The sequence below is a fragment of the Trematomus bernacchii genome, unplaced genomic scaffold (genome assembly GCF_902827165.1).
Source record: "Trematomus bernacchii unplaced genomic scaffold, fTreBer1.1, whole genome shotgun sequence".
Classification (NCBI taxonomy): Eukaryota; Metazoa; Chordata; class Actinopteri; order Perciformes; family Nototheniidae; genus Trematomus; species Trematomus bernacchii.
This window is the reverse complement of record NW_022987611.1, coordinates 1,671,198-1,815,376: the sequence shown is the minus strand read 5'-3', so window position 1 is coordinate 1,815,376 and position 144,179 is coordinate 1,671,198. Positions and strand designations below refer to the sequence as shown.

General features: G+C 42.4%; 3 protein-coding genes and 1 long non-coding RNA gene across 9 annotated transcripts; 2 read left to right on the top strand and 2 right to left on the bottom strand.

Moving 5' to 3' along the window:
- Positions 1–355: 355 nt before the first annotated feature.
- On the bottom strand, positions 356–7,955 carry LOC117483656. Its single transcript, XR_004555998.1, has 2 exons — positions 7,702–7,955; positions 356–1,196 (listed from the first exon to the last, which is right to left on the bottom strand). It is a non-coding gene; the product is annotated as an uncharacterized LOC117483656 (long non-coding RNA).
- Positions 7,956–22,016: 14,061 nt separating this feature from the next.
- LOC117483627 lies at positions 22,017–28,190 on the top strand. Its single transcript, XM_034132005.1, has 3 exons — positions 22,017–22,210; positions 22,331–22,463; positions 27,663–28,190. Exons 1-3 carry the CDS (start codon positions 22,065–22,067, stop codon positions 28,188–28,190), a joined length of 807 nt encoding a protein of 268 aa, XP_033987896.1. The 5' UTR covers positions 22,017–22,064.
- A 7,826-nt stretch (positions 28,191–36,016) lies between these two features.
- On the top strand, positions 36,017–117,362 carry LOC117483637 (growth arrest-specific protein 7-like). 4 transcript variants are annotated; one of them, XM_034132017.1, is made up of 14 exons: positions 36,023–36,228; positions 57,843–57,960; positions 95,357–95,434; positions 95,788–95,876; positions 97,924–97,977; positions 103,026–103,115; positions 103,688–103,803; positions 103,993–104,067; positions 109,105–109,183; positions 111,614–111,742; positions 112,126–112,249; positions 114,110–114,189; positions 114,950–115,048; positions 116,309–117,362. In XM_034132017.1, exons 1-14 carry the CDS (start codon positions 36,049–36,051, stop codon positions 116,420–116,422), a joined length of 1,425 nt encoding a protein of 474 aa, XP_033987908.1. In that variant the 5' UTR covers positions 36,023–36,048; the 3' UTR covers positions 116,423–117,362. The 4 variants fall into 4 exon arrangements, with proteins under 4 accessions (XP_033987910.1, XP_033987911.1, XP_033987908.1 ...); XM_034132019.1 differs by lacking the exon at positions 95,788–95,876 and having other exon boundaries at positions 36,017–36,228; XM_034132020.1 differs by lacking the exons at positions 95,357–95,434; positions 95,788–95,876 and having other exon boundaries at positions 36,017–36,228.
- LOC117483636 (putative uncharacterized protein MYH16) lies at positions 117,172–132,222 on the bottom strand. Of its 3 annotated transcripts, none has more exons than XM_034132013.1 (16): positions 132,116–132,222; positions 131,189–131,434; positions 130,996–131,113; positions 130,377–130,504; positions 130,044–130,240; positions 126,930–127,062; positions 126,630–126,846; positions 126,381–126,520; positions 126,108–126,211; positions 125,185–125,377; positions 124,750–124,953; positions 124,526–124,651; positions 124,263–124,433; positions 122,817–123,017; positions 122,587–122,733; positions 117,172–118,412 (listed from the first exon to the last, which is right to left on the bottom strand). In XM_034132013.1, the coding sequence occupies exons 2-16, from the start codon at positions 131,432–131,434 to the stop codon at positions 118,263–118,265; spliced, it is 2,475 nt and encodes an 824-aa protein (XP_033987904.1). In that variant the 5' UTR covers positions 132,116–132,222; the 3' UTR covers positions 117,172–118,262. The 3 variants fall into 3 exon arrangements, with proteins under 3 accessions (XP_033987904.1, XP_033987907.1, XP_033987905.1); XM_034132016.1 differs by having other exon boundaries at positions 124,750–124,944; XM_034132014.1 differs by having other exon boundaries at positions 126,381–126,517.
- Between the last annotated feature and the right edge of the window lie 11,957 nt (positions 132,223–144,179).

Here is a 144,179-nt window from a genome sequence, read left to right as displayed (position 1 = left end):
CAGTATTTCTTGATCAATGTATTTCAAATGTCAGTTTTACATGTGCCTGGATCACATAAGAAAATAATCTCTTCTCCTTTTACTTCCTAAGTTACAAATGTTGTTTCCGATTGTGATAGCATCCTATACTGTGTTTAGTTCAAAAATCTCAAATACATTTTGATGATGTTCCGGTGTTATCATTAAGGTCGTCAGAGTCGGTGTCTGAAACGGTAATTTCACATACTCCCTCTGTGTGTGCTGTGTGTGTGTGTGTGTGTGTGTGTGTGTGTGTGTGTGTGTGTGTGTGTACATGACCTGATTAAGTGGCAGCTTGTAGTTGCTTGCTCCTCTGTGTCTCTCTTCAGCCACTCACTTGTTTTAATGTCCTTTTTTTTGCCACATGTGAAGCCTGCTCCCTCCAGTTTGCCTCCTCGCCCTTTTTTCCACCTCCTCCTCTTTCCCGTCCTCCACGGCTCCGCTCTCGCCAGTGTCTCTCTGTTCACCTCAGAAAAGAACAGTTGAGCAGAAAATGTGTTAGAAATGGGGTGATCATAACATTTCCATTATTATATGTAACCCTGCTTTCTTCTTATCTCAAATGTTCTTGTCCTGTATAGTTGTGGCTGCATGCACAGCATAGGGTGTCAAATTCTAGCTGTCTGCCATCTTACTTGATGTTTCTGGACAAACTCTGAAGTTGGGCCATGTAGGCCATTCAAAAAGGCATTTGTTGCTGTTGAGAATATGGTGATGCCTCGTCCTTGATTTGGGTCTTATCGCTGTTTGCATAAAAACACAACCCTTAAACGAGCAAAATATTGCACCACAGTTTCACCTAATCTCTGTGTACATTCCGTGACTTTTTGTCCAATCTAAGGAATCATTAGTGTTATTTTTAGCAGAAGGGATTTGACATTATCACTCTTTAATATGATTATAACAGATCTGAATTGCCTACCCGATGACGTACTGCTGGCATGGTTCCCCAGGTGGTCTTCTGTTTGCCTCTGGGGGTTGGTGAGCGCTGGGGCTTTGGGCATTTGCAGCGGAGCCGAGGGAGGAGGGAGGGCAGAGGTAGATTGTGGGTAGAGGTTGGCACCGTGGGAGAGTGGAGTGTAGGGCAGGCTTTTGTTTGTTGTAGGCCAATCGCCAACTCAGATTCCACAGAGAGAGGCACAGGAGGGTTGTACAGGGGAGGAAGTCGTCTGTGTCTGCTGACCACTCCGTCATGTTTTTCAGGAAAATGGAGAGTTAGGTACAGGCTAAAAGGTCATTTGTGTTTCTTTGTACTTCTTTTGTTCATAAACTTGGTTTCAGATTAGAAGTATTCTAGTTAAAGCAGCAAATTATAATTAACAAATTGAATGTCTAAGGAGACCAAATTGTCAACTGCTCAGTGTAATCACAATAGCTTAGTGTTGATAGGATAAACAATTTGAAGCATTTTAATATAGTTTTTTTTATATTTAAACTAGGGCTGTCGATTAAAATATTTAATCGCGATTAATCGCAAATTAATCACACATTTTTTATCTGTTCTAAATGTACCTTAGATGGATATTTTTCAAGTTTTTAATACTCTTATCAACATATGAGTGGACACATATGCTTTATATGTTTGTTTATTATCATTTGAACAATGACAAATATTCTCATGAATATTAAACACAACAACCTGAACATTACAAATATTCGCCTAAATTCAACCTGGAACCTCTCTCATACAATAATACAATACAAAGTGTGTGTGTGTGTGTGTGTGTGTGTGGTGTGTGTGTGTGCGCGCGCGTGTGTGTGTGTGTGTGTGTGTGTGTGTGTGTGTGTGTGAGAATGTGGAGACACTGTGATGGATCGTTGGAGCTATGTGCAGCTCAAGGCATATATGCTCGAACGGGAGCTGCCTGGACGCTGCAATCATGTTGCGCGCACTATCCGTGCTGAGTGTGCTGACTTTTCGTACAATGTCCCACTGTCTGGCTACCTGCATAAAGTCAAGTGCTCGGCGCAGTTGTCGCCGAAATGTCGCTCCTCTGTTTTCATTGAAACAGCTCCTTATATCCGTTAGCGCAGCTAGCTAGCACCAGATGCTAACAACAACAACAACACGTAAGGTGTGCCTCGCTCGCGCCACACATACACACACCCTCCCGGTCCTCCCGATGGCCAGTCCGGGCCTGCCGGTGAGCGTGGAAGTGTGGTCTGCCACAAGCGGGCGGCAGGAGCGGGGCTGTCAGCATCAGCTTGTAGATGGTATTTTAAACTCGATGCGCTCTGAAACTACGGGGCGGCCGAGGACAAAAAATACACATGCGTTTATCCCGTTAAAATAATTAGTGGAGTTAATTTTTTTATTAACGCGTTAACTTGACAGCCCTAGTTTAAACTCTAAATTAATAGCAGGGAGGCTTGAGAAAATGATGCCTAAATTGATACATCCTGATCAGACTGGTTTCATTGTGGGTAGACAGCTATCAAGCAACCTCCGCCGTGTATTCAATGTTTTCTACCAGCCCAACAATGTCGAACCAGAACTTATTATATCCTTGGATGCACAGAAGGCGTTTGATAGGATTGAATACAATTACCTGTTCACTGCGCTCGAGAAGTTCGGCTTCGGCCCTACTTTTTGTTGGTTGATCAAGATCCTTTATACAGCGCCTAAAGCTTCAATTAGAACTAATAGGATAATATCTCATTATTTCCCACTTTTCCGTGGGACACGACAGGGTTGTCCACTGAGCCCCCAGATATTCGATATTGCTATAGAGCCCCTGGCAATACTGTTAAGAGACCGCTAGTCTAATTGGAGTGCAAAGGGGGGGAGAATTCCATAAATTGTTGCTCTATGCGGATGATCTTCTTCTTTCTCTTTCGGATCCCCATGCCACTATACCTATTGCCTCGGAACTTATCGCCGAGTTTGGCCGGGTGTCGGGCTATAAATTGAACCTGAGTAAAAGTGTTCTATTCCCCATAAATGATAAAGCACGTCAAATGTCATTTCAGAACTTCCCTTTCTCTGTGTGTGAGGACAGCTTTACATACCTAGGTGTCTGTGTCACTTACAAATATCTGATGGACAATCATTTTTAAAATAGTGCTTGGTAAGGCTAAACTGGACATGGAGAGATGGTCGACCCTCCCCCTGTCACTAGCTTCTTTAGGGAATTAAATAAGTGCACTTCCACTTTTATTTGGAATAAAGCTGTACAATGGGGATCTGTGTTCAGTGAGTGATCCAGGCTGAAGACTTTTTTTGAACTATTCACATCTTAAACTGCACTGTAACTTTTATCCATGTATTTTTTTTTCTTTTAATGTTTATTTTATTATCTTTTCTTTTCAATGACTGATTTTAAATGCCATTTTCTTAATGTCTTCCATTTTTGTAAAGCACTTTGAATTGCCTTGTGTTGAAAGGTGCTATATAAATAAACTTGCCTTGCCTTACCTCGAATTAGGAAAGAGTATTTGGAAAGGCCAAAGGGGGAGGGTGGTTTGTCCTTACCCAATTATTTGTATTATTATTGGGCTGCCAACTTCCACAAGCTGATGTTTTGGGTTGATCTGTAATGGAGCAGCATTCAAGTAATCCAGTGTCACTTTGCTCTTTACTTTGCGCTCCACTACCCTTGAGTAAAAACTACTGGACGAATAACCCAGTCATCCAAGGCTCTCTAAAGATGTGGACTCAACACAAACAGGCACTTATTGCTTCCCCAATTCTGGCAAATGTAAATTTCTCTCCATCTCTCACTGATCCATCTTTGCGGTTATGGCATGGGAGAGGGATTAGGTGTGTTAAAGATCCAGGGCTCGAGCTTAAGGACCTCCCGTCGTCCCGGGGCCGAAAAAAATCGGGTCGGGGAGGATACAAATTAATTTTGGGACGAATTTGGGACGAGAGTTAAAATAAAAATACCCTGCTAACTCTACTACGAACGGCGATGAAAATGAAACTGACTGCACGTTTTGTGTAGCACACAGTTATTAAACCTCCTTGTCAACATAAACACACACAAAGCATTTAGCAACCCGCGAAATACACACACACACACACAGTACGTAGCTACAGCTGTCAGCCAGCCGCACAGCTGTGATGTAACTACAATTTTTTTACCCCGGAGCGGTGCGGAGAAACGAAACTTAACTTATGAAGCAGCTTTTGACGACGCGCTATGCATGGGGCACCCTAGAGGGGGTTTCCAGACATGTCATTGCAGCTGAGATGAGAACTCTCCATCGCATTTAGTCCTTAGCAATATGCTGCGCCTCTCCCCATGTAGGGATGGGTACCGAGCCCCGGTATTAAACGGGCCCCGGGCCGGAATTATTAAAGACAGTGGTACCAACAGTGGTCTTTTTATCGGTACTGGAGACATTTAAAACATACATGTCATATGTATTATTGCTACATGAACATTACATTGCAGTTTTAGTTTCGCCAACTCCTTTTCTAATATGCAATAAGACTACAAAATGCGTCTATGATGTATTTTCCAATCCAGACGAGAGAGCTCTCTCCCCCGTCTGTGTGCGAGGGGGCGGGGCAGTTTGTAAAGGTCTCCTGACTGTGTTACAGACTGTCATCCTGGTTAGTGGTTACTCTTGGTTCTGTCTTCTGTCTTCAGGACAGAGTGTTGGATTTTTTTGTTAATCGGATGGGACTTGATTGGATTCAATATTAGAGTAACTTTCTCGCTTGTGTGTTTTTTTTAAATATATTTGGCCTTTGTTTCTGTGTTTGACTGATTTACTCAAATAAAAAGGTTGATGAATTATCATCTAATGATTTGTATGATGTTTTATTTATGTTAAAGGTCACTTTGAATGATTTTAACTAATGATAATGTAGAAAAACAAATATTTTAAATTCGGGACGGTCCACATTAATTTCGGGACGGCTTAGATTGTATTTCGGGACGGTTCCGGGAGGATGGTGAAAAAAGTTAGTCGAGAGCCCTGTAAAGATCTTTTTAAAAATTGACACTTTATTTCTTTTGAACAGTTAAAGAAGGATTTCAATATCCCAGTCATGTTTCTTCAGATATCTGCAGATACGTAGTTATGTCAGGACCCACTTCTCTCTAGCAGCCCCACAGAGTACCTGGATTGATGACTGTCTAAATATGGATCCCTATGACAGGGGTCTGGTGTCTGTATTATATGACAATATTCAGAGGGTCGCCGCTCCGTCGCTTAATCACTTAATGAGGCAATGGGAGGAAGAGCTGGGAATAACTATATCAGATACTATTTGGCAGGCAGCAATTCGGTTTGTCCACTCATCCTCAATGTGCATTAGACATAGGCTGCTACAATTTAAGGTTTTGCATAGGTTACATCTATCTGCAAGTAAACTGGCCAAATTTTACCCAGGTTTAGACCCAACCTGCATCAGGTGCAGTCGGGACCCGGCCAGCCTAAGTCACATGTTTTGGCTCTGTCCAAAACTGGCCCCTTTTTGGACTGGTATATTGAAAACCTTTTCGTACATGTGTAACACGGCTGTGGATGCTAACCCAATGACTGCATTATTTGGCGTGGTCACACGGGAGACACGAATAACAACTGATCAAGCTGAGGCTGTGGCATTCTCTACCCTACTTGCTAGACATCTGATACTCTTTAGTTGGAAGAAGGCTGCACCGCCGTCTCATAAGCGCTGGGTAGAGGAAGTAATGTCCCATCGTAAACTTGAGCAGCTAAAGCACACTACCCGGGGCTCTATCGCAAAGTACTATAAGGTCTGTCAACCGTTTCTGTCCTACTTTGAGAACGATTTCTCTGACATTTAAACAACGTTGCCAATCCCCCCCCCTTGTTTTTATTTATTTATGTTTTCATTTTTACTCTTGGTTATTTAACCATGTAGTTTTTAATTGAATAATTTATGTTTATTTTGTATATACCTATTTTGTATCTCTTCTGGGTGTCAATTGATATTTTGTATACTTTCTGTGTGTGCTGTATTTTTGAGTGTTGAGCGCTGCTGTTTGTTATATGTGGAAAATCAATACAAATATTTGAATAATAATAAACTCTAAATTAACTTGAACTTATATTAATGATCTGATTCCAGTGGCCAGTTGGAACAGATAATCAACACAGTTTTCTTTTTGCAGCAATGGCTCTGTCTTTATCAGCCTTGCTTTGGAATGTCAGTTATATACATAACGTTTATCATTATTACCATACAGTGCAATACATAAATCAATCAACAATAAGTATGACTGAAACAAACATACATTGACAACAGCACAAAACATCAAGGTAACAACCTTCAAATGTATACATGAACAACACAACTCTTTTTCCTCTCTTTCCCTATCTCTTCTCTTTCTTTCTATTTCTCTATCTTTCCCTTGTTTTACTGTTGCCTGAACCCACCTTTGGTATTTAAACCACTTGATATTTTCAATTCCAAGAATTAGGATATTTAAACCATATTTTAAGATCGTTTTCTGAATCTTAGGCTTCTAAACCACTTTATTTATGTTTACAGGAATCCAAACCTCTTTTTAAGTATTTTTCTCTGAATACTAAGGCTTAACCCAGATTATTCACACAGAATCTTTTAAACCTATTTTTAAGATCCCTCAATGTTCCTTTAATGCAGGGGTCGGCAACCCCTGGCACGCGTGCCAGCATTGGCACGCGGCACCGTAACCAGTGGCACACTAGGAATAAGTCGAATAAGTGTGCAAAATATTTAAATTGTATTTTCGGATCCTGAACGAGACCGCCGCCAGAGCGCGTCTCCCCGTTACCTGCAGAAGGAAGCCATGCACGCAACGCAGCCCCGCTCTGTTTAACTCCAGGTGACTTTCTGCCGCTTTCCTCCGTGGTGCAGGGCTGTACCAATTGCAGTACCCATAAGGAGCTTTACAAATGCCGCAGTTTTTGCGTGGCTGTGTCTTTAGTTGAAAGCCCAGTGGCGATCTGCTCATCTCTCATTGAAATAATATGCTACAAAGGGGCGGACTGGCCATCTGTGTGTTGAACTTTCCTGTCGGCTCCCAGACCGTAGTCGAGGAGGGCAGAAGCAACAAGCTTCAGGTTCAATAACCCACTTTAGCTTAAATGACTGGAGAGAGGCGAGCTCTTCTGGGGAGGCCGTTGCATTTATTTAGCTGTTCTTCTGTTTCACAAAATACATCACAGACCTCTGTTTTTCTGCTGCCTCGTTTCACTTCCAGAAACATACACACACACGCTCCCTCACTGTCGCTCTACCATCCACACACACACATGCACACGCCACACCCCTCTCTCTCTCTCTCTTAAAGGGACAGCGATCTCATCTCACTCTGCCTGACCCTAATATCATAACATGTGTGTTCTGGAGAATCACAGAACGGACGATCGTCCTTATTATTATGCCGTTTAAACCAATTTAATTAAATGTATTTGTTAAATTCGGCATCATGTAAGTTGTGCTGACAGGTACACACACACACTGCTTCCCCGCAGCGAGGCTCCCCCCGCCCTCCTGTTGATAGTTCACCAGCGTCAAGCTCCTCAAACCCCCCCCCCCCCCCCCCTCCGTTGATAATTCTCGATCGTTGGCACGCTGATAACAATTTTTTTTTTTAATGGCACTTCATATCAAAAAGGTTGCCGACCCCTGCTTTAATGGATCTATGGACTTTCAACCTAAATGTAGTTTCACAGAAACAAGAGTGCCTGGTCACCTAAATAAATGACCAGAAACCCTACCTGATTTTGAAGAAAGAGCCAGGTCGGTGGTTCTAGGATCTCGTCACTCGTCCTCTCCCCAGCAGATCCTGGCCTCTCAATTCACCAAATCACTGTACGGAGTAAGGCGGAGGTCTTTTCTCAGGAGTCCTGGACTCCCCCGTGCACGGTTTCAGGTCCAGTCTGGAGAGAAGAGGAGGTCTTTAGATCTGGCTCGAAGGAACAGTTATGTTAAGAAAAATATCACTCGTCACCGGCTTGGTCTTCAATATCAGGATACATGTATTTATTATCCTTGCAAGAATGGAAGTAGTCATCACATACAGAGTTTCATGGGACAAAATAGTTCCCAGAACAGTGTCCTTCAGATGCCGTAAATACAAGAGTATCACAGTCACAAGATGGAAGACTACCGGTCCAAAGCAGTATTCTTTGCTTAGTTCAGATTAGCTAAGGCCTGCGTAAGCAATAAACATGACAGTCATATGTCTATCTCCATAGAGGCTGAATCATCATGTTAATCGTTGTCACATAGCTATCATATGCCTAAAACAGTCCTGATGCTCTTCTAAATAATCATACATCCTGTTACGTACACAGCTACGTAGGGCCTTTGTTATTATGTGCTACACTGATATTAGAAGAGTACATTCAGTATTCTCCAAACAGTAGCTAATGAGCCATGACATAGAGTGCCACAGTGACGCGTCCTAAAACCCGGAAGTAAACTCCTTCCGGTACTTTTATAATGTTCTAATCATAAATCTATCGATAATAAATCTATCGATTAGATTTATGATTCGAAAATCATAAAAGTAGGGTAGAAAAAACGTGATCTGTCTCTTCAATTTGTGTCAACCACAGACCTTATTTCGAGCTATTTTCCAAAATCCTATGGAGAAATTGCATTGGTTTTTGTCGAAGGAACCGGAAGTGGTAAAATGCTAACTTACTTCCGGGTTTTAGGACGCGTCACTGTGGCACTCTATTGTAAACCACACAACAGCATTTTTTTTTTAATTAAACAAGATATTTTCGGGTGATTTAAAGTATATTTAACCCAAGTACAAATTTATATAGCTTTCTTGAACATGCAAAAGTTATTGTGAGGTAAATAATGAAGATAGTTCACCCAAATCTACAGAGTGGGACGAAAATCTGTTATTATAATATACCGTATATAATAGGAGTTTCCTTACAAATCTAAATTGTGAACAATCTGTCATATCTATTCATCTTTAACGGTGTGGGTAATTAGCACACATTTGTACATTTAAAATATAAAAAATGAGTTGGTCTGGACCAGGGGTGTCCAAACTACGGCCGTGGTCCATTTTGAATTGGCCCTCAGTAAATTCTGAAAGTATAGTGGAATATGGCCCACACATGAAACTGTGCTCTCCTTATATTGCACTTCTTAAATATATATGTAGACATACATTACAGTCATATTTATGAGTTAATAAGACCACTTTTCAAATGATTTCCATCAATTAAAGTTGAATTATTTCCCTTTATTATAAGCAACCTGAGGCTCCTGTTTCAAGGGATGAGCTGCTTACAAAATAAATGAAACCTTTTGGAGAGCTGTCATGTTCGAGCTGTTTTCTTCTAAAAGCATATTCTATTATCAAGCATCATTAACCTACATTTGATTGATTTAGCTAATTATAAGTTATTGTTCTGTTTGTGGCCCTCAGTGAAAGGCTGGACCCCCCTGGTATAGACCAAATAGACACTGGAACAAGTGTTCCCTGATGATTACTGGTAAAGAAGAGACCGCATCTCGTCAGCGGATGTATGGAGCTAAATCTGGGCCCAAAGTTTTGATCATTCGATAAAATAAAATGTATTTGAAAGTTGAAGTTTTGATACTGAACTTTGAAAAATACAATCATTTATTCAAACAAAAAATAAGTATTTGAAAAGTTTGGAGTGAGAAAATACGATTTGAAAGTGAAAAACGATAAAGTTCTGAATCTGAAAGCATAAAATCTGCATCAGAAAAAAAGAATGACTCAAATATCAAAATAAAAGTGAAATGTGAAAAAATTAATTTTAATCAAAAACAAATTGCTAAAAAGAACCAAAATAATATTCAACCTCAAGAAACTTTTCACTTCAAGTTGAACTTTCATATACATGTTATTTTCTCGAATGATCAAGATAATGTTGTCACCTATTGATGATTGAAACCAGGGGCGTCGCCTGGACCTGAAAACATTCGGGGCTTAGCCCACAGTGGCGGCGGCACTACAGTGGCATTTTTTACTGCAACACTCCCCACACGCACACACACAGTACACCCGCGACTGTTACAATGAAGGCTCGATAATCAGCTCACGGCATATAGGCAGGGGTAAAGTGGTATTTTTTATGAGTGGGTGGCTCCTCTAGGGGGTCCGGGGGATGTTCCCCCGGGAAGATTTTTTTTTTAAATATTGAAGTTAAATGCATCAATCTGGTGCACTTTGAGAGCAAAATGAAGAGATCTATGGATACCTCTCTCAACACCCATATGAAGCAGAACTGTAAACAGATGTACTTTTTCTTTATGGATATTTTACTAATCACTCCCCTTTTAAACTTTATTCTTTTTTTACTGCCATATAGTATTTCATAACTGTTTTTCATTTATTCTCTTTTTTTTAATAACTATAATGATCATATGAAGGTGTGCCGCGGAAATAATCTTTTGAATAATTTGTGACCAAACCATTTGAGACCCACTGAGATAACTTACTAAAGTTAACTATCTAAACACTCAGAGAGTCCTTTAGCTCACCTGAGTCTCTCAGTCTGAGAGGAGAGGACTCTTCTCCAGCTTCTTGTGGAACAAACAGCTCCTTATGTCCGTTAGTGCAGCTAGCTAACCAGATGCTAACAACACGGTCCATGCTGACACCGGCCCCTCTCTCCCTCTCTCCCCCTCTCTCTCTCGATCACACTAAATGCGCTATTGCCACACACACACACAGAGCCGAGCTTGAATGACACAAGCACACGTTTATTTCCATGCAACTCTCTGATTGGTCTGGTGTCATGCCTCTGTTGCATTCACTGAACACGGGAAATTACAGTGCTGCCGTCCTCTCTTGTGTCATGATGAGGTTCACGTAAAGCACGGTTAATGTATTATATTATTGAGGGAGAATTGTCCGGGGCTACAGAAAAAACATTCGGGGCTAAAGCCCCGGATGCCCCGGATGCCCAGGCCAGGCGTCGCCACTGATTGAAACACATCGTGCTTTTATTTTTAAGCCGATTCTATAACTTCCGTTAGCCTAACCCTGTCGCAGTTCAGAAGGGGTGGGGGGGTTAGAGTTAGGCCCAATCCCAAACCGCCCCCTACACCCTAACCCTACACACTACCCCTCAGTTTGCGCGTTCGCGCGGAGGGTCCGCCACATTAAGGCCCAATCCCAAACCGCCCCCTACACCCTACCCCTACACACTACCCCTCCGTTTGCGCGTTGGTGCGGAGGGTCCGCCACATTGAGGCCCCGGCTCCACGAGGACAAATACGGCAAAACGCATCGGAGTAACGCAAATGCAACCGCAAAAAACCTTCCGTCCCCACGCAATATACACCGGATTGTGTCAAGCTCCACGAGACAGCTCCGTTTACATCCAAACGCTGGAAAAGCTGCAGTACATATGCCGAACCTGTACGTGGCGCTGTAACTTCCTCCACAAAAGCAGCAACTTCCTCCACAAAAGCAGCGAAGAAGAATGGTTGTCATGGCTGCACTTCTGTGTATTCTCCGCGGTGGGGGCCGATAGAACCGGGCAGAGTTTTTCGCCGGTCAGCGTGTGTTAAAGGGCCCATGTCATGGCCATTTCCACTGATCATAATTACATTGTTGAGGTATACTAAAATAGATTTATACTGTGCAATTTTCCAAACTCACATTGGTTTCGCATACAGCATCTCTGTCAAGCATGTGTATTCAGCAGTATTCACTTTCTCCACTAAACGACTCGTTGGAGCTCTTGCCCCCCCCTCCCTGTGAGCCTAGTGTGCTCCGATTGGTCAGCTCGGCCACTCGTTCTGATTAGTCAACCACCAGAGAGGCTGCGCCCATGTCAGTGCTTTTCCCGGCTGCTCTCAGCGTAACATCAGTCTTATCATGGCGTCGGTACAGCGGTATATTTTATATACATATATATTTTTAACTGTTGTTATAGAAGAGTGTGACGGCCTCAGGGCCTTTGTCTTACGGTGGGGTGGAGCTGAAGAGGGTAATCAGCGCGATCACGGACACCTCCGTAGCCGGTGCTATTAATCCCAGCGGCCCGGAGTCTCTCTCCAAAGCGGCTGCAGAAGGACGAACTGAGCGACCCTCTCCCCTCGACCACCTGTCTCTGCATTTACTACAATAAATGTGCCGTGGTTTTGTAAACTCGTGTATGTCTCCTTGCCTTTCCGTTGTGGCCTACGAGCTACTCTCATAACAAAGAGTAAGTTATTTTTACCCGTTATAAACTACTACTGTTTGATGAGAAATCAAATCATGGTTTGCTATATATGAATTCAGGGAAGAAAGGATAGGCCTACTAAGTATTTCCATTAAACTTTATTTTTAGAAATGTACAAAATGAACATAAATATACATATATACACGGTATATCATCCATTCCTCCTCCTCGCATCTTGCCTGCGCAGTCGGTGCGGTGCCTTTTAGCACCCTCAGTAGTAGTAGAATCCCTTCCCCGTCATGGATTGTCCGCCAGGATCTGGCTGGACGAAATCAAATGCAAATCACAAAATATTAGAGAAACTTAGTTGTTTTAGATTCGTTAGTAGTAGTTGTGTAATGAACAGCTTGCCTGCTAATATGCTAACCTAGCTTTGTTTACCTTGGTAGCTAACACGATATGAACGTTAGCTTGGAGGAAAGGCAACTATAATGCAGTGTAATAAAACTACTATGAACAAAAGCTAGTGGTTCATATTAGGCTAGCAATAACGTGTTTATAATTGCAATCGTATACGGGTATTCTGCTACGTTCGGTCATACAATGTAACTTGCATGAATACATTGTTTTGCGCTAGCATACAGCTAGCCTCGTTAGCTACATGCAGTATATGTACGGTCACAATGTACGGTAAATCACAGTACAGTATACTGTATGAGTATTCCGTGTGTGTGACTGCAGACATTCTCCTGCCATGACAAACATGTAAGGCCATCTGCTGACATTGTAGTTGATATATTTAAACGCTAGCAACGTAGCATCACAAAAATGTTTTTCTGACCGAAACTAGCTCTAGCTCCGTGTGTTAGATCGCTACGCCAGCTATAATGTAATTACGTTTCGCGACTGACCGGCAAATCACCCGGAGTATACTGTCAATAGGTATTTTGTGTGTGAATGCAGACATTCTCCTGCTATGAGATACATGTATGCAAGGCCATCTGCTGATATTAGAGTTGATATATGGAAACTCTAGCAACTTAGTTAGCACTGTGTCAATGGCTTAGCAGTCCAACACAGTTTACACATTTAAACAGTCTTGTTTGATAAATACACAAATAACAATGCAAACTTACAGGTTGTATACCCAGATCTTCCCCTGCTCCAAACGGTCCAAACAAGCTGTGCATATCCGGCCTCAAACTGGGCAATGTTTTGGAAGCTTTCGTCTGTGAAATGCCGGTTCTTCGAACCTCTGGAGGAGGAACACGACGCTGGTGGTGTGGCCATAGCTCTTCGGGATTGGTCCATTTCGTTCCGGGTACCGCATGACATCAGGCGGTACCCGGAACTAAATGGAAGACTCAAATGGGCAGTGACGTATCTCCAACGAGGCGTTTTGGGGAGGTATTTTCTGTGTTAGAGTTTTACTCGCTACAGGGTGTACTTTGAGGGTTTTGACTCTGCACACCGTTTACATGCATAAAAACCTTCATAACACACAAGGGGACGGGTAATAACCGGAAAAGCATGACATGGGAGCTTTAAAGTTGAAATCTTCCGGACAAAATTATAAAAGTGCCGGTCAAAGGTCTTCATTGTTATTTATTGAGCTTTAAAACAAATGAATAACGACGATATAATGATATATAATCATCAAATACACGGAGCCTGTCTCTTTTTCCTCTCTTCTGACAGCGTCAGTGTCTGTCTCATGCAGCAGCTGATCCTGTAATGAGTGACCCGACAGTAAAAATGAACATATTTATAACTAGTTTAGGTAGTTTGAGAGGTAATTAAAATAGCTAAGGGTGATGATCTGACTTGAAGTGTGTGTTTTGCTCCCGCTGCATCACAGCGGCAGGAGCTGCGTGTCTCCGTCCTGTCAGATTAGACTTCACTCGCGTTTATGTCCATATCGAGATAAAGATAAATAATCTGAATTCAAGGAGGAGCTCCTGTAGATGTTGCACAAAGAACTGTAGCATGGTCAGTAGCGACTGGAGCACGATAGCAACCCTGCGGGGGAGAGGCGGGGCTATGAAAACAAATGACCGTATAGGCGACTCCACGGCCCCGTTGGACCCCCCAGAGCGCTCCGTTCCCAGATCTATCCACCTTTGGACCCGTTGTCGTTTGCGGGGTCTGTTTCTACGTTTCCCTTACGGCGTCGTCGAGCTTAGAGGGCTATACGCATGAGAAATATGCGGATTCAACGCGTTTTCGTCCTCGTGGAGCCGGGGCCTAAGTGCTGTTCCAAACCAACGAGTGTGGAGCGGTGTGGAGGGGGAGTGAGTCATTCTACAGAAAAGGTGGAATCTGGGTGATACAAATCTGCTGAAATATATTCCTTCTAAACACATCTAAAACCTGTTAAATAGCAATAACTAACTCTTAAAGGAGAGGTGTCATGCTTTTCCGGTTATTACCCGTCCCCTTGTGTGTTATGAAGGTTTTTATGCATGTAAAACGGTCTGCAGAGTCAAAACCCCTCAAAGTACACCCTGTAGGGAGTAAAACTCTAACACAGAAAAGACCTCCCCTAAACGCCTCGTTGGAACTTTCTCATGTTCTTCCTGGGCATTGTGACGTGTGGATACCTAGTAGCCACGCCCAGAGCTATGACGCAATACGGTCACCAAATGGACCAATCCGTGGAGCCGTTACGTTACGTCCGCGGAGCCGTTACGTTAAGCCCCCGCTGATTGACGGACTTCCTCACACACACACTCCACACACACACACACACACTCAGTGCAGGCATCTCTGCTGATTTCTCCTCCCTGGCTGCAGGCTGATAACAGACAGTTGGATCGCGGCGAAATTCTCTCTGCAGACCCATTCTCACAGCGTTTATCAACCTTTTTCTTACTCAATATCAAGCCACACTTATTGTTTTTACTTCGGCTGTGAGTTTGTGTGTGCTCAGGATGAGTTTGGCTGTGTTTTAGAGATGGGCGAGTCCTGATTCATCCGGATCCTAGAAATGAGCTGGTCGTGACGAGTCTCCCCTCTCCATTAACCCGAGTCCTTTGAGTCCCACACTTGATCTGACGTACAAATTAAAACTATAAATTGCGTCACTCGCTACTCTCTTTATAACATGTAAAATCACATTACAACGTACCCCAGTCCATCTGCCTACCCTTTAGCAAGTAGGATAGCTGCCAGAAGTGATCGTTTGGCTCAGGGCAGGGGACGCGGATCAGTGAAACTTCCTGCAGACTCGTGGGGACTCAGAGGAGCCGACGGCTCCTAACCGTAATAGCATAGCAGATCCAGAGATCCATACTCGTCATGTGCACGAGCATAGCCCCTCCTCCAGCACCCGGCTCCCGCGGCTATATTATGCACGAGTCAACAGCAGACTCAGAGATTCGCAAATCCTGACTCACTGTGCAAAACATAGCAGACTCGTGCGGACTCAGAGCCGTAACCGTATAGCAGCAGATCCAGAGATCCAGCAGACTCGTCATCATGCACGATTCAACAGCAGACTTTTTTTTGTGATCAATATGTTTTATTAAAGCAAAAGACACCACTTTACACACATTTAACACATACAAACACCAGTATTGCAATGATTACGCAGTCCATGAGAAAATATGGGGGGCATATGATTAGATATAATTATATGTTTAATAATAATAATTGTATAATTAAGACATTTTATATATTCTAACTGTTTTGCAATTTTCTATCATTTGTCATTGTTTGTTTCTTTTTGTGTGCTATGTTCAAAATAAACGTTTTGCCAAGTAAGATCCTTATTGGAAATGCAGCTATTACACGCAGGAGACTGTTGCACAACATGACAATTTTGTTAGAAGTCTACACTGAAACTTCATTTAGAGCCGGAAACATAATGGACTTAATCAAAATCGCGGGATCCGTGAATCCAGGTCAATGATCGAGAGAGACCAGTAGCCTACGAGTTAGTCAGCGGAACTTCACAGACTCAGATTCGCAAATCCTTACTCACTGTGCAAAACACAGCAGACTCGTGCGGACTCAGAGCCGTAACCATATAGCAGCAGATCCAGAGATCCAGCAGACTCGTCGTCATGCACGAGTCAACAGCAGACTCAGATTCGCAAATCCTGACTCACTGTGCAAAACACAGCAGACTCGTGCGGACTCAGAGCCGTAGCCATATAGCAGCAGATCCAGAGATCCAGCACGAATCAACAGCAGACTCAGATTTGCCAAATCGCAAAATAACCCTTTTTTTTGTGATCAACATTTTTTATTAAAGCAAAATACATTGTGTAGCGGAGGTTAATATAACGTCAGTTTAATATGCTCGTGAAATGCAACAACTTTTCGGTTTCACCGATAGGATTTCTACGGTCTTGGTGATGCTGACTCATATGACTCAAATGACTCGTATGATCCGGATCTCTTCAATGACTGACTCAGAAGACCCTGAGTCCGTAAAAGGATCCGGATTTGCCATCTCTACTGTGTTTCGCTGTGTATCGCTATACATACAGATGGAGCATCTTATTTCAGACTCCAGCATACAGCTTCCTGCCTACTACCAGCCAGTTACCTGCCTAAGACCTGCCAAAGACCAGTATCTGGGAATGTTAAGCCCTCCCACTATTTTCCAAGAGGGCGTTGCCAGATTTTCAATTTAAGGATTTAACCAGGAGATGGCGCTATATATTAAATAACTATGGCCAAACTAAGACTTAGTTTTTCACAAGAGAAAATGCAGATATTATATAAAAAACTAAAGTTAAAATCTTGTTTTTAATGCCCCAAGAGCAATAAAAACACTTGTTAAAAAAATCCTGAGTGAGGCTTTCATAAATTGCATTTAGCTGACGCTTTGATCCAAAGCGACTTAGTATTTAATAAATGATAAATGATTATTCATAACAAATATGAGTGATGTGTGATTATTATTCATGCTATATACTGATATAGGGATAAGTAAGCAATCAATCCTGCAAATTAACCCTTAGTTGTTCAATATATTTATTCAAACAATGTGAGTAGAAATACAGAAATTCTGCTCCCACCTAAGGCCAACGTTGCAATATTACAACATTTCCCTAAAAACTTACCAAAACGTAAACATTTTTAAAACTCTTTAATTTCTGCTCCAGAGGCCAGGGGTTAAATTGGGATTTGATATGTGGGGGGGCTCTGTTAGAAGGTGCGACGGGGGGGGGGGGGGGGGGGGGGGGGGGGGGGGGGGGGGGGGAGAGAGTTAGACGCTCGTGAATTGTCAACGGGGGGGGGTTGACATCAGAGCATCGTCCTATGGGCTTAGCCCCGGACAGGTACAACAGGTATTCACTCAGAGGGGGGTACTAAATGCCACCCATTTACATGTAGGCAAACAAAATCAACATACAGTAGGGGGGTGGGGGATGGAGAATCAGCTATGTTACTATTTATAATGTTATTGTTGTTACAACAGAAGATGTTTTTCTTTATATTGAAGTTAAATGCATCAATCTGGTGCACTTTGAGGTCAAAATTAAGAGACTTATGGATACCGCTGGAAAAAGCTGTGTGTGAAAGTTTAAATCTTCCTTATTGAGCTTTAAAACAAATAAATAACGACTATATATAATAATAAAATAAACACCGGCTGTTGTTATGCCTGCTGTAACGTTAAATTACTCCGTTCTCCGCTTAAGTAATTATGCCGTTACAAGCTTCATAGTTGTATTTATCATCTAAATTTGCCGAAACAAGTTTAATATTCTGAAAGCCAAGACTTTGTTTATTTGAAATCAGATGAAAACAAACTGTAACGGTCCCTGCCGTGTTATCTTGATATTTCCGGCACAGACCCTTTCATACCGGCAATGCGCGATAGAAACAACAGGAACTGCGACAGCATAAGGGTCATTCCAGAATTGGAGGACAATTTAGACACCAACATTTTTGAAAAATGAACCTTTCATTTTATTATTTTTTGTTATGTATTTAGGAAAAACAGATAATAAACCATCAAAAAAAGTGATTTGCCCAGCTAAGGCATCAAATGTATATTTTCCAATGAAGAATTATTTAGCTTTAGCTAATTTTAGCTTTTACCTCAGGAATTAATGCTAGCTGCACAATGTAATGCTATTGTCAAGGAATGGACACACTTAGATATTTAACTAAAGAAAGATACATTTGCAATTAATTTGTTTTAGTCTCATAATTTGAGTAACAGGGTTACGTTTGTATGAGTGCCACACTCCTTCAAGAGTGACAAGATTGGAAATATATTACAAATAAAAGAGAGGACTTAGTTTTGGTCTACCCATGGTAGTAGCACATGGCTTGCTGATGTCCTTTCCACTGTGTCATGCGACAAACAGTTTTTTCACTTCCTCTGCCAAGCTAAAAAGGTTTCGGTAACAGGGTTGCGCGCATGTTGAGGGCCACACCTTCTGTGCAAAATTACTGTTATTTAAAATGTGTTTATGATTTAACAAATTCATTTTACCATTACAAGACACATATATCAATAGAATAATACCAAAAAAGTAAATAAAAACCCTATTTTAAATGTTATATTTCACATGCAAGTTGGTCACCAAGAAGCTGGGACAAGAGAAAAGGGCAATTTTAGGGGGTGTTCGAGAGCTATTTGATATTTTAAATAATATTTTGAAACCACTTTTTCTACAACTTTATATGCATCTTGTCTCAAGACAAGTATATTTAACACAACAAGTGCATGTCTTAGCTTTTTGGGCATGGATTATTAGATTTTTTATATGGGGGACAAGAAATGTCCTCCAATTCTGGAATGACCCATAAATATGCGAACACAAACCTGCAGACTGCTGGAGAAGAGATATAACAGGGGGGGGTTGGGACACACACATTCCGATGGCCAATTAGTTTTAAACAAAGAGTATAGCCTACTCAACAGTGGGGGCTGGTGAACGGTATGGTCAATGTTTGTAAACACTGTGACATTTTGACTTTATTTGATCATTTCAGTTAAAAACTAATTTAGTAATTTACAGGAAAGGAGTGCACGCTACTAAAGAGACACGCTACCATGGAAACCAAACAATGGTGTTGCTGTATTGAAGTCCGAGTGGAAACAGTCATATTTGGAGCGTTATGTTAGAATGAAACAGCCAGTTAGTGTTACTTCACTAACTGTAAGCTTGTCACTCAGAGTAACCTACAGTTAACTTAACTGTTGGAAAAGAAAGATCAGGGGGGGGGAGAGAGGTGTGGGTGATGGGCCATTAGGTGTGTAAACACACAGCTGAGAGCTGCCGTTTCATTCTGACTGTTTAAAAAACGGTAACAACGGACTATTTTTCTTGGCGGATGCATGTCAATTTAAATCAATACATACAACTATTTTTTAAATCAATAAAAATATTTTCTAAATCCATAAAAGCATTTCAATTAATATTGGGAGTCATGTCGTTACTTTGTTGAGAATGTGGCCATGTAATAAGCGGGATAATTTGCAGCGACTTGGTCATTATGGGGAAAAATAACACCCAGGGATCAAGATCCCTCCGCTACGCGGATCTTGATTTGCCTGACAAGGCTCCATTAAAATATAAATATGTTTAGTGAATTACTGAGTTTAGGCACGTTAATAACATTTTAATGAAGTTGAATACAGTATATTCATATTTGTCAGTGATTTCATGTCAATTCGGCGACCATAAACATAAATGATCGTGGTGAAGATGATGATTAAATTAGGATTAAAAATCGAGAGCCGGCTGCTTTCCTCTCGTTCGACAACATTATTTTGTTAAATAACAACATGGTGATGTTTTGTAAATGATTACATGTATTATTTAGCACAGACTATGATCCTATCCGTGACATATGGATCTTAACAAAGATCCGCTATACATTAGTACCAGACATATTGTGGTGATTGACATTATTCACCCACGGATCTATGGGTTGGGGTATTGTTCCGCACGGACATTTTAGTGAACCAGACCAGCTGTTTCCGCCGGTCTTCGCTTCCCGGGCATGAAGTTGTTTACATGTGTGTTCAGATGCTAAATAAAAGTTTAGCTTTTACTTTTGATACCCCGCCTCCGACTCCCGTCTCTCGGCACCACAACATCCAGTTTACTGTATCGAAGTTGATTTCACATGAGCTCCAGTGTGGAACCCCACTGCACCCCCTGGTGGATCAATGATCCATTGCAGCTGGCTTCACAATAATTAAATGTATTTATCACGGGGGCGGTATCAAGTCAGACTGGGGGCCGGCTCTTCATCACGGGCCGATCACGGACCAATCACGGACCAATCACGACCCTCGCGTTTCAAACTGTTCAAAATAAAACGCTCCATCTGTAAACAAGGAAACCACACCTCCACGGAGCTCAGCGCGATTCACAACGTCCCGACCAATCAGAGCACACTGGGCTCACAGGGAGGGTGGGGGCTGGAGCTATTGGAGCTCCAACGAGCCGTTTAGTGGAGAGAGTGAATACTGCTGAATACATACACTTTACAGAGATGCTGTATGCGAAACCAATGTGAGTTTGGAAAAATGCACAGTATAAATCTATTTTAGTATACCTCAACAATGGAATTATGATCAGTGGAAATGGCCATGACACCTCTCCTTTAACTTGATGAATCCACAACAAGTAGAGCTTAAAGTATTTTTATTATTTTTATAATTTGTATACATTATACAAAGCTTATTTATATAGGAACGTCACTGGTGTTACGTGTTACCAGGAAGAAGAGTAACACCAGTGACGGTAACACCAGTGACAATTTGGAGAAAAAACTACAATTTTAACCAAATGGCTGCCATGTGTCAGACCAAATATGGCTTCAGTCAATATGAAAATCGTTTAACTCTTCAATACAATACATTTTCCCATTCAAATGTTCACCCCTAGGGCTATGCAATGAGTAACACTAATGACAGACTTGAAAGACGCACGTAACATTTGAAGATAAAATGACACCTTTAACAAACAAAGTGAGAAGTATCTGACTTTCCTTATGTCTTTGTCCACTGCACTGCCTCAAATGATCTCTTGTTACAGAGACAGTACATTATTTCAAAAATAAAAGTGTTTTGTGTAGCAGTAACACCAATGACGTAATTTTGGGTGACTGACATTTATTTGATATTATTAATAATAATTTGCGTTTTTTTTTACCATTTCAGTGTTATATTTAATGTATGTAATGTTATGTAAATATGAATGAGATTTATTTATTGAAAAATAAATCTTTTAAATTAAAACTATAGGCTCCACTTCCATGTATGATCAACGTGACAAGGCAGTTCCTTGAACTTGGAATTTTAAATAAATTGCAATTTATGTATAAAACCATTTTTTATTTTTTATTCAGTAAAAACGTCAACGTCATGTATTTTGGTTATCAAGCCCTCAAATAGGCTCTGTGCACAAGATGGCGTCTATCAACTTCCGGCGGGTGGGTGTGGGGGCGAGTACTTCCGGTTTGAGTACAGAGTTTTTACAGCTTGACAGTTTGACAGTTTGACAGTTTCTTATGACACACCAAGAGCAAGAATGAGCGGATTTCGGGGTAAAGAAAAGCGATTGGCCTTCCAGCGGGTAAGAAAGTCGGCACTACATTGCTGTGTGCCACTGTGTACGAATTCGGCCCGTTATAATCGGGAGATAAGTTTTCATGCATTTCCCATTGATGCTGAGGTAAAGGCTCAGTGGCTGATCAAGGTCCGTAGGGACAATTTCAGCCCCACAAAAAATACCCGTGTGTGCAGTAGGCATTTTCGACCAGGAGACTTATTGGTCACAGCGGGAGGACTGCACAGAGTACAGAAAGGAGCTACACCTGTTCTCTTTGCATGGAATAACTACGAGCTACCTACACCAAGACGTAATGTTTGGGAGCGTCGGCCGAGGGCAGAGAGCCCCACCCCGGACTTGACAGCTGAGTACAAGGTGGAAACAGTTGCGCTGCCTGATCATGAGTACTGTTTAAATCCCGCGACGGCAGTGATGGCAAATCAGGTGGCCGACGAGAACGAAGCCTTGAAAATGCAGGTTAGGGAGCTCCAACACCAGCTGGAAGTGTTACAACTGCGATCTCGTTTCGGGATACAACGCCTGGCAGGGTCGGACGAGGACATTAGTTTCTACACCAGGTTTGTTTATAAGGCTATCAGGATGTTGTTATGGCCACTAGTTTGAAAAACACCTTTCATTTGGGGAAGCTAATTTAAGAAACAAAACAATGTCTAACATGAACAATATTACATTCTTAGATTTGCCACATACAAGCATTTCCTTGCCTTTTGGAAATTGGTGGAGCCAGCAGCCAACACCAAGATGGTGCGGATCACCAACGCCAAGGCATCCTCTGCCAGCAGCTCGGATTCCTCTCAACCAACAACAACGGTATGCAGCATACAAGCATGGATGTATATTAATAATTATGCACGCTGCGCACTATACCACCGTTTAACAAGTGCATCACATCACATCACACACACACACACACTGTTGGAGTAGAACACTTTTCTGGTGGCTAAATAGCCCCCCCCTCTCCGCGCCGTTCGTTGGATGAGGCTGGATCTCTATTAAATTAAGAAAGGAATTGAAAACACCGGAATCAAAAGTTATAACAATTATCTGAGTTTACTGGTAGGAAATAGAACAATTATACAAGTTATACAGAGTACTCCGGACTTCAGATTTGTGATGCGATGCGGATAAATGCGTCGGGACCCGCCAACTCATCAAACCAAAAAGAAATTGGACTTCAGGTTTGTGATGCGATACGGACACAGTTATCAGGACCTGCCACTCACCAAACCAAAAAAGCATTTTTACACACACAAACATCAGTATTTCTATCTGTCTTTGGGGCGGAGATTTGTCGATTCTTCCTTCCCACTTTTCTCCCAAGCGAATTAGAGAGCCCCTGGGGAGGAGCTGTTTAAACTGACCACCTCCCCCAAGTGCCCTGACTGGCTGGATTCGCTTCTGGCCGAGGTCAATCAGAGTTCCGAACAGAGTGAGATCCCAAACCACACCAGGTCAAAAGTCAATGTTTATCTTTACCTTATCTTACTCTACATTCCTTTCCCAGGGGATATTTTCACCTAAACTATCCTCCTTCAGACATTTAAACTCTTCTTCACCTATTTAAAGATGTCTTTTAACGACTTAATGACCGCATCTGGCTTTTAGGGATGATAAGAAGGATGTTGGTGTGTTGAAACACAGAATCTCTGGATCAGTGAGTTTGAAAGTAAGAATAACATTCCTATTCTAAGTGACTTATCAAAACCCGTTTGTGATTACCTAAAACAGTTCAAACAATACATGTTTACTTCAATACAGTGTAGAATCATATCTTTTACTTCAATCCCTCTTTTGATCTCACCTCACGAGATCAACATATAGCATTTGAAACATTACCACTGTCAATTTTCTTCTTACTGTGTCTGTCCCAACATTTATATAAACCCATCAGAAGTTGGGATATAGAGCACTTTAAACCTTTAGGAACAGTCCACAACAACAACTTATTATGACAGTGGAGGGAGAATAAAATATGTCTAAAAAGCAAAGTCCTTGTCAGCTGAGTCATCTTTACTCTACCCTCAATGGTGGAACTGATGAGTCTTAACACACAATGAGCAGATACAAGGCACACAACAACAACCACATGTCACTAAAATGGCAATAAAAGTAGCCACAGAAATCAGAAAAGACATTATCATACTTTTCCCTCTTTTGGTAACACATAGTTCTGTAGAATAAAAAATACAAATCCCTTAAATTATGGGATATAAAAATAAAGTTGAAAGTTCCTCAAAAAAAAATGGATTGTTCAGAGAAAGTTCCACACCGGCTATATCAACCTGTTTCAGCGGGAAATGGAGTTCCCTGTGCCGTCTTGGTTTGCCATATCTTCGTCCCCCCAGCCCGCTGACGGCGGCTTCTGGGGTGCTTGCTAGAGAGATGTGGCCTGATTGTTCTCCCCCGGCCCGCTGATGGCGGCCTCCGGGTCGATGCTGGAGAGATGTCCCAATCCTCCTCCTCCTCCTCCTCCGGCCCGCTGACGGCGGCTTCCGGTTCGACTGCTGGAGAGATGTCCTGATCCTCCTCCTCCGGTCTGCTGATGGCGCCTCCTGGGTCGACTGCCTTGACGAGAGCCAGATCTGTCCTGATGTCGTCTAGGGTCCTCGCAGGTGTTTTTCCCGACCGCACACTGGCTCCAGTGGTACCAGTTGTCTCCCTTTCCATCTAGGCGAACGGCATGGGAGGTCCCCTCCAACCAGACGTAATCTGCTGTGTTGGCCTTGTGTTTCTCGGGTCCCCCTTTTGACGTCAGCAGCCTGTGTGGAGAAGTCTCATACCAAGCCCTTAAGTTGCTGGAAATATGGTTTTGAAATCATCTTTTCTACTTCTTTAGTGTTTATTGGCGGCACCAACTAGACTGGAGTGTGGACAAGAGACTATGCAGAAAATAATAAACAAAAATTAAAATTAAAAATTAAAAATTAAAAATTAAATTAAAAAATAGAACAAAAATAAAAATAAAACAAAAAAGGAACAAACTAACAAAACAAAAAATAACCAAAGCTAGATTATTTTAAATGTATCAATTTCTCTTAAAAGCAACAAATAAAACAAAACAAAAAATACCATAACTAGTATTTTTAAATTGATAAATTTCTCCTAAAAACGTAATAATCTCACATACATATTGTCTGATGTATATCCTATCCTTTTCCCCCTTTTACTGAAATAGAACGCCGTTAACGGTGTTCCTATTTTCAGAAATATCGAGCCTTATACATCAGTTATTTAATATCAGCTATATATTTATTATTACTATTACTTATATATCAGGCATTAAATGTCAGCCTTCTTCCATGATTGACCTCGTCTATATTATCTGACTTATATTGATACGTGTCTGTTTGTATTTATTTAATATACTGGGCAATTATTGATAACTTTTTGAATCTCCCTCTTTTCTTAACAACTTGAGGTATGGCTATTTTGAAATCTGACTTGGTTAAGAGATGATTCGTTTATTGGTGAGAGGCACACTCTTGCCCTCGTGATTGGGTGGGGGTGGATAGTTAGGGAGAGTTCCTTACAATCTCCAGATCTTCCTCTCTAGAGGTCATAAAACCTTTTAATGGGCTCTGTGGTCTGTTCGGATTTAGATTTTCTTCCTCTCCAGAGGTCACGCCTGTCTTTGACCCTGTGTGCTGCTGTGATTCTGCAGCACCTCAGGACAGAGAAAGGGGGAGATCTCTTCCCAAAAGTGTAAGCTCCCACATGAGCAACATAGCAACACATTAAACTCCCTGACTTGTTTGTAAAGCGTTCTTTAAGGCCTGAATTGAGTCTTCTGTTGTGTAACGGAAAATCCCATTTCCAAAAAGGGTCAGTTTAATAGCCCTTATCATATTATCGCTCTGTGCTTGCATGCTAGGACCTATTGTCTTTGCCAGAGCTGCTGCTATTCTTTCTACATGTATTAGCTCCATATTAGCAGGGTTCACTAACATGGTTGGTTGATCCAGTTTAAGATTTTCAATATCTTCCATTACTATTTCCAACATTCCTTTTCCCTGAATATCAGGTCTAACAATGTGTTTTCTTTTAGGAGTATTAGATGGGACACTCATAAGTGGCATTTGTGAGCTATTATCTCCGTAGGGTGGAGGTAGGGTCTCAGACATTATACCACCTTCTTGTTGCTCTCTGTCTCTCAAGTATTACACAGATTTGACTTAAAAAAAATCACACAGAGCTTCTCATACCTTATCATATCACAGTCAGGCAAATTTTTATTGTGCGATGTTTATTTCAACAGATAGCGTGACTTCCAGAAGTAGGCTTCTACAATCTCCTCACGGTGATTGCGACTTCAGGTCAAGAGTTAAAACTCAGTCAACAAAATCTCTTTATCGTCACGTTTAATGAGCCTGATTATCCCCACAACAGTTTTGTGATGAGATACGGTCGTTCCAAATAATTAGTTGGAGGTCGCGTCTCCCTCCTCCTCTATCACCCACCATATAACAATTACAGACATTTTATACATTTAAAGCACCACGAAAGGTAACCGCATTAATCAATCTTATCATGATCTGCGGGGAATTTAACCCATCTGTTTTTTACACCTTTTGCAGCCTTTAATTAAAGCACTGTAAAGCAACCGTATTAATCAATGTTATTTTGACTTACGGGGAATTTAACCTATACTTCTTTTACAGCCTTACAGTCTTCGTATTTAGTGAGTGAAGGGCTGGGACTGACCTACCCGCCTCTCTCAAACACTATTTCTGCTCTAGATCCAGGACTGAATACCCTTCTCTAAGCACTTCCCCAATATCCCCAACTTGTAACATGTATTGTATTTCCCACCGTGACTAAGAACAGTGAGAACGCTGCTGACAACTCTAAAGTTTTAGTATAATCAATCACAGATTTTTGATATTCAAAACAGGTGTCTGCTCACCTTTTGTGTATAGCGCGCTTGCAGTTGTCAACAGTGTCTCTTTGTCCTCCCCCTGGACTGGATTCTGTCCCCTGGCTGTCGGTGTTCCTTTCTAGAGATCAGCTCACAAACGTCGGGAGTCACCACTTGTTGGAGTAGAACACTTTTCTGGTGGCTAAATAGCCCCCCCCTCTCCGCGCCGTTCGTTGGATGAGGCTGGATCTCTATTAAATTAAGAAAGGAATTGAAAACACCGGAATCAAAAGTTATAACAATTATCTGAGTTTACTGGTAGGAAATAGAACAATTATACAAGTTATACAGAGTATTTCGGACTTCAGATTTGTGATGCGATGCGGATAAATGCGTCGGGACCCGCCAACTCATCAAACCAAAAAGAAATTGGACTTCAGGTTTGTGATGCGATACGGACACAGTTATCAGGACCTGCCACTCACCAAACCAAAAAAGCATTTTTACACACACAAACATCAGTATTTCTATCTGTCTTTGGGGCGGAGATTTGTCGATTCTTCCTTCCCACTTTTCTCCCAAGCGAATTAGAGAGCCCCTGGGGAGGAGCTGTTTAAACTGACCACCTCCCCCAAGTGCCCTGACTGGCTGGATTCGCTTCTGGCCGAGGTCAATCAGAGTTCCGAACAGAGTGAGATCCCAAACCACACCAGGTCAAAAGTCAATGTTTATCTTTACCTTATCTTACTCTACATTCCTTTCCCAGGGGATATTTTCACCTAAACTATCCTCCTTCAGACATTTAAACTCTTCTTCACCTATTTAACGATGTCTTTTAACGACTTAATGACCGCATCTGGCTTTTAGGGATGATAAGAAGGATGTTGGTGTGTTGAAACACAGAATCTCTGGATCAGTGAGTTTGAAAGTAAGAATAACATTCCTATTCTAAGTGACTTATCAAAACCCGTTTGTGATTACCTAAAACAGTTCAAACAATACATGTTTACTTCAATACAGTGTAGAATCATATCTTTTTACTTCAACACACACACACACACACACACACACACACACGGAAAATGTGTTACAACTGTACCCGGTCTCCCTATAACAGTATCTACAGTATGCCTAACACTTATTTGTTTTCACAGAAACTTCCACCCATAGATGAGCTGCTGCTGTTCCTCATGCACCTGTCAGTGGGCCTACATCTGAGGGATCTAGCAGAACGGTTTGGCATTCACCGCACCACAGTCAGCAGAATTATTTCCACCTGGACACACTTCCTGTACCAACTGCTTGGAAGCCAACGTCTGTGGATCCCACGCGAAGTTGTCAGAGCTCACCTTCCACCAGAGTTTTCAGCTTTCCCTGACACACAAGTGGTGCTTGACTGCACTGAAGTATTCTGCCAGACTCCATCATCTCTCCTGCTGCAGAGTGAGGTGTTTTCAACGTACAAGTCACATGCTACATTCAAGGCCATGATCGGCATGGTACCACATGGTGCCATTACATTTGTGTCTGGCCTGTATGCAGGATCTATGAGTGACCGGGAGATTTTCAAGCTGTCTAGCATCGTGAGCCTGCTCACACCAGACATGGCAATAATGGTCGACAAAGGGTTCCTTGTGGACAATCTGGTTGAGTGCAAAGTTTACCGGCCTGCCTTTCTGTAAAAAAACCCCCAAATGAGCAGGGAGGATGTCAGGCAGACTCAATCCATTGCACGTCTGAGGGTCCATGTGGAGAGGTGCATCAGAAGGGTCAAAGAGAACAAACTCTTTGACAAAGCCATACCACTGTCTGTGTGTGGAAGCATTGAGGAGCTTTTCAATGTGGCTTGCTTCCTGGTCAACTACCAGAACGGACCACTGGTGAAAGCATGGGCAAGCCTGGGCAGCAATGATTAAAAGATTTCTTGCTCCCAAACCAATTGTGTATTTCATTGTGGTCGTTACAAAAAGCATACCATACTATGTTTAGGTACTAATGAATTATAACCTCAAAACAAATGCACACAAAAATAACATAGGACAATACATAATATAATAAATCCACAATATGATAACATTTTACAGATTCATTTAATACACTTTTACAAAACATAGGTTGATGTTATAACGGGGGAAAAAAATACATATTTAAACATTTCAATTAGTCTCTGCATATTTAAGTAATGCTAGTTTATGTAACAGATAAACAGATCAATGCAAGATAAGTTAGTTAGCATCCACAACTTTTGTTAATGAATAACGTCATATGACATTAAATGTCTGCCAATAAACACCCCTTTCTTCCTCACATAGGTCCTTTGACGAAAGGATCTTTTTGACTTATAGAACACACTTGGTTCTGGTTTTAGCAATTGAAAGAACTATATACAGGAAAATATTCATGTTAGATCAGTAATGTAGTGTGATGTAGTGTGGTACACTAATGTAGTGTAGTGCATATCAGTCCATGTAAAAATTAAAATTAAAATAATCTCCCTTCTCCCTAATGGTTGTAGCCACCTCGCAGTCTCTGCAGATACGCTGTATAAGGATATCCTCCTCTGCAAAAACGACAAAATCGCACCACTCCATCCCTGTGAGTAGGAGCTGGCCTTGCACCTGCCAATAGTAGCTATGAGACTGCTTCAGTTTTAATGTGCCACTTTGCATTTTTAAGTAGCTACAGTCCACATAACTTTTTGCATTTGGGCATTTTATTTCAACAAGTCCAAAAGGTGGGCTCTCAGTTGGGTTAAACACCAGACCGTCAGGAGATGACCCTAACCAGGGGGCATCTGGGTGAATGACAAACCCACACGGCCAGTAATTGGTGTTTTTAATCCGGCAGTATTCCTGGATGGCAACCGGTTCCAGTGCCAGTCCCCTCTTCATTGATGCCGTTTGCGCCACTCCCTTCCGAATCCGTTGTGCTAAGTTTTCAGCCGAACTCTGACTTCGAACATGGCATACTTCCCTGAAACGGGAAGAAGTTATTCTTGGCCTCCTAACACGGTGCCATTCCACACTGTCGCTCTGCTCCCTTGTGGCCACCTCGATTTTCCTTGCCATGAGCAATGTTGTCGCAAGTGACAGTAGATGGAGGTGCTGTTGGTGACTGCACACAAACTCACAGGTGGTAGGCTCCAGCCTATAGCCATCCACAGGTAGAGGTGGTGGTGGAGGGGCATCTGGGTGACGCACTATAACCCGGCTAAGAGGTAGTGGATGCTGGTATGAGATAGGGCTACCTTCCTGAACTTTTCCAAGGTGGAGTTAACCAGTGGCACGTCCACACTTATAGCCATGGTGGTGATCAGTGGTGCGATGTCTGCTGAGAAGTCCTTGTATACCTCGCTGACTTTGAGGACATCTGGGTCTGGCAGCTCCCCCCGCACGGCCTTGTAACGTGTACTCCTTTGAACATGTTTATATAATAATTAGGACTTTAAGAACAATTTTACACTCAGACAACAATCACAAAGTTGTTGCAGGCTACATACAATTACTTAGGACAATAGATATTACCTTACACCGTCAGCAACTGTAAACTGCTTTGGCTTAGTGGAAATGAACACCATGTCACTCACTCTGCCTGGTTTCACACCCTATTAATTACACAAAAGAATTGTCAAATTCATTGAAATGGTCATTGATGCAACATACTAGATCAGCTCTTGGCACAAAGGAAATACTCATTAAACCGTGGATTGGTTGTGAACACATACTGTACTTACCATGGTTCTTGGCTTGTGCCATCGCTGCTCTGTTTCAGTGCAGCTGAGGACAGGGGGTACAGCAGCCAGGTTGAGTGTGGAGTAGTGTGCGGTCTGGAACAGCAGTGCAACATTGTGGTTGCAGAGTGCTGTTCCAGCTACACAGGAACACTTTGCCACTGCAATCTCCACGGGTGAGCAGTTCTCAAAGACAATCTACACATTAAAATAAAATGTCAGTCATTTTACATTTAGAACACCGCTTCAATACAACACAGAAAAATGAGAAAGCTGAGAGCAGGCTGATCAGGCAAGTAGTAGGTGTGGGAAAAGGCTAAACCATGTCAGGTTATCAGTCACATCACATACACAGAAGTTCTGCTGTTTGGAATACTGTAATTTAAGGACATTCAAACAGATAAACTCTCTCAGCTGTCTCAATTTATTATCTTATTATATTATAACTACATAAAATAGTGTTAGAACGTTGAACAGCTTAACATAGATGTAGGGTACAAAACCAGCACTTACCTAACACTGGCCCATACAAATAACTGGACCCTACATGGATTATACTAACCATACAGTAAAGAACAGCAGCCGTCACAACCAGTTTCTGGGGTTTCCATGAAAGCAGAGACGGTTTTCAACCTCTCATTAATAATCTTTGATGAAAGCTAAGTTTGGGTTTAGCTAATGTATTTATCATTTTACACGAGAGGGTTACAAAACGAAAATAAATCTGTAGCCCCTTCATGCTACACACACATAGCTAGCTACCAGTTGATGTGAGCTAATTTATTGTCACTATGCAATCTGTTGCAACACGTCAGCTAGCTGGGCTTTTTTTAATCCTAAATCACAGGTTACCTACTCTAGCCACATCAAAACCCCAGAACATGAACCTGATTGAGGCTTTGAACCGATGAACACTTTTTATTTTCCTCCCTACTCTGAGATGGTGAGGCTTTTCATGCTTCCTCATGGATCTGTAACAGCTAGCCCTGACGCTCACTCTCCCTGAAGGTAGATCTTTGTTTGAAACTGTGGGGAATTGGACATCATTCATGTTATCCAAAACACGTAATAGTACATCATTAAAACGCTTTACACTGTATCAAGACTGTCAAGTTGTCAAAGTTAGCCAGTAACTACAGCTTTGTTTGTCACTTACCTTCATAGTTGTTATCTACCCGCTCTACCGTAGACCGGATGTTAACAAGCGCCCACTCAATGAACCGGAAATGGAAATACGTCATCCCGTGCAACTAGCCTATAGCAAGTCTGCATCGGTGCTGACCATGGATGTATAATAAGAACTGGATACAGCGTGGGAGGCGGGGCCTCATTCATTCCTATGAGAGTTGCTCATTCGCGCATGATGATAAAATGGCCCAACTTTTGAGAGAGCGAAACGTCACAGATTACCCGGCATGCCTGGGAAGTACCCGTATGTGCGCTCATAGCGCATGCGCAACTTTAACCATGCCCCCCAAAATGCTCGTTCACATCAAGCACGTCAATTTGCGTACACGTAACAGCACCGCACGTTCATGACAGCATGGTAATGGTTTGTTATTATGATAGATTTGATATTAACGAGGCGGCAGTTAGCAGCTAGCGGTTAGCTAGTAATTATGCTAATTTACACATCAATCGTTATGTACTTTTATATTACGCTGTAACAGGATCTAGTGATATCCAAGCAATAGAGCTTCATTTAGCATGAAAGAATTATTGCACTGTATATATATATATATATGCATATGTATGTATATATATTAGGGCTGTCAGTCGATTAAAATATTTAATCGCGATTAATCGCATGATTGTCCGTAGTTAATCGCGATTAATCGCAAATTAATCGCACATTTTTTATCTGTTCTAAATGTACCTTAGAGGGATATTTTTCAAGTTTGTAATACTCTTATCAACATATGAGTGGACAAATATGCTTTATGCAAAGGTTTGTTTATCATTTGAACAACACACACACAATGACAAATATTAAACACAACCATCTCTGAACATTACAAATATTCGCCTCAATTCAACCTGGAACCTCTCATACAATACAATAATACAATACAAAGTAAGTGTGTGTGTGTGTGAGAGAAAAACATGGCTGCAACGCGTGAGTGGTGAGATGAACTCGCTCACCTTTTTTAACATCTAAGCTCACATTTGTAACTGCCATCATTATTGCAGTGGGGATATAAGATGCACTGGACGCTTCTGGTACACAATGTGTCTCGTTACCACGCTAAGATTGGCCTTTAAACAAGCCCTGAACAGCGGGCGCATGTCTGTCTGTCTGTCTGTCTGTCTGTCTGTCTGTCTGTCTGTCTGTCTGTCTGTCTCTGTGGTCACTCTCTCTCTCTCTCTTTTACACTCTCTCCCAACCATGTCTACTTCTTTGCACTGAGCCAGTTGCTCAAACAGACAAGCCTGTTTACATTGTCGGACGACAGGGCAGCTCGCTTCTTCTGAACAACATGCCCAGACAATGAAAACAATCTCTCACAGGGTACGGATGTGGCAGGTGTTGCCAAGTACTTGCGTGCAAGGCCGGCCATCTTGCTGTGTGCCCCTTCATGTTTGGACCACCACTGTTGAGGACAGTCCTCCAGGGCAATAGTAGGCTCTGCCTTGTAGCGCTCCACACAGGTCTCAATACAGTCCTCCTCTTCATCAGACGAAGACTCTGGGGCAACCATGAGAGCTAATCTCTTTTTAGGTGGCTCAGACGTCGCTGGTCGTTCTGGTCGTTCCGGCTGTGCAGGCCTCTCCCCCCTGAGTAAGGCAGTGATCGAATGCCACACCTCAGCCCTGTCAGGTCTGGACAGACACTTCAGGTCCTTAAACCTAGGATCCAGCGCTGTCGCAACTCTCAGCCATGCAATGTTTGTTTTGTCCTTGCGTTTCTCCATGTCTGTTCTGAAGGTCTGCTTGAATGTCACCATGTAGGCTGGGTCATCCTCAGAGGACTCCATCACTCTCGATAGATGACACAAAGCAGGCAGCACCACTGAGCATGAAACAAACTTCTCTCCTCCAAGAAGATCAGATATGTACCTGCAATAATAGAGAAAAGCACTTCAGTTAGGAGCTTGTCACACACACACACACACACACACACACACACACACACACACACACACACACACACACACACACACACACACACACACACACACACACACACACACACACACACACACACACACACACACACACACACACACACAATAAATTACCTGCAGGGCTCCAGCACTGTCTCCAACTGCTGCAGTTTAGCCAGCTCAGCTGTTGTTGGCATGGTAACGTTGGTTGTTTGTAGGGCCAGCACATCTCTCAAAGGTTGTTGATTTCTCAGAATACGTCTGATCATCTCCAGTGTACTGTTCCATCTGGTTGTCACGTCCTGTGTGAGTGACTCTTTCTTTTGACCACTTTCTATTTGCTTTTGTTCGAGCTCTGCTGCGTTTGGCGGGCTATGCTTAAAATGACCCACTACCTTTCTGCATTTTGCCAATGCGCCGTTAAACGGACTGTCCTGGAGAGACACTGTGATGGATCGTTGTAGACTATGTGCAGCGCAAGGCATATGCTGGAACGGGAGCTGCCTGGACGCTGCAATCATGTTGCGTGCGCTATCAGTGGTGAGTGTGCTGACTTTTGGTACAATGTCCCACTGTCTGGCTACCTGCATAAAGTGCTCAGCGCAGTTGTCTGCGAAATGCCGCTCCTCTGTCTTCATAACAGTCAGGGCATGAGACTGAAGTTCCCACTGTGGGTCAAAATAATGCGCTGTGACCCCGAGATAACTGTCATTACTCAGTGAAGTCCAATAGTCTCCGGTGAGCGCAACTGTGGAAGTCTTCCTCAAATCCTCCTCAACTTTCACTTTTTGGACTTCATACAAGTTGACTATTTTCGTCACAGTGGTGGCTCTGGAAGGCAATTCATACGTGCAGTCGTTGGATGCGACCCGAATTATATCCCGCAGTCCCACGTCCTCCACAATGTTTATTGGCCTGCAATCTGTAGCCACCCATTTAGCGATAGCTGTAGAGAGCTTGCTGCGCGTTGACGTGTCCAGGCGTCTCCCCGGCAAACTTTCAAGTGTTGTCTGTCGCAAGCGGGCGACAGGAGCGGGGCTGTCAGCATCAAATGTGTGCTTGGCTTGCAGATGATATTTTAAACTGGATGTACTCCTATGGTAACTCAATTCACATCGACAGTAATTGCAAATTACTTTGGTCTGGTCGACAGAACCATCTGGTAGGGTTTTGAAGCTGAACTTGCCGTTTAAAATACCTTTTCTTGAATCCATAATATTAATCTCTCTGCTCGTAGAATCTCCCGCCATCTAACTAACAACATCAATAACAACGTTAATGCTTTGCGCTCTGAAACTAAGGGGCGGCCGAGGACAAAAAATACACTATAAAAAAAAAAATTCAAATAAAAAATACACATGCGTTAATCGCGTTAAAATAATTAATCGCGTTAATTTTTTGTTTGCGTTAACGCGTTATTAACGCGTTAACTTGACAGCCCTAATATATATACAGTGCAATAAGCTTCTTAGTGCAATAAGAAGCTACAGGGACGTTAATCTACGTCGGTAATATTAACTTTATTTAATACAACATTTACGGTACAAGATTTAATCATACAGCCCATGTTTGTAGTATAATATTTTACAAATTATGAATTACAGCAAACATGTGTAATATATCCATTATTACAGCTCCGTGGGATGGCAGTAAGGCGATATGGGTCCGTTCTTATTGTGCATCCATGGGTAAAGATAAACGCATGTAGTGCTGAACACGTAACATGAACGTGCCGGGCGGCGCGGTCCCGTGGGTTAGATGCGCGTTCATAATGCAGAGGGAAATAACTCACAGAATAACGTTATTAGCACATTTTTACAACTTGAGGAACGAATGTTTTTAATAAGGGCTATACAAGTGTTCATACTGGGTAGTTTATTTAGTTTAAAAAAAATTATCCAACGATTTACAGACCACTCTTTCCCCATGTAAGTCAATGGGAAAAAGTGTTTCCGGGCCTGGCAACCAAAAGGAAGTGTAGTACCGCCGTTTGGCCAGCACGAATATTTTCATCTGAGTCCGGCGCACTTCCTGGGGGCTTGGTGCTGACTTGAGACCGGTCTCTACCTGACCGGTCTCAACGCTGTGTGTGTCTGTCAGGAAACACGCTGTTTACAAGTAGTTCCAGCACTGATAAATTGCGATGTTAACAACCTCATGATAACCTCGTATTTTTTTAACTTAGGATCGTATAGTCTAGAAAAAGGTAAATGTGTGCATTTTATTATAAAGTTGTGTATATTTACAGACTGTAGCAACAACTAAGAAGCTTATAACATCAGGTTTAAAACTAAAAGAGCTTTACAAAAAATGAACACAATTAAAGATGTTTGGAGTTTTATTTGAGTTATTAATTTTAATTTTTTGTCCAAGAAATGCTGATTTGAAACCGTTGTTGCATACAGTTACGGCATTTCCTGTTTCTGCCGGAGAGAGGGGAGTTTGTTCCAAAGCTTGCCGCTGTATTTACTCCCTCCATCTGACAGGAGGGAGCCTCGTTGAGCTGCGAGTGTCACTCCACGGAGTTCACTCCGTCACGGAGGGGGAGTGTATAGGGGTAGGGTGTAGGGCGTGGTTTTGGGATTGGCCATTAGTGTCAGTGTTTGCGTCAGTGAGTGAGGGCTGTCGGTGAGCAACAACTGTTGATCCACTCCCCCCCCCCCCCCCCCCCCCACCCCACCCCACCCCATCACTGCGCTGTGGGTGATGTCTGGATCCTACTGCCGGAGTTTGTACCCGTTCAGCGGGGAGCAGCACCCGCAGGGACTGAGCTTCCATGCCGGGGACATGATCGAGGTGCTGCAGGCGGCGCCCGGAGGCTGGTGGCGGGGGCAGAGGGAGGGGTCCTCGGGCTGGTTCCCCTCCAGCTATGTGCAGGTCCTGGAGGTGAGAGACATTTAATATGTGCTGCTCGTTATTTAATACTACTTCTGGATGCCAGTGTGCTTAAATCTTACTTTTAATTTGTTATCCCTGCAACTGAAAAACACATTTGTATTTGTATGTTCTTTCTCTCTGCTTCTTTCTCTCTCTCTGTCTCTCTTTCACACACACACACACACACACACACACACACACACACACACACACACACACACACACACACACACACACACACACACACACACACACACACACACACACACACACACACACACTGGAAGATAAAGGCAGCATTGACAGATATTCACTAATAACGGTGGCTGCACATCAGATTAACCCTGACCCTCCCACAATCAGCTCTCTGACTGAGAGGCAGCACTTCCTCATTCCAGACACATTCCTGTGAAATCCTCAGGCCTGCTCTCCTCTCTGCAATGAAAGCACAGGGTCACCTTCCAATCCTTCCAAGTTGATGATACAATCTCCCATTCTAATAACTTTTTTCAAAAATTATATTATTATTAAAATGTTCTTAATTCTCATAAAAAATATAATTTGAAGAGGGAGGATGATAAATTACAATATGAACAATTTACATTTGTGGTGACAATGTGCGACACCCATCCATTCTAATTGATTACCATTTTTCAATTGGATCTCTTTACACTGGATACTATCCTTCATGTAAATCATAACTATACCCCTTTCTGAGCTGCTTCTTCTGTCCGTTAAAGGCTCCTGATGGGTGAGAGTCATGAAGCCAGGTCTCAGATAAACACAGGAAATCTAAATTAGAGTCCAGTGAAAGTTGATGGATCTGCTCACTTTTAGATGTAATGCTTTGTATGTGTAAATGCCCACCTAAAAGACCCTTTGGGATCCCAGAATGTTCTTGAGTGATTGATAGGTGGAAAGACACTCCGATTCCTGTTGGTGGAGATCCTAGGTGATCACCGGATTCACCTGTTTCCTGTTATCCTTTTGAGGAGTACTTTTGACAAATGCACATGGATTATTGCAGCAAGAGACACCCGGGATAGGCCAAAGAGCTCATTAATATCCGTAGGTTGGCCTCGTTCATTTGGCTTGAATCCGAAATACTCCCACACCGGAGATGTGGAATTAGGTTTTGTAACCAATTCCATTTCTATTTAAATTCCCCTAGAGCAGGGCTCTCCAACACGTCGATCGCGAGCTACCGGTAGCTCGCGGGCAGCTTTTCAGTAGCTCGCCGCTCGATTATTGATTATAGCGTAGTAAGGTTGCTTATTGATTTTTCGGCCGCGGCTGGACAATAACGTTTTTTTATTTTAGAATTTTTTCTGTCACACGAATATCAAATGGTCGGTGACGCAGAGATCAAGGAACAGACGTGACAGCAGCACAGCGACAACACACACGGAGCAGTCTGCTTTCTCCACCAACACCAGTCCAGAACTAACAGCAGAATGACCCGCTCTGAATCAGGCCCTGTCGCTGCGCGTCAGAGACACACAGGGAGGGATTTGTGTTTTTTGAAAAACACTCGTTATCGTCATGTCAGGTTTTTGGTGGATTTAATCAAGTCTTGGATTGCAGAGTATGAATGTCCTCTTGCTATTTTCAGTTGATAAATACTTGTGTAAAGTTTGTGAAGGCAGGAGGAAAGCTTCCGCGATCACCGTCTCCTCTCCGTTCCTCCAAACCCCGCCCTGAAAATAATGAGTGACAGGCTGATAGTGACCCGATAGAAACTTTATTATTCACTTAACCACTGATTGAGATATGATGAAGCTAACTTAATCTTATACATTCATGGGATTTATGTAACAGTAGAGAATGTAAGTGTGCACCCACATGCACTATTTTTGTTTTTATAATGCTATTGTAAATACTCCTGCTGTTTTCAGACTCAAGTCCTGTGTGTGATGCATTCAAGACATTCAGTGTCTTTTTTTTTAACAGAAGACTAGCTAGAAGCTGCAGCTAGACTGCAGAAGTATTAGTTTTTTGTTTTTGAGGATAGAACCATTTTCACACACAGATATAGGGAGGCTAGACCTATACCAGAGTTCCCGTTAGAATATTTTTTTGCCGGTCAACATGTCCGTTAAAGTTGAAATCTTCCGGACAAAATTAGATAAGTGCCGGTTAAAGGTCTTCTTTGTTATTTATTGAGCTTTAAAACAAATTGATATGATTCGACATTAAACAAACTAATTATAGTAGATTAACTACATTATTCAAAAGTGTACAGTAATTTACAAAAACGCGGGAATAATAAACGGAGCGCTCTCTCCTTCTCCTGACAGCCCGTCAGTATCATGCAGCTCGCGGATCCAGTAATGAGTGACCCGACAGTAAAACTAAACATATCTATAACTAGTTTAGGTAGTTTGAGAGGTAATTAAAATAGCTACGTGTGATTTTCTAACCTGAAGTGTGTTTTGCTCTGCTCGCCGCTGCAGGGGATCATGCAGAGCTGCGTGTCGACTCGTCAGCAGCAGCCGATCTCTCTCTCCTGTCAGATTAGACTTTACTCGCATTTATGTCCATATCGATCAGATCTAGCTAGTTCTAGCTAATGATATGACTACCTGCTTGTTAAAAGACACCTAAACAATAAGCGTCGCTATGCAACCGGATGAGGCCACAAAGTATAGCGCAGCATTATGCATTTGTTTACATGCCCACCGGAACCCCGAGGCATTACCAACAGATCAACGCACAATCAACCCATACAGGACATCTCTTTCTCCACATTAAGTGTTAGACATTAGAATTGACAATTTTTGTCTGTCACATACTCTTTTGTCTGTCACATACTATTCTTGTCTGTCACATAAGTGGCGCAACTGATGCGGTATTGCGCTAAGGGAAAATTATTTTGACCGGACATTTTGACCGGAGAGATTTAGATTTGCCGGACTTCAGCATATTTTACCGGTCATTGTCCGGTAATTACCGGCTAACGGGAACTCTGACCTATACAATTAATTTATTATGGTTTATAATTTAATGTCAAGACGAAGAAGAAGAAGAAAAAGATGGCTGAACAACTGTTCAGTGTCAATCCTGTGGAGATCTCCAAAATAATGTTCAGCTTAAGTCTCAGCAAAACTCACAACATTTCTGGAGCCTTGTAGACCCCGAAAACTATAGAACATTCACCAAGCAGCACTGAAAATGTCTGCTTTATTTGGTTCTGTTCTACATACCTTTGTGAAGCAGCTTTTTCTGACATGAATGAAATCTAAATACAGAACAAGACCAACTGATGAACATTTAAATGACTCTATTCTATGACTCCAGCATACACCTCTATGGTGGACTGCATGCAGTGCCATTCATCTCACTAACAAAAGAGTGAAATGCTTGTAAGGTGGTGATTAAGGACACTTATGTGAATGTTCAGTGATGTACTTATTATGTGGGCCATAATAATATGTGAGAAATCTTCGTTTTCTTGGACCTTATTTTTGATAAGCTTTAGGTATTGCAATTTCACACGTGTACAAAAGTATAGCTTAATTCAACTGATGAGGGCTATGTGAATAAATGTAAGCGATGTGATGCAAGTAGCTCTTGGCCACTTTCATTTTTTGAAAGTAGCTCTCAGATGAAGAAAGGTTGGAGACCCCTGCCCTAGAGTAAGTCACACGTTGTCTCATGCTTGTCGCTACTCGCTATATATTAATTTGGATGCTAGATCATGCTGCTACACTGCTGCACGTGCACGCGGAGTGTCTGACTCCTGACCTGGCTCTGTGTGTGAGCCCCGCCCCTCACAGCCCGCCAGGCCGGCAGACACAGCGCGCCTGGCGAAAATTCTGGTCACATCCTTATGTAAACGGCAATTTATCGAGCTCAGAAAAGTTATCGAGTCCATTTTTATTTATCGTACGATAAGTCAATTTATTGATTATCGCGACAGGCTATATATGTTCACTTATAAAAGGGGTAAATTAATAATCTTTTTTCTCAAAGCAATGATACACCTGTGAGTTGGATGCAGAAGAGTCAGAATCAATATAGTTGTTTTTATTTTAGAGTAAATTCAGGTTGAACATAGTAAAACAATTTAAATTATAGTTTCCGTCCAAAAAAAAAACATTACTTATAGTGAAAACCACCGTTGAATGATGGGATAGTAGACAAAAAGGAATCCAAACTATAACATATAATAAGTACCCTGTATCAAGATTGATGCAAAACAAGTGAAATTTGATCTTTTTAGAGAGGTTTAGAAAAAAAACCCACCTCTGGGGTCATTTGGGTGGATTTGCCATATCTCTGGAACCCATCGGTCGATTTTGGTGATTGACACCTCTTTTGAACCGTTAGAGCCAATAGAATCGAGGGGGGGTAAATTACCATTGGTGAATGAGAGTGATGCACATCCAGCATGCCCAAAACCGGAAGCTGGTTTACACTCAATAGAAGACTATGTTTATTACCATAAATGTTATGATGGATTATCAGTAATCATTTCAAAGTGACACAGAGACATTGGATTAACCTTCAGCAGCGTTTATATGCGTTGTAATGCCCTTGAACACAACTTTTGATCAGAAAACAGCAAAGGTAAGACGTATTTGCCCTTTGGCCCCGTAAAGTGAAGTTGTGTGTTGTCTTTCCTGGCTTCGCTGCTGTGAGTTTTGGTCGCACAGTGATGATACTTATACCAATGGAATCTGTGGAATCTCAGCTTTCATATGATATCTAGTTTGTGATATCTCAGATTGCATGAAGTATAAAATATTGCTACCGTGAGTTATGTGCTAAGTGCGTTAGCACTCTTTTGCTTAGTGCTGATTCAGAGGCTTGGCGTGAGACTTTTGTCTGTTTTGTTTAGGTTATGAAAAATGGTTCATATCGTCAGTTAGCTGAGTTTCTTCCCGTTAAGTGGGTATGACACATTAATAGGTTGTTAAATGTTAAGAAGCCCTGAGACACAGTTTCGTGAAAAGGTTAAAGTCCAGTTGGTGGCTTGGTTGGTATGTCTCTTCAGCCTTCTTTCTTTCAGAAGTTGCAATGAAATTTCACACCTATGGGGGATCATGTAAAATTAAGATCCATGGCTCAGTTGCCAGGGAGAGGTCCCAACACTAACATACAATGAAGATTAATCAGAATGTTCTGTACATTAAACTATGTGATTCATCACTTGTGTGCAGTGTTCCTGGGAAAGCAGGGCCTTCAAATGATTGTACGTTGAGGGAAATTATACATTATTGTTCAATTCATAACCACAATAACAAGAAGGTATACATGTGTCATTTGACACATAATAAAACAACTTTTTGCATATTACATAATTATATTACAAGACAAGCATGTGTAAGCCTGGTCACACCCTGCATGAGATCAGTTAGAGAGGGCAGTATGATCATTCAAAGCTGGACGCATGGAGTTGCATAAAGGTGACTGAAGCAGTCACTTCCTGTGTTGTCATGCACTGGCTTTTGAAGGGTCACAGCGAGACATGCATTGTAGAGTGCTTAGTGTGGAAAGCAGAACTGTGGATTGACATGTTGCTATATGATCCTGAACAGAAGTGCAGATAAGATGTGAGGAGAGCACAGAGTGTGTCAGTATGACCCTGTGTCAGCCACGTCATGTGCCTGGCTGGAGTAGAAGCTGCGAGGAGAGGCAGTGAGACAAACAAGGCTTTAGAAATCCACATAAACTGGAGGGGTGGGTGGGCTGTAACAGAACAGGCTTTGTTAGCAGTACTTGCCACTCTCACAAACACACATATGCAGACAATAATCACAGTTTGTGTGCATGTACATATGTACACTGAAAAAAATGACTTTTTGGCTTTGTAAATATTACTTTGATTATATGTTTAAATTTTACAATACATTACTATTTCAGTAATTTTACTCAAAATGTCACCTTTTATTTAATGTGTTACTTGTGTTTCTATGTAATTTTGAATCTTCATTTTGATAAGTGAATTTTAACAATAGCACCAAGTAAATATTACCTAAAGTATTGTATTGACTGTACAACCTGTTAAAGCTAGTAAAATGTACATGGGCAATGCGAGTTAACTGTGGGTGACATCAGAGGAGAGTTTGTTCCCGCGCACGTTGCCCCCACAGACACGGACAGTCCAGGACTCAGAAGGTTGACATTTGAGTGGAAGACTGCTTGGTCGACCATTTAATGTGAATATTCGTGGATGTGGAGTCATGTGAGTATGTTTATGTGCTTGGTTAACTTGTTACATTCCTGTTAGCTTGTCAGCTAAAGTCAGTATTTGGTTATTAAAAATGTAAGGCTAAGTTAGCTAACATTAGCCGACAGATTAGCCGGCTAACTAGCTCATTATCGTGCTAGCAAACTTAGCCCGGTTTCATGCAAGTTGCACACATCAGATATAATATATATTTTTGAATGGCTTATTTAAAGCTTCAAAGTTGTCGGCTAAGACGACATTCCCCGTTTATAATGGAAACTATGGCACTGGCGCACTCCATAGATCCGAATATTTTTTTGAATTTGAATCGTTTTTTATTTTGGAGGGAGGGGGGTGTTTATGGCTCCAGCTCGACAAAAGAAATACTCAACAGTATGTGCGACGCTACGTGATGCGGTCAGTTTCACTGCAGCCTAGAGAAGGAAAAAGTGGTCAAGGAATATTATATTTACAGTTAAATATGAACAGCGCGATTTAAAAGGTGAGTGTGTCTGTGTGTTTGCCTCGGACCGATGTGTTCACTTTGTTCTGACGGCAGAGACTGCTGACACACGGAGACTGAATCAGCAGAAACACTTCAGACTACGTTTTTAGTGTTAAAACATTTCTCCCAGCAAACAAAGTGTTCAGAAGTCCAAAATGCACTCTGAATGTTTGATCCTAAAAACACTCGCTACACGGGGCGGAAATCCTGCAGCAGGTCCTCCTCACATAATGGCGTTATTTTTGTGCCTCTATCCTAAGCACGCAATGAAACATTTTGAGCATAGAACATTTTATTGAGTGCGCAATTGAACATTTTTGAGGACAGAAAAATATATTTTGCAAACACATCAATTGTATTTTGAAGAGAAATTGACTGCCGCCACTGATAACAATACTATTTCTGTGTCATATATATATATATTCACCCTTTTTTACTTTATTCAACTTTATATTAATTGCAATTTCTTCTATAGTAACAGTGACTTTAATGATATAGGGCTGACTAGATGTGCTTGCATTATGTTGGCTAATCATGCTTATCTGTTCCCTTCCCTTTTCAGTTTTGTTCTTAAGGCCCAGACACACCAGGCAGTCACCAGAGAACTCGCCGACGCCGACTGTTGCGTCGCCGTGTTCTCCTGCGTCTTGGCCATGTGTCGCACTGGAACACACCGCAAAGACTTCAGCCTTACCAGCACGCGGCGGTAGTGTGTATTCGTCATTCAAAATAGGCAACAACCGGAAGACAGAGAAGAAGAACAGCGTGATATAAACAAACAACAAATAGCGTGTGCGTTCCATTTTCACTGTCGTCCATCGAAAACATGTTTCGTGCGGTACTGGAGCTATCAGCCATTGGAATGTTGCTTGTGGAAGACAGAGCTGGAGTTAAATGAAATGCCAGATTTCAGATATTTTCCTCAAGCTTTGGTAAAGTGTATTCTTTGAATGCAGTTCTATTTCGTATAAGGCTTCGCCCTCTAAGGCTATCGCTATTGGGTAATCCCACTGCACATGTGCAGCACTGACAGACTTAATCCAGGCCCACCTATGACGTGGGCCCCACCTACGGCCTCACTTCCGTATAAATAGGAAGTAGGCCCGACCATCTGCTCCCATTTTTCTTCAGCACTCCGTTGCAGAAGCACTGGCCCTCTGGCCCACAGACAGCGGAGAGAGGACGCTCTCGCTGCTGCGGCCGAGGATGATTGGCTAGTCCAGGAGTCTTACTCCGTGGATCAAGCCCTTGATTTATGGGATCCGAGTGGCGGGCAGCAGTCAGGCGACTCCTTCCCCTCCATTCACGGATCACCATGGGGTTCCCCCGGCCCCATCCTCCCTCTCCTCCGGACGGGGGAGACGGGGCGGGCCCGGTGTCAGCCCGACAGCCGAGCCTATGGGTTCGGCTGTCGGGCTGACACTGGGTCCCGGGTCACCGGGTCCCTCTATCCGCCATCTCGGCTCTGCCGTATAGGCGGTATTCTCCAGGAACTCCCGGAGATCATCGGAAAGGCAGCCGCCTAATGAGATCTCCCCGTTCCCCCGGTTCAGGAGAGCTCTCCTCCGGATGACATAAAAAAGCTGTATAAGCGGCTGCCTCATGGCCTGTCGGTTATTAGGCAGCAGGGCTCGCGGCACAAAACGCCTGTCTTTAAAACCTGTCGGTTGATTAGACAGCACAGGCTTGTTTCCTATGTCACAGATATGCCTCCACACACCTCCGCTCATTCCTCAAGCGGGTTTGAGCGTGAACGCGCCTCAAATGTCCGGTTTTCGAGCCTTCTCTTAAACAGCGACATGATGAGAGCCGCTGTGCAATACAGCGTGTGGAGGTGCATAAGCCAGCTGGGGTTAACCTGTCGGTTAACAGACAGCGGGGCTCGCCGTTTGAGCCGGCTGTAACCTGTCAGTTAGCAGGCAGCAGGGCTCGCGTCACAAGCCAGCTGTATTTAACCAGGCGGTTATTAGACAGCAGGGCTTGACGTTTAAACCTGATGCTCCTAACCTGTCGGTTATCAGGCAGCACGGTTTTTTCCTCTGTCCCAGATGTGCCTACTACACACGGTCGTAATGAGCCCAGGGCTGTTATTACGCACTGTGTGAATAGCACTGCACACACCTCCGCTCATTCCTCAGCAGGGTTGAGCGGGAACGCGCCTCAATGTCCAGTTTACGAGCCTTAAAACTCCTAAACAGAGACAGGGTGAGAGCCGGTGTGAGATGCAGCGTGTGGAGGCCCCCTCGCAGCTTTTTCGGTCCGGGCCCCTCTTGGGTTGCTTCACGGGCAACGGCGGCAAGGGCTCTGACGTGGCTCGTCACCATGACAACCACAGCACATTCCAGAGCATGTCGCGCGCTCTCAGAGTATTACTCAGAGTGGTGACGCGTGTGTTCGATGGACAGATGGATAATAATATGCAGCAAGGCCCACCGGGTAAGCCGGCTGCCCCTAACCTGTCGGTTATAGGCAGCATGGCTCGCTGCATAAATCGGCTGTCTTTAAAACCTATTGGTTTTTAGGCAGCTCGGTTTTTCTCCTCTGTCCCAGACCTACCTCCTACACACGGTCGTAATGAACCCACGAGTGCCATTATTACAGTGTGGACAGCACTGCACACACCTCCGCTCATCGCTCAGGGGTGTTGAGCGTGAACGCACCTCAAGGTCCGGTTTACGAGCTTTCTCCTAAACGCGACATAAATGAGAGCCGGTGTGAAATGCAGCGTCTGGAGGACTCTGGCGTGGCTTGTCACCATGTCAACCACAGCACATCCAGAGCAGGTTCGCGCGCTGAGTGGATGGCGCGTGTGTTCGATGGACAGAGGGAAGTAATATGCAGCAAGGCTCCCCGGTTAAGCCGGCTGCCAATAGCCTATTGGTTACTTGGCAGCATGGCTCGCTGCTTAAGCCGGCTGGTTTTTTAACTTATCAGTTAATAAAACAACAGGGCTTACTATTCAATTCGTCTACCTTAAACCTTCTGGTTATTAGGCAGCACAGATTTTTCCGATGTCTCAGACGTACCTCCTACCCACGGTCGTAATGAGCCCACGCCCCCCAGGTGTCATGCTCACTATGTACCCGTCTCCCTCTGGCCCTCAAACAGCAGAGAGCGGACGCTCTCGCTGCTGCTGCGGTCGAGGATGATTGGGCAGTCCAGGAGGTTTACTCCGTGGACGAAGCCCTTGATTTCCTGGGTCCGAGTGGAGGGCACAAGTCGGATGACTACACCTCCTCCATTCATGGATCAAAGGGGCCATTATTACGCCTTGTGGGGACAGCACTGCACACACCTCCGCTCATCCCTTAGTGGTGTTGAGCGTGAACGCGCGGTTTACGAGACTTCTCCTAAACGGCGACATAATGAGAGCCTGTGTGAAATGCAGCGTGTGGAGGGCTCTGGCGTGGTTTGCCACCAACCACAGCACATCCAGAGAAAGTACACCCGGCACTATCAGAGTATTACTCAGGGTGGCGGCGTGTGTGTCTGATGGACAGATGGATGAGCAGGCGGATGGGCAGGGTAGTCTCTGCAGTTCGCCTCTCCCCCCCGCAGTTCTACGGGATACAGGGAACCCTGTCATCCCAGGAACAGTGTCTCGCGCTCCGCGCAGAGCGGCAGGAACTCTGTTAAAGGAAGCCGGAGCGGGGGGAATGAGACCCATCCTCGATCTGTCAGTGTCCAACAAGGGAATGGCCTTTTCCCATGCTGACGATCAAACAGGTGCTGGAGTGTGTTCACCAGGGAGACTGGTTCACAGCCATAATCCTGAAGGATGCTTACCTCCATGTAACCATCATCCCGAAACACAGCAATTTCCTGCGTTTCTCATTCCTGGCTCCACGCACTTTTTCAAAGTGGGTGGAGACGGCTGGAGCAGCACAGAATGGGGATGAGAGTGTTATTTTACCTGGACGACCGGCTGTGGCTGGCTCGCTCCAGGGAGGAAGCGGCTTTACACAGACGATACAGCGTATCTCATCTGTCAAGCCTGGGTTTCATTATCAACTGGAAGAAGGGCTGTCCTCTTCCCTCCCAGGTTATCATTTAACTGGGAGTGGAATTGAACTCAGCCCGCATGAGAGCGCGACTCTCACAGCGGAGAGGGGAGAAAGTGACAGTTCTCCTCCGGCGCGTCACACCCCGCGGGGTGGTGACAGCCCTCTCCGTTTAATACCATGGCTTCTTAAAACTGTTTACTAAGCATTCATAACAAAACAATACCCTGACATGTGTGTGCCATTAGTTCGGGGTGTGGTCAAGTGTGAGAGGCACATTGTAGACACATTGTGATGGCTCTATTCAGATGCTAAAACGTACTTCTAGAAGATTCAGAACACTACAAAATATAATCAAGACATATTTTATCATGTATTATTATAGGTTAAGATAAAAGCGTTATTGATCCCATGGTGAATTTCATAAGCTACCCAGCAGTATATAATGTAATTTTAAATTAGCTCCTCCTTTACCAGCTGCAACATTAAGGTGATGAGCACATCAATAATTATAATGCAATAACATATATATTATTCTGTTATTGTTATATTTACCACTGTAACCACCAAATGAATGGAAATAATGTTTTTGTAAATGAAAGAAGCAAGAAACACTTATTTGTACTCAACAAATAAAATAGTTACCGTGATGGTGAGGTTCGAAGTACTCTCCTTCCTTTTTGTGTAGGGCTCTAAAAACTGCAGCCTGGTCATGATCCACTGCTGTCTGCCGGTCTTTGGTGCTCCACAACTACCCGTAGGGGCAAGTTTCCTGTACCGGGTGTACTGGGTTCGCAGAGAATCCCACTTCTTCCTCAGCTCTTTCTCTGAAGCACACAAATAAACGATGTAAGCATTGTGGCATTGTGGCATGTCCAATTCATATCTATATGCAGTGCCAAACAAGTAGCAACAGCTAACAACAAGATAACAACAAAACACAAGGTTGAAATAACAAATTACATTTCACGTACGCTGGCAAACAATAAAAAAAAAAACAGTTTCTGCTAGAGAGCTCAATTGATGAAAAAAGAGAATCTTACCTGAGAAACCAAGTTGAGTTTCAATCTCTCGCCAGAGTCCGGTTTTCACTACTCGGTTCGAGTACTTTTTCTCTGTAATATCGTACAGAGCTGGCCTCTCCTGGATCAAGGTGATAAGCAGGTCTTCGTTTCCTTCATTCCAGATCGCCATGATGACAAATAAACCGATGAGATGAAAATGAATAGCCGTCTGTGTTGTGCCTTAAATAAAAATAAATTGCTCTTATTGTCATTTCACAGTACAGGTACTATGTAACGAAATTGTCCCTCTGCATTTGACCCATCCTAGTGTTAGGAGCAGTGTGCTGCCGTGGACGGTGCCCGGGGAGCAGTGTAGGGAACGGTGCCTTCTTAAATCGTTTGTTTACGCCCCTCACTTCCGTTTCGCTTCTCATTCGCTAGCTGAACAGCCAATCAGAGTGGTGTCTTGGTCCGACTGCGACGCATGGCCGATTCAACATGTTGAATCGGCCATGAAAGGCCAAATAAGGCGTGTCACGGCCGGCGGTTCGGGACACACCAAATTGAGTTTGGGCGACAGGACACGCTTCGTCGTCCGACTAACGAAGACGGCCGATTTCGGCCTGGTGTGTCAGGGGCTTTAGGCAACATTGCATTTGATGGTTGGTTTTGCCTCCAGCAGTGAGTCTCTGCAGCAAGACAAGACACCTGACCATGGAGGTAACTTTACAAATCATTGTATATTGTGTAGGGCTAGGTAAATTGAAAAGTCGTCAAAACCAACATTCTTAATCTGTTACCGACCAAATTTCAGTCACATCGATAAGTCATGTGGTCACACTTAGTCTTCAGTCAACACCATACAAACCAAAGCTAAATGTAAATACTGTCGAAAAATAGCAGATTAGCACAGCCTTTAAGTAGCGTTTAGTGTGCATTGGGTGGATTAGCACAGCCTTTAAGTAGCGTTTAGTGTGCATTGGGTGGTTTAGCACAGCCTGTAAGTAGCGTTTAGTGTGCATTGGGTGGTTTAGCACAGCCTGTAAGTAGCGTTTAGTGTGCATTGGGTGGTTTAGCACAGCCTGTAAGTAGCGTTTAGTGTGCATTGGGTGGCAGAGGAAGGGAGATGGTGTGGCAGAGCTCAGAGAGGTATAAATGCTGCTGTCTGAGTGGAGTCGGGTAAGCTGTAAACCATGATGACAGTGAATGTCTAGTATGAGTTACAAATTGTCAGAAAATAATCTATGAATAAGATAGATGGACAAGTGCTACTGACAGTTAATCGTCTTAAATGTATAATGTTTTGCATGATATTTAATCACGTAACTTTTGTACTTTGGTACAACACAAATAAAATGATAGTAAAAAATACTCTTTAGCCACAGACCACTTCACCTGGCTGTATCTCACCATTTCGTGGTTATAATTAACAAACAAAATAATTAGAAATGCATATGTGCCAGCATGTCAACTCTAAGCAGCAAAGTGGTGTTGACAGTGTATTATTTCAATTTAAGACTATATGTGTAAGGACATATTTCCAGACTAAATTAACACAGATAATGTTCCAGCTTTTTTGTAATGTGTCCTTTGACAAACTACTTTTGTAAATGGCTATGAGCCTGATGTTCACAGTTGTGATAAAGGGTCCAGTTTAGTAATGCATCCTGTCTATTAAAATGTAGTGATACATTTACTAAAATTGGATAAACACAATGAGGTTAAGAAGCTATGGATAAAGCAGTTATGAAGAACCTGAGGTCTGTCATTGTATTGAAAGGTTGTATTTTGGATAAAAGTATTATTAAGTTATTTTTACTTTGCGTATTGATTAGCCTTGAATGCAGTGACAAGTTGAATGTATACATGTGTGATAGAATTATTTTTTAAATTACATTTTACATGATAAAAATGGCTCTGAATGTATATTGTTGTGTTCATATTTAAGCAATAAATTGCAAGACATTAAGTTCTGTAATTTACATAATTCATTTCTAATGTACTTTCTATATATTTCACAGGTTACCAAGGGAAATTGAGTCATTCAGCAATTTCGTCTTCGACAGCTAATGCAGAGTAAGTTGATCAACTCAGTACTGTTAGTTTAAGTTGACATAGAAATGTTTTTGTAACATGGTTTAGTTTCAAGAGGTTTAAAGATTGAATTTATTTGTGTTTTTTTCAGATTCCACTAGATGGGTGTGCATCGAACAAAAGGACAGGATTGTTAAAGCACTACAGGCTAAAATATGTCAGGGGTGGCCGCTGCCACTCAGTCCTTTGTCTTTATACAGATTGCCCTTGTTCGTTTAAAACATTTAATGCCCTTCGTGCCCATTTGAACCGACAGCACACAGAGTCAGTAACACCAGGTCTTTCATTTAATTTTGTCATTCTTTTTCTATGGGCTTAGATATGTCTGATACTTATTTGTGTGAACATAACAATTATTTGTGTGTAAATATGTGATTTGTAAATGTAAAACACCATCCACAAATGCATTTAAAAGATTTGCAAACTCACAAATAAATTTGCAAATGTAAAACGGATCTGCAAATACGCAAAATATTTTCACAAATAAAATGAATATCTCTTTAACATTTACAACTTTCGATCAGGCATTTGTGAAACCATTTTGTATTTGTCGACCAAAAATGTGCTTGTGGATCTCAAATCTCTGCTTGTGGTTCTCAAATCTCTGCTTGTGGATCGTCTTTTTACACACACGGAGTTTTGAGACAAACTTTCTGCCGGTCTCGGCTAAAATCTACTTGAACAGCGGAACGTTAGATGCATTCTTTATCACCATCATCATCATGTTATAGTGATACAGTTAGTTTGTGTTAGTTTATTCGTTCAATACAGCATATATCGAGCACATTCGTATGCATTGATGTTGAAGTACAGGCTACGCCACTTTCAGGTCCCGGGGGGAGCAGCTGGCAGCGAAGCAGCCCAGAGTTAACTCTTTCTTCATTGTTTTTTGTGTATTCAGTCAAGCGGGTCAAAGATACAAAGCACTTCACATTTTATTAATCGGCCTAGTTTTAACCTACCTACCTACCTACCTACCTACCTACCTACCTACCTACCTACCTACCTACCTACCTACCTACCTATACTACCTACCTACCTACCTATACTACCTACCTTACTACCTACCTACCTACCTACCTACCTACCTACCTACCTACCTATACTACCTACCTACCTACCTACCTATACTACCTACCTACCTACCTACCTACCTACCTATACTACCTACCTTACTACCTACCTACCTATACTACCTACCTTACTACCTACCTACCTACCTATACTACCTACCTTACTACCTACCTACCTACCTACCTACCTACCTACCTACCTACCTACCTACCTACCACTTGAGAATTGTCGTATTTTTTATGAATTTTTTTTCTTATGTCCATCTTCAAAAACTCTGAGTCCAACTGACAGTTTAAACATTGTCACAGCCTATAGCCAAGCTTAGCCTCTCGGCGACTCAAACTGGACTGGGAATTGAGCCGCCACAATAATAATAAAAATTATGATTATTACCTTACTTTTGTCTATTTGTATTACTCTGTGTTGTGTTTTTAAGGCGCAATGCCAAGACCCATTCTTTGTATGCTTGCATTGGCTAATGAAACAGATTCTGTATTATTGTAATCTCTGAAGGTGACTCATTTTGGTCACTATTTCCATAAAACAAAAACAACAAAAAAAGCTTCTAAATATTGGGCCTTGAAAGTGCTCTCTGAAACTATACGCCTGGGATCATGACCATGAAATGAAAAAATGAAAACTTTGCCGTAGAGGTACACCAAATACATTGTTGGAAAGGTCTTGACCTGGAGAGTAACATATGTCAGTATGATGATTCCACATGGCTCCTGCTTTGAAATACTGACCTTTGAACCTTGACCTCGGTGCATGTTTGAAGGCTTATAATTAAGCAACAAAAGGGACTACAGACATGGGACATACTGTTATAGAGAGCTCTTGACCTCAGCTATCATGTGAGTAAAACTGGGGGCACTGTCAAATTTGGGTCAAATATGGTTAAAATGTATTTTCACCCATTTCACAATTTGATATTTAAAATCTGATTACACAAATGTGTTTACCATCCCCTTAAACCCTCAGTGTATTCTTAATTCAGTATTTATAACTTCCAATTTTAGGAAAAACACTAATATATTTAAAAACTACAATTCCCTAGAGCCACGCTATGCAGCTTGGTACAAATCAGCACCACAGTTGTAGTTCTTCCAGTTTGCAAATACATAGGGTCTTAAAAATATATATCTAAGTATATAAAATATCTAGTATAGCCAAACTAGTAATTGCACTGCATCCAGAGTATGTATATTAAGAAAAAGATGTTGGTTTATTTGAGATATTTTAGCTATTCTGGAAATGGGGTTTTTTGGTTGGTTCTTTCTTTTTTGGTTACTGTGATCTTCTACAGTACATTGTTGGTTACTGTGAATATCTACAGAACATTGTTGGTTACTGTGAATATCTACAGAACATTGTTGGTTACTGTGATTATCTAAAGTACATTGATGGTTACTGTGATTATCTACAGTACATTGATGGTTACTGTGAATATCTACAGTACATTGTTGGTTACTGTGATTATCTACAGTACATTGTTGGTTACTGTGATCTTCTACAGTACATTGTTGGTTACTGTGATTATCTACAGTACATTGTTGGTTACTGTGATTATCTACAGTACATTGTTGGTTACTGTGATCTTCTACAGTATATTGTTGGTTACTGTGATTTTCTAAAGTACATTGTTGGTTACTGTGAATATCTACAGTACATTGTTGGTTACTGTGATTTTCTACAGTACATTGTTGGTTACTGAGATTTTATACAGTTGGGACGTTACTACTGATATTTTTAAAGTAACGCCAGAGGTACTGTAATTTTTGGTTGGAAACACGGTATTATACTCTAAAATAGTATACAGTAATTTACTGTGCACAAACACTGTAAATAACTGTGGATTTCACAGCCATTTTTTACAGTGCTCTTTTGAACGGCTCTCGCAAAGGAACGGAGCCTTAAGATCCGGCTCCCTTCAAAGAGCCATAATTCCCATCACTATTTTGAATATGATGAAGAAAGGTCGCACTTTCTCCTGTAGCTTGAATTTGGCTTTTGGGTATTTTGGCTTGGTTATTAATAGATAAATAGATTATTTAGAAGAAGAAGTCCAGTAACAAACCACCGCTCGGGTTCAGATCAGGGAGACCGTTCCCCCCAATCACACCCCTCCAAGTGTCTCCATCATTGCCCCCGTGTGGTGAAGTCTCCCAGCAAGACTAAGGAGCCCCCTTTAGGAGCCCCATACAGGACTCTTTCCAGGGTCTCCAAGAAGTCTCCCTATGAGACCACTGTGCTCTGATTCGTCAGCTCGCCCACTCTGTTCTGATTAGTCAACCACCGTTACAGCTGAACATCAGTGTTTATGTTTTACAATGGCGTTTGTTAGCAACCAGAAAATGACACCAGTAATGACAAACAGATGAGAATGCTGCGTGGGGTCTGGGTGCCGTGTTGGCGGGACGTTGCGGCGCTCGCTGGTCCTCCCTGTGGGGCTCGAGGAGCGGACAGTGTGAGGTGGATTACTGGTGTCGTTTCCTGGTTGCTGCGTGGGGCCGCGGAGCTCAGGCTGAGTGACGGTACGTCTACACGGCAGCGTCGCGTTGAAGCTTGCCGGTGGGCGTGTCTGGCAGGGGACCAACAACCAATCATATTAATCTCCCGCCCGACTTTGACCGTCTCGTCATTGTTGGTGATTTTAACATCCATGTTGACAACCCCCAGGATAGAGGGGCTAAAGAACTGTTTTGTGTTCCTGATAACTATGGACTGACTCAGCATGTGGCGGAGCCCACGCACAATAAGGGGCACACTCTGGACTTAATTGTCTCAAAGGGTCTGAATATCTCTAAGGTTATGGTGACTGATGTTGTACTCTGATCAGTCCTGTGTTTTCTTTGAGAGCTCTATTTCTGTTCACAAAAATGTTCAAAAAGAGGTAACCACAAAGCAATATTTAACTGAAAATACTAAGGAAATGTTTGTTCAGAATTTTTCTTCCACACTTACCCTTGCTAACATCTCTGTAAATGAGCTAGTAGATCATTTTAATTAAAAATGTTATAGATGCCATTGCTCCAACTAAGGTAAAGGAAGTGTCTGGCAAGAAAATATCTCCATAGAGAAAGGCCATGACCGTGAGAACAGAAAAAAGAGAGTGTCGAAAAGCTGAACGCAGGTGGCGAAAAACAAATCTCCAGGCTCATTTTGAAATCTATAAAGAGAGACTTGGCTTTTATAATTTGGAATTGAAAAACGCACGACAGTCTTTCTTCTCTGACATCATTGCCAAAAACAAAAACAACGCTCGTGCCTTGTTTGCTACCGTCGACAGACTAACAAACCCCCCAGTGTCAGTAGCCTCTGAACTGCTATCCACCAGGGCGTGCAATGCATTTGCCTCCTTCTTCACTGACAACATTCAGAAAATCAGACAAGCAGTCAGTGCCTCTATCAGGTACAGCAAATGTGTTGTCCCTGTGTCCATTTAAAATCAAATCAAACACCATGACACAATTCCATCTGACTCTACATGTATGGCAGCTAGGGCTGCAACAAACGACCAATTTAATAATCGATTAATCTATCGATTAATTAAACGATTCATCGATTATTCGGATTATGCCTTGCACAATTTCTCAAACACTCTTATTTAGCCATCAACTTTTTGATTTAGCTTGAGGTTGTTTTAGGCATGTGGAAACTAACAATGAAGACAATAAAGATGAATACTTGATTCACAAATACATCTTTTATTAAACTTTCTGCTTAAAGATAAATAAAAAATCTGTCCGTCAACATTTTAAACCAAGGATAGCAGATCAGATCAGATAAAAGATAACCTTTTTCGCATTGTCAAGTAGGGATGGGTATCGTTAAGGTTTTAACGGTACTACTACTTTTATCGATACCGCTTATCGATCCGGTCCTTTAACGGTACTCTTAACGGTACTCTTAACGGTTCTTTTGAAAAAAAATAAGGTAAATTAACTAAACAAATTGTGAACAAAATGAACATTGCTTTTTATTTAAATTAAATAAATAATATTTCACATCAAAAGAAACAACAACGTTTTAACAAAATCGTATTAAATAATGTGATGACAGAATTGTAAACAGAATAGCTGAAACTTTAACAAACTAAATAACTCAGTTAGCTCTAATCATTAACCCATGTTTGTATAATTTTGTTAACTCTGTGTGTTGCTGCTAGCATACATAACAAACCTGACGTGGAAACGTTATTCGTGGATGGGGCTACAGAGCTAATAGAAAGACAGTCGAAAACGGTGCATTTCTGAATGTGGTGCACTTTTGCTAAATGTTTAGACAAATTGCTCGTGTTACCGCCCTTACATGCTAAACTCTTATTGCACTTTTGGTAACGAGCATTGTCCACATCGAGACGGGTAAAGTTTAACCACACCTTGGAGCGCTTCTCTCCGCCATCTCCGCCGTGTGTGTGTGTTGCATGCATGTTGCAGGGCGTGTGTGTAAACCGCCCCGCCCCCTCGCACACAGACAGGGGAGAAAGATCTCTCGTCTGGATTGGAAAGATCGAAAATACATTTTGTAGTATTATTGCATATTAGAAACGGAGTTGGCGACACTAAAACTGCGATATAATGTTTATGTAGCAATAATACATATGACATATATGTTTTAAATGTTTCCAGTACCGATAAAAAGACCGATAACGTTGGAGCTTAACGGCGCGTAAAACACACGGGATGACGTCATCAACGATTCGACGACTGAATTAGTTGGCAACTAATTTGGTCATCGATTTTAATCGATTAAGTCGATTAATTTTTGCACCCTTAACCTGTTAAGCCCCATAGCCCCCTCCCGCGGAGACTATCATTTTTTTTTTTTTACTATGTTCAATCTGAATTTACTTTAAAATAAAAACATCTATTTTGATTCTGACTTTTCTACAGCCAACTCACACGTGTATCATTGCTTTAAGAAAAAAGATTATTAATTTTCCCCTTTTAGAAGTAAAGGTATAGTCATTTGTTCTGGGCATGTCATTTTTGAGCCTAAGGCCTGATAAACTGGCACCGGGCATAACAGGTTAACAAAAGCTGTTGACATGGAAAAAACAAGACATTACATTTACATTACATGTCACTTGTTAGACGCTTTTATCCAAAGCGACTTACATACATTCAGTACTGTGGACCAGTGGCGAGCCGTGAGCTTTATACCTAGGCCCTCTGACCCCCACCACTTCCCTCGAAAAAAAGAAGAAAAAAAAGAGTTATTACTTCACAGCGTATACTTCAGCGGAATATCAAAACAACGGCCCAGGGTGCAAAACGCATCAATGACAGCGACCCTCTACCACACAAAACAACACCTGTGAACCCAATTTGTGTTCTTTGACATTGAAAATGATATTACATTGTGTTTGTTACTTTCGTTGCAGTTGTATGTCTTAAGTGTAATTTGGCATGCTTTTATTTTGAAGGCGAGTTCACGCTGTTGACAGGAAGTTGTTGTTGCTATGGAAACAAGAAAAGTTTCACAGCGGGCGGAACTTGTCATCTAGTCCGCGATAATAAAACCCACCCATTGAGAGGGAAGATATGATTGGTCAATTGTACTGTCATTTGACATTACTCTCTCGTTCAGTTACTATAGCGGGCCCTCTGTGAATCGCAGAGAGGGCCAGATGAGCTTCTTTCATGTAACCCACATTCAAACAGAGACTGAACAGGCAGATTCAAAGGATTTATTTGGAAATGTTATTTTATTAAATCAAGTTTTTTTTCGGTAAAACTAATGAAAAATATAACAAAAATAATATTAAAAAAATATATATTTAAAAAAAATATATATTTTTTTAATGTTTTTAAATATTATTTTTTGGAATATCTTAGGCCCTCACAGAGGGCCTAGAGGGCCCTGACGGCTCGCCACTGCTGTGGACAATCCCCACAGGAACAATTTGGGGTGAAGTGTCTTGCCCAGGGACACAACGACATGCTGACTGCAGTGGGACTCGAACTTGCTACCCCCTGATTCAAAGTTCAGCGCACTACACCACTGAGCCACAGCCTTCTCCTAGACAAAACCATAAATCCAAAGAGCAGAGCGGTCATGATCATTTATTTGGAGTCTGATTCTGGACTCCTGCCTATTGTAGTTTTGTGCATTCATTCTCAATTAGATAATTGCTAATGGACTTTGTCCGTGTTCTGATTGGCACGTGTGGTCAGCAGTGCATTGGTTGGTAGGAGTTCCCTGAGAGCAGACAGAATGAAGGGAAACAGTTCTGGACTTTAAAACCAAAGGCACACTATAAAGCTTGTTACGATGCTGGGGGGTTCAGAGTTTGTTGCTAATTTTCTGTGGGGTTGTTACCATGAAAAACTGCAGCTGATATAGAATTTCTCAAAACAGCATCTCTAAAGTGTAAAATGTGGTGCAGTGCTGTTTCTTTCTGCTGATCAGCAGCAGATGTGTGCAGTGTGTGTTCTCCAGCTGTAAAGTGTGTGCACACACTCCCTTGTTCTGCATGTGGCAGTGCAGCCTGCTCCACTCTGAAGTCATTGGCTGCTGGTTGTGAAATACTTGAGGAAGTGGGAACCTAATTGAAGTCAAACTATTTGTTGCACAATTCTTCTTCTACTTTTTTTTTTAGAGCCTTCAGTGTTTTTGTTAAATTCTGTTAAATGTTTTATCTCCAGCACTTTTTTTGATTTAGACAGTCCTTTAAGAAATACATCTTTACCTTTGATCTAACATGTGTTTTAAATTAAAATCCAAAGTGCTGATGGTTATTGACACAAGCTGACTGTGTGTTTTGACAGAGGACAGCATCTCTCTGTCAGCTCCCTGTGGAGGGGCTCAGAGACCCCCTGCCTCCTCAGTGGAGATGCTACATGTCTCCACAAGGCTGCCGATACTACGTCAACACCACAAGCAACGGTAAGAGTCAATGAAGTAAAATAGTCAAGGACACATTTTTAAGATGTATTTCCAGAACATAACCCCCCTCTCTGTTTATGTACGGGTAACAGATTCCTCTGCTAACAGCCTGTAAGCCAATACTAAACTAGGCTGTCGTTTAAATATTGCATACAGCATATATTATATATAGATATAATGACCTGCTCCATCAAATCAAATCAAGCTTTATTTATATAGCACCTTGCACAGTGGTAACACAAAGTGCTTCACAAAAAAACATAGATAATTCACAAATAGAAACAATACTATCTCTCCCTTCCAGGTTAATAATCAGTGTAACTCATAGCTTTGCGATATACACTGTATACATTTATATATATGTATGCATACATACACATACATAAATACACACAATACACATTTTTTAAAGAATAATAAAATACAATTCAGTTAAAAGTCAAATAAAAAAGGTGGGTCTTGATTTTTTATCTTAAAAGTGTGATCGCTCTCTGCTGCCTCAGATCCGCTAATAAAATGATGCTCACGTGGGTCTTTGTTTTACCTTTGGGTACGATTAAAAGGCCAGTACCAGAACACCTGAGGGTTCTAGAGGGCTCATAGGTTAAAAGCAAATCCGATAAATAGCTAGGCCCAAGACCATTAAGAGTTTTAAAAACCAATTAAAGTATTTTAAAATTGATTCTGTAGCTCACAGGAAGCCAGTGCAGAGACTTTACAATTGTGGTGATGTGTGCTCTGTTTCTGGTCCTCGTTCAAACACGTGCAGCTGAGTTTCGCAGCAGTTATAGTGGTGGAATATTCTTTTTAGGCCGAACAGAAAGTAGTGCATTGCAGTAATGGATTCTACATGTTATCAAAGCGTGCATCAGTGTCTCTGTACTGGCCTGAGAGAGAAACAGTTGTACTTTGGCAATATTCCAGAGATGATAAAATGCTCTTTTTGTTATATTTCTGATATGTGGTTCAAAGTTTAGCTCTGAGTCTAAGATTACCTCTAGGTTCTTAACTTGTTGGCAAGGTTTTATATTTAGTTAATGAAGTTCTGAACCCAGTTTCTCTCTCTGAGCTCCAGAACTAATAATTAAGAGCTCAGTTTTGTCCTGGTTGAGCTGAAGAAAATTATATGAGTTATTTGTTTATTTATTTATTGGGGGGTGCTCGTGCTTCCCGTGGCTCACTTAGACGAGGGCTTTTTAACTAAGTGGAGGTGACAATCAATCAATCAATGTTTATTTATATAGCCCAATATCACAAATGTTACATTTGTCTCAGTGGACTTCACAGTTTGTACAGAATATCAGTATGACAATACGACACCCTCTATCCTTAGACCCTCACATCGTACAAGGAAACACTTCCAGAGAAAAACCCCACAGTTTAAAGGGAAAAATGGGAGAAACCTCAGGGAGAGCAACAGAGGAGGGATCCCTCTCCCAGGACGGACAGACGTGCAATAGATGCCGTTTGTAAATCGAAGAGATAATACATTTTACAGCATAGGTAGACCAAATGTTTGGAAATGCATGTGTCTATAATAAGAAGATGAATCCACGAGGATGTCAACAATCATGTGGGAGCCATCAGGGAAGTAGTATGATGAGAGTCAGGCATGACCACAGTGATAGGTTCAGCCACGACTCGAAGTCCAGGACTCAAATCCAGAACTCAGGATAGAGGATCCAGGACACAGGACCGCAGCAACAGGATCAGCCACGACTCAGGATCCCGGCGTAGATAGACACCAAAAAGAAATTTGGGGGAAGCTGGGTTATTCGGAACATGAGAGTACACAGGTACAGACAGAGAGAAGGAAGAAGTAAGGTGTCCCCCGACAGTCTAAGCCTATAGCAGCTAAACTAACGTGTCTACGTACATGCACTCCCTTAGGATAGGTTGAGGGAAAAGGGTAGCAAGTAAGAAGTAAGGAACAGAGGTGGAGAGGCACAACGTGTCTACGTACATGCACTCCCTTAGGATAGATTGAGGGAAAGGGGTAGCAAGTAAGAAGTAAGGAACAGAGGTGGAGAGGCACAACGTGTCTACGTACATGCACTCCCTTAGGATAGATTGAGGGAAAGGGGTAGCAAGTAAGAAGTAAGGAACAGAGGTGGAGAGGCACAACGTGTCTACGTACATGCACTCCCTTAGGATAGGGTGAGAGAAAAGAGTAGGAATTAAGATGTATGCGCCACATTCATACCATGAGCGCATTGCTCCTAAAAAGTTTTTTGGCACTGACACCAATCAACAGTTGTGCGTCGACTCGGCAGGGATCAAGGCACGTCTATGCCTCTCCCTGCTTCCACTGTCTACACACACTACCAAATTACATACCATCAGTAAGGAAAAAGAGTAAGAACTAAAATGTATAGGTGAAGAGGCACAACGTGTCTACGTCAATGCACTCTTATTAGATTCTTTTATCCACTATAAGCTTTATCAAAAAGGAAGGTCTTAAGCATACTCTTAAAAACAGATAGGGTGTCTGCCGCCGAACACAAACTGGAAGCTGATTCCACAAATGTGGAGCTTGATAAGAAAAGGCTCTGGCTCCCATTGTACTTTTAGAGACTCTAGGAACAACCAACAACCGTGCATTCTTGGAACGCAATGCCCTAGTTGGACAGTAGGGTATAATGAGTTCTTTAAGGTAAGATGGCGCCTGCCCATTAAGGGCTTTGTAGGCGAGAAGAAGAATTTTAAATTCTATCCTGTGTTCTATAGGGAGCCAGTGTAAGGCAGCCAGAACAGGAGTAATGTGGTCCCTTTTCCGAACTCTAGTTAGTACACGTGCTGCAGCATTTTGAATTAGCTGAAGCGACTTAACTGACTTTTTGGTACACCCTGATAATAAAGAGTTACAATAATCCAGCCTTGAAGTAACAAATGCATGGACTAGTTTCTCTGCATCGTTTTGAGGCAAGATATGCCTGATTTTTGCAATGTTACGTAGATGAAAGAAGGCGGTCCTTGAGATTGATTTTATGTTGGCGTTAAAAGATAAATCCTGATCAAACATAACACCAAGATTCCTTACAGTCTCACTGGAGGCCAAATGAATGCCATCCATAGTTAATATATCTTTAGATAGTTTGTTTCGTAGATTCTTTGGGCCGAGTACAATAACTTCAGTTTTGGCCGTGTTTAACATAAAGAAATGTAAGGTCATCCATGTTTTTAAGTTCTTGAGGCAGTCTTGAATTTTATTTAGATGATTGGATTCATCAGGCTTGATGGATAAATATAGTTGAGTATCATCCGCATAACAATGGAAATTTACAGAATGATTCCTTATAATATTGCCTAACGGAAGCATATATAATGTGAACAAAATAGGTCCAAGCACTGAGCCCTGTGGCACTCCATGTCTCACTTTGGTCTGCATGGAAGATTCATCGTTGACACACACAAACTGAGAGCGTTCAGATAGATAGGACCTAAACCAGCCTAAAGCAGTTCCCTTTATGCCAACTAAGGGCTCTAGTCTTTGCAATAGGATATCATGGTCGATAGTATCAAATGCAGAAGAAACATTTCTATTAAAGAAAAAATGATACATTTCTGTCTTTTTATGCCTTTATTAGCTACTAACTTGCAATTGTATGCATCATATTTATTTCAAATTCAGAAGAACAGGACACTTCAAAATAATAGACTATGCCTAATAAAAAAATGGTAATATGGTGGCATAGGCCTGTATAAAACAAAAATTAAAAACTGGCATATTAAGCAGGTAAATCAAATGCTTATCTGACATGGAACAGGTAGCAGAGAGAAGACGAGGTTCAAGTAGGTTCATTAATGTGAACCTTGGGCTTGCATGCCCGCAGCCAGGGATGGAATGTCCGGTGTAATGTGAGTGACAGCCAGTCTAAAGTCGTTGTGAACGTCCAGTGTGTTGCATGCTTTTGTTTTGATGGCAACAAGTGCGCTGAAGGCTGTTTCTGAGAGATATGTCGTACTGAATGGGAGTATAATCCTGGTCGTCGCATGCAGTGTGAGCTTTGGAGCGAGGCTTGGTCCTTTGACAATCCAAAACGTTTTAAATCCTTTTTCCTGGAAGTATTTCTTTGACAGAGAGTCAGCTTGGATGTCGGTGAGCTCATCTTCGCAATCCAGGTATTCCACATCCTCAACTTTGGCAATAAAGGGATCTAAAACCCACAATTCCTTAGAGACGTACTCGTCTATGTCAGCGAACCGTGATTTCATTTCCTTTTGCAGTGCGTTCATATGGCAGATGAACTCGCGACGTACAGACACAGGCACAGTTTCAGGATTGTTTCGGGATTGTTTCAGCAATAGTGGAAACTGTTGCAGCTCCCCCCTCTCCATTTTCCCGACCCTGTACTCCAGTTTGCGCACAAACGCATCGAGCGCCTCTTTACATTGGATTATGTTGGACTCCACGCCTTGCAGACGCTTGTTCGTTTCATTGTAGAGACTGAAGATGTCGGCCAGGCAGTGGCGGGTTCTAGACCAATTTGACTGGGGGGGCCAGGCTGGGGCCAGTTATTTTCTGAGGGGGGCACAATAAATGCAGGACGACAAAGACAGTATGAAGTAATTGCGCATAAGAAACAGTGGCGGCACCAGAGATTTTCTTTTGGGGGTGCTGTGGGGTAGCTTGACGTTTCATAGAGGGTGCTCAAACATTTAGGGTTTCCCATTAAGGTACCGGGCGCTACAGTAAAATGTTCTACTGCAACACTCCCCACAGGCACATACACAGTGTGACTGTTACAATGAAGGCTTGATAATCAGCTCATTTTTACAAGTGGGGGGTGGACCTAACATCCTGTAGGGGGGTCCGGGGGCATGCTCCTCCGGGAAGATTTTTAGCACCAGATGCTAACCACAACAATCTCTGGTACCGGTGGGCGCTCTCTCTCTCGCTCGCTCGTGCCCACACACAAAATGGCTCGTGCCACACACACACAGAGCAGAGCTTGAATGAAACACATAGACCCAGAAGTAGGCTACTTGTACTGTACTGTAGCATATTATTTTCGAATCAATCATTTTTCAAATTATGAATTTCACATAAAAAAAAAAGAAGACACATACATTTATTGGGGGTGCCTATGGCTATCCTAGGGGGAGTTGCAGCACCCCCTAGCGCCGCCTATGATAAGAAAACTAGGCAATACAGTTATTGGTATTTGTTTCAGTACACATATTTATTTCAGAAACTTATAGTTACATTTTTTACGCTCTAATGGGTAAATGGCTAGAATGAAAAATAGTGTTAGTTCCACCTATTTTTTTTTTTCATTTTCAGGGGGGCCACAGGGGGGTCCGAAGTCACTGTTAGGGGGGCACTGGCCCCCCCCTAGAACCGCCCCTGCGGCCAGGTATGCTGTTTTAATCCAGAATGACTCAGTCACTTGCTCTGACAGTGCGCGGTTACGAGTTTGTAGAAACTCTTCTATTTTGTCTTTCAGTTCTACAAAGCCAGCCAGCACTCGGTGTGCAGGAGGAGGGTTTGGTGCGCTTCATCCTCGCACAAGTCTGCAAATAGACGCTTGTTGGTGGGGCGACCTTTGATGAAATTGACTATTTTAACAACAGTTAAGAGTGTTTCGCTGAAGTCTTCTGACAGTTTCTTGCTGGCCAGGGCCTGGCGATGTATCACACAGTGAAATATTGTGCAGTGTGGGGCCTTTTCTTTCAAGCGACTGTTAAATCCCTTGTTTTTCCCCATCATTGAGGCAGCTCCGTCTGTACAACATGCAACTAAATTCTCATAGGAAAGATTGTGGGATGAGAGGTAAAAATCCACTGCAGTAAAAATGTCCTCACCCCTAGTGGTAGTGGTAAGGTTGACTGACATAAGAATGTCCTGCTTCAAATCTTCACCATCGATATATTGCACATAAACGATGAGCACAGCCTCGTCTGCTACAGTTGTAGTTTCATCAAGTTGTATGGCAAATGGCCCCTTTCCAAGCTTTTCAAGCAGCTGCAGCTCGCAGTTACTTGCCATCTTGTCAATTCTGTCTTTCACCTTATTGTTTGACAGTGGTACAGTTTTTAGCCTCTCCGCCACCTGCTGGCTGCACAGTTTCTCAACCATTTTAATGCAAGCTGGCCTAATGAGCTGCTCGCCAATGTTGTGCGGTTTCTTTGCCTTTGCTATGAAAAGTGCACATTCAAAAGAGGCCTCGTTGGCCTTCTGTACATCGCAGCCAGCCCTAACAAATGCTGTTCTGATATCCATTGGCTTGTTTGCCTTTGCAAGCTGTTGTTTCTTTATGAAAAAGTCCCGATCACGCCCGACCGTTTCTGGGAGCATGGTCTGTTGGTGTCTCTTCATTTTGCTGGGATTCATGCTGTCGTTGGCTAGCTTCTCTCTGCATATCACACACTCTGGGCGGGTTTTGTCCGTTCCCTCCATGAAACCTAAGTTAAGATAGCTCTCTAAGTAGGTCCTCATTTTCTTTTTGATTGCAGATGAGCTGTCATCTCCTTTACGTTTTTCAGAAATGTTTAGACAAAATATTCATCTTATGAAGTCGGTCGCTAGCTAGCAAGCACAGCAAACTGTTACTACTACGGAAGCTGACACAGTAACGTCAATTTTGGCGCGAATCGGAGGAGTATCAGATTAATTTGTAGAATTTTTATTACAATGAATTAATCAATTAATTTCTATATTTTATTGTAATGTAGAGACAAGGCTTTTAGCAACAATCATGTATTGCGTTACAATTATATGTAAAAAATATATATATGTAAACATTTATTTTTTTTAAAGTTTAAATATGATATTAGGCCTCAAATCATCTGAGGCTTGGCGCACCCCCTGCGATCTTCGGCGCCCCGGGAACCACTGATCTAGTGTAATATTAGAACTTACGTTTCCGGGAGCTGTTGATAACACTATATTGGTCAAAGGCAAGAGGTCATTCATTTTGTTTTTAAGAGTAACAATTTTATCATTAAAAAAGCACATAAAATCATTACTACTGAGTGCTATGGGAATAGAAGGCTCAATAGAGCTGTGGCTCTCTGTCAGCATGGCTACAGTGCTGAAAAGAAATCTTGCATTATTCTTATTCTCATCTATTAATGAAGAGTAGTAAGCTGCTCTCGCTTTATGCAGTGCTTTAAAGCACTTTCATTGAGAGTAATATGCCAAATTAAACGAGATTCTTCAAGTTTAGTGGAACGCCATATCCTTTCAAGTTGTCTCGAATTTTGCTTTATTTTGCGGTTTTCGGCATTATGCCATGGAGCTATTCTATGTTGTTTTATTTCTTCTTTTTCAAAGGAGCAACAGAGTCTAATTTTATTCGCAGGGCATCTGTAGCACTATCAACAACATGATCAATTTGGGGTGGTGTACATTTTGTATAAGTTTCCTCCCTTACATGCAGACATGCTATCGAGTTAAGTATTGATGGAATCTCTTCCTTAAATTTGGCTATAGCACTAACAGATATGTTTCTGCTGCAGGAGCTTTTGACTAATGGTTTGTAGTCTAGTAAAAGTACTTCAAAAGTTACAAAAACTGGTCGGATAAAGCAGGATTATGCGGTTCGACTAATATTTGCTCAATTTCAATACCATAAGTCAGAAGAAGGTCGAGAGTGTGATTATAACAGTGGGTTGGTTTATTTACACTCTGATGGAAACCAATATAATCTAATATAGAGTTAAATGCAACAGTAAGGCTATTTTTATCGTCATCAACATGAATATTAAAGTCACCTACGACTATTACTTTATCTGTTTTAAGTACCAAAGTTAATAAAAACAGAATTCTGATAACAATTCTGAATAACCTGTTTTTCAGGTCTCAGGCTCGAAAATGACATTCCCAGAACAAATGACCATATCTTCCCTTCTAAAAGGGTTAAATTAATAATCTTTTTTCTCACAGTAATGATAAACCTGTGAGTTGGATGTAGAAAAGTCAGAATCAATATAGATGTTTTTTATTTTAAAGAAAATTCAGATTGAACATAGTAAAAAACTGTAAATTATAGTGTCCGTCCAAATATTATTTTTTACTTATAGTGAAAACTACCCTTGGATGATGGTAAGGTAGACTAAAAGCTTTAGGAATCCAAAGTACAACATATAATAAGTACCCTGTATCAAGATTGATGCAAAACAAGTGACATTTGACCTTTTTAGAGAGGTTTAGCAAAAAGAACTCCACCTCTGAGGTGATTTGGGTGGAAATGGGCGTTTTTACCGTTTCTCTGGAACCCATTGGTCGATTTTGACCGTTAGAGCCAATAGAATCGAAGGGGAATTTCCACATACACACACACGTTACCATTGAGAAATGAGAGCTATGCGCACGCAGTTTTGCATGAGAGCGAACCTATCTCTCGCTGACATCTGGAAACGGAAAAGTAGGTTTATTGCTTATGGATTATCAGAAATCATTTCAAAGGGACACAGACACATTGGATTAACCTATGGATTAACCTTCAGCAGCGTTTTTATCGTTTTAATGCCATTGAAGACCACTTTTGACCAGACAACGACCAAGGTAAGCCATTTTGCCGTTTTTAGCTACCTAGCGCCACATGTTTTGATGTCTGTTCTATCTTCGTGAGTTCTTATCATGGAGTGATAATGTAGGTACCGATCGATTCTGTGTCTTCTCACGATGCTAATCGATGGGTTGGACGTGCAGCTACGATAAGTAATAAGGGTGTTATGAGTGAGTTTCTGTGCAGTAATGCAGATGACGCGTTTTTCCCCCCGGTACCGGGGGGGGCGGTGTAGAACAGGATAAGGACCTGGTGCACGGTACACTCAGGGCCGCCCCTGGCCAACTTGAGGCCCCAAGCGAGATTGTGTGATGAGGCCCCCCCCAAAAAAATGTTTTTGACACCAAGTAATTTGGATTAAAAAAATGTTTGGGAGACTAAGTAGTTTGCAATTTTTTTTTAATTATTAACAACACAGTAACATATTTATACAGTCAGGTCAATGTGCATGTATGTCTTTCAGTATTGGTTTACAAGTGAACACGTCTGCATTTCCTGGATACAAAGTCATCAACAAGGTCATCGTATGACAGCTGCTGTGCCAACTGTGCGTTGATGCTTATGATAGCCAGGCCACATAAGCGTTCTTGTGCCATTGACGACCGGAGGTATGTCTTCATAAGCTTGAGTTTTGAAAAGCTTCTCTCAGCAGACGCAACTGTAACAGGAAGAGTTACTGCAATGCGGAGGGCAATCCAAAGATTTGGGTACAGTTCCTGTAACTCTTTTTCATGGAGAAATGACAACATCTCCAGAGCAGTTTTTGGTAGTGGCAGCTTTTGGAGGTTGATGATCTCCTGGACCATCTCTGCACCATCAATATCAGACTCTCCTGCTGCAGTCAGTGTCTTCTCTACCTTGCTGCAGTGTTTCTGCATGTCACCCCTGGGCATTCCTTGAAGCTGGCTGAAATTAAGCAGCACTCCAAATTTCTCCTTGACCTGACTAAGTGTCTCAAATCTCTCTCGTGATTTGAGAGCAGAGTCAACAACAGTGTTAAAAAATGTCACCTCAAGCTTCTTCAGAGCATCACTGAAGGGCTCATCTGCAGTTTCATACACAAACTGCCTTGTTGTACTCCTCAGCCTCTTCACCTTAAGTTCTGGCTCTATGTTGAGGATCTTACAGATTTCCTTGGCAGTTGACTGAGCATCAGTAAACCCGGACTGTCTGTACGCTGCAAGAGAGGATTTTGCAGTTTCAATGAGTCTGACAGCAATGTCAAGTTGCATTGAACTGGACTGCAGCAGCTTATTCACCTGGTTTATGGTGGTGAGAATGTCAAACCATACCACTGTGCATATCAAAAACCTGTATGAAGCCACTTCTTCTGCCAGAGCCTGTGCTTCTACTTTGGCAATTGGGTCATTCACAGTTTGCCTTGCCTCAAGGAGAGCTTCTCTGATTTCTTTTGTCTGATGTCTGACAGCGGCAATACTCTGAAGTCTGCTCTCCCATGTCACATCACTCCAGGACTTCAGTGTCACATTGACATGTTTGGTCAAGATGCTCCATTGCTGTGTTGCTCCTGAAAAGAAATTGAACAGCTTCTGCACATATCCAAAATAGCCTACAGCATCCTTAGATGACTTGGCTGAATCTGCTATTACAAGATTCATGGTATGGGCTCCACAAGGTACAAACAGGGCTCTTGGGTTTTTGTTGAGCAGTCTTGCTTGTACACCTTGGTTCTTCCCTTTCATGTTTGCCCCATTGTCATAGGCCTGTCCCCTGCAATTGTCAAATGGAATCTGCAGCTCTACAAGTTTGTCCAGTATCACATTTGACAGGTTCAGACCAGTAGTTTCCTCCACAACCACAAATCCAAGGAAGTACTCCTTAACCTCCGGCTTGGGTTTGAGTGCCACAATGCGCAGTACAATGGACATCTGTTCCTTATGACTCACATCTGGGGTGCAGTCGAGGATAATGGAATAATACTTGGCCTCTTGCACACAGGAGACAATAGTTTCCTGGACTATGTCACCAATTATCTGAATCAGATCCTTTTGTATTCTCTGTCCAAGATAGTGAGTGCGGGTGTTCTCATCTTTTAATTTTGCAAGGTGATTTTCCATGACAGGATCAAACTTAGCCAGCAGCTCAACTTCCTTCAAAAAGTTGCCATTATCTAGCTCGTAAAGCTGTTGTGAAGAGCCCCTGAAAGCCAGATTTCTGGAGGCAAGTGACACTGTGATGCCAATGAGACGTGTGAGGACGTTTCGCCATCTTCTCCTCTCTCTCTCTAGCAGAGTCAGCTCCTGCTGGTCAATTGTCTTGCTCTTTCTGAGACGTGTCTCAAGTTCCCTCCATTTTAGCATTGACTTTGTGTGATGTGGGTTGTTGTCATGACTCTTGAGAGCAGTGCTAATATTTGACCAATCACCAAAGCCCTCTGTAGTCAGCTTTACGTCTTTGCCACTAAAAAGCTTGCAAGCAAAACAAAACACAGAGTTGTTCTGCTTTGAATAAACAAGCCAACTTCTTGTCACCTTCTCTCCATTGGCAAGTGAACGATAGGACAGACCATGGTGAAAGCGTCTTCCATCGTTTTTAGGGTAAATGAAATTTGACCCAACTTTAAAAGGCCCACGGCGCACAAATTCTACCCGTTCAGTGTCTGAGAAGTGTGCTTGCCAAAGAGCAGGATCAACTGGTTGTGCACTAGTGACGGTGCTTGATACCTCACTGATTGATGGATCTTGTAATGTGCTGGGTGCTGCTGCGTCTGCAACTGTTGAGCCGCTGCTTGACGGGCCTGGCAGAGTGTTGGGTGCTGCTAGGTCTGTACCAGAGCCGCTGGTTGACGGGCCTGGCGAAGTGTTGGTTGCTGCTGGGTCTGTACCAAAGCCGCTGGTTGACGGGCCTGGCGGAGTGTTGGTTGCTGCTGGGTCTGTACCAGAGCCGCTGGTTAACGGGCCTAGCGGAGTGTTGGTTGCTGCTGGGTCTGTACCAGAGCCGCTGGTTAACGGGCCTGGCAGAGTGTTGGGTGCTGCTGGGTCTGAGGTGATGCTGGTTGATGGTGGGGTACTGGGTGCTTCCTCTGTGCCTCCCTTTTTCATAAATTTCAGCAATGACCCTGGAAATGCAGACAATAAATCCATCATTCAAGCAGACTTAAAGGGGACCTATCATGCAAAATGCACTTTTGTACGTCTTTTATACATGAATATGTGTCCCCGGTGTTCCAGGGAACTCACCAAGTGTCAGAAAACACAACCCTCTCTATTTTCCTCCATACCCAAATCTCTAAAAAAGGGGCTGCAACGGATCTGATACAGACTGATCCAGATTTGAACACTTCTATGTCGTCACAGAAGTGGCGCTACGGCTATTGGGCCAACTCTCCAGCTATCAGGGGAATGTGGGGTTGGGCCACGGCCGGCCATTGGCGCTCGAAAGCGCTGGAGACGCTGTAGTACATATGCCAGGCCTGTAAGTGGCGCTGTAGTCTGCCACAAAAGCAGCGAAGAAGACTTCCCGCCCATAGTTACCATGGTTACCCTTCTGTTTATTCTCCGCTGTGGCTTTTTTTCTCCCTCCCCGAGGCAAGCGTTTGCTCCCGCTGCTTTAATTCAATGCAATCCCTCCCCTTCGAGGCAAGCACTGTAATTCTCTCCGGTTAGTCCACCAGCAGATGACAAACACCCACCTCTCCGCCTCTTCCAAGGAACGAGGGGACCGTGCGGCAGAGTTTCAGTTAGGTTTTCTTTCGCCGGTCAAGATGTCCGTTAAAGTTTAAATCTTCCGGACAAAATTAGAAAAGTGCCGGTCAAAGGTCTTCTTTGTTATTTATTGAGCTTTAAAACAAATGAATAACAACTCTATAGGCCTATAATAATATAATAAAACCATAGACTGTATATATAAATAAAACACGGAGGACGGAGATCTTTTCTTCTCCCCCTCTTGACTTGATCAGAGCACGGCTCCCCTCTCCTGCAGGGGGGCGTGGTCAGCTGCAGCTCACAGAATCAGCCCCGTAGACAGCAAACAGCAAATAGAGCGAAATGAGGCATGGCTAAAATGCATGATCTGTTTGGTATTTTGAAAACAGAAACGTATAAATATACCTTATATAGGTATGGCCCTACAATATATCATTTAAATATAGCATGATAGGTCCACTTTAAGATATGTTTTGATCTTAATAGTGCACGACAGAATGAATATAGTGAAAATACTAGCCTCAAAAAGATTAAAATATAATGAATGCAAATAAACTACTTCTACTAATAATAATAATCATAATCAATTCAATAATATAAATACTATATTATTATAATATCGTTTTAATATAGTCAAGACAAAACATGCTTATTACATGCTCAAAAACTGATATTTCTTAAATCTGTATTCAAATGTAGTTCCCTTTGTCAGCAATGTATCAACAACTACACACACATTTCTATCAGTATTTCTCTGTGTTGTGGTTGACATGATGATGACAGTTAGGAATTAAGGGGAGAGGCTGAGCATCATCATGAAATGTGCAAATTGACATAAAAATGAAATAAAAGGGGAAAAAATGCTCCATGTTTTTTAGGCTGTAAACTTTAACTGTTATGTAAGCCAACTAGACAGACAGTTTATCACTCTTCCTCCTGTACATTAGCAGATAAAAGGCATCAAATACTTGAATGAATGGTAAATAAATAATGCTGGAAATAACTGCATCTCCATTAGCCTATAGGCTATGCAGAGACTGCCTTCTTCATGTCGTGAATTGCAGCTGATGTGTTTAATATGGCAAAAGTTTAAAATTTGACTTATAATACAACATTTGCAAGTTTTACATTTGACTCATACAAATAACCCACCTTCGAGTGATGCTCTAGTTTCTTCATGTTTAGTTTTTTTTTTCCTCTTGCTTACGCCGGAATCATACTGTCATACACGTTTCAGAAGCATTTCAGAAGCGGAGCGTCTTGCCTGCCGGCTCGCAGTTTTTGTTGATTTGGGCATATTTCCTGGACAGGCTACTTTGTACAGACAAAGTTAATAATAACTGTAATATTCCAGTTATAAACGACATGAATCAAAGATGTGTTGCTGTATTTTAGTGGTAAAAAAATGCATTCATCATCATAATTATTCTATATATATAATTTACACAGTGCCTGTAAACCGGAGGAGAACGCTGGCATTTCTCCTCCTACTTGAAAGACTACGGAGGGATAGGGTCTGCAAAATGAGTTTGTGTGTGTGTATATATAGCTCTGAAGGTTCCACTTCCTGCCTGCCCGACCTTACGTTACGGCTGCGCCGCGACAAAAATAGGATTCGATCCTAATTTTAGAGGAGCCCTGCGCCGAGCCGCTTCTGGGACGCTTCTGAGCCGTAACGCACCGCGTGTGGTGGAATAGCACCCATTGACTAGAGTGGCCGCGATCGCCGCGATCGCCGTGAGCACCACGGCGCAGCTGTAACGCGCCCGTAACGCGCCCGGAACGCGCCCGTAACGCGCCGCAGACGGACCCGGTGGAATCTAGGGGTTAGAGCTGCTCGGCCCCTTTTTTACATCATACTGCGCACCGTGACACTATCTCGCTGCTCCATTAAAAATATATAAATAGCAACAAGGGCAGACAAGAAGCAGTAAAAAAAAAACACCTAAACTGAACCCCTGGGAAAACAGGAATGACTTATTTTCTATCCAGGACAGAGAGAGGAAAGTTACAGCAGACTCACAAAGATTTAGGAGGCCATGACGCACAGATAGGAGCGCTGATCCTGAGGAGTGTCCGCAGTACGTCTTAAAGGTTATGTGAGGAACTGAGAACGGGCGGAGAACTGCGCACAGCAGCTGAGGGGGCCCCCATGCAGCCTGCGTGATTGGCCTGTAGGGAGGGGCGGCCATGGGTACACTGTAACAAATAAGATTGGCTGCAAAGTTGTCCAGGTCGGATGCGTAAGACTAAAAACAAGGCTTTCAAAGGAGGTATAATTTAATGTTGGTTTAGTATTTTTTTTTTAGAACTTTTATTTTTTTCCCGTTTCAAACTATTGTTTGTACAGTACAATATATTTTACAGTAAAATTCACATTTTCCGTTATGATAATACAGTGCCACTCCAGGGCTAAAAAAAATAAAATGTAATAAAGATGGCCTACCTTGGAAAATAAGACAAATAATCGTAAATAAACAAAAATAATAATGATGGAAAGAGAATACAAGTGACAAAGGTGTTAACAATTCTTATTGTATTAGTAGATGCATGACAGGGGCCCATCGCTTGATAAATATATTTTTCTGTAGGCGTAATAAATATGTGATTTGCTCCATGTGGTGGATATCCCACACTCTGAATCCAGCAGTTATAGGTGGGAGGTTCTGGTTTCAACCATTTAATGGTGATGCACTTCAGGGCCACTGTCAATAAAATTCTTAAAGGGCCCATGTCATGGCCATTTCCACTGATCATAATTACATTGTTGAGGTATACTAAAATAGATTTATACTGTGCAATTTTCCAAACTCACATTGGTTTCGTATACAGCATCTCTGTCAAGCATGTGTATTCAGCAGTATTCACTTTCTCCACTAAACGACTCGTTGGAGCTCTTGCCCCCCCCTCCCTGTGAGCCTAGTGTGCTCCGATTGGTCAGCTCGGCCACTCGTTCTGATTAGTCAACCACCAGAGAGGCTGCGCCCATGTCAGTGCTTTTCCCGGCTGCTCTCAGCGTAACATCAGTCTTATCATGGCGTCGGTACAGCGGTATATTTTATATACATATATATTTTTAACTGTTGTTATAGAAGAGTGTGACGGCCTCAGGGCCTTTGTCTTACGGTGGGGTGGAGCTGAAGAGGGTAATCAGCGCGATCACGGACACCTCCGTAGCCGGTGCTATTAATCCCAGCGGCCCGGAGTCTCTCTCCAAAGCGGCTGCAGAAGGACGAACTGAGCGACCCTCTCCCCTCGACCACCTGTCTCTGCATTTACTACAATAAATGTGCCGTGGTTGTGTAAACTCGTGTATGTCTCCTTGTCTTTCCGTTGTGGCCTACGAGCGACTCTCATAACAAAGAGTAAGTTATTTTTACCCGTTATAAACTACTACTGTTTGATGAGAAATCAAATCATGGTTTGCTATATATGAATTCATCGAAGAAAGGATAGGCCTACTAAGTATTTCCATTAAACTTTATTTTTAGAAATGTACAAAATGAACATAAATATACATATATACACGGTATATCATCCATTCCTCCTCCTCGCATCTTGCCTGCGCACAGTCGGTGCGGTGCCTTTTAGCACCCTCAGTAGTAGTAGAATCCCTTCCCCGTCATGGATTGTCCGCCAGGATCTGGCTGGACGAAATCAAATGCAAATCACAAAATATTAGAGAAACTTAGTTGTTTTAGATTCGTTAGTAGTAGTTGTGTAATGAACAGCTTGCCTGCTAATATGCTAACCTAGCTTTGTTTACCTTGGTAGCTAACACGATATGAACGTTAGCTTGGAGGAAAGGCAACTATAATGCAGTGTAATAAAACTACTATGAACAAAAGCTAGTGGTTCATATTAGGCTAGCAATAACGTGTTTATAATTGCAATCGTATATGGGTATTCTGCTACGTTCGGTCATACAATGTAACTTGCATGAATACATTGTTTTGCGCTAGCATACAGCTAGCCTCGTTAGCTACATGCAGTATATGTACGGTCACAATGTACGGTAAATCACAGTACAGTATACTGTATGAGTATTCCGTGTGTGTGACTGCAGACATTCTCCTGCCATGACAAACATGTAAGGCCATCTGCTGACATTGTAGTTGATATATTTAAACGCTAGCAACGTAGCATCACAAAAATGTTTTTCTGACCGAAACTAGCTCTAGCTCCGTGTGTTAGATCGCTACGCCAGCTATAATGTAATTACGTTTCGACTGACCGGCAAATCACCCGGAGTATACTGTCAATAGGTATTTTGTGTGTGAATGCAGACATTCTCCTGCTATGAGATACATGTATGCAAGGCCATCTGCTGATATTAGAGTTGATATATGGAAACTCTAGCAAGTTAGTTAGCACAGTTAGCACTGTGTCAATGGCTTAGCAGTCCAACACAGTTTACACATTTAAACAGTCTTGTTTGTTAAATACACAAATAACAATGCAAACTTACAGGTTGTATACCCAGATCTTCCCCTGCTCCAAACGGTCCAAACAAGCTGTGCATATCCGGCCTCAAACTGGGCAATGTTTTGGAAGCTTTCGTCTGTGAAATGCCGGTTCTTCGAACCTCTGGAGGAGGAACACGCCGCTGCTGGTGTGGCCATAGCTCTTCGGGATTGGTCCATTTCGTTCCGGGTACCGCATGACATCAGGCGGTACCCGGAAGAATCAAATGGGCAGTGACGTATCTCCAACGAGGCGTTTTGGGGAGGTATTTTCTGTGTTAGAGTTTTACTCGCTACAGGGTGTACTTTGAGGGTTTTGACTCTGCACACCGTTTACATGCATAAAAACCTTCATAACACACAAGGGGACGGGTAATAACCGGAAAAGCATGACATGGGAGCTTTAATAGATAAGTCTTAGACCTCTCTTCTAGACCCTCAGGTAAGACTCCCAGTATAGCCACCATCGGATTTAGAGCAATATTCTGCTGGAACACTTCTTTAAGAGCATCAAATATCTCTTTCCAAAATGTATGTAATTTAGGGCAGAACCAAAATATATGAGTATGATTTCCCACAGTTCCACAGTTCCTCCAACATAAGTTACTATGTGTTGGGCCCATTTTTGACAATATATCTGGTGTTCGGAAATATCTGGTAACTACTTTCCATTTAAATTCTCTCCATGTATATGAGTTTGTCACTAAGTTTGCTTCGGTGAATATGTCCTCCCAGGTATCCTGGGTAATATCTACGTTCATTTCTAATTCCCATCTTTGCTTTATATTCACCGAGCTATCCAGATTCATTAATAGGAATATTTCATATAATTTACCAACTATTTTCGGTCCTTTATTTCCCAATTTTAATTGTATCAGATAATTTTCTATTGGGGTAGGTTTTCTGAATTGTTCCCATTCTTTGTGGGTGGTAAGGAAATGTCTGAGCTGTAAATATCTAAAAATGTCTGTTTTAGGAATATGGAAATAATTTTTTAGCTGTTCAAATGTCCTAAGATTATCTTTATCCAGTATCTGATATAATGAAATCAAGCCATGTTCCGACCATTTTTTAAACCCTGCATCTAAATTACTAGGCATAAAGGTTCTCATATAACCAATATTTGTTAGCGGTGACATTTTTTTGGGTAACCCAAATGCTGATTGTATTTTTTTCCATATTTTTAAAGTAGCTGCAGTCCATTGTCCCATTTCCTTTATGGGGGCATCTGCAAAAGGTAATATATGCAGAGGCTTTGGGCACATACTTTGCTCAACATTAAGCCAGCGTGTGTAAGTACAGTTCTGGACCCACGCTACTAAGGGTTTCATCTGTGCAGCCCAGTAGTAGTATCTTAAATTGGGAAGTTTAAGACCTCCATCTGGCTTAGATAGCTGTAGTGTTTTAAGCCTAATTCTTGGGCGCTTCCTTTGCCATATGAACTGGGAGATTAGTTTATCCAAGGTGTCAAAAGTCGATTTAGGGACTTCAATAGGTAGCATCTGAAATAAATAAAGTAACCTGGGCAAAACATTCATACGTATTGTCTCCACACGACCTAGTAGAGAGAGGGGGAGTGTAGACCATCGGTCCATATCGCTACCAATACATTTAATTAATTTCTTATAATTGGCATCATATAGATCAGGGGTACTCAAACTTTTTTATTAAAGGTCCACTTGTGAACTTTATACAAGGTCACTGGTCCGGATCAATGCCAGTAAAGTACCCCCCCCCCCCCCCGGAGCGGAGAAACGAAACTGAAATTAAGAAGCAGTTTCTTACGGCGCTCTATGCATGAGGGGGTTTCCCGACATGTCGTTGTAGTAAATTAAAGGGTGTTTCATGTTGTCGTTGCTGTGGACCTTCTTAAAGTGGACCTATCATGCTATATTTGAATAATATAGTGTAGGACCATACCTATATAAGGCATATTTATACTTTTTTTTTTTCAAAATACCAAACAGATCATGCATTTTAGCCATGCCTCATTTCGCTCAATTTGAAAAATGTTAGCTCTGTTTTTGCAAGGGTTGATTCTGTGAGCAACAGCACCATCTAGAGGCCTGGCATATATACTACAGCGTCTCCAGCGCTTTCGAACGGCAATGCCGTGGTTGTCTCCTCCTGATTGGTGGAGTAGGCCCAATGGCTGTAGCGCCACCGTCCTGACGTCAGGACAGTGTTCAAATCTGGATTAGTTTTTATCAGATCCGTTGCAGCCCCTTTTTTTAGAGATTTGGGTATGGAGGGAAAATAGAGAGGGTTGTGTTTTCTGACACTTGGTGAGTTCCCTGGAACACCGGGGACACATATTCATGTATAAAAGACGTACAAAAGTGCATTTTGCATGATAGGTCCCCTTTAATCTACCTTCTTTGGGGGCCCCCTTCTGGTCCAAGCACTTGCCTGCCTTGCCTGTCGGCAAATGGCGCCCCTGTATACACACACACATTCAATACATACATACAGTATGATGGCTTGAACTAGTGGGAGAAATGGCACTGTTTGTCTGTAGCCAATGCCTTGAACCTCGGCAAAAAAGGCATTAGAAGCATTAGAAAGTCAAGGTAAACTTGCGGTTAACTTGCGGTCTGCAATGCGTGTCACGCTCGCGCACACAAGTAAATATATATGCACGTTCATTCTCACAATGCGTCAGACACAAGACGCGCATACACAATGATGTACATTCATTTATCAGAATCGGAATAAAAAATAAAAAAAAATATTTAAAATTTTTTATTTTTTATTTATTTTTTATAATGGGACACAGGGTTCGGTCCGGATTGATTTGCAGTTCGGTCCGGATCCGGACCTTGGTCCGGAGTTTGAGAAGCCCTGATATAGATTATGTGCTGATTTGGTGATATATATCCCAAGGTACTTAAAGCCGTCTTTCGACCATGTATATCCACTCTGGAGTTTTGTACTCTGTGATATTCTACCATTAATATCCATGGCTTCTGTTTTTCCCACGTTAATTTTGTAGCCTGAATAATATCCATATTGGGTTATCAATTTCTTTAAATGTGGTATCGTTGTTGTCGGTTCTGTTAAATACAGTAATACATCATCTGCATAGAGAGACAACTTATGCACCTCACCATTTATTTCAATTCCTTTTATGCTCATATCATCCCTTACCAGTTGTGCTAACGGCTCAATGCTAATGGAAAACAGGAGGGGGGATAGAGGGCACCCCTGCCTACATCCACGTTCCAATGTAAATCTGTCTGATCTAAACCCATTAACCTTAACAGCGGCTTGTGGTTCTGAATAAAGTGTGTGTATCCAATTAATGAAATTAGGGCCGAATTTTAATCGTTTTAGTGTTTGAGTCAGGTATTGCCATGATACCCGATCAAAGGCCTTTCGGGCATCCAGTGATAAAATCATTGCTTCATTTTCCTTATCCCTCTGATATGACATTATATTAAACAGCCTTCTAATGTTATCTCCATAGTGTCAATAGGGGCGTTCACACCAAGTACTTTTCCCACAGTAGTTCATGAGAACTTTAGTTCATGAGAGCTCCTTTAGTTCTGACGAACTAAAGCAGATCGCGTTCACACCAAAATGAGTTCCTGGGGGTGGATTAGGCAAATGAGCCGCTGACGTCACTTCTTCTTCTTCTGCTTTGGGTTTACTGGCAGGCCGCAAACAACTTCACGGCGAGTACAGTAGGTGGCGGTATGCACCTTAAAGTTGCAATTCGCCAAAAAACCGAGAGAAGAAGAAAAAAACTTCCGCTTCCGCTGTATGCTTCTGTTTACCTTCCGACCTCAGACACGGTATGGAGTTGACGTTTTGGTGGTCGTGTTATACAGCTTCGTAACGGAGTTATTTAAGCCAATAACTCAGCCACAAATACAAATACAGATCGACCATTCAAATGCAATAGAAATGCTGAGTCGGAGGCGAAGGCGGTTAAGAAGCCTTAACAAAAGGATTAGACGACGAAATCACACGCGATGGACATGTTTCGCCGTTGTACAGCCGAGGATGATGGCCGTTATCACGCCCAAAGAACAGCAATGGTACGTTCATTAAATCACATCAATACTATCTAATGTAGGATTTATGGAGTTATGTAGGGCTAATTTGTGTCTTTGTATGTGTTCCAGATATGAGAATACTACGGAACTCTGGGTGAACAATAGAACGTCGGCCTGGTGGGAGGTGGTGCCAACATGTGCAGTGGATCAAAGATTTCCGAATGTCCAAGGGCTCTTTTCAACTCCTCTGTATTCGCCTGGAAGCAACGTTGTGGAGAGGCATCTGAACAGCATGGAAATTGTAAATTGACAATAAAGCTGATATTTTGTACAGTGCATTTGGTTCTCTTTTATTTACCAGTCAACAGACACAATTACAATAGTGCAGACACACCTTAGTGCAAAGATTAAATGTCAGTATCAAAACAGTACTCATACTGTATATTTGTATATTAATGAGTATATTATGTTAAATGTGTGTTAAAGACAATGGGATGAGGTTGAAAGCTCTTTAAAAACTTTTGTATACATACATGTTAACATACATGTTAAGCATGCACACCTGAAGAACTACGTTACACACACACAGGTTAGTCTGTGTACCGCTGCACTGCTGCTGGTTTAAACAAAGACAGTCATGATGCTAGTGCCGTGCATGTAGGTTCTCTTTTATTTATCAGCAGCAGATCAATAAGTGTCAGTAGTATCAAAACAATATAATAACAGTGGCAATATATATATATTAGGGCTGTCAAGTTAACGCGTTAATAACGCGTTAACGCAAAAAAAAATTAACGCCACTAATTATTTTAACGCGATTAACGCATGTGTATTTTTTGTCCTCGGCCTCCCCGTAGTTTCAGAGCGCATCGAGTTTAAAATACCATCTACAAGCTGATGCTGACAGCCCTACTCCTGCTGCCCGCTTGTGGCAGACCACACTTCCACGCCCACCGGCAGGCCCGGACTGGCTATCGGGAGGACCGGGAGGGTGTGTGTATGTGTGGCGCGACTCGCGCGAGCGAGGCACACCTTACGTGTTGTTGTTGTTAGCATCTGGTGCTAGCTAGCTGCGCTAACGGATATAAGGAGCTGTTTCAATGACATTTCGCCGACAACTGCGCCGAGCACTTGACTTTATGCAGGTAGCCAGACAGTGGGACATTGTACGAAAAGTCAGCACACTCAGCACGGATAGTACGCGCAACATGATTGCAGCATCCAGCATATATGCCTTGAGCTGCACGTAGCTCCAACGATCCATCACAGTGTCTCAACACACACACACACACACACACACACACACACACACACACACACACACACACACACACAGTATTATTGTATGAGAGAGGTTCCAGGTTGAATTGAGGCGAATATTTGTAATGTTCAGAGGTTGTTGTGTTTAATATTCATGAGAATATTTGTCATTGTTCAAATGATAATAAACAAACATATAAAGCATATTTGTCCACTCATATGTTGATAAGAGTATTAAAAACGTGAAAAATATCCCTCTAAGGTACATTTAGAACAGATAAAAAATGTGCGATTAATTTGCGATTAATCGCGCTTAACTATGGACAATCATGCGATTAATCGCGATTAAATATTTTAATCGACTGACAGCCCTAATATATATATATAATAACAATAGGTAGGCTCAGCAGCAGACACACCTTAGTGCAAAGTTAGGTGTCAGTATTAATAACAGTGGCATATATATATAATCACAATAATACAAAATGAACTGTCCCAGGTGTAGGCAATTTGGGGTGAAGTGTCTTGCCCAGGGACACAACGACATCCTGACTGCAGTGGGGTTTGAACCTGTGCTCCCCTGATCCGAACACCAACGCACCAGACCACTGCACCACACGCCTCCCAACAAGTCAGTGTACAGTTTATCAACGACAAGTTTTTCTTAATTTTTGTATTGAAGGCCTGTTGGATTTAATCAGCTCGCTTAGCACTGCCAGAAGCCCAGCCAGAAAGGTATTTTATTGCTCCACCTCGATTCCTGGGCCTTGTGTGAATGCAGCAGCCGTTCGTCGTGCATCTCCTTGGCACGCAGGTCCTCATTCTCCTTGCTGACCATGGCACGGCGGTCCATCGCCATGATGGTGTCAAGGAAGCTGTCATCGCGTGCCCACTTTCCTAAGGTGAAATATGCAAGATACAAGATCAGTTTAATCGCAACAACGAGGCAAAATGTTGATTAATAGTCCAGTTTACTCTGAGATAGAAGATCAAACCGTTGTCATGTAATCCTTTTATTTATACATCACATATACTGAGGTAGCTGGGCCAATCAAGCTTGGACTGAAATATCGAAATGACATCTCTCTTTGATATTGACTACAATTATTGCTACAATGCATCAATTCATTATCAAGCAAATGACTTGTGCATGAACTCTAAGCAGCGGTGATGCAATACATATTTCGATTTACTTTTACTTATTAATAGTTATATCACCTTCTTCTTCTTTCAAGGCCAGAGTAGTTACAGTGTAAGTGGATTGACATCTAACATAACATGGCTGAGTACAATTATAACAATCAATAAAAAAAAGGAAAAATAAATAGAATTTCAATTACATTTCTACTTAAATGTGCAAACATATTAGAACATCAGTCTTTGTGGCATGCAGGTAATCAACTGTTTAAGCTTTTACCATTAACATGTAGAATGAATGTTGCAAATTACTTAAAATTATAGCAACTAATGTATTGTTAGAGGTAGCATTATGTCCAGCTAGCATGCTAATTGCTAACGTTATATTATCGTTTTATCCCAGAGGGGAAAACTAGTTTCTAATCCTGAGAGAAACACCTCGCCTGAAACACACGATTAGTGCCATGAGTTAGTGAAGCAAATTACAGAACATTGCACACTTATTCACAAGTCAAAACGTGTTCATAGCAGGCATGGCTGAGAATAGCTAGCTAGCTAGATGTTGTTACCAGCTTGGACCTAACGTTAGCAAGTTCTAGCATGGCTAGCTCGATCTACTGAGCAAATAAAAGTACATATAAGACCAGTATTGTGCAGATTAAAACAGTGCAGTGCATGTATTTTATTTTACCTTGGTAGTCGTCCCGACATGACTTTGCCAGGTCTGCTAACTTTGCAGAGCTACAGAAACTGCATTCAGTAGAAGCTTCTGAATGCGGCGCTTCGCGTCCTCCGAGTAAATCGCCAGAAGCGCAGACACATCCTCATCACTCCACCGCTCCAATTGATTTATTTAGTGTTGCTATAATAACTGCTTTCACAAAAGGAATCTCTTCGGGTGTGCTGTCCGAAGCGAGGAAATACAATGGCCGCTTACAACAAAAAATTCAGAGTCAAACGGGCGTGGTTTGCATTCCGCACAGCCAATCAGACGTACGAACTACTTTCTCCCACGACAGTCCCTGCTAGAGAGCAGGGACTGAAAAGCGGTTCGGACGAACTCAATTTAGCTACTTTAGTTCCTGGGGCTTTTTGGTGTGAACGCAAATATATCGTAGTTCTGATGAACTATTGTGGGAAAAGTACACCAAAGTACTCCAGTGTCAACGCACCTATAGGGATAAAATGTCAACAAAAGTTTTGTAGAATTCATTAATGAATCCATCTGGTCCAGGACTTTTATTATTTTTCAGAGTAGCTATAACTTGCTTAATTTCCAAATCTGCTATTGGATCGTCTAATCCCTTGGCCGCTGATTCTGTTAATTCAGTCAAATGTATGTCTTTCAGAAATGTTTCCAATTGTGTATAATCAGTGCAGGTGTCTGAGTTACTATAGAGGGATTTGTAAAACTCAAAGGATGCTGCTATTTCATCTGGTCTAGTGTGGAATTTGGAGTCCTTTAATTTTATTCTGTTCACTATATTAGACGACTGCTGTTTCTTTAGTCTAAATGCCAGTAGTCGACTTGCCCTATTACCGTATTCATAATATCGCTGATTAGTGAACCTTAAGTTCCCCTCAATCTTATCTGCTAGTAAGCTGTTAAGTTCTCTACGGGTTGCATTAAGAGTTTTAGTAAGGCACGGTGTGGCAGTTCGTTTATGCTCTTTTTCTAGTCCCTTTATTTTATCCTCTAATTCCCGTTGTTTGGCATCCTTTTTATTTTTATTAGCACACGTGTACGAAATGATACGACCTCTGATAAACGCTTTGGCACAATCCCATAATATAAGAGGTGATGTTTCTGGTGAGTCATTAGTTTCTAGATAGTAATTAAGCTCTGATTTGATAAAAGTGGTCAAATCTTTATCATTAAGGAGGGACGTGTTAAGTCTCCACTGTTAAGAGATTGGTCTATGGCCTATGTTCCATTTAAGTTCAATGGGTAAGTGGTCAGAAATAGTAATGGGCATTATCTCTATGTCTTCTACTCTATGCAGCTCTGATCTGGATGTAAAAAAAAATCAATCCTAGAGTACGATGCATGTCTACATGAGTAGAATGTAAAGTCCCTGCTTCTCTGATTCCTGCTCCTCCAGATATCTACCAAACCTAGCTCAATAGATTAATGTTTAAGCATTTTACTCATTCTGGGGAGGGGAGCTTTTGATGAGGGTTGTCTGTCCATGTGTTGTGATAAAACACAGTTGAAGTCCCCCCCCATCATTAAGAGTCCAGAGCTATGCTGTACTATATTATTGAAGATTGTTCTGATAAAGCCACGATCGTCTTCGTTCGGTGCATATACATTAATAAGAGAGACTTTGATACCATCTATTGACCCATTTACCAACATATATCTTCCCATATTATCTTTATGTATTAGTGTTGGTATAAAATTGATCTGTCTGTGTATTAGAATAGAAACTCCCCTTTTCCTCCCTGACTGGTGTGAAGAGTAATACACCTTGTCTGCCCAGGACTTTTTAAGCTTATCGTGTTCATCATCGGAGAGGTGGGTTTCCTGTAAGAATGCAATATGACATTTTGCTCGCTTCAATTGGCTTAGTACTTTCTTTCTCTTAATAGCACTATGTAGGCCTTTAACATTATAAGTCACAACTTTAAGTGATCCCATCGTGGTTTGAAAAAGAGTATTGAATAGCAAAATATAAACAAAACAAAAAGGAGTGGACTGTGAATATGCTTAATACAGCTGTACTATATATTACCATCTTCAGATAGGGCCATTTGGCAGTTTCAATAGTTGGATAATATGGTAGTAGTGTTGACCTTACATTGAACTTAGGATCCCGGGGGAACAGGGGGATCAGAATCAGTAGAACAGAGAGAACAAATAAACATGTGTTTATCATCATGTGGTGTGGGGCGCGACCTAGTCCCTAGCTGCTTCAATAAAAGCAGCGAAAAGGCAGTCTAGATAAAGTTTGACTGCACTGTGTGCTAAGATATAAGGGAAGCCAGGTGTTACTCAGGCTCCTGCAGAGCTTAATATGTTTTATATTTGAAATAATTAAGCATAACGGCATATACGAGTAATACAAACAAAATAGTGTCGCAAATAATGATTGGATATGAAATGGTACATAGCCATTCATATATAAAGAACTTATAACAGATATTAATTATCTTATCAAGTGCAATGGTTTTCTTTGGCAAACAATAGTATTCAGAACGGGGTTATTACAGGGTTCCCGCGGGGTCTTAAAAAGTCTTAAAAAGTCTTAAATTTGATAATATGAATTTAAGGCCTTAAAAAGGTCTTAAATATGGCCAAAAAAATAAGAAAGGTCTTAAATATGATTTAGAAGGTCTTAAAAATGATCGGATTTGAAAGGTACTTCTGTGTTGCGATAGCGTCTACATGTGTTTTGGGGGAAATGTCCGGGCTGCAAAGTAACCAGTATGGTAATAGCCTTTCAGTTCCCCCCAACAATTTGTATTGAAATAAATCAACATGGAACCAGTAATCACTAACTTTGTTTCCGCCGGCCCCTTATTGGAGAACACCCAGCTAGTAACCTAGCAACCAAGCTTCAGCTAGCGGCAGACAGAAACTCATGTATCTTCGAATAAATATGGGGAAGTGTAAGTTCAACCGTTATTGGTTGGAAAACATCAAATTTAGTGCTTGGTTGAAACCAGGGGAGGGGAACGTGTTTAAAGCCCGCTGCACCTTTTGCAAAATAAATTAGCGTTTGTTTGGCTAATGTAGCGTTAGCTAGTGCAGCGTTAGCTAGTGCAGCAGCTCCCGCAACAACACATTGGGACCTCCGGGCAACGTTTGGGTCTACGTCAACCCTAAAAGCGGAGGTGCTGTAGACGCTAAATACCGTAGTTAAACACCAATCATACAACAGCAACGATGAAAGATTGTAGCCAAGGCAGCAGAGCTCTGAATATAGCTCTTGTCACACTCTCTCTCTCACACACACACACACACACACACACACACACACACACACACACACACACACACACACACACACACACACACACACACACACACTAGGGCTGCTCGATTATGGCAAACATCATAATCACGATTATTTTGGTCAATAATTGATATCACAATTATTAAATACAATTATTAATTGACTTTGAAAACATCCATTTATTGAACTTTAAAACAAATAATAATTTGGACAGTATCTTTTTAACTGTTGATTACCCTGAACGTATAATTCAACTGAAAAAATTAATTAAATAAATGATACATTTAAATAAATAATATCAAAAATAATAAATACCAATAAACAAGATCAACAAATATTTTGGAGCGCACTTCCACACATATGATAAATAAAAATAAATTAGACTAAAATTAATTAATCAAATATGTTGTAGTGCACTGTCACAACCTAGCAAAGCAAAATAATCGATTATGTTGTTTCGTAATTGCGATTAAAATATGATTAATTGCACAGCCCACACACACACACACACACACACACACACAAGCACACAGAGACACACACACATACACACTTTTTGTCTAACACGCTAACACAGTTCTGTACTGTTATGCTGTTATGTTCAGTCATTGTTCTTATGTTGAACATGAATACATTTATGGGACGTATTTCTTCTTTCATAGCAATTTTCCTTCATACTTTCTTGCCGTGAAATAGGTCTTAAATTCTATTCAAAGTGGTCTTAAAAAGGTCTTAAAAAGTCTTAAATTTGAGTTGGCGAAACCTGCAGGAACCCTGTTATTAGCTTAAGTGTGTTTATGTGCGTTATGTGGACTATTTACATACTGGCGTTGTGGTTTTCAATGCTGGTGGTCAGTGTTCATTCACTTCCCAGTCTCTGGGATGACTTTCTTTAGCACGTATTCCAGAGCCTTTGCAGGGTCCAGAAATTCCTTTTCCTCGTCTCTAACTGAGATCCGCATCCGAGCAGGGAACAGAAGTCCGTAGCGAACTCCCTGACGTCCTCGTAGCATCTTCCTCACGTCCGTGAATGCAGCTCTGGCTTTAGCTACGTTGTTGGTATAGTCGGGGAAGATGGCTATCCGTTTTCCATTGTAGTTGAGTGGGGCTCTGTCTCGGGCTCTTCTAAGCACCTCCGCTGCGTCTCCGTCATTGTGCAGCTTGGCGATAATGACCCGTGGTCTATCCCCCGGCTTCCACTTCATAAGGCTGCGGTGTGATCGGTCCATTTTGATGTCTCGGTCAAAATGTAGTGCTTCTTTGAGAAGTTTGGAAATAGCTTCGGGAGTGCTCGAGTCTGGCTGCTCATCTACGCCTACTATACGAATATTCCCCCTCCTCATCCTACCTTCCAGGTCTTCACTCTTTACTTGAAGCTCTTTGACTTGGCTTTTCAGGTTAGTTACGACAGTTTGTAGCGAGTTTACTTCGTCAGACCATGTCGACAGGCCTTCCCCTATGTCCTTAATGTCTCCCTTCATTTGATCCATTTCAGCCCGAATTGCAATTGTGTTGGTGGTGATTTCTGACCTAACAGCCTGCAGTTCACTTTTGAGTAGGCCAAATTCCTTTGCAAGGGCGTTCTTCACTTCTTCCCGTAACATATTAGCCAAGTCTCCCCTCAGGGACGACAGGACGTCTGCCTTGATCTTTTCAGCGGTCATATCTGTGGCTTCGGTCCGGACAGGTGACGCTCCGTTACGGTTGGCTGGAGTACCCTGCGTCGGGGATTGTTCAGGCCTTCTCGTATATTTGTATTTCCGGAGATTTGCCGCCATCAAAGTCGGAATTTCTGACTTAGTTAAGGTTATAATATCTTCAAGCTTCTTTTTAGTGAGGTTTAATCTGGTTTTGATGTGAATAACGCAGTTTAAAGTGGACCTATCATGCTATATTTAAATGATATATTGTAGGGCCATACCTATATAAGGTATATTTATACGTTTTTGTTTTCAAAATACCAAACAGATCATGCATTTTAGCCATGCCTCATTTCGCTCTATTTGCTGTTCTCCAGCCCTGTTTTTGCAGGGGGCTGATTCTGTGAGCTGCAGCTGACCACGCCCCCCTGCAGGAGAGGGGAGCCGCTCTGATCAAGTTAGAAGAGGGGGAGAAAAATAGATCTCCGTCCTCCGTGTTTTATTATAGCCTATTATTATATAGAGTCGTTATTCATTTGTTTTAAAGCTCAATAAATAACAAAGAAGACCTTTGACCGGCACTTTTCTAATTTTTTTCGGAAGATTTAAACTTTAACGGACATCTTGACCGGCGAAAGAAAACCTAACTGAAACTCTGCCGCACGGTCCCCTCGTTCCTTGGAAGAGGCGGAGAGGTGGGTGTTTGTCATCTGCTGGTGGACTAACCGGAGAGAATTACAGTGCTTGCCTCGACGGGGAGGGATTGCATTGAATTAAAGCAGCGGGAGCAAACGCTTGCCTCGGGGAGGGAGAAAAAAAACCACAGCGGAGAATAAACAGAAGGGTAACCATGGTAACCATGCACGGGAAGTCTTCTTCGCTGCTTTTGTGGCAGACTACAGCGCCACTTACAGGCCTGGCATATGTACTACAGCGTCTCCAGCGCTTTCGAGCGGCAATGGCCGGCCGTGGCCCAACCCCACATTCCCCTGATAGGTGGAGAGTTGGCCCAATAGCCGTAGCGCCACCGTCCTGACGTCAGGACAGTGTTCAAATCTGGATCAGTCTGTATCAGATCCGTTGCAGCCCCTTTTTTATAGATTTGGGTATGGAGGAAAATAGAGAGGGTTGTGTTTTCTGACACTTGGTGAGTTCCCTGGAACACCGGGGACACATATTCATGTATAAAAAACATACAAAAGTGCATTTTGCATGATAGGTCCCCTTTAAGTATAAAACTCTGCAGGAGCTCTGAAAAAGACGTCTCACTCCATACCCTGCTCACTAGCGCCCCTTGGTTTAGTATTGATAAGTACAGTTGAGTCAAAGATTGCTGCAACTCCACCTCCTCGGCCTGTGCCTCGTGCAATATGAGTATTGATATGGCTGGGTGGAGTGGCTTCATTTATGCTGACATATTGCATGTCTCAACCATAGACTGTATATATAAATGGACGTAGGGTCCGTGACGTCACCCATAGGATTCTGCAGAGTTGCCGAGAAGCCCTTAGTAGGCGGAGTCGGCCACTAACGGCTCGACAGTGACGTCGGAGTTCAACTCCCGCCTGCTCCAAATAAGGGCAAAGAGGCGGGACCTCCTGCCACTGAGCTGGATGTTCCAGAGCTAGCTGAAGCTATCAAGCTAAGCTAACATGCTCCCCATCTGCACACTACACTGCCGTCGCATTTTACGTTTCTAAGGTAAGCGGACATGAAACTATTCAGCAAAACTATAAATAATAATCTAAGTTATTGAGTTTAGCATAATACTTCAGAATCTTAAAATCCCTTAACGTTTGTATGCAATTGTGTTAAATTCAACACTGGAATCAAGCAAATATTAATATGTTTGCATGACATTAGTTATTTATATTTTGCCATCACTTAATTATACGTTTAATACATTTAAGTCAAGCTAAGGTACATGTGATGGTAGCTAGTTAGTGCTCTTACCTGTGAGGCCTCCTCCAAACAGCATAATAACCAGACTGTACCATTAAAACTAGAAGTACCAGTTCTAGATCCTTGACTTTAGAAAAACAATTCAAAAGACAAAATGTATTTAAAGACCAATCTTTATTTGAAGGTGCCTCTTAACCTGAGATATTAGTTATACAGTAATAGTATTGACAATCTAAAAAAACTGAGCAACTCAACGGTTCACTTTTATATTTCTTATTGTCTAAAGCATTTATTATTTTCATTTTTCCCCTCTCATATTCAGTGTGGACGGATTGAGACAGCGTGGTGTCCAGAGAGCTGCAGAGACTTCAGGGAGAAACCTCCGTGTGATGGACGTCCTGTCTGTTGGTTTGGAGAGGACTGAGGGTCTTTCCTCAGCGAGGAGGACCAGGCCTGATGGAGGAGCCCATGCTGGGCATAGCTAATACCAACTGCACAGGCCTAGTCTGTCACTTTATTTGACTAAATGTGTTTACTTATACATTTAATAGGTTTACACCTTCTGTCCATATGTGCTTTTTATTTAAAACATTTTTGATTCACTTTTGGTTCAGATTTCAATAAATTGTATTTGTATTTGCACTCCTTTTGTCCATTATTCTTACTGAAAATGTTAGATTACACATTCACATCTGACTGAAGATTGGCCCCATTTATTTGTGACGTTGCAAACTCTGCGGTACAAGGTACATGTTGTGAAGCTCATAAAGTGAGGCAAATAGAAATAATCAGCTGATGGAGTGTAGATGTGGAAATAGGTGCATTCGATCAGCTGACTGTGTTTTCACAATAAAAGTAGTTTCTTAGTGAATGTCCTGTACTGGTTTTAAAATCTCATAACATCAGCTTTTAATTTTCCTCTTGGATGTTCTTCTTGACCCTCAGAGAAGGAGAAAATGTTGAGTCGTGTCTTTCAGGCATGTCCTTTCCTAACACAAATTACAGGAAACATAAAACATATTATTGCAGAACAAGTGTGTTATTTATGAAAGAGGTGTGCTTGTGTTTTTAGGGGCTGTAGATATAATTATTTTGTAATTGTAATGTTTTTTTTTATTTCAACAGTGAGCTACAAAGACAATCAGATTATGAATGAACAGTATGAAATTCATCAACATTGAAAAATATTTTATTATCAAAATAATAACTGTTATCAAAACGTAGTGCAACTGTAGAAGCTTGCTCTGTTGTCTCACTGAAATAATAACTTTTACCACGTTTTTTACAGACAATATTGAGAGATAAATAGTAGCAGTTCTCACTATGTGTTAAATAGCTTTGCCTTCAATACATTACATTAGAAAGCTGACAAAGTAATATTGCTTGTTAACATCTAAATGTAACTTTTTGCATGGAAAACACCCTCAACTTCACTGATGTGTAGGTGATCTAGTATTTAGTATTGTTTAATGGAATGCATATCAGTGTATTAAAGTCAATACTTCATTTATTTAAACCAATATCTTTCTTGATTCTTTGTACAGTATGAAAAAAGAGTATTTGTACCTGTGCTGAAGTTCACTGCTGTGAGGAGTCCAGTTCTGTCTCTCACTCTCTGGTCCAGCCTGTCTGCATCACCTGGACACTTTAAACAAACAGATATATATGTAAAGAACCATGTGTACAAACAATATAACTGATTCTCTTCTGTTGAACATGTTGGATTGTGTATTGGCCGAGTCAGGGTCCTTTTTATTTTACTGTAACTTTGGAAGTTGTGTTACCAATGCTTACTATTTATTTGATACCAATTTGGTAATGCAATTAATAAAAACAACAAGGTTTGGGTTCGTTCTTCAGATGACTGTGATGTTAACGTGTAAGCTCAATAATGAACTCCAGCTCAACCAACCATATTGTAATATCTAAGTAATCATCTTGAAATATGACATTAATAATTGTAATATACACACATCTTATTGTGAGGTTGATTTCACATACACTACTTCGACGTTAGCTTGTCTACATACTTGAGCATAGCCAATTTAAATGAACCTTAGCGATGCATAAAGTTACTACCTACATAATAAAATATCTCTCTAAGTTACAAGAATGACCTTATTTTATCAACCTCAAACAGAAGCCTTTTGTTCTACAGTATTATCCCACTTAACGCTTAACACTTGTCTATTTCGTTTTAACCTTTATATATACAGTCTATGGTTTTAACTTGCAGGCTACGAATAGCATCGTTAGCACCGATGTAGCTACCACTCGCTTACACGCTAACCCAAGCCTTAACATTCATTACGTAGCTGATTAAAATCATAAAACACATAAATAAAGTACTCGAATTTCACTTACCGCAAAACCGCATTCATGCACCGTCTGTTTTAACCGCAGAGCGAGTCACAATAGTCCGATATATAAGCATGAAGAACAAACAAACACGGCCGGGGTAGCTAGCAGAGAGACAAGAAGACAAGAAGCTTACAGCAGCAGTCACTCAATGTGACCACGCCCTAATTTATGCAAAAACTTTAAGACCTAATATAAATAAAAGGGTCGCGTTAGAAAACAATTCACTCACAGATTCATAATCATGAAGGTGGAATCTAACTATATCCATAATAATATTTATTGCATCCAGGGCTAGAAACATGTTTTTTTCTGCTGTAAAAATTGGCATTTTAACATGGGGGTCTATGGAAATTGCTCCTTTCTGCAGTCAGCGCCTATCGGCCAATATATGAACTGCTGTTTGTGGCACTTCCGTATTGGCGTCCCGGCTCTTCCCCAGAGTTTGCCGCTTGGTCTCAACCAAGTTTCAGTGAGACAGCATATATCAATATTATAATCTGATATTAAATCATTTACCAATATTGCTTTAGATGCTAGAGATCTTATCTTCCTGTTTTGTTGCACTGTAGTAGTTGTTACATTTACTTTTATTAGGTTATTATGAATGACACCTCTATGGGGGGGGTGGGTAGTGGTGCTAGTGGAGCCTCTCAGCGCCGAAAACTGTGGCGCGCTTACACTGTAGGTGCGCCGCATTTGCGCTTCAGATGAGGCTCCCTCCGCAAAATGAAGCACCCTCCGCAGTCTGCGTGATCTGCCTGTAGGGAGGGGCGGCCCTGCGAGTACAGTAACAAGTAAAGTAACAAGTAAAGTAACGCGTTACTTTATGTAGAGAGTAACGAAGTAAAGTAATATATATATTATTTTTTTAAAGTAATAAGTAATATGTAATATATTACTTTTTTTGAGTAACGACCCCATCTCTGGTCATGGATTAGGTCCACAAAGCTCTGAAATATTTGCCGAAATGAGATCTGCACCTTCCAGAGTAGGATGAATGCCGTCTCTCTTAATCAGATCAGGTTTTCCCCTGAAGGCTGTCCAATTATTTACGAAGCCCACATAGTTTGCTGGACACCACCAAGACAACCAGCGCTGAAATTATGACATGTCGTCATTGATCAGATTGGGGAGGGGACCAGAGAAAATTACGGTGTCCGACATTGTTTTAGCATAACTACACACAGACGCCACATTAACTTTGGTGCATTCTGATTGGCGTAAACGAACATCATTACCACCGACGTGAATAACAATCCTACTGTATTTACGTTTATTCTTAGCCAGCAGTTTAAGATGCGCCTCAACATCGCCCGCTCTGGCCCCCGGAATGCATGTGACCGTTAAACGATTAACTAAAAACTCCTGTCGTAATGTTAAACTGGGAGGGTTTCCTCAGATCTCCTTTTTTTTTTCTTGTAACAAGGTTTATGGGCTTACCTTAAAGGTGGGGTAGGTAAGTTTGAGAAACCGGCTCGAGATACACTTTTTGTTATATTCCATGGAATGCTCTTAACATCCCGATAGCAATGAATATCTTAAGTGCTTTGACAAAAAATCCATAAAAAAATGTCATCTGTGGAAGCCGTAGTACTGTAAAAAGCACGACCAATCATCTGAGCCGGCCCGGCTAAAATAACTGGATGGCCTACCTGCCTGTCAGCCTTCCATCTGTGCACAAACTTATCTCGTGCCCTCATTGGTCATGTGTGCGTTTGTGTGTGTTGGAGGAGGGGCTCTGTAAGGAAGTGGCAGATTTTTTCCGGTTGTGTATTTTCAAATTCTAGCGATCTCGAGCCGGTTTCTCAAACTTACCTACCCCACCTTTAAGCAGGAGAAGGATCATTTCCCAAAGCTAGACGTGCGCTAGAACAAACGAGTTCCTCAGAGAGAAATAAATAGTTTGTTTCTTCTTTTTTCTTCTGCATGTTAATTAAAACAGCAGCAGAATCTATATCCTGGCTCCTAAACATTTTTGCTGAGGGCACAGAAAACCCCCAAGCTCCATGTTCTGCAATGAAGCTGGCTTTCGGGAAGATGGCGTGGATATGTAGACTATCATTCAGTCGACTACTTGGTGGCAGCCCGAGTAATTTACATCCATTTAATTCAAATGTACACTCATACATTATGAGTATGGTATATATTCCTTCATCAAGACTATTAAGGATGGACAACCTTTCAGACCTCAGCTGGTCTGTTAAAAGCTGGCTGAAATCCTCCCTGCTTCTGCTACATTTGCATCACAGTATCTGAAGCTATGAATCCGATCTCTCAACTGTATAAATATAAACTTTTATCATATATGCTCAGTTTGGCCAACTTTCAGAAAACTGTCTTTAATTGTGATATAAATATTTGTTTTTAATGGGATTTTTACTGCTTTCCCTTTGGCAAGTCACACAATGTAGGACTTTCTCTGAGGTAAGTAGATTATGATGTATGTCTTTGCATTAGTACCCTATATTTCTTAAAATATTGAGTTTTATTACAATTTAATGGAGAGGAATATTATGTCTTTAGAGCCAGTGAGTTAAGGCTGTTATTATATTATTATGATATATTATTATAGTTAGGGGCGGCAGTGGCTTCAGGTCACGCCCCCATCGGACCAAAAATCGCTCCTGGCAGGATCTTTGCTTTGGCACCTCTCTAAAATGCATGCACCTATATGTCACCTGTATTCCAATGCATGTGTGTTTTTGTACTGTGTGTGTGTATTAATATACGATTATAAAATTATATGTGCTTAGCGTTATACAACAACACAAAAAAAACAAATACATTGATTAAGAATGGACAAATGAAATGCGTCACACAACTGCTGACTTGCAACCGAGTGGTTAGGGCAGTGGTTCTCAAACTTGTTCTGTCATTCCCCACTTTGAACAGGTGGGCCTTTTCAAGCCCCACCTGTTCCTCATCGCTCCAATCAAATGGTAGGCCAAGCTTAAAATTGTCAAATGTATCGTTCTATACCAGGGGTCTCCAACCTTTTTTAGGATGAGAGCTACTTTCAAAAAATAAAACAAATCGTGAGCTACTTTTACTCCTCTTTTTTTTGTTTTTTGCAGTGTATATATTTAGCACATTTTAACATTATGATATGCTGACCTTTAACCTTTGTGTGCTGTTTGGGTCTGTGGGACCCAAACAGTGTTTACTAAAAGAAAATGTATTCAATTTAACTATTTTAACCTGCTTTATTTGGGGGGGACCTCGCTTCCTCTAGGGGGGTCCGGGGGCATGCACCCCCGGGAAGATGTTTTTTTAAATGTTGAAGTGAAATGCATCAATCTGGAGCACTTTGAGCACAACATGAATTGATGGATACAGCTCTCAACACTCAGATGAAAGAGAGCTGTATACTTTTCAATAATCCAAACATCTTTAGAATATGATCACAACCAATAACAAATCATTTAAACTGGTTTATTCTTATCTTATGTTACCTAGTTAGCATTCTTTCTCTTTATTTATGCTTATTTTACTAATCACTCCCCTTTCAAACTGTTTTTGCTGTCCTATAGTACACATTGGAATGATTTCTTACTTTATTTTTTACAACAGGCTATATTAAATAGATAAAGGTGTGCTCTCTCTCTCTCTCTCTCTCTCTCTCTCTCTCTCTCTCTCTCTCTCTCTCTCTCTCTCTCTCTCTCTCTCTCTCTCTCTCTCTCTCTCTCTCTCTCTGTCCTGCTCGCTCACAGAGGCTGTGTGCTCCTCCGTGGCGATGACGGCTTGCGCTAAAAAATAATAATAAACATAGGCCTATTTGTAAAGTGGGACACAAACGGGATTTCAAAAAGTGTCACGGTTAAACTCCTTATGAAGTGGTGAGGTGCCGCTCCACATCGCTTTTCTTCCAGACTGCAACGCTGTTGTGTGTGTGTGTGTGTGTGTGTGTGTGTGTGTGTGTGTGTGTGTGTGTGTGTGTGTGTGTGTGTGAGAGATTTTTACATATGTCTGTAAATGATTTTAGTTTCAGTTGTGTGTTTGTGAGCAGGCTCGGATTGGCCATCGGGAGTATCGGGACTTTTCCTGGTGGGCCGCTGCCATTGGTGGGCTGCTGCCTTCGGTAGGCCGCTGGCTCTGGCATAGGTGGGCCGTGGACTTTCACAGCGCCGCTGCGCCGGTACCGCATCCACCGCCGCAAACACCCAGCGGCGCTGTGAAAGTCCACCGCCGTTGCAAGTCTCCGGCTGTAACAGTCCACTACCGCCCGCGAGGAGCCAGGTTCGATTCCGGCCTTAGGTCCAAAAAATGTATTTAAAAGAAAATAATCATAATAATCTCCCGTTCATCGCATCCATTCGCGACCCACAGAACCCACTCCAAAGTGAAAGAAATGTGGAACACTGTAAGATCTGTTTAACTGCTGACTGAAGTGCCAAATATGCAACCATTCACTTTCAATGTGAACACTGTGACAAGAGTAGGCTGGTAGGCATTCCGGTTTCCTAATGTCCCCCCCTTCTCCTTAACACTCCATCAGAGACGACATGGGAGAGACCGTCCAGTGTCCCTGGGACCCCAAACACCTGCCTCTGCCACAGACCCCCCCTGCCAACAGGTAGGGCCTGCAGTGTGTCAGCACCCTGTTCAGCAGACACACTTCCTGTGACTCATCTCTGCCCTGCTGGGAGGCCTCCTCCATTTCTGTTGGTTACGTTTTCATCAGTTGCTAAATATTTAGGAAAGACTTTGCACCAAACTTATTGGTGAATTTATGAATAGTTAGTGGAACCCAATCAAGATCTCTATTATTTATCTGCGCTTGCCTCATATAAGACATACAGTAATATACACACAACGAGAAGGAAACGTTCATCCTGGATCAGCAAAGGTTACAGCCAATCAGCACCAAATAACTAAGGACATGTCTTTCTCTTTCCCTCTCACCCTCTTTCTCTCATTTCTCTCCAGTAAATGGATTTCACTCAAGTGGTAGTCCGTTGCATCATGTGGAACATTCACACAACAGTGTGGTTAGGAAAAGCAGTTCAGAGCCACAGGTAAAGCCGTTTAACTATTCAAACAAATCCTTTTCCTCTACCACTGGTCAAACCTCACCCAATGAGCTTTATGGGGCTGACACACATGGTAAATGGACTGCATATATGTAGCGCTTTATACAGGGAGCATCAACTGCAGGGGCTGGGATCAAACCCACAACCTTCCAATGGAAGAACGACCTGCACTGCCTCACAGCCACAGTTGCCACAATTGCTTGAATTACCCGATTTGGCCTCAGGAGGTCATACGTTACTTTGTGTTAGACAGATAAGCGAATTGCCTTTACTAAACAGTTACTACGCAGATCTGTAAGGTTCGCTAATATAAACACACAGAAAAGTGAAAAAATCAATAATTTGTTGAAAACGAATCAGTTTTTGCCAATCAATGCAGTTCTTCAGGAAAATAGCAAGCTGGTTGCCAGACGACACACAGACGCTGTGGAGCTTGATGAAATATTTGGCTTATTAATAAGATTTATTTTAGCTCTCACAATTTCCAGGACTATTAAAATACACTGTTTAAGGGCCGCCTTTCAGAAAGCTTAGGGCCCAGGGACAGACATTTACCTTAGCATCATTCTCAGGGGGTTGACCAGCTTTTCTTCTGCTGTCTGTTTCAAGAATGTGATATTTCAAGGGTCTCTTTCTTGGGGTGTGGGCAAATAGCTCTATAGCGCCCCCTACAAAGTTGCTAACAGGCAGCCTCTCAGCAGTATTGTTAATCCAACAGGAAGTTAGTCATCTTCTGAGCTTTTGAGAACTTAGAGTTGCTTGGGCAGGGGCTCTGTCACTAATACATCCTCAGTGTCTGTCTGACCTCAGTTCCAGCTCTCCTGTGTGCTCCTTGTGTTCCGGTTCTTTGCTCCAAGAATCTCATCACATTTTCAATTTTATGTGCAGTCCTTGGCCATTTTTTACTTTTCACATGCCGCATTTGAACAAGCTCCTCCTACGGATTTCATCCAACCAACTTCCAATTTTGTCGGTACCATCATAAGACCTTGATGATCTAAAGTGTTTTAAAGCTTTATGGCGCGTTTCCACTACAGCGCGGAGCACGGTTTAAGAGAGCTGTGACGTCAGCGGCCCGTCTTTGGTTGTGTTTCCACTTGGCCTAGTACCGGCCGGCGGGTCCTAATTCACAGTTTTTCTGGCCTCATAAAATCGTGGCTCTAGGGCCAGAGACAACGAGGCTGAGTCGGGCTGAATATGCTAAACTAGAGAGAGAATCGCTGGCAAGGGGGCTACAACTACAACAAGATGGACATATTTGACCGTGATTTAATTGTAATACACGTTTCAAAATGATGCCGAAGTAACAACATACTGATACCGGTTAGTAAAAACCATGAATTAATGCTTTGACAAGTCTGCAGACAGACGGCAGGCGAAAAACCTTTTAAAATGCGTGTGTTCTAAATGGAGATTGGCTAAGCTAACGCAGTATATGCTCCGACCGTCCACACTCACAACAACGGCCTATACAGACATAAATAAAGCAGCGACTGTATTCACCATGACACAGGCAGTCTGTGGTGTGTACTTGTTTAACTTTTGTCTAGTTTCTGAACAGATATGAGGAGCTGTGAGCTGTGAGCTCTGAGTGCTAACAGCTAACGGCTGTGTTGTTTTTCTGGGGTTCTCATTGAAGATCACGTCACGGCTCCGCCTACACTGCGTTACTATAGATACTACCCCAGTTCCTAAACTGTAATGGAAATGCGCCATAAAGTGAGCCAGTCCTAACGAGGCCTAGCCATACCGAGCGAGGCCGTGTAGTGGAAACGTGCCATAAGTCTCCATCCCAAGCCCTCGCCGTGTCTTGGTGGAGAAAAAGTTTACTCAGAACACAGTAAATGACTAATAACTTATCATCTCTGTGTGTGTGTGTGTGTGTGTGTGTGTGTGTGTGTGTGTGTGTGTGTGTGTGTGTGTGTGTGTGTGTGTGTGTGTGTGTGTGTGTGTGTGTGTGTGTGTGTGTGTGTGTGTGTGTGTAGCGGTCATGTCTGACAGAGGTTTTGACAGAGTGTCCTTCTCTCTGCAGAGCCCAGGATCAACATCGGCCACCAGGAAACAGAACAAGGAAACTACAGTCACGGTGAGTGTGAACTCTGAACCCCCCCTGACCCCTCCCTGCCTCTCTACAGTAGCCCTGAAGGAACACAATTGATCCCATCAGAGAAAGGCTTCAGTATTGTTTCGGTCTTAGTTTAAAACCACAAGCTGGAGACATTTTCTAGGTTGACTAACATGGAATTCCTTGAGATTAGCATGATGATAAAGAGCAGATATTTTTCCTGCATATATTTAGCTATTTAGTCCAAGATCAGAGGCTCTTTGACACTAAGGGGGCAGTACAGGTAATTATTTTACAATTCATGGATTCAGTATTTCTTTAAATAACAGTTTGTGTCTAAATGCAGAAGATTGAACAGGGTGATTTCCATAATAAAGTGAACATGTATTACATATTGTTAAGGATCCTTACATTTGTGTTGTATCAAGCATGGTACATATGCAGTTTATATGGATTTCGGTGTCAGATTTACTTGATTTTCAGATAGAAGTAGAAAAAGCTCTGTCACTAGCAGATTTGCAAACAATCCAAAGACCTCACTTGAGAATGTTGGGAGTAGCTTTGCCCTGGTCTCCACCAGAGGAGGGGGGGGTCAGTTGAAACCACTCCAGCTGTCAATGTCTGGACCTCAGCAGTGACACATATTAATCTGTATAAACCATGGTAAGGTTGAACTCCAGTTATTGTTTCCAATCCGAATACTGGCTCTGAAGAAGTCATTAGCTGTCTGTGGTGCCACTGAAGAAGAAACATTGCATCCTTGCTGCAGGGTGTTTGCTTCCTGAGGTGAGGTGGAAGGAATTTAAAAAAAGATAAAACTCTTTTAGTTTGCCCTAGAGTCTTTGCTAAACTTGGGTCTATTTGTATCTTAATTGTAATGAAAAGATTTTTCATTTATTTTCCTTTTGAGATGTGTGGTTTCTTTCCCTTTCCATTTCAATGGTAATGCATAACTGAATTGGCAGCTGAAGAAGATTGCATTTTTAAAAACATAATCATTTTCTTTTGCTAAACTTTGAAATTATGACTTGTTACACTCTATATGAAAACTAGGTTTATTGCCATAAATGTTATGATGGATTATCAGTAATCATTTCAAAGTGACACAGAGACATTGGATGAACCTTTTGATCAGAAAACAGCAAAGGTAAGACGTATTTGCCCTTTGGCCCCGTAAAGTGAAGTTGTGTGTCGTCTTTCCTGGCTTCGCTGCTGTGAGTTTTGGTCGCACAGTGATGATACTTATACCAATGGAATCTGTGGAATCTCAACAAGTATAAAATATTGCTACTGTGAGTTATGTGCTAAGTGCGTTAGCACTCTTTCGCTTAGTGCTAATTCAGACGCTCAGCGTTAGAGTTGTGTTTTGTTTAGGTAACAATTGTTAATATCGTCAGTTAGCTGAGTTTCTTCCCGTTAAGTGGGTATGACACATTAATAGGTTGTTATTTTAGTCTTACCTTTGCTGTTTTTCTGATCAAAGGTTGTGTTCAATGGCATTAAAACGATAAAAACGCTGCTGAAGATTATTCCATAGATTAATCCAATGTGTCTGTGTCACTGAAATGATTACTGATAATCCATCAGCAATAAGCCTAGTTTTCAGTTATCAGTTTTCAGAGCGTAACATAGCTTTCGGTTTGGGCAAACTGCGTGCGCATCACCCTAACTCCTCAATGTTAACGTGTTGATGGATTTAGGTACTTCCCCTTCGATTCTAACGGTTCAAAAGAGATGTCACCACCAAAATCGACCAATGGGTTCCATAGAAATGGCAAATCCACCCAAATGACCCCAGAGGTGTTTGTTTTTTTGCTAAACCTCTCTAAAAAAGTCAAATGTCACTTGTTTTGCATCAATCTTGATACAGGGTACTTATTATATGTTATAGTTTAGATTCCTAAAGCTTTTAGTCTACTAACCCATCATTCAAGGGTGGTTTTCACTATAAGTAATGTATTTATTTGGACGGACACTATCATTTACAATTTTTTACTATGTTCAATCTGAATTGACTTTAAAATAAAAAAATGCTATATTGATTCTGACTTTTCTACATCCAACTCACAGGTTTATCATTGCTTTGAGAAAAAGCAACAAATGTACACGCGGCTTACAGCATTCGCACGCATTTTCGCAAGGAAATGCATTTTCTAGTTCAGTTCTTCCGTACGTTTTTTGGCTCTCAATAACTTCAACATACTTTCAGCTACAGAAACCATTCAAATATCAAAATATTCAGCTTTTTCAGCACATGATGGGAAACCTTCAACTCTTTAAAAATATGTTATACTTTTTGAAATATTCGGCTTTTTAAACTCTTTTTTTAACATGTAACTCAATGGGAGGAACCTTCAAATCCTCTTTTAGCTACACCGTGCGCCAAATGCTACTCCTTCCACATACTTTCAGCTACAGACTTCATTCCAACTTTAAAACGGTCACAAGACATTCAGCTATTAAACTTGTATTCATTTTTGATATTTTGTACACTAGAGATATTTAACTTAGTTTGGAGCCTGGTAAAGAGGCCTTCTTCAGAGTTTAACATTAGTGTGTATTCGAGGGCAAAGGCCGCGGCTGGGGAACTCAGGGGGCCGGGCACAAGGACGGGCAAGAAGGCGGCTACCGGACAGCTCCCGAGGACGGGCCGGACGGAGGCGGGACAGCTCCGGAGGATGGGCAGGACCCGGGGTTGGCCGGACAGGAACCGGAGCCGGCGGGACAGGCTTAGACGGGACCCTGGACGGAGCAAGGGCTGGTGTCGACGGGACAGGTGTCAGCGGGATAGTCAATGGTGTTGCCGGAACAGGTGTTCCCGACGAAACAAGGGCTGGTGTCGGCAGGACCCTCGGCGGAACAGGTGTCGGCGGGACCCCGAACAGGACAGGACATGGTGTTGGCAGGAACCCCGGCGGAACAGGTGTCGACGGGACCTCCAACAGGACAGGACACAGAGTTGGCAGGACCCCCAGCGGAACCCCCAACGAAATAGGACATGGAGTCGGCAGGACCCCCGACGAAACAGGTGTTGGCTGGACCCTCAACGGAACAGGACATGGAGTTGGCAGGACCCCCGACGAAACAGGTGTTGGAGTTGGCAGGACCCCCAGCAGAACCCCCAACGAAACAGGACATGGAGTTGGCAGGACCCCCGACGGAACAGGTGTCGGCTGGACCCCCAATGGATAAGGGACATGAGTCAGGACTTGAGTTGGCGGGACCCCCGACGGTGAAGGGACTTGAGTCGGCGGGTCCCCGAAGGAGAAGGGACTTGAGAAGGGCCTTGAGAAGGGACTTGAGTCGGCGGGACCACCGACGGAGAGGGGACTTGAGAAGGGACTTGAGTAGGCGGGACCCCCGATGAAGAAGGGACATGAGTCTGCGGGACCCCCGACGGTGAAGGGACTTGAGGCTGCCAGGGCCAGAAGTGGGGCCGGAACCATGGCTGCTGGGGCCGGAACCATGGCTGCTGGGGCCGGAACCATGGCTGCTGGGGCCGGAACTGGGGCCAGAACCATGGCTGCTGGGGCCAGAACTGGGGCTGTAACCATGGCTGTTTGGGCTCGGGCCGGTCGCTTGTGTGCTGGGGCCCTAGCCAAAAGCTTGGCTGCTGGGGCACGGGGTTTGAGGCAGGCATGCAGACTGTCTGGGGAAGTCACAAATGTCCTTAACATCTCCGGCAGTGAGCTTTTCAGCCAGGGCTTATCTGCCACTTCCCGGCGTGCTTGTGAAAGAGCGGCCTCCTGAGCCTCTTTACAAGGAGCCCTCCTCCACACTCCAAAAATGCATAAAATCTTGTACGAAAGCTCATCAAGAGCATTCTCAAAAATGACTGCTGGGTCCATACTGGTCTGACCGTACTGTCAGGTTTGGGGAAAATAGGACCCAAGTGCAGTTAAAAAAAACAAAAAGGTCAAGTAACAAAAGGCGAGCTTTATTAAAAAAAAGCCGATGACTGAAAAAACAACCAAACAACTAAACACTAACAAACTGGGGAGCACATGAAACAGGACAAACTTACAGAAGGGAACAGGCAGGTAACACAGACAAGGAAGACGAGCTGGTAACATGGGCTAGAAGAGACGAACAGGTAACATGGGCTAGAAAAACTGACAGGTATCATGGACAAGAAGCGACGACGATCCGACATGGAGCACAGGGGAAGACAAGACTAAATACATAGAAGGGTAATCACAGGACAAGACACAGCTGGGCAGGGGAGGCAGAAACACAAGGGCAACAGGTGAAGACAATCAGACACAGGAGGGCAAACACAGGAAGGAAGACCAGACACAGGGAGAACAGAATTTCAAAATAAAACCATGACATTAGAGTGGGTGACATCACCGCTAGAGGGGAGAGGAGCTTTGATCTTTGAACACACCTGTCGGCCGTTGACTAAATCCAGTGGTAATCTAAAGATGTTCAGAAACGATGCAGGAATGTGGTACAAGAATCCAAAGATGTAATAGATAAACAGTTAAAATAGTCAGCTAAAAGTGAGCTAAAATGAATGGATATTCTTTGTTGTACCTTAACAATACAACTAATGCTATTAATACTTACTCAGCGGGGGTAATGTTAGCATCGGAATGTTCTAGTTAACAATGCTTCTGCACCAACGTTCTACTCCATGAACTGTTGTTGCTCCACAGACTCTGGTTCTCTGTGCTGGCTGAGCAAACAGTAAGTGCCGCAGTTGAACTGATTTTTTAGACTGAGAGCCGGGGCCTCTGCAGTGGAAACACTCGGGCATTGAACCGGCCCTAGAACCAGCTTGGTGGAAAAGGGTTAAGGTGGTTAAAAAACGTTAAAACGGAATGGTAATTATCAGTGGGCATCTGCTTGATTCTGCTTTACATGTATTTGTTTGTGTTTTCTGTTTACTGGTAAATGTAAAGCTGAAGAATTCTGAATAAGATTCTGTTGATGTTCCCCGACCGTCCAGCTCTGATGGCTGAGTGACCCCTCCCTCTCTCCCTCCCTCTCTCTCTCCCTCCCTCTCTCTCTCCCTTATCTGTTTCTTTCCCTCTCTCTCTCTCTCGCCCTCTCCCTCTCTCTCTCAGGTTAACTGTGTGACGTTCCCGTCTCTTGCATGCATGCAGGAGCAGCAGCTGCTGAAACCAAACGAGTGGAGCTACTGTGATTTCTTCTGGGTAAGTTCTCGTCAGCACTAAGAGACTATAAATGTCTTCTGTCCCTGAACACAACATGGCTGCAGTTTTTCTCAAGAGCAAAATCAAGTCCAATATCCTAACACAAAAGTGGTCTAAGCTAAGAGTGTTGATCTTAAAAGGTCACCTTTTGGAGAAAAAACTTGAACCAAACTTGGTGAGAAACAGAAGGAAGCAGAGGAAGAAACATTTTTTTAAATGACACACCGAATTACTGAATTAGAAATAACTAGCAACCAAAGAAAGAAAACCAATCCTTTCAAAAGGAAATTCTACCAGTGTAGACGATCCTCTTGCCCAGTTGATCACCAAATGAACATCCCTGGTCTTCCTTCAAAGTCTGAGATATTGGGTCCCACTATTTGTCCTTGTTGATGTTGCAAATGGAGCTGCTGTGATGCAAGAAAGAATCAGACTTGACTTATGTGTTAAAGCTTAATCAATGCATTACTTTTTTTTCTCTAGGTTCATTGGCTCTGGGTGTATTGTTCTTGTCTTTGCTGCTGTTGCCTGTTTAATGTGTTTCTTGTGTGGTTGATGTGTTTATCTGTTAGGCTGATAAGAAGGATCCCCAGGGCACCAGCTGCCTCACAGGGTTTGAGGTGTTGCTGCAAAAACAGCTGAAGGGGAAACAAATCCAGAAAGAGATGGCAGAGTTTATAAGAGAAAGGTATCAGTCTTTTCTTCCACATGTCATGCTCAGGTTACCATGACAACCATACAGTTGTCATTAAAAACAAACAAGTTCCCCTTTTCTTGTGCTCATGTACACCACTGTGTTGCTAACACAGGAAGGCACATGAATGAAGCAGATTGCGTAAAGGCTGTGTGGTACTGAAACTCTTGACTTCCCTCTCAGGATAAAGATAGAAGAGGATTATGCCAAGAGTCTCTCCAAGCTCTCCCAGATGCCTCTAGCAAGCCAGGAAGAAGGGTGAGTGACGGAGACAGACACACTCCTTTCAACATTCAAGGCTTCATTGTCATGTGCACAGCAGCTACACTGTAGAAATGGCAATGAACATCTAAAGTCCCAGGCTCCTCCAACACTGAAGAATAGTTGTATAGTAAATAAAACAAATAAGAAAATAAAGATAGTGCAAGAAGAAACAGAGTAGAACAACATATATGTTTTGCGAGACCAATGTCTATGCAGATGAAGTAAACTATATACATGTCAGGAAATAAAGAAATACAATAAGCTAAATAATGCAGATTATGATTCATCATGGCACAGCCTGCTTGGAAAATAACAACATGTTTAACATCCTCTTTTGAGTCAGTATGAGGCTGGTCTAACAAAAGGCCCATTCCAGCCCTCTAGCAGGCAATGCATGGATAAAGAGAAACCGGATCAGTGTGTGAGGCGAGGCCCGTTCATTAACAAACATTTTCTCAGTGGTGCATGAAGCCAAAATGGCCTTCCTCTTTAGGAAATAAATACCTGGCTCTGATAGGACGTGATCACTTGTGTTTGGTAATGTATTAAAGAAAAGCAGACATGCAGTTTCGTGTTGGGGTTTGTACAAAAAAGGGGATGAAAAGTGTGAGAGCAGAGGGGGGCTATTACGTTGAGCCAAGTCATTGTTCAATCAATCAATCAATGTTTATTTATATAGCCCAATATCACAAATGTTACATTTGTCTCAGTGGACTTCACAGTTTGTACAGAATATCAGTATGACAATACGACACCCTCTGTCCTTAGACCCTCACATCGTACAAGGAAACACTTCCAGAGAAAAACCCACAGTTTAAAGGAACATGGGAGAAACCTCAGGGAGAGCAACAGAGGAGGGATCCCTCTCCCAGGACGGACAGACGTGCAATAGATGCCGTGTGTAAATCAAAGAGATAATACATTTACAGCGTAGGTAGACCGAATGTTTGGAAATGCATGTGTCTATAATAAGAAGATGAATCCACGAGGATGTCCACAATCCTGTGGGAGCCATCAGGGAAGCAGTATGATGAGAGTCAGGCATGACCACAGTGATAGGTTCAGCCACGACTCGAAGTCCACGACTCAGGATGCAGGACTCAGGATCCAAGACTCAGGATCCAGGACCACAGCAACAGGATCAGCCACGACTCAGGATGCAGGACTCAGGATCCAAGACTCAGGATCCAGGACCACAGCAACAGGATCAGCCAGGACTCAGGATCCAGGACTCAGGATGCAGGATCCAGGGCTCAGGATGCAGGATCCAGGATCCAGGACTCAGGATCCAGGACTCAGGATTCACGACTCAGTATCCAGGACTCAGGATCCAGGACTCAGGATTCACGACTCAGTATCCAGGACTCAGGATCCAGGACTCAGGATGCAGGACTCAGTATCCAGGACTCAGGATCCAGGACTCAGGACCACAGCAACAGGATCAGCCACGACTCAGGATCCAGGACTCAGGATGCAGGATCCAGGGCTCAGGATGCAGGACTCAGGATCCAGGACTCAGGATTCACGACTCAGTATCCAGGACTCAGGATCCAGGACTCAGGATTCACGACTCAGTATCCAGGACTCAGGATCCAGGACTCAGGATGCAGGACTCAGTATCCAGGACTCAGGATCCAGGACTCAGGACCACAGCAACAGGATCAGCCACGACTCAGGATCCAGGACTCAGGATGCAGGATCCAGGGCTCAGGATGCAGGACTCAGGATCCAGGACTCAGGATTCACGACTCAGTATCCAGGACTTAGGATCCAGCACTCAGGATTCACGACTCAGTATCCAGGACTCAGGATCCAGGACTCAGGACCACAGCAACAGGATCAGCCACGACTCAGGATCCAGGACTCAGGATGCAGGATCCAGGGCTCAGGATGCAGGACTCAGGATCCAGGACTCAGGATTCACGACTCAGTATCCAGGACTTAGGATCCAGGACTCAGGATTCACGACTCAGTATCCAGGACTCAGTATCCAGGACTCAGGATGCAGGACTCAGTATCCAGGACTCAGGATCCAGGACTCAGGACCACAGCAACAGGATCAGCCACGACTCAGGATCCAGGACTCAGGATGCAGGATCCAGGGCTCAGGATGCAGGACTCAGGATCCAGGACTCAGGATCCAGGACTCAGGATCCAGGACTCAGTATCCAGGACTCAGGATCCAGGACTCAGGATGCAGGACTCAGTATCCAGGACTCAGGATCCAGGACTCAGGACCACAGCAACAGGATCAGCAACGACTCAGGATCCCGGCATAGACAGACACCAAAAATAAATTTGGGGGAAGCTGGGTTATTGGGAACATGAGAGTACACAGGTACAGACAAAGAGAAGGAAGAAGTAAGGTGTCCCCCGACAGTCTAAGCCTACGCAGCTAAACTAGGGTCTGAATCTAATCAGCCCTAACTATAAGCTTTATCAAAAAGGAAGGTCTTAAGTGCAAACGGATAGGGTGTCTGCCGCCCGAACACAAACTGGAAGCTGATTCCACAAATGTGGAGCTTGATAAGAAAAGGCTCTGTTTGATTGATTCTCGGAGTCTGTGCATATTTTACCCGTCCCAGGATTTAGAACAACAAACAAGTCACACACGTTTGCATGTAGAATGTTTTGCTTTATTTACTCTTTTAGCATGTATCTTTGTCTCAAAATCATTTTAATTTGTTATCTTTACGGTGTCCGAAAACACTTACATAGCAAGAGAAATGCGCTGCGCTTTAAAAAAAAAAGAAAGAAGAAGCATCATCAACCAGACAATACAGGCAGTCTTTAAAAAACATTTGCCAACTTGACCAAACATGCGGAGTGTTTACACAAAGCGCTGCACAAACAAAACGCTGCAATACAAAGCACAGCAAATAAACACAGGAACCAGGACACTGCAACCCTGAGCCTCCTTCAGTCCGAGAAGTACATGCCGAGTTGGTCAGAAGCATAAGTTGAGTCCTTAGCAATTATAGTATTCACAGATAAGTCATTTTTGAGTTCTGAGCCGTCCAATGGAATACCACCCTCTGTTGATATTTGGACACCTTTGACCCAGTTTATCCGTTGGTACTGCCCTCACTGAGCACAGGCCTGCGACCTTGGGCTGCTCTCAGTGTTTTGTCCCAGAACCAGCATGTATTTAGCTGAACCAGCTAAATACATGGGGCTGGAGTAGAGATCTTCAGAATTGGTCGGGCAACTGCTGTTTCAACATGTCTTATCAGTTCTCCGGCCGTAACTCATAATAAACCATCAGTGTTTGCCTTCAAGCTCCAGCTCTCCCGTGTCTCTCTGAGTTTCGTCTCCATTGCTTCAGAAGTTTCCACCACACCCTCCATGATGTTCTCTGGAACATGGCTTTCTGGCTTCCAAAGAAAGCTGGGCCCTTCAGTTCACCTGCTGCCAGCCAGCAAGTCATCGACTTTCAATCCTCTGGACGCATTGTCTGCAGTTGACCATAATGAACCATCCCAGAATGGTCCTGCTTGAATTTCCACACCTGTTTTATCACCTCCCATGGTCCCAATTACTTGGGAGCATTGGTTCCAATCAACAGGTGCACAGTTACTTCAATGCTTGGGATGCGTACCTTTGACAGGTGTGGCCATTCAGCCAGAGCTTACTGTGTCACTATGTCATCAGCCGTCACTGGCAACATCTGGCAGCAGATAGAAACCACTGCTGTCAAGGCCAGCAACCTCCAAACCAGTCAATGAGTAAGCCGTCTCAACTGTTCCTTGCTTCAATTTGCGTAGCAGTAATTATTTTACCTGCAGCATTCAGGCTCTTCTTAAAATGTTTAGAGCAGAACTGATATGTTTGCTTGTATGTGACCTTCACAGGAATGATGAGTGGAGCACACTGTGTGTTCACATGTTGTGACTGCAGTTGGCTGGTCATTGCATGGTTCCCTCTGCAACTCCAGAGCTGCTTGCTTCTTCATGTGGAGTACAGGGGGAGTTTGACCACAGACTTTGCATGTCAAGCTCCTCTGGCAATCACGATTCATGTGACCAAAAAAACCTCCCTTTTACCAAAGAAGTGATTTTTGCTTTGGACTCCTTCCATTTAGCTCTTTACACACTTTTGTTTTCCCGCCTGTTTGACTGTATGAGTGTGTTCACCTGCTGCCCTCTTGTCTTTGTGATTAGTTGTGTGTGGACAGACCTGTCTCCCCTTGTGTTCTTTGTCAGTTCTTCCTTTTGTTCCTGTCCAGCCCTAATGGACAGGAACAAATTGTATTTCGTCCCTGCCAGATTCCCAGTGCATCCAAATAGGTACTAGTTCTGAGCTATTACTCTCATTACATATGTGTGCAATTTAGATATGAGTATTTTATTATCTATGATATCAACATAACTTCATAGACACGATTAGCTTACAAACTTTAATGTCTGAAAAAGAAAGAGGGCAATGTCTATGTTGCAAATTAGAACACTTAGTACACTATCAAGGGCACCACGGCAGGCCCAGGAGGTGAACTGGGACCTCTCCAAGTAGCAGTCCACACTCCATGTTTAGGTCTGTTCGGGGACTTGAACCAGCGACCCTACGGCTCACAGTCCAAGCCCCTACTGACTGAGCCACTGCTGACTCAGGTTTCTATAAATGTTGTTCATTTTGGATTGGAAGAATGAGCAGGAGTTGCATTGTGCGGTTGTGAAGGTTGAGGTGGCGTTGTCACAGGGTTTAAGGAGTGTGTCTTATAACATACCCTCCAATGTTCTTACCTCAGACCGTACGGTTATTACAGACTTTTAAACCAACCACTCACTCTTGTCTCGTTCACGTACCGACGGCAGAGCTCAGCATCGTCTTATCGTCTGTTGGACTGGCTGTGCTCTCGATTTTTGCAGTGTGTGTGTGTGTGTGTGTGTGTGTGTGTGTGTGTGTGTGTGTGTGTGTGTGTGTGTGTGTGTGTGTGTGTGTGTGTGTGTGTGTGTGTGTGTGTGTGTGTGTGTGTGTGTGTGTGGTCCTTTTTTATGAATTCAAATCAACACACTGCCTCCTGTCTGCTCTCAGGACTGTGGGAGAGTGTTGGGCCCAGTTAAAGAAGAGTCTGGAAGACGAAGCTGAGGTTCACTTGAAGTTCTCCTCAAAGGTAATCCAGCATGGGTTTGTCTTAGGGGTTGAGAGAGGGAAGAGCACAGATGTTGGCCAGGATGCAGCTGGTCTGATACAGGAAATGGAGCCGGTGATGTGATCCTCCAGAGATGCACAGATGTGCTGGAGAACAAGGAATGGGGTGGAAATATACTTTGATTGTTTCCAATGAAAACAATATAATGAATACACACAGTACAGGTGCACACAGAGAGGTGCTAGAGCCTGCCAGTTTACAAACCTCGGCTCAGGAGGTGAACTGGCACCTCCATTTTATTTGGGTCCGATTGTGCGACCAATCGGTTCCAAGGCCAAGTTCCCTTAACCCATTTGCACTCAGTTCTACTGTAAGTTGGATACATATGAAGTAAGTTAAACAATTAATAGATAAAGTTGTGGTTGTTGTTTGGTTCCAAAAATCCCCAAAAATGTTTTGACAAAACTAAATCATTGTGAGATTGTCATGACATAATGTTGAAAGCTGGAAATAATTGAATATTTGAATGGATATGTAAATCCAGTATGTGGGGGATGGGTGATTTCAGCTGTGTTTTATACATCATCATACATCTTGTCTCCCATCGAAGCGGAGGCTTTTCCTAAAGGCCCAGACACACCAGGCCGATATTGGCCGTCTTCGGTTGTCTGGCGACAACGCGTTCCTTGTCGCCCAAAGTCAATTTGGTGTGTCCCGAACCGTCGGCCGTGACACGCCTTATTTGGCCTTTCACGGTCGACAAATGGCCGATTCAACATGTTGAATCGGCCATTTGTCGGACACAAGCTATCGGGCCAAGAAACCACTCTGATCAGCTGTTCAGCTAGCAAATGAGAAGCGAAACGGAAGTGAGGGACGTAAACAAACGATTTAAAGCACAGGACAGCAGCTAAACACCAGCAGGTGATACTTAAAGACATCAAACATAGCCCTTAAATGTCCTCTCTTACCTCCCACACATAGCAGGGACATCTCTGATATCGGCGGGAGCGTCCCCGGCTGTCCTCTGCTGAGACCTCCGTGATTTGTTTGGTCAAGTCCGGTTTTTCATCTCATGGGTTTATTTGTCAGTATAAAGTTGCAGGATTAGTCTCAAGTACCTCAACATTGTCCTTAAGTACAGTGTCTAAGTAAATGAGATACTGTCTACTGCTGTTCATTTACCTATTGTGAGTCGCCTCGGATAAAAGCATCACATGGAAATGTAAATTTAGCAAGAAGTGGCCATTATTACATTACATACATTACTACATTGCTGACTCAATAAACTACACACCCGCCAGAACACTGCGATCATCAGATGCAGGTCTATTAACTGTGATGTTATAGTATGTCTGCACTTTATGTGCTCATTTCATCATTCATGTATTTTTATATTCTAAAACATGTTTTCGATGGACGAGAGTGAAAATGGAACGCACACGCTATTTGTTGTTTGTTTATATCAGTCTGTTCTTCTTCTCTGTCTTCCGGTTGTTGCCTATTTTGAATGACGAATACACACTACCGCCACCTGCTGGTAAGGAGAGTTATTGCCACTCACGCATGCGCAGTTCATACGTGCTCGGCTGAAGTCTTTGCGGTGTGTTCCAGTGCGACACATGGCCAAGACGCAGGAGAACTCGCCGATGCAACAGTCGATGTCGGTGTCGGCGAGTTCTCTGGTGACTGGCTGGTGTGTCAGGGCCTTAAGAGTTAAAAACCATGTGCTGTTCATCTCTGGGCTACTTTATTTCAGCCCCAGTTTGAATTTATCAGATGGGCAAGCTCATACTGACAGGGGAGGGGACACTCAACCCAGGGGCTGATGGGAAGAGCGTAGGGTCTCCAGAGAAGGGCATGGAGTCATTTAGATAACTGGATATTTTGTTCCAAGAAGCCATCACATTTTTTCAAATGGTAGTTACTCTCTACATACAAATGTGAAGAATAGTTTTCAGTTCAATTGTATTGGACCTACAGTATGGCTCAAAGTGGACTACTTGGGGGTTTACAGACATTTTTGACAAGTGTACAATGTCTGGTGACTTGCAATTCCAACTATAGCCTCTACTTTTAAATGGCCAATAATAATAGCTTTAAACCCTTCAGTGACACTATCTTTGCTCCCAGAAGGTAAAGGTTTGTTGTTAGTTTCTTTTTACCTCCTTTCTACTCAGGATAAAACATTATGCCAATGGTATTTTTTTTTTAAATGTGTGTACATTTCCCAAAACAGTATTTATTTTTGTAGTTTACGTAACTTTAGAAACAAAGGCTTCAAAGTCACATTCACACTAGCTTTTATTCTCAGCAAGGGAGACTTCATATTTGATTCCTGTGTTTTTACATTGGCTCAAATACCTGAGGTCCTCAGGAGGATGCTCTCTGGTTATTACACCATTTATTATGATCTGCTTTTGAGTTATTGGTTGTTTGTGTTTCGTCCAGCTGCAGAGTGAGGTGGAGAAGCCTCTTCTGACATTCAGGGAGAACTTTAAGAAGGACATGAAGAGGTACGAACATCACATCGCTGACCTCCGGAAGCAGCTAGGTGGCCGCCATGCATCGGTGGAGAAGGTAACCAGGAACAAGAACAGAGCTCCGCAGCATGAGGGAAACACAGCTCTGACAATCACCCTGATGCAGATTAAGATTCCCTATATTTGCCTTTCGCGATGGGCTGTTTCCCATCCCTGGAATATGTATAAAGAAAAGCAATCTGGGATGACAGTTTATTTCTGATTGACTTATTTCATGGACAATTGAGCATTTAAAGCAGGACAGGCAAAAATGTTCTGGTCATGTTGGTTGGATGATGGAAGAAAAGTAATGACACATGATGATTATGTGAAAGTGCCGCTCCCTGAACCTTCTTGCTGCACTCCATTATTCAGGTTGAAATGATTTGTATAGCAGTGAGATGTGAGCCCGTCACTCACTCCTGCGTCTTCTCTCCGCAGGCGCGTAAGGCTCTGGCTGACAGACAGAAAGATCTGGAGCTGAAGACTCAGCAGCTGGAAATCAAACTCAGCAACAAGATTGAAGAGGACATCAAGAAAGCCCGCAGGAAATCCACACAAGCAGGTCAAAGACAGGGTCAAAGGTCACAGCACTGCCTCGCTAGCTCTCATTTATCTTTGGGCGTAAAAAATATATATATTGTGAGATACTGATATTGATCATACACCGCTTATAAAGTTTCCAGAAATGAATTTATTCATCATATAAACCGCTTCTAATTTCTATTTAAAAAATGTTGAAGCTTATAATGTTTTTTCCCCATTCAGGGAAAGGCAAAAACATGTGAACTGTAAATATAACTGCAGGTTTACATCCCCTGCCTGACGAACAAAAAGCTCTGTAAATCAAACATGGGCATATATACAGCTGCACAATGTATGCCAATATGCCAATTACCAAGATTAGTTTTGAACATTGTATATGGCAGGCCTGTGTCTGATCAATATGTTAAATTGTGGCTCAGTTGTTACAGGCGCAGTCAGTAGTGTCCATAGTGTGTATTTTGGTCAGACTTATTCTGCTAATTACTGAAGTTAATTTCCTTTAAAACTGCATATAAGACTTACATGTTAAAGAAGAGCTACACAAATATAAATGTTACTTTTGTTAGCAATAAAACAATACCTGTTTAATTCAATGTATCTTGAGCTGGCTAACAGCTCTCATTTAAAACATGTCTGAGAACATGAGGACACAGTATGAAGCCGCTTATGGAAGACCTCCTCTAGGTTTCATATCAAACCTCATTCTATAGTTAGAGGTTCTCAAGGGTTTAGGCACAGACTCAGGCTCGCTGCTCTCTTAAGGTTACTTACACATCAAAAAGCATTGTACAATGTGTGGATTAGAATAACAAGCATCCTATCATATGCTTCAAACAGGAGATATTTATACATTGTCTTTTTTATTTACTTTGCATTTATAAAAACCTTATTCTGAAGCTTAGTCCTGAAGAGCTATTTTTGTAAAACATGCTGCAGAGGCTGTTGATGTGCTAGAACACACTTACCTCAAAAAGGTGAGACTATACTTTGAGGAACACTTCTCTAAACGTGCGTGAGATATTTAGCAATCACACATTCTAACAGAAAATGTAATTAAATTGAATATAAAGTTGCAGAAATGTCAGCAGAACAGAGGGATCAGCATCATTCCCTCCCTGATAAGGGTCAGAGGGATCAGCATCATTCCCTCCCTGATAAGGGTCAGAGGGATCAGCATCATTCCCTCCCTGATAAGGGTCAGAGGGATCAGCATCATTCCCTCCCTGATAAGGGTCAGAGGGATCAGTATCATTCCCTCCCTGATAAGGGTCAGAGGGATCAGCATCATTCCCTCCCTGATATGGGTCAGAGGGATCAGTATCATTCCCTCCCTGATAAGGGTCAGAGGGATCAGTATCATTCCCTCCCTGATAAGGGTCAGAGGGATCAGCATCATTCCCTCCCTGATAAGGGTCAGAGGGATCAGTATCATTCCCTCCCTGATAAGGGTCAGAGGGATCAGCATCATTCCCTCCCTGATAAGGGTCAGAGGGATCAGCATCATTCCCTCCCTGATAAGGGTCAGAGGGATCAGTATCATTCCCTCCCTGATAAGGGTCAGAGGGATCAGCATCATTCCCTCCCTGATAAGGGTCTTGTTGTCAGCAGGATGTAAGCAGAGAACCTATTGAAAGGAGAGAAACACTTTCCTTTTATTATTGCTTATGATATCATATAGAATCTATTAGAAAACCAGGTTGTGTGCACTGTTCAGGCTCAGCTGAGTGACGTAGTCTCATCAGCTGTTGGGCAGTAGCACCACCTAGTGGTAGAATAGAGCACCTTGTATTTGAATGTGCTGAACACAGTTTGTACTTATCAGGTCTCATGTAATACATGTGTGTCCTTTTAAGACTTGTTGTTGTATTCTCTCCAACAGGAGACGATCTGATGCGCTGTGTGGACCTTTATAACCAATCACAGTCCAGATGGTTTGAGGAGACGGTCACCACCAGTCTGGTAAAACATCCTGTTAATGTGTGTGTAGTTTGGTGTGAGAGAAAGCTGTTCTACGCGGCTGCTTTTCCCTTTGGATGTTCTTCAGAATCATAGTTAGCAACATCTGACAATATCAGTAGCTTTAGTTCATTCTCCCAAAGTTTGAGTCTGCAAAGTCATAACATAAATGAATAAACTGACTTACTGAATGAAGCCTTTTCACTTTGTGTGCTAAACACAATTCGTTCTGCCTTTTAATGGAAGGTCCAGAGCATAGCAAAATAAACATATAAGATACAAAGAAACTACAAGTCATGTTAAATAATACAAACAAATTATCTGAATGAAATACAAAAATAAGTAATATGTCTTGTATTTTGTAAATTACACAAATGTTTATTTATAAGAACTTGTATTCTACATAGACATATCCATTTCCATGTACACAACCACTTACAATATACAGTATATATATACACTTTTAGTCCATGTGTAATGTCTATAAATGATCAGGTCATATACACTTTGAGAATGCAGCTACAAAAGGATGTTTGTAAGACGTGTGAAGAAGAAATGGGACAAAGGTTCTGGTTAAAGCATCAGGGCTCCCTAAGACACTGTACATGTACTATGGAGACTGGATTGTGAACGGGTCATTTGATGTCCAGGTGAGTCATAGGTTTGATCGACCCTAACATAACCTCTTTTGATCAAATGTGTGACAAGTGTACTGTTTGGTGAGTAACAGTGCCTGTTTGCCCCCCCCCCCCCCCCCCCCCAGGAGCTGGAACGGCTGGAGGTGGAGCGTGTGGAGATGATCCGACACCATCTGTGTCAGTACACCACCCTCCGACACGAGACAGACATGTTCAACCAAAGTGTAAGTCCAACTCACACTCAGCATTACAGGCGTTCACTTTGAGAGGAAGCACGTCTACCGTTAGAGTCAGAGTACCATGAGGGACCAGCAGGCCAAAGCTACTGTGGAAAGGCACTGCTGTCAAGTCAAAAGACATTTTGATGAATCACTTTTATTTTCATAACTTGGCCTAACTTAAATTGGTCAGGGTAAAGTGAAATCCAGACTTTATTGATTCCCTGAGGTGGCAAGAACAGATAAAGAGGTCATGAATAAATAAATCAAATATATACTGAAGATGGGATGCAAAATCTGACATCAAACTTGATAGCTGAGTGCAAATACTCTTCTGCTGCTACATTTGTTTTTGAAGTGAGGCAGGAGAAACTTTAAGCTTTTGCATCTTTGACTTCCTTTCCATGCACACTCTGATCTCCTTCCAAATGTGTGTTACGTTGAGTGTGTATAGTACTTTATACTAAAAGCACCCACATGTTGTCTCCTAATAGTCTAGTTGCCAGCGTAGTGAATCCGTGAATGTTGAGTACCCCAAACGTTTTATGTTAGAAATGTATAGTAGGGTCCCCAGCACATAGAAACTGCCAGATGCTAACCTGCATTTGTTGGGCAAGTTGCACAATCAGCATAATTAGTGTTATTTAAAATGATTGTGGACAATAGTTAAAACATGACTTGACCGATTTGGATCCTTTTGGAGTGGTTTTGGGGGTTATTGAGGATGCTGAATCCATTCCAGACGTTTTCAGTGGCCATATCTGGACTCTCTGTGGGCTGATTTAGACCACCATGAGTAGTGTTGCTACCATTGAATACAGAAAGCACAAAATGACCATTACTACTGTGGACAATTTATTTCCAAATAAATAAGCAAACTGTCCAACCCAAATGATCCAGAATCCCCTAAATCTTCAAAATCGACCCAAAAGCCCACAGAGAGTACAGATATTGCAACCTTTTGGTTAAAACTGACATTTTTTATCACAGAAATGTCAGAAATGGACATAGCATCCTCAAATCATCCCAAAACCACTCCAAAATTGTCTAAATCAGCTAAGCCATTTCTTAACTATTTTCCACATTAGCTTTAATGGTAATTAATGGAAGTTATATGCAAGTTAGCATCCAGCAGTTTCTATGTGCTGGGGACCCATACTATACAACATAAGACTTTGGGGTACTCAACATTTGCGGGTTCACAACAGGACACTATCAGTGGCGTCATGTCTTCCCCTGAGCTTCAGCTGCTCTCTGTGTCTGCAGACGATGGAGCGGGTGGATCAGCTGCTGCAAAGTGTGGACCCCATCAGAGACAGAGAGCTGTGGGTGGAGGAGAATAAGACCGGGGAGATCAGGCCAGTGAACGTAGAGATCTGACCCCAGATGCTCTTCATATGCACATTCAGGGTCTGGCTCCGTCATGCCTGAGGACCCTCCTGTGATCCCCAACACAGCGGACTGCTTAGGATGAACCAAGATAGGGACACCTGTAACTGTCATGCAGCAGTGTGTGTGCTTCTACTCTGTGGGGTCATTCTTTCTTTCACTTGTGTGTCAACGTACACCTGAAAGTTGTTGCCAAAAAATAATTTAACATGAGCTGCTAAGCCAAATGCATTCTGACCTAAGAATGATATTTCTATGTACCAGAACTAGACATTAGTATCTTAAATGACAGAATTGTTGGCTTGTGTGAGCAAATACTAAAGCTTAAACTCAGGCACCATTCCTTACATGTTTCGGTGTTCTTGAAAAAAGACACCAACAACCATTATTGTAGAGTATTGCTCTTTTCTTTTTATGTGTTGAGAAGTCCAAAGCTTCTTTCATCTTTAAAATAGGTATGAAATATTACGTTTCATTTCCACCAGTGTTTTTCTTAATTGCCAATTGCACTTTAAACCTAAATATGTCTTAATAAATGTACTTTAAATTGCTGTTTATATGAACAGTTATCTAAAGAGAATTTTCTTGTTAAACATTTGATAACCCATCGCAGGAGGGGCCTTTATGGGGTCTAGAGGGAGACTAGTGTACGCATATGGGATGTGTTTTTGCAATGAAAGGAAGCAGAAAAGCAAAATGATGTAAAATACTAATAGTAAATAGTTTTAAACGAAAACATATAATATAGAAATGTCTGGGTCTGTTTATTGCCAAATGGAACATACATATTATTTTATACAATTCAAATAACACCCTCATTTATATTCTACTTTTTTAACCACCTCTTCTCCAGTATTATTGCCTAGAATTACTACTTAAGGGCTGAAGGTTTGCATTTATTATAAATCAAATAAATATGTGTTAAAACATCCTCCTTTTTGTGCTGATTTGTGCTTTTGTGGTGGTGTTTTTGTTTTTGCAAAAGATATATAAATGCAAAAAGAGCTCAAATTCACATGTTCGCAGCAATAATAATGGTATGGTTATTAGTTCAGAAAAACATGCTATAAGCAATTAGTACACAATTATCTAATCATTTACAAATCATTCATTATGAAATGAAAGGTGTTGATATCTCACTCCACAATACGCAGTAAGCTGGGCACAAATATGTGCAAACACCAGCTGCTGCTGTAGCTGACTCTACTCTGACGGTCATACAGTAATTAGCACATAAAACGGTAAATAATCATTTTGTACCTAATGTTCTTTGGGATATAACTAGCAGTTGATTTGTTTTAATCTAGTTTACAGGTGAGGTTGACCAGCATAAACTTAAGTTTTAGCTTCTCTATGTTTTTCATTTAGGCATGGTCAGATATTATTGAATAACATGTTACATATTACATTCTGAGTAGATACAAAGCTTGGGCAGTGAACCACAGTGAAGCAATTAGAAGAGGTGGATAGCTTTTACGTCAGATTGACATTTTAATGACATGTAAAATGTAAATAAATGATTGGTTAATAATGTTCATAATTAACTGATAACTAGTACAGTATTTATAAATGTATCAATATTTGACTATCTTTTGGGGATTTTTGAAAACAGTAACAATCCATTCATCATGGATCTGTTTTGACAAAAACATATTCAATTAAATTCAAAACCTTTACATTACATATATTATATTACATTATGAAGAGAAAAAAAACGGAGTCTTTAGAGTCTTCAATCATGCAAAGAATAAAGGAGTTCATTGGGGAATGTACATTAATAACAGAGAGGTGAAACAGTGAGTGTTAAGTCATTCTGTCCCCCCGGCTTGATCTAATCCACCATGAGCTTCTGCAGAGAGTCCAGGTACGCTGGGATCAGGGAGCTGACAGACTGGTCGTCTCGGAGGATCTTCTCCCCCCCGCCCTCTGAACCCACAGAGCTGGGGGACCTCAGCAGGCCGGGGTACGGAGTGCTGTAACCCTAGTGGAGTACAGACAAACAGGAGCAAGAACAAGTAAGGGAACCGTTTGGAAGTACTCTTCGAGTACAATACGAAGCAAACACAAACAGTCTTAAATAACTGCGCAGAATTAATTGTAGTGTTTGTTCATAATGAATAAATCCTTCAAAATGTAGTTTCTAAAAAGTATGTGAGCCCATAGACTTCAACAAAAGCTAGTAGAGTTTAGGGGTTAACAAACCTAGTTTAGTCAGTGAAATAAGATGTCGGTGTGATTTGACTTATAATATATAATCAGCTGATGTGTAACACGCCTTGCAAAAAAGAGATATCAGAGCACCTACGATCAACAATTGCTGGTTTGTATAAAGCTGGAAAGGGTTACAAAGTAATCCCTTGGAGTTTAGATATCCATCAGTCCACAGGTGGACACATCTTTGCTAAATGGAGACCATTTAGTACTGTGGCCACCGAGAAGACTGTTGATACTAAGGTTGAATTATTCAGGAAGAATACAGCGTCGGGCATGAAAAAGGCATAGCAGCGTCACAACATGTAACCAACAGTGAGGAACAGTGGAGGGGGCTTCATGATTTGGGCCTGGACAGCCTGCTATCATCAAGGAAGATGAGCATTCTCAAGTTTCTCCTGCCAGGGTCGGACTGTTAATTCAGAGAGAAGCAAGGGAGGAGGTGTGTGCGTCATGATAAACAATAACTGGTGCACAGATGTGGGGATTATTTCTTCGGACTGTTCCCCTCATATAGAGCACCTCATGATCAGATGCCGGGCTTTTCATTTGCCAAGAGAACTTACAGCGGTTGTGCTTACAGCAGTATATATTCCGCCACAGGCTGACCACAACACAGCTCTGGATCAGCTGTTTGGTGTAATCGACAAGACAGAGACTTCACAGCCAGAGGCGGCTTTCATTGTGGCCGGGGATTTTAACACTGCCAACATGAAGAAAATCCTGCCGAAGTACTACAAACACATCAGCTGCCCGACGCGCGGGGGGAAACATACTAGACCATGTTTATTCCCCTTTCAAACATGGATACAAGGCTCTCCCTCGCCCTCCCTTCGGCAAATCAGACCACATCTCACTGCTGCTGCTGCCTGCTTACAAGCAGAAACTGAAACGGGACAGACCGGTGACACGGAGCATACAGCGCTGGAGTGAGGAGTCAGACTCAGCTCTGCAGCACTGCTTTGAATCTACGGAATGGAGTGTGTTTGAGGACAAAAATATCAACACACACACGGACACGGTCATTTGCTACATTAGGAAATGCATCGATGACGTGGTACAGAAGGTTACTGTACTAACATTCCCGAATCAAAAGCCCTGGATAAACAGCGATGTGCGCGGCAAGCTGAAAGCTTGCACTATCGGAACATGTGGGCGGGACTAAGAACAATGACAGATTACAAGGGAGCAGCGGGGGGTACTGCGGGACTGTCTGCGTGCGCATCTCTCCCAGATAAGCTGAACGCTTTTTTTGCACGGTTCGAGAGCAGCCAGGCTGTGGACGCACATGAAGCCCAGGAGCCCGGCCCTATTGTTTTAAACAGGGCAGATGTGTGTAAATCCTTTAAAAGGGTTAACCCACACAAGGCTCCAGGACCTGATGGCATCCCTGGCCGTGTTCTCAGGGTGTGTGCAGTTCAGCTGGTAGAGGTGTTCACAGACATCTTCAACAGGTCCCTGCTGCAGTCTGTAGTCCCCACATGCTTCAAACACTCCACTATCGTTCCTGTCCCCAAAAAGACAATCATCACCTGCCCCAACGACTACCGCCCAGTAGCACTCACCTCCATCATCATGAAGTGCTTTTAGCGGTTAGTCAAAACATTCATCACCTCCTCCCTCCCTGAATCTCTGGACCCCCTGCAGTTTGCCTACAGAGCAAACAGGTCCACAGACACGACGCCATAGCCCTCACCATCCACACTGCCCTCTCACACCTGGACCCGAAGAACAGGAACACATATGTGAGAATGCTGTTCATTGACTACAGTTCAGCCTTCAATACCATTGTGCTCTCCAAGCTGGTCATCAAGCTCAGGGACCTCAGGCTCAACAGCGCCCTCTGTGACTGGATCCTGAACTTCCTGACGGGCAGACCCCAGGCAGTGCGGGTGGGAAACATCACATCCTCCACCCTGATCCTCAACACCGGAGCCCCTCAAGGCTGCGTGCTCAGCCCTCTCCTCTACTTCCTGTTCACTCACGACTGCGTGGCCACACACAGCTCGAACACCGTCATCGGCCTGATCACCGACGGCGATGAGACGGTGTACAGAGAGGAGGTCAAAAACCTGACATCTTGGTGCCAGGATAACAACCTCCATCTCAACGTCAGCAAAACCAAGGAGCTGATTGTGGATAACAGGAAGCAGCAGAGAGAGGGACACGCCCCCATCGCCATCAATGGGACTACGGTGGAGAGAGTCAGCAGCTTCAGGTTCCTCGGTGTCCACATCACTGAGGACCTGACATGGACTCTTCACACCACCACCATCACCAAAACAGCTCGACAGCCGCTCTTCTTCCTCTGCAGGCTGCAGAGGTTCAACATGGACTCTGACCTTCTACAGGTGCACCATAGAGAGGATCCTGACCTTCTACAGGTGCACCATAGAGAGGATCCTGACCTTCTACAGGTGCACCATAGAGAGCATCCTGACCTTCTACAGGTGCACCATAGAGAGGATCCTGACCTTCTACAGGTGCATCATAGAGAGGATCCTGACCTTCTACAGGTGCACCATAGAGAGCATCCTGACCTTCTACAGGTGCACCATAGAGAGGATCCTGACCTTCTACAGGTGCCGTCTTGCAGGCGATACCGCAGCATCCGGACTAAAACCACCAGACTCAGGGACAGTTTTATTCCACAGGCCATAAGACTGTTAAACACCTGAACTAAGAACATCCATAACATTCACCTGTTTGCAATTTACAAATTATGTATCACTTGTATATAGACTCTTATGGCACTTCTTCTATTCTGTTTTATTGTGTTGCACTGTTGGTGGAGCCTGGGACCTAAGATTTTCATTGACATAACTACACTGTAGCTATGTACGAATGACAATAAAAGCCTTGAACCCTTGAATTGAATCCTTGAATATCCTACAGGATAATGTCAGGGTGGATGCCCACCAGCTGAAGCTCAGCCGAGGTTGGGGGGTGCAGCAGGACATCACTCGAAATATAGAAGTCAATGTGATATAGAATGGCTTCAAAAAAAGAAAATCTGCCTTGTGGAATGGTCCAGTCAGAGCTTATTCCAGAAGAGCTGTGAAATAACCTCAAGAGAGGACACTAGACATCCTGAGAATATTTCTGAGCTGAAGCAGTTCTGTGAGGAGGAACCCTCTGAAATTCCTCCTGAACATCCTGAAATATTGGAAGCGCTAGTTTTAAAGCTATTGCTGCCAAGGTTCTCTTACCTTTCCACCAGCACTGCAAGTGTGATGGGTGTTCAATAAATACAAAAACGATTATAAAAACATTGTGTTGGGAAAATACTGAATGTACTCTTCTAATATCAGAGTAGCACATGATAACAAAGGGCCTACGTAGCTGTGTACGTAACAGGATGTATGATTACCTAGAAGAGAATCAGGACTGTTTTAGGCATATGATAGCTATGTGACAACAATTAACATGATGATTCAGCCTCTATGGAGATAGATAGGTGGGGGAGATTTGGTTTCACACCAAAAAGATCTGGAACTAGTCCCTAGTTTGCGCTAACCTTTTCACCCCCAGATAGTCCCTGCTAGAGAGGTGGTACTTTCCTGGGGAAGAAATGGTTTGTGGGTGTGTCGGCCACACTAACAATTTCTGATTGGCTGGGCGAATTGCAAACTACGCCCCGTAAAAAAATGTTGGAAGCCGCCATTTTATTTGCTCGCATTAGCATTAGCATTAGCCCAGCGCACCAATGGAGAGAGACTAACTTATGGCAGCACAAAAGAAAACATGGTGGAGTGATGAGGAGGTGTCTGCGCTTCTGGCGATTTACTCGGAAGACACGCCCCAGCAGCTTCTACTGAAGCCGGTCCTCAACTCCGGGGGACTCCGGGGGACTCCGGGACTTCGGGTGGCAGTACACGCCGTGAAGTTGTTTGCGCCTGCCAGTAAACCCAAAGCAGAAGAAGAAGAAGTGAGAAAGTTCTTACAGAGGAAAAGCCCTTCCCAGCGCTGCCTCTGCTCTTGGTCCTGAACTTGGTGAGTGCTGACTCAGCAATGTCAGCTCGCTCCTCAGCGTCATCCAGCTCATGGACGGTCTTCCTGTACTTTGCGAGGTTCATGTTAGCTTGTTCCTCCTGCAATGACAACCAAACAGAAGGATCATGAACCTGTGCGTGTCAAACAGGGTGAGAGTGAGCAGCAGGTGGATGTGACGTACAGCCTCCTCCACTTGTCTCTTGTAGGCCTTCATCTTGTTCTGCAGCCTCTCCACCAGCTCCTGCATCCTCTGCTGGTTCTTCTGGTCCTCCTCTGACTGAAATAGGAGCTCTTTCAGCCGTCGCTCGTTCTTCCGCAGTGTCTTCACTGTCTCAGCGTGCCGCTTCTGCTCCGAGTCCAACTCTAGCTCCATCTCCTTCACCTGCAACAAGTTAGCTTTCATTAGCTGTCAACTGTTAATGAGTAGTACCTTGCTACTGGTAAAACATTCTGTTCATAGCCGTCTATCTCAACTTCAATGTCCATTTTCACTTCTGAATTTTCTAACTGGAAGGAAAAATATGAACGGCACATGACGCAAAGAAAACGCTTTCTTCAGGTCGTCGTAGCGACAGCATGTATATGTATGCTATGAGAAGAACGTCTGGTCTATGTCATGGGGGTAAGATAAATGGTTTTATGACTACAGGAAAGAGAGGGAGGAATAAACAAGTTGCATGGCCTCCTGTATAGGGGGGCATCTGATCAGTGTTTGGGTCTATTGTGATCACCTGCTGTTGTGTGCCATGTAAATGATCTTTGATGTTAACCTATAACACAGTCTGTTTCACAGACAGCAGGAAGCACTCTTTGGGAGGCGTCATGCGTGGATGCATTACAAAAATATCTTAAAGGAGTTTATATGAATATTGTGTTTCTTTGCATATTTTGCTAACTCATAATTATTTCTAGTCAGCATGTCAGGCTAAGGCAGGAATGCGGACCCAAGAGCCGTGCAAAACCCGGGAGGCAGATAAACGAATATAAACAAAAGGCAAGCGTTATTAATATAAAAGCTGTTGCAAAAGCTGAAAAAGTACAAAACTAAAATCATGAAACAGCAGCTGATTTGAAGTTGTGATGACAGGGTTCACATACTTTTCCTTGCCACTGTATTACGTGTCTCTACTGGGACATGTCTCCATGCTTTAATTATTACATTATATGTCATTTGTTAGACGCTTTTTTCCAAAGCGACTAACATACATTCAGTACTGTGGACAATCCCCACAGGAGCAGTTTGGGTGAAGTGTCTTGCCCAGGGACACAACCACATGCTGACTGCAGTGGGACTCGAACTTGCTACCCCCTGATTCGAAGTCCAGCACTCTATCCACTGAGCCACAGCTGCCTTTAATGTTCAAAAAGCTCTTTATCTTTCTCATACTGCCTGAGCTGCAGCACCTCTTTCTGAAACCAGCTCTGTTGTGATTGGACAACCGCTTAGTCAGGAACATCCCGCCGCTTAGTCGATCAATTTGTTGGATAATATGTGTGTGTAGTTGATTGCATTATGGTGTTTCTCAAATGAAGGTCAGAGTTGTCAATCACATGTGCGAGTGGTGAATATTGATACCTGCTTTGATAGAAGACAGCAAGCATGAAAATGTGCAAAGTGATGGTATACCTTTCCCTCCAACTTCTGGATGATCTTCTTGCCTCCCTTCAGAGCCGTCTGCTCGGCCTCCTCCACCCTGCTGCTCATGTCTCTGATCTGAGCCTCCAGATCTTTCCTCCCTCTCTCCAGGTGGAGCGTGTGCTCCTGCTCCAGACGCAGCTCCTCCCCCACTTTTGCCAACTAAACACATTTTGGCAGCCATGTTTATTTGATATGACTTAACATGTGTTTGCTATAATATCTCTTCACCTGCTGTCTTTGACGTGTTTTACCTCACAGCCGGTCTTCTTGGACCTGTCTGTGTATCCTCTCAGCTTTCCTCTCAGCTCCTCGTGCTCCTGCTGCAGATTCTGGAGATCCATCTCCAGATTCCGTCTCCCACTCAGAGCCAACTGGAACTGAACACACAGGAGAAACATCGGGAAGGTCATCAATCTACGGCAAGTCTGCCATCACAGGTTACATGTTTAAGTGAAGCAGAGACAGACTGAATCACCTGGCTGTGGAGGTTGCTGAGTGTCTCCTTGGCCTCCTGCAGCTCAGTGTCCAGGACCTTTCTGGCTCTTTCTGCACTCTCCAGGGCTGAACGAGTCCCTGTTGCCTCGCTGAATAACAGAGTGCAGCGCCTCTCCACGGCCGCCTGCTCCTCCCTGTCCTCCTCATGGCTCCGGACCTCCTCCTCCAGCTGGGCCTGCAACTCCTGGGACAGAACAGGACGGGACGGGACAGACAGGACGGGACAGACAGGACAGACAGGACGGGACAGACAGGACAGACAGGACGGGACAGGACAGACAGGACGGGACGGGACAGACAGGACAGACAGGACAGACAGGACGGGACGGGACAGACAGGACAGACAGACAGTGATACCCAATGTAAGCTTCTTGGAAAGCAGTGTGTTCAAAAATACTGTGTCTTATGTGCAGACCTTCATCTGTTGCTGCATCTTCTTGCTGTTCTTGTTGAGCTCGGTGCTGTTCTTGGTGAGCATGTCCACCTGCAGCTCCAGCTCGGTGATGTCAGCTTCCTGTTTCTTCTTCAGCTTCAGCCCCTCAGCCTTGCCGTTCATCTCCAGGTCCAAAGAGGCCTGCAGCGACTCCAGGGCCCTCTGGTGGCTTTTTCTGACAAACAAGGAGACGGATGGTTTCACTGCAGTGACAGGCCTTACCTCTAAAGATATTATTTCATGGCTACTGGTCAATTTGCACATTCAATGGTCTGCTCTTGTTTGAAAGCAGAGGATGCCAAGGACACTTTGATCAAAAGACAAGTCATATCAATCCACAGATAGATGCAGTCAGTTTAACATCAGCTGTGGCTAAAAAGCACATTGTTTTCTTTGTTACTCCGTCAGAAAACACCATGGAATACTTTTTGAATATTTGTTTCTCTATTTTCTATTCATGCTGTGAACTGTCTTTAGTGACGATTTCAAAGAGGTTCAAAGAGAGGAGGACAGAGGGATCAGCAGAAGAAGACAGACAGGAAGTAAACACTAAAGGGAACACCTGTAAAGACTGTCTTATTTAAAAGAAAATGTGAGCAGACTTGGACAGTCCATCAGTTCAGCAATGCTCTGCAGTAGAATGGACTTTTTCTTAAAACAACATTATCAGTTAATTAATTGCACAGCCCTAACAAACACACAAATGCTAATTTGCCCTGGCCGGCCGGGCACCTCTGTATTATTTCATGCGTGGCAGTAATAGGACACCCAGTCTGTTAGGATGTAAGCAGCTGTGGAATGAGGTATGTCTTTCTACAGTATGACTGTATATTGTCTGCGGAGCATGGAAAGAGGAGTGGAGGTGCCGTGTTGGATGGAGGAAGCTGGAGAGGAGTCTGAGGTACCTGGAGGCGTCTATTTCCTCGTCCTTCTCCTGAAGTCTGAACTCCAGGTTCTCTTTAGCTTGAGACAACTCCAAATGCAGCCTCAGCACCTTGGTCTCCTCCACCTGGTGGGCAGGAAGAACAGAAAGAAATCAAGAAAGACCTGGGAGTTTTTCTTTAGAGGTATCCAAACTACATTCAATTATATGCAACTATAGATACTAAAGATAAATTAAGAGCCGGCATTAAGCACAAATCTCACAGCTACTAAGGGAATTTGCTGAAGCTCTGCACCTCCAAAGCTGCCTCACACTCTTCCAGTGAGGCCTGTAACTCGTCTTTCTCCATCTCAATCTTCTTCTTTGCTTTCTGGAGCTCATGGACACTCTTACCTCCATCTGAGATCTGGTCTGTAAGGTCAGCTACCTCTTCTACTAGACAAAAAAAAGCCAAATGCATCAAATAAACCATGGTTACTATTCAACTCTCCATTTAAAGCTGTGTTAAGCATCATCCTTTCCCCTCATATGATAACTCTTATACCCTGGCAGGCCTTGTTCTCCCTGCGTAAGGTCTCCAGCTGCTCCAAAGACTCTTCATGGGCAGTCTTCATTTTAAAGAGCTCCATGGTGTGTTGCCTGCTCTCCTTCTGGCAGCCTTCCACCTCAGCAACCAGCTCCTCACACTTTTGCTTCCAGTCACCAAGCTGCTTCTCCAGAATCCGCTGCTTCTTATCCAGAGCTTGACCACAGCTGCTGGCCTGGGACAGTGAACATAGGCTCAAGGATAACAATACATAACATCAGGGCACTGCAACACCTGCTCAAAACGCCCCCTTCCTACCTTCTCCAGGTCCAAGCAGAGTTCTCCCACCTCTCCCTGCAACCTTTGTTTGTTTTTCTCCAGTGAAGAACATTTGGCTTGGGTGGCTTCCACAGCCTCCTCGGCCTCCTGAAGTCTGCTTGCGAGCTTCTTCCTGTAAAACACAAATGATTTGGAGGACATATACTTTATCTATTTATCTATTAGACTGTGTTTCAGATACAGTCGACATTAAGTATGGTGTTCCTCAAGGAAGCATCCTAGGACCTATCCTGTTCTCTCTGTAAATGCTCCCTCTTGGCAACATTATTAATCAGAATGATGTTAAATATCACTGTTATGCTGATGAAACACAACTGTATGTATGTTGCTATCCTGGCTCCAAAATGGTGGAATGAGCTCCCCATTGAAATCAGGACAGCAGAAAGCTTACACACCTTCCGGCACAGACTGAAAACACATCTCTTTCGACTCCACTTCGAGCGATATAATTACTAACAAAGAATTTCTAACAAAGCACTTATATACTGACAAAGGACTGGCTTATCTAAAGCCAGTTGAGTAGCACTTGAAATGTTTTGGCTCTATGAAACCTGATGTACTTGATTCTGTTTTCTTCAAGTTTGTATCTTCTTGGTCGAATGCACTTATTGTAAGTCGCTTTGGATAAAAGCGTCAGCTAAATGCAATGTAATGTATGTCTCCATTTCGCCAGAAAACCCAAGTTCTTTTAACACACTTTTAACCTGTCTCAATGACGTTAACATGTGGATGAGAAGTAACTTTTTAAAACAGAATGAGCAGAAAACAGAAAGTGTAATTGTTGGTCCAAATTCAGAACGGCAGAAACTTGAGTCCGTGTTCTCCAGCCTGTCACATTTAGTAAAAAACAAGTTACAAATCTGGGTGTCATTTTAGACTGTGATCTTCACTTTATTAGCCATTTTAACAAGGTTGCGAAAACCTATTTTTTCCATCTTAGAAACATTGCCAACATTAGACAATTTTTAACTCAAAATGATGCCGTAATTCGTTTAAATGCTTTTATCACAAGTCGCTTGCATTACTGTAACTCTGTGTGACTGGCGGAGCCACACACAGTAGTATTCAACATACTTACTAGTGTGAATGCTGTGCAACAGTGTGCTTTTTAAACTCTTTTTTTAACATGGACCTCAATGGGAGGACTCTTCAAATCCTCTTTTAACTACACCTTACGCCAAATGCTTCTCCTTCCACATACTTTCAGCTAGAGACTTCATTCCAACTTTAAAAATGATCACATTGTTATTCAGATTTTTGATATCTTTTACACTTTTTGAGATATACCTAAACCTAGAGGATACACTCCAGCATACACCTCTGGTGGACTCCATGCAGTGCCAGTCATCTCACTAACTGTAAAAAAGAGTGAAATGCTTGTAAGGTGGTGATTAAGGACATTTCTGTGAATTTTCAGTGATGTACTTACTATGTGGGCCATAATATGTGAGACATTTTCGTTTTCTTGGACCTTGATATGAAGTTAAGATTTTTGATAAGCTTTAGGTATTGCAATTTCACACATGTACAAAAGTATAGCTTAATTCAACTGATGAGGGCTATGTGAAGAAATGTAAGCGATGTGATGCAAGTAGCTCTTGGCCACTTTCATTTTTTCAAAGTAGCTCTCAGATGAAGAAAGAGACCCCTGCCTTAGATCCTCCAGTGCCCTGCTTTTAGAAATTCCAAGGGTATCACACAAGAGATCTGGGACCCGTGGATCTTAGAACAGCAAACTCCCTTGAAATGTTTAAAAGCAAATAAAAAACCTATCTTTTTAATATGGCTTTTAATTTGGGTTAACTTTCAATTCTCACTAATATCATTGTCCATGTTTTACTGTATTTGTTCTGTTTTGCTTTTATTTTACATTTTTTATTTTATTTTTTTTATTGTTTTATTTTAACTAGGGCTGTCAGTCGATTAAAATATTTAATCGCGATTAATCGCATGATTGTCCATAGTTAATCACGATTAATCGCAAATTAATCGCAAATTTTTTATCTGTTCTCAATGTACCTTAGAGGGATATTTTTCAAGTTTTTAATACTCTTATCAACATATGAGTGGACAACTATGCTTTATATGTTTGTTTATTATCATTTGAATAATGACAAATATTCTCATGAATATTAAACACAACAACCTCTGAATATTACAAATATTCGCCTCAATTCAACCTAGAACCTCTCTCATACAATACTGTGTGTGTGTGTGTGTGTGTGTGTGTGTGTGTGTGTGTGTGTGTGTGTGTGTGTGTGTGTATGTGTGTGTGTGTGTGTGTGTGTGTGTGTGTGTGTGTGTGTGTGTGTGTGTATGAATGTGGAGACACTGTGATGGATCGTTGGAGCTATGTGCAGCTCAAGGCATATATGCTCGAATGGGAGCTGCCTGGACGCTGCAATCATGTTGCGCGTACTATCCGTGCTGAGTGTGCTGACTTTTCGTACAATGTCCCACTGTCTGGCTACCTGCATAAAGTCAAGTGCTCGGCGCAGTTGTCGGCGAAATGTCATTGAAACAGCTCCTTATATCCGTTAGCGCAGCTAGCTAGCACCAGATGCTAACAACAACATCAACACGTAAGGTGTGCCTCGCTCGCGCGAGTTGCCCCACACATACACACTCCCTCCCGGTCCTCCCGATGGCCAGTCCGGGCCTGCCAGTGAGCGTGGAAGTGTGGTCTGCCACAAGCGGGCGGCAGGAGCGGGGCTGTCAGCATCAGCTTGTAGATGGTATTTTAAACTCGATGCGCTCTGAAACTACGGCGGCCGAGGACAAAAAATACACATGCGTTAATCGCGTTAAAATAATTAGTGGCGTTAATTTTTTTTTGCGTTAACGCGTTATTAACGCGTTAACTTGACAGCCCTAATTTTAACATATTTTAATTTCTTGTCAGCTTGAATTCACGGGAATGTCATTAGGATCACTGTAGATGTTTTATCTTGTTCTGTATTTATTTTAATATTGTTGTTATGTTTTCTGTAAAGCACTTTGGGATGCTTTGTGCATGAAAGGTGCTATACAAATAAAGTTTATCATTATTATTATTATTTAAAGAGGCAAATGTGATGGATAACAGTAACGTACTTGGTGTCCTCCAGCTCGTCGGCATTCTGCATGGTGTCCAGCTCGTGTTTGCTTCTCCAGTGCGTCACCTCATTGCTGAGTTTGGAGACGTGGCGCTGCAGCTCCTGCTTGCTCTCCTGCTCCTCCTCCAGCTGCTCCTTCAGCACCATGCAGTCCTGCCGCTCAGAGCTCAGACTGCTGCTGAGCGCCTGCTTATACTGCAGCCACAGCAGAGAGCATAGAATACTACTTTATATTTATTATCATATACACAATCACTTTGAGTGATTTTTTACATCTATTTGTTTGCTGGATATTTTATTTTTGAGACTTCCATACAAAACACACTCTGACCTTGACTTCCTCCTCCAGTTGTTTCCTCAGTTCCTGGACCTGGGACTGGAGCAGGTTCTTGGAGCGGCCCAGCTGGCCGGCCCTGCTCTCTGCCCCTTCCATCCGTCGACTGAAGTCTGCATTATCAGCTGACAGGACACGCAAGGAAACTGATGTTCACACTGTAGCATATAGTAGGCCTTTAGCACTGTACAAAGGCCATGATCTGGTGCAATACACAATAAAACAAGAATACAATTTGATCTTTTTTGTCCTGTGGTTGTACCATCTGCTTGGTTAGAGCAGTAACAATAATTTCGGTATAAAGTAGCAAGGACTAATGAAGACAATGACTCATCTTCCAGTAACCTATACTGTACTCCTATCTCTGCCTTCTGCACTGCTCTGTGGTGAATAAGTAAAACACTGGTTATTGTTATTCAGTTTGTCAACAAAACAATGTGAGGACCATGCTTGGATGTGTATCCTAAATATAAGAAATGTTTAAGTCACCAGTATCTATTGAAATTATTTTTGGAAGATTTGAAATGGACTATTTGCTATATCAAATGCAAAAGATGGAAATCCCCTGGAGCAGACACAAAAGAAGCTGTTCTTGGATGTGAGTGAGGAGAAGTACCTGTGAGTCTGTTTCTGGCCACGCTGAGCTCCATCTGGGCCCTCTGCAGGTCGTCTGCAGTCCTGCTGGCTTCTGAGAGCTGCTCCTCCAGCTTCTTCATCTGGCTCTCTGAGGACGTCTGCAGCACACAAACAAAGTGTTCAAATGTAAAAACATGAAAAACTGCAACAATAAAATAAATAAACGTCCTGACCTTGGCTTTGAGCAGACTGTCCACAGAAGCAGCCAACTCCTCCATTTCCATTCTCATGTTCTGCTTCTCCTTCTCCAGTTTGGCCCTGCTGCGCTGCAGAGCCTCACACTGCTCGCTCAGCTCGGCCATGGCCTCACTGTTCCGTTTCCTTAGAGACGCGGTCAGCGCTTCTGATTGGACAGAGGCTTCCTCGCGGTCTCGTCTGAGACGCTGCAGCTCAGCCTCTCGCTTTTTGTTCACCTCCATCTGTAATTAACACACAGGATGTTTGTCAAGGTCTGTATTTTATGATGCAACGTGTGCCAAACTTGTACCCTCTGCAAATGGTATTTTCTGTCCAAAGGCATCCATAAGATTGTAGCATGTTGTATTATGTGCTGCATATGTCCTAACGTAAGGAGCCTTTGGAGACATGTGTCCTCTGTTGGTAATGCCCCGCTCCCTCAGGCACAGTTAAACTGGACGTGTCTGCATATAAGTAATATGGAAAGGTCCATGGCTAGCTCACTGGGTCAGTTCAGACACTGTAGTTTAGCTTAATTCTTCAGTTTCAGAGGACCCCAATGTTATGATTTTAAATTGTAATATTATAGCAGCAACAACTATTTGCTATGTACAGATATAGTAGAGGTCAATGCCTAACCATAACCAGTAGAAGTCAGCTTCACATTTTTATTATGACTGTCTCTTTAGGAATTTAAGATGCACGTTTGTTTTTCCTTTGTATTGTTACAGTATGAACTGTATGTGTTGTTTTATTTGACAGTGCCAGAGACACATTTCAATTGTATTTAAATGTAATGGACATAAAAGTTATCTGAATCTAACGTTCTAACGTTTGGCAAAAAAAGCATATATGAATGCGTGCGTGCGTGCGTGCGTACGTGCGTGCGTGTGTGTGTGTTTCTTTGAATGTATATAGTTGACCTGTGATGTGGTGACCCCTCCTGCTTCCTCCAGTCGGTCAGTGAGATCATCCAGTTCTCTGGTTAGATCTGCTCTTTGCTTCTCAACCTACCAAAAGCAGAGTAGTTAAAACAATGATATATACTTGATACTAAATGATCAGAATGACTTCATGATGATTCAACACCCTATTATGTTTCTGTCATGGTATAATGTACAGAATGCATAGCACAATATATCTATGATAGGTAAGTCATCTTAACAAGTCCTAAAGTGAAAAGGGAGCAAAAACACTGCATGTAAATACATCACAAAATAAGATTTTACGTTGTTTACCTTGAAGACAGTTCACATAAAAAAGGCAAATACAATAAGGATAGTAAACAAATGAATGAGGTAAGCAAACATTGTTATGCTAAATACATAAAAGAATAGATGAGTTCAGAACTCCTCTCGACTGTTAAAGGGGAAAGGCCTACAGTTCATGGATTACATTTATCTAGAACTGTTCTAGTCTTTATGATGACTGAAAGAGCTTTTACATACAGGTCAGCATTACCCATTCCCACACATGTATGCAGAGGCTGCCATACAAAGGGAAGGAAAACTAATCTTCACACACTCTCACACACATACAATGGTTGCGTGCCCAATAACACATTCCCATGGGTCAGGGGATGGAACCACCATCTTTCTGAATAGAGGATGACCACTCCACCTCCACATTAAAGGGGACCTATCATGCAAAATGCACTTTTGTACATCTTTTATACATGAATATGTGTCCCCGGTGTTCCAGGGAACTCACCAAGTGTCAGAAAACACAACCCTCTCTATTTTCCTCCATACCCAAATCTCTAAAAAAGGGGCTGCAACGGATCTGATAAAAACTGATCCAGATTTGAACACTGTCCTGACGTCAGGACGGTGGCGCTATGGCTATTGGGCCAACTCCACCAATCAGGAGGAGACAACCACGGCATTGCCGTTCGAAAGCGCTGGAGACGCTGTAGTACATATGCCAGGCCTCTAGATGGTGCTGTTGCTCACAGAATCAACCCTTGCAAAAACAGAGCTAACATTTTTCAAATTGAGCAAAATGAGGCATGGCTAAAATGCATGATCTGTTTGGTATTTTGAAAAAAAAATAAATATGCCTTATATAGGTATGGTCCTACACTATATTATTCAAATATAGCATGATAGGTCCACTTTAAGGTGCAGCGATGTCCAATCCAAGGGCAGCTTTCCTGCCTAGTAGGGCGACAGCGCTGTCTCCTTAGGAGAACAAAGGAACAGCCAGCGCAGACTAACACAGATCTTGAGAGGGCAGCTTTGCACTTATAAAATGTCCACCTTGGTCAACTGGAAAACGAACTGTCTGACTGCAGGGGTTCAGGCTGCTGCAGGAAGCAAAGTTGATGAGAGTGCTGAGACTGAAGGTTATAGTTTGAGCAACACTGAAATGATCAAATATATTACATCCCTGTAGAACTGAGGGAAACTGCAGAATTAGGTGCTAATACTGTGTAGGTCGGTCACTACATTCAAAATCTATATTTACTGTAATCAGTTTATCCACTGTTTATGTAAAAATATTGATTAGTGCTGCTTAAAACAAACAGGAGTTAATAACACGTTAATACGCTTTACTTTGTGAAACTAATTCAAATGGTAATTGGTATAATGAATGTCTTCAATTTCACTTTTACTTGTCCTTATTCTCATAAAAGTGGTGTGTGTATTACATATGTAAGAAAGCTATATCAACATCAGCTGTTTGTGAGACAACACCCAGGACACTACAAACATACAAATATTTTGTAAAGATTGTCTGTTTAGTAAAAGGTTTAAATTATCTTTGGTGAGTAATACATGTTTTGGTCTGAGTCTTACATCTCTCACAAAAAACAACTGCATAGTGATCACATATATTACAAAACAGTTAAAATGCAGAGAAAGTGTTAGGGGCTGCGGTTAAAATAGGATAAGTAGTGTACATCAAACCAGATGTTTTGTCGGCAGGTTCATAAACTGATCCAGAAAACAGATTCTCAAATGTCTTTTAATGGTTCTGAGGAAGACCTTGAACTGTTGAGGTCATGCAGAACTGACTTTAGTCCATTTGTGGAGCCATTTGGGAGTGATACTTTTATTGTTGTGAAGTCAAAACAGTTTGGTTTACTGATGGACTGAATGCATGTGCAGTTTAGTTCATATTGGACATACACTGCAAGAGCTACAGAAAGAAGAAATAGCTTCTCCTCGCAGAACCATCAGCACAGAGGCCTCTGTAGGAGAGACAGCTCCCTGCCCCCTGTGACCATAGGCTGCTTGGCTACGCTATCCTCAGCGTTAAAGTTCAGCCAATCAAGTATCCCTACAGGCAGGCCGGACTGGGACAACGAGTTAGGCCACTACCATTTTTTGTTGTTGCCGTTTTGCTGGTTGAAGTCTATATTTAAAGCATTGTTGCCCATAGTGATAGCCCTACTGTAGTTTAATTCTCACTTATATCAATGACTTGTCCTACTGTGGACTGTTTGCCCTGTACCTGCCAGTACTTCTGTACTGGTCCTTGGTTATGCCTGAACATCTCCCTGTGAAGGACTGGCACTTCTACTATCTCCACCTTTGATGGAGGTTGCTAGGATCTAGTCACATCAGGGGCTTAGCCCAGCCCGACAATTCTACATTAGAACTTATACAGGATTTATCAAAAGAGTATCCAAAGAATACAAAATATGAAATGTAAATATATAAAAATGTCTTTAGTTTCCTTTCCATTTGAACATGTTTGAAGTGGTGAGTGGACCTCTTGTAGGGGGTCCATGGGCATGCTTAAAGACTAGATGTTAAGATACGTCTCTCAACACATATATGAAAAAGATCTGTATATAATTTAATAATCAAAGAAACATTAGAATATGAAATAATCATCCCAAAAAAATACCATAGCAAATAACAAATAATTTAAAATGGTTTATTTTTGTTGTAGTAGTTGTGAGTGTCTGGGCTCCTAAATCTGTCTCGGAGCCTCTTCTCTCTCCCCCTCCTGTTAAGCAGCAGTTTTCAAGTTTAACTGTTTTATTTTACCAAGTCCAAATTTGTTTTACTAACCCTTTAAAACTATATATTTGTATTATTGTCCTATAGTATTCATGGAATTATTTCATCTGTTTGTATTGTTTTTTTTATAACTATAATCATTATATAAAAGGTGTGGCTTTGAAATTCCCGTTTACATAAATGGTGACCAAAACGTTTCAGAACCACTGAAATAACTTGGACTCAAGTTTTGATTATCTAAACACTCAGAGTCCTTTACCTCACCTGATCTCTAGTTATCAGAGGCAAAGCCTCTCAGTGTGACTCTGAGAATTGGGAAATTATTTTGTTACAGCAGCAGTGTGTTCATTTAATCTGGCTTTGTAAAAGCAACATGAGAATTGACCCGACGCAGTCCGCAATTGTTGTTGTTGTTGTTGTGGGCAGCGTTAGCCAGAACTTCCGGGACAAAATCGATGAATCATGAAGCGCCACCACGAAAATGAAACTGGTTAGCACGTTGAACTAACTGCGAAACAAACTAGCACCAGCAGGGAACCAAAACCAAACTGTTCTATTTCGTATAGGCTTTACCCTCTAAGGCTATCGATATTGGGTTTATCCCTCGCGAATCCGGGCAGTAGGGGTGTAGGGGAAAATAATCGTTTCTACGATGCATTGCGATGCGGACGTGGACGATTCGGTCTCGATGCAGTGACGGAAGATAACCGATTATAGCGTCGTAACGTTGCTTCCTGATTTTCCGGCCGCGGCTTTACTATAATGTTTTTTTTTCTGTCACTTTAATATCAAATCGGTCGGTGACGCAGAGATCAGGGAACATACGTGACAGCGGCACCAAACACGGAGCAGTCTGCTTTATCCACCAACACAAGAACACCAGTCCAGAACCAACAGCAGAAGGACCCGCTCTGAATCACTCCGTGTCGCTGCGGCTCAGAGACACAAGGATTTATGTTTTTCAAAAATAATCGCGTTACAATCATGTCAGGTTTTTGGTGGATTTAATTAAGTCTTGGATTGCAGAGTATGAATGTCCTCTAGCAATTTTCAGGATATTATTATATACGTGTGTAAAGTTTGTGAAGGCAGGAGGAAAAAAGCTTCCGCGATCACCGTCTCCTCTCCGTTCCTCCAAACCCCGCCCCCTCCCTGAAAATAATGAGTGACAGGCTGATAGTGACCCGATAGAAACTTTATTATTCACTTAATCACTGATTGAGATATAATGAAGCTAACTTAATCTCATACATTCATGGGATTTATGTAACAGTAAGACAGAGAATGTAAGTGTGCACCCACATGCAGTATTTTTGTTTGTATATGCTGTTGTAAATACTCCTGTTGTCTGCTGTGTTCAGACTCAAGTCCTGTGTGTGATGCCACATTCAGGACATTCAGTGTCCTTTTTTTAACAGAAGACCGTTGCTAGAAGCTGCAGCTAGACTGCAGAAGCATTAGTTTTTTGTTTTTGAGGATGGAACAACTTCACACACAGATATAGGGAGGCTAGACATATACAATAAATTTATTTTGGTTTATAAATTAATGTCAAGACATTTATGTTATTGATTTCTGAAGCACTTTCTAAATAATAAAAAGAGAGTTCATATGTATTTACTGCATGTATGCATTGATGAAAAATAAGCCATGTGCAGTAATATAGAAAATTGAGGATGCAACGCATTGGTATGAATCGTGATGCATCGGGATATCGAATTGAATCGAAACGTTGACAGGATAATCGTAATCGAATCGAATCGTGAGACCAGTGAAGATGCACAGCCCTACCGGGCAGCACTAAAATACATTCAGTCCACGCCCACCTGCGGTGTGGGCCCACCTGCGGTGTGGGCCCACCTGCGGTCTCATCTCGGGTATGAATTGGGGTGAGACCCGACAATCTACTCCCATTTTTCTTCAGCATTCTGACAAGCATCGAGATACTTTCTTAACCTATTAAGCCCTGAGCCTGTTTTTCAGGTCTCAGGCTAGAAAATGACATTCCCAGAACAAATTACCATAACTACACTTCTAAAAGGGGTAAATTAATAATCTTTTTGCTCAAAGCAATGATAAACCTGTGAGTTGGATGTAGAAAAGTCAGAATCAATATAGATTTTTTTTATTTTAAAGTAAATTCAGATTGAACATAGTAAAAAAATGTAAATTATTGTGTTCGTCCAAAAAAAACACATTACTTATAGTGAAAACCACCCTTGAATGATGGGATGTGGAGTCTATTTTTATATAACATTAGAAAGACTGATTCTTATTATTACATTATACGCTTATTGTGCTCATTTTATGTGGCTGTGACTGTGTGGAATAAATAGACAAAATCACCAATCCCATGGTTTGATGGATTGGAAACGGAACGAAGGGAAAAGTCACAGCAAGAACGTTTTTAGCTTACATTAGACCGTGTGTGTGTGTGTGTGTGTGTGTGTGTGTGTGTGTGTGTGTGTGTGTGTGTGTGTGTGTGTGTGTGCTCAACGCCCCTGCATAACTGGGAATCAGTGTAAATGGAGGATTCCACTATCTGTCAGCTTTAGCGAAAACAAATGACTAGGATAGCGGATAGAGTAGGGAGGGACTTCGCCGGCCGGCCGAATGCTGATTGGAAGGTTGTGTTACCAAGAGACTCTGTCTGAGTCTGCGCACCAACGAGAGAGAGCCAAAGTCTAAACCAAGGTTACTCTCCATCTAGTCTCAACCAATCATAAATGTACGGGCAACGCCCTGTGTAGTAAAATGTATTGTCTCACAAGGTTCTGGGCTCTTTCCGGAAATAGTGGTTACAGATTACAGCTCTGCTGCCTGTGATTTCTATGATGTGACGGAGTCCTTGGCCAAGTGAATATATATCTTTTGCTCTCTTATAATAAATAGTTAAACTTAGAAGTTGTCTGTCTTTCCTGGAATTTTTAACACAACAGGGATAGTAGACTAAAATATTTAGGAATCCAAACTATAACATATAATAAGTACCCTGTATCAAGATTGAGGCAAAACAAGTGACATTTGACCTTTTTAGAGAGATTTAGCAAAATAAAAAACACTTCTGGGGTAATTTGGGTGGATTTGCCATATCTCTGGAACCCATTGGTCGATTTTGGTGATTGACACCTCTTTTGAACCGTTAGAGCCAATTGAATCGATGGGGAAGTTCCTAAAACCCATCTAAACTTTGCCATTGAGGAGTGAGAGTGATGCGCATGCAGTTTGCCCAAAACCGGAAGCTGGGTTGTAGCTCTAATAGCAGCTAATAGCAGCTAATATGAAATCTCCGTTTTTGACAAAAATGGAAGGATGGATTATCAGTAATTATTTCAAAGTGACACAGACACATTGGATTAACCATTGGATTAACCTTCAACAGCGTTTTTCTCGTTTTAATACCATTGAACACAACCTTTGATCAGAAAAACAGCAAAGGTAAGACATATTTGCTGTTTTGGCTCAGTAAAGCTACGCTGTGTGTTGTCTGGGTTTGCCTGAGCTGCCGCGAGTTTTGGTCGCACAGTGATGATACTTATACTAGAATCTGTGGAATCTCAGCTTTCTATATATGTTTGTCCAGATCCGATAAGTAATTAAGTATTTCTACCGTGAGTTCTGTGCTAAGTGCGTTAGCATTTTTTCGCTCAGGGCTCATTTAGACGCTTCCTGTGAGACTTGTGTTTTGTTTCGGTAAAAATGGTTCGTATCGTCAGTTAGCCGAGTTTCTTCCCGTTAAGTGGGTATGACACATTAATAGGTTGTTAAATGTTAAGAAGCCCTGAGACACAGTTTTGTGAAAAAAAAGCTGGCGGGCGGGGGCTGCCAGGCTTAACAGGTTAAGAGCAAATGTATTTTAACGATGGAGCGACAACCGAAAGCAGTCAGGGAGCCCTGCGTTTGGGATTTGCCCGTCGTGCCTAACAGGGTACATAAAGAGTTATGACCTGCCTTTTTTAGTCCTGCCTGAGTACACAGCACGCCGGCCTGGCTCTCTCTCTGCAGGCGTCTTGCCTCTCGGGACCATGTGACGATTCCGCCCCCTCCATGCAGGCTTCGGCGGAGGCTAACAACATTTCCCTGTTGGTTTTTTCTCTCATAAAGCTGGCGGCTCAGTCCACCGCCATGTCTCTGGAGGAGGCATCGAAGATCAGCAAGGCGGCCAGCGCTTCACTCACCCTACGCGCATCAATCGCTTCTCTTGGGTGACGCAGGTCCACAGGTAGCAGACATCCATCCTTGAAGCTGGGGGGGGGGCAGTGGCCGGTTCAAATGTCTCTCCACATAAACACACTGGAACTGCTCACTGTGTGGAAGGTAATCCAGCATTTTGTCCGGCTGCTGCAGAATCAACATGTGCTGATTCGCACAGACAACAAGGCGACGGCAGCCTAAATAAATCGCCAGGGAGGTGAGCGCTCAGCGCAGCTTCTGAACACAGCCAGACGGTTGCTGGGGGCACACACACACTTACTGTCCATCAGAGCGGTATATATTCCTGGTAAATTGAACAAAGGGGCGGACATTATGTCCAGAGGAGGTCCTCGCCAGGAGGACTGGAGCTTCCATCCCAAACTGGTCTCCTAGGTTTGGAGCAAGTTCGGCAGAGTGGAGGTGGACCTGTTCGCCGCACGCAGGGAACGGGAAGTGGGCCCTCTGGTTCTCCTTCAGAGCATGGGACAAATGGCCCAGGATATTTTTATACTCTTTTCCACCAGTCCAGCTGATTCCACGGTTCCTGGACTAAGTGCAGGAGGAGCTGCTGTCAGCGATCCTGATAGCCCCGGAGCGCACGGGCGCGTCATGGTTTCCCTGCCTACGCCCGCTGCTGTCAGGTGGACCGTAGGAACTCCCGGCAGAGGGAGTGATCAGGAATTACCCGGTGATAGGCCAGCATTAGTCTTTAAAACTAGTTAGTTTTAAAGACCCCCATAAAGCTCAGATTATAACTCGAACCCTGCTCACTACTGTGTTAGGTAAGCCATGTCTGGCAAAAATGGATTTTGAATGTGTTATGACACACGTTGATGATGAGTTTGACAGTAGTGCCATTTCAGGAAAGTTTGAGTAAATAGTCTTTACCTTTGAGATTAAACAAATCCATTCCGATATTATGCCATGGTGCTGTTGGCACATCAGTCACCATCATGGGTTTGTTTCTGTGTGTCTGGCATCTGTCACACGTACCAATTAGTCTCTCAATATCTTTATTGATTCCAGGCCAGAAAACACTGTCTCTCACCCGTCTTTTGCATTTTTCCACACCCAGATGACCTTCATGGATTCTTTGTAGTACTTCCTGTCTCAATGCACGTGGAATGACAATCCTGTGTTGTTTCAGTAATAGTCCATCAACAACACTCAGTTTACCTCTGATGTGGTAGAAGAGCGGACAGGAACCTACAAGCCATCCATTTTGCATATTTGCAATGACACACTGCAGCTCTGTGTCTTTTGCTGTTTCTTCAGCTATCTGTCTGGACTTTGTGTCTGATACAACCTGGTCTCACCAGAATGCGTGACTCCACCACGACTCCTTAACACCGCAGTGCGTGGTGGAGTCACAAACTTTGCTACATTTACGTGTCTGCACCACGCAATGTACAACCCCAATGTAAAGTGAATGAGGCTCCTTTGTCGTGGTGCACACACGCATTTCTACAACGTCCCGCAGTGAGCTTTTATTCTATAAAACGTTTTTAAAATCTGCTTTATAGCTCACGGGAGGCTTCTTTTATTTTATTTGTATTCATAATCATTTTTATTTTTCGTCAGAATGTATTATGGTGCATTAGTTACGAAAAATGTTTCCAAAAAACAGTGCATTGTGTGTAATACAACTGTGATTTTTATTAAATTAGTTCGTTTTTAAGGAAGGCCAGAGCTTCAGCTGTGTCAAATAGATTGTTCCCTTTAGTTAACGTTATTTAAAAGATAATTATATTCCTATTTGATCATGTCCCCTTTATTGTATTACGGACGCAGAGAGCAATGTGAGCGTCCATTCCCATTGGATAACGGAGGATTTTACACCCGGAAGTAAGTATTCTCCTTACTGTCGATTGATTTTACAGTGATATCTGCACTACTCATCGACTCAAAAACACCAGATTATACTTGTTAATTACACAACATTGATTGGTTTAAATTGTGTACAATGCTTTTGTAATTTTCCCCTTCGATTCGGAGAAACAAATATGTGTTCAGAGTTTAGGATGGCCGAAGACACTACACTACCCAGAATCCTCAGCTATTGTTCCGCTTTGCCTCAAGCTCTGTGATTGGTTGACCTCCAACTGCATTCCATATGGAAAAAAAACGTTTCGTAAAAGATCAAATCATACTTTATTCAGCAGTGCTTGCTTTACTCTTTGAAAGTCATCACATGAATGCATTGTAATGAATGGTTTGGCTGCATTAAACATTACACATCTGTCGTAGTTCTTTATTTATCTACAGAGATCGGGCCTCAGAATAGACCGGAAACTATTCTTTTTCCGTTCTGTTTTAATTTCACAATAAAGTTAGTAGTAATTTGTTTTGATATTATTGTTTTTTATTAACTACTAGACCGCTGGGTCATGTTAAGACCATCTTTTCTGTGTTGCTGTGGGTTTTTTACATCGCTTTTGTGTTACAAATATCAAAACAATAACAGAATATATCCGTCGTAAACTAAACCAGAAACAGCAGTATATTTTATTTTGTTAACACTGTAAACTTGACAGCTTTTTAACCCAAACCACCTACTGGTTAAAGCACGTTATTACACGTTTAGAGTAATTGCAATGCAGGTAGATTGTGTTGCTTTTTAATGACTGTTTAAAATGCCTTTTTCGTAATGTCTTTCATTTTTGTAAAGCACTTTTGAATGTGTTATATTTGATGAAAACATTTAAATATTAAGAGTACATACTCTTAATATAGTGGGAAAGTGGGAGGTCAATGATATAAATAATATAGAATAGAAAATATCAAGAAGATACTGTAAGTGATCTCTACAATAAAACAGTTTAGTGCCTGATAGGAGGATGTGCAAAACAGACAAACTAATAAGGCTTTATTTAAACATTAAAGAATACTTTAGGTTAAGGTCTTCTTTTAAATAAGAAAAAAGCTTTGGGGGTATCTACAGATATTAAGCCTGACAAAGTACTTAACGTCTAATATATTGCATGGTTTGTTTTGGAACTTGACAATCAACTTTCCTGCAATGTTAACTTTTTTTCAGAGAGCATTCAGTGTCAGACCCCCCCTTGAACCTTGTGTGTCAGATGAGTCCTGCAGCTCCAAAGCCCCATCCCCCTACTAATTATTATATGGAAAATAATTGAGGTTTTGTGTTTTTGTAATAAATAATGCAAAGGATTAAACAGGCATTTAAAGGGTTAAAATCAAGAAAATGATTGAATGTTGGTAGTTTTGAGTATGTTAGAAGTTGTTAAGTGATTCATGAAAAAAAAGTAGAAAAGAATATTGATGTATGATGATTTAATAGCTGTTTTTTTGGGCGTTGTTGTAGCAAACACCGTGGTGGTGGCTTAAAGCCCACCTCCGCTACGCGCCGTCGGTTAGATGAGCCTGGTTATATTTAATAAAAGAAGTAGTTCAAAACACCGGAATAAAGATTAGAACAATAATCTGATTTTACTGGTAAAAAACACTTATACAAGTTTACAGAGTACTCTGGACTTCCTAGTTCTACTGCCGTGCAATACAGGTATTGGGACCAGCCAGTCAGAAACAGGAAGCATTTTGCATGAATAAACAATAGTATTCATAAACATATTTTGGGGCGGAGATGTGTTCTCTTCCGTCCCATTTTACTCCGAAGCGAATCAGAGAGTCCGTGGGGAGGAGCTGTGTGAGCTGCTCACTCCCCCAGGTGTTTTTACTGGTTGGATTCACTTCTGGTCGGGTCCAATACAGCGAATCAGAGTTCTGGGAAAAAAGTATGTTTCTTCTGATGGAGCGTGAGATTTTCGGAAGTACACAAGGACAGAGTTAATCTTTATCTCTGCACCTGTATTCACTCCTTTACTTTCCCAAGGAATATTTCACACAAACTATTCTTTCCCAGACAACCAAACATTGTACACAGATATATTGATGCCCAGAAAGGACCTTGAAAAGAATATGTGTGTGTGCTGGTGGGAGGAGGTGTATGTGTGTGTAGCAGGATATCTGGGTCAGTGAGTGTAAGTGAGGATTACTTAAAACAGTTCAAACAATACATGTTCACTAAAATACAGTTCAAAATAATACATGTTTACTTCAATACAGTTTAGAACCATATCTGTTAACTTTAGCGTGTACATTTTTGCCACGAAGGTGTCCAGAGGTAGTATCTGAAACAATAATAATGCATTCAAATCAATTTTGTTGCTAATCTTTGACATATCCAATACTCTAATAACCACCAAAGTTCCATCCCCCTACTAATTATTATATGGAATTTTGTTGCGAGGAGGGTACAAGGGTTAAAACATTAAACAATAACTTTTTAAAACCTTTTTATCTTTATGTTTTAAACATATTTTTTTACATTTCCAACATCGTGGATGAATCCTTATATGCTCCCGGCAACACACTGAACGTCAACTTTGCCTCCTTATTACACTCACCCCTACTTTAGTGGGAACAATGAGTCTGCGTCTTTGATGCGCACAGGCGGATGATGCGGGGATGCAATGTAGACAGGAATAAACGCAGATCATCCTCTGGCTGCAGCCTTGACCGGTACTTGCTTTTGATCAAAGTCAATGTGGAAAACCCGCACTCACACAGGTGAAGGGAATGAGCACTTTTACAGCCTTTTTGGCGAGGTGGGGGAACTCGGTCTCCACAGACAGCCAAAAGTGTGCAAGTGACGTTTTCTGCCAGACGCTGTCTCCTCGCTCACTTTAGGTAACTTCACTAAAAATCGATCCATGTTGCCGCTCGCATTAAGTTAGCTGAAGTTAACTAGCTAGATTTCACTGTTTCTCGTTATTTTTTTCTCACGCTGCGCCTCCCC

Bases quoted from the DNA above. Each gene is read 5' to 3' on its own strand.
- LOC117483637 (XM_034132017.1), top strand. From the start codon at position 36,049: ATGTCTGGATCCTACTGCCGGAGTTTGTACCCGTTCAGCGGGGAGCAG. The intron at 97,978-103,025 runs GTGAGTGTGAAC...TCTCTCTCTCAG, and splicing joins ACAAGGAAACTACAGTCACG to GTTAACTGTGTGACGTTCCC. The intron at 115,049-116,308 runs GTAAGTCCAACT...CTGTGTCTGCAG, and splicing joins CAGACATGTTCAACCAAAGT to ACGATGGAGCGGGTGGATCA.
- LOC117483627 (XM_034132005.1), top strand. From the start codon at position 22,065: ATGGCAAATCAGGTGGCCGACGAGAACGAAGCCTTGAAAATGCAGGTT. The intron at 22,211-22,330 runs GTTTGTTTATAA...TTACATTCTTAG, and splicing joins GACATTAGTTTCTACACCAG to ATTTGCCACATACAAGCATT. The intron at 22,464-27,662 runs GTATGCAGCATA...TTGTTTTCACAG, and splicing joins CCTCTCAACCAACAACAACG to AAACTTCCACCCATAGATGA.
- LOC117483636 (XM_034132013.1), bottom strand. From the start codon at position 131,434: ATGGAGGTGAACAAAAAGCGAGAGGCTGAGCTGCAGCGTCTCAGACGA. The intron at 127,063-130,043 runs GTACGTTACTGT...TGTGTTTTACAG, and splicing joins GACGAGCTGGAGGACACCAA to GAAGAAGCTCGCAAGCAGAC. The intron at 125,378-126,107 runs GTACCTCAGACT...CTTGTTTGTCAG, and splicing joins GAGGAAATAGACGCCTCCAG to AAAAAGCCACCAGAGGGCCC.